Here is a 132,344-nt window from a genome sequence, read left to right on the forward strand (position 1 = left end):
AATTATAGCGAAATGCTGCCAAACGCCGTGAATTTCGAGTCAAAGTCTCGACATTTTTTTAGCACCACCGCCGAGAAAATCATAAATTCATCTCCGATCGTTGATCTATTTTCGACACCTCCCGCACCATCGTGTTCTTTGCATCGTTCCGAGTCCACCGGTGTTCACCGTTTCTCCGTCGTCGCCGGCGAGTGGAGGGGTGAAGCGGTCAAAGTTTCGGATTTGTTGAAATCGAGCTCTCCACCGTTCAAAATTTTGAACCGAGCTTTGTAAGTATCTCAAAATCGCTTAAAATAATTTTTGGAAATATTTCGGAAATTTTTAGGACACCAGGGAGCTTCAAAACAGTGGTTGACCGGTTTGGGTGTTAGTTTAGTAAATATTTTAAGAAGATGGCTAGATTGGTAAATAATTGTTGTTAGGTGATATTCTGGGAAATATTTCGATAAAGGTGACATTTTGGGAATTATTTTGAAAAAGTGACATTATGGGAAATATTTCAAAAAGGTAACATATTGGAAATTATTTCGTAAAAGGTAACACTCTGAGAATTATTTTAAAAAAGTGACATTTTGGGAATTGTCAAATGTTTGACAGTTTGTTGACCTCCTTTGACCAGAACTTTGACCGGCTTTGACTGGCTATTAAACGATCGTTAATCTTTTCCGAAAATACCTATCCTGACAATTTTCAACGTCCCGAATCCGTTTTTGGGGTCTGTTTCACCAAATTCGAACTCAAAAGTCTCTAAATCGATGGTCAAAGTGGTTGACTTTGACTTTGACAAAGAATTTGAATTTTTGAAAAGTCATACTTTATGTTTATCGACGTCCTGATTCCGATTCCGCAATCCGTTTGGCCAAATTCAGACTCGAAATACCCCAAATTGATAGTCGAACCCAGAAAATGCTTATATACTTAAGAAGTCTAGCTTTGAACAATTAAGTAAGATTTGGGACTGATAGATTATTATTGTTTGAAGGTACAAGAGACTCTTCGGATCGTCCGACAGCTCGACCCAACTCTTCTAGATTTGTTAAACCACGTATACCAATATTCACCCGTTCGAAAACTGTAACAGAGCGTGGTGAAACCAGCAATCAGTAGATCTACTATCTGAACCCATTATCGAGGTGTGTTCATGTTTACTACATAATGGTTTTATATATGTTTTGAAATATGGTACATTGAAATCTATGGTTTATTATTGTTGGTACACCGATTTATTGTTGATGATTTATGGACTTTGATGACTGGTATATGGATATTGATTTTGGGATGGATTGAACTACAATTGTATAGCTCTGATCAAGCTAATAAACGGGCCTAATGTGACTCTTGAGGGCCCCAAGATGTTTCATTAGGTCGGCTTTCCTTTGCTGTGTGCTTAGGGTAAGCTATATGGACTTGACTTGGCTTAAGGATACAAGCTTGATAGCCTATCCTTAAGTCGGCTTCTTTTTGCTATGTGCATAAAGTAGCTATATGGAAATAATTTTGGGAACTACTGATGGTGTACCAGAAAAGGGTTTAAACTATGATTTTCAAAAGTTAAACTCTTTTACGAATTTGTGAGATTTACTGGACTATGATTTGTTTAAGGTACATATGGTGATTTTATGGTAATGTTGGGACACACTGAGCCTAGCTCACCTTTCGAAAATATTTTTCCCCCTTTCAGATACTGTTGGTTAGATAAATCGGTTCGAGCACTTAGAGGATCAACATATCTCTTGAAGTATATCTGATTGTAATGTTTTATCTTGCTAGTTGACATTATTTTGGTGACATGGACCTTATTTTAAAGTATCGTATTTTAAGATGATGACACTTTTACTATTACTATTCGGTTTATTGTGATTTTGATTTTGAAGACCTGTTTTAAATTAATTTATTACTTATTGGTATTATATTTACAATTTGGGTTTTGATAGTATAATATCATGTCATTTATAATGTGATTTTACAATGATTGAATAACGGTTTCAGAAAATGTCTTTAAGAATCATGTATGTGATCCACTAGACTTAGTCGAAACGCATAGGCCGGGTCTAGGGGGTTACAGATTTAGTAATAACGCTCTGAAAAGCAATTGATTTAACATGATGTAAACTTCAGAAGTGTTTGAAAATTACTTTTTGTTTATCTATTTAAGTTTAATGCATGTTTTATTATTAGTAAATTAAATTGTTTTATAAAAAGGAACAAAATTTTATGGGTTTTCAAACGCAAAATTGTTTTAACTGTGATGTGACATATGTATCTCGTGTACGGAAAGGTATACGGGAGATGGGTGTTACACCAATCATCTATCACACCGGGTGGAATGGAGTATCCCTTCATGATTGAGTTCCAAGCTCCAAGATCGTTGGCTTGAATGAAGAGCATCATCATATTCTTCCAATAGGTATAATTAGCTCTAATGAAGTGAGGAGGCTTGTTGATCGGTTGTGAGTCTTCAATATAGTAAGAGCCGGAAGTCGAAGCCATCTTCTTGTCGGTTACATAAGGAATCGGTAGAGCTTCTTCTATGATCGTCTCAAGGTGGTTAAACCTTCTAACGAGTCAAACTCTGGTACCAATTGTTGGGATTTACGAAGCTCAATTTGAACAACCGAAAAATGTATAAGGGGTGAATTGGCAAAAATTCTTTGGGGAGTAAGGAGAATTAAAAGATAGAAAGTTTTGCACAGCGATTTATAGTGGTTCGACTTCTCAACTAAGTCTACCTCCACTGCCTTAGCTCCTCACTAAGGATTTTCCAACAAATCCACTAATTTGTTATTTCTTTTTCAAAGATCAAGAGTAACCTTTACAAACTTCCTAGTTTTTCACTTAGCTAAACTAGAACCAATCCCCTTTACAAAAGGTAAAAAGAAGTAAACAAATAAAACCACTTAAAGGTAGGGTGTTTACAAATTAAAGCTCACAAAAACAAAATATTTACAAGAGAAAGTAAAATAGGAATGAAAAACTCTTATTTTGTGTTTGATTGCTTGGATAGGTGTTCTAACCCTTCTTCAAGTGTCTTGAACTTGTATTTATATGTTGAAATGAGTTTGTGGTTGTTTCTAGACATTGGGGATGATTTCTAGCTGTTTGGGGATGTTTTCTCTGCAAAATAAAGTTGCCCAGTACAGAGGGTATCAGTACTCCTATAGGGAGTATTGGTACTACCTTTGTTATATTTAAATAAAACTAGTTGTTACTAGCCGTTGGACCTGATGGTATCGATACTAAGCCTATTATATCGATACTACTATGTTGAGTAGTATCGGTACCCCTTTGGGTATCGATACCATTTTTGCATTCTGGAATTTGAGCAATGCTGGTAGTATCGATACTACCTAGAGAGTATCAATACTTCTCTTACCTAGGGTATCTATACCACATGAACAATATCAGTATTGTTCATATAATATCGATACTACAAGAATAGTATTTGTACTACGTACGTTGAAAATCGGCTTTGTGCTCAAATTCACTTTTAATGGACTTTGAATTATTTTTGAAAACTTTTGAATAAATTCAATTCAAGTCCAAAAACATTTTGCCTTAATTTGTTATATCAAAATATAGTTCAACAGAGGAGTATATATGTATCTTAACATTTTACATTTCTCACGTATCTTCGTTTATTTTATTTTAAGTAAATTTTGAGGACTATTATACTTGTGGAGAATGACCTCTGAAATTATTGGTTCTCCTTAAATCGAGAGCCTTTGGTAGGACCCTCCAATTATTGGACCCTCTAGAGAACTTAGACCTTTCTAACAGGAGTCCTCGAGCTAGCTACAATGCATAGATAAAACCTTAAGATAGGATCCCTGAAAGACCTACGTGATCCGCCAGAGCGAAATCTAAGGTTTGACTATCAAATCTAAATGGCTCGCCGACATAAAAAAATCATAATGACCCTATGACTCACACACACTAAAGACCATTATAAATACTCCTCAACATGACTGAGATGCATGTGACACCTTCTACAATGAATACCCGTCCTTCTTATTCTTTCTCATGACTGACCCTCTTACACAATTAACGAACAACAATCGTTCTATCACTGACTACGACTCTCCGTCCAAACCGAAAGGAGTGAACCACCAACAATCGATCAAATATATCTTTCTTCATAAGTCTCGAATCAATTCACTTTATGGCATTCTCTCGACCAATGAGGGGCATTTTGTTATACCTCTGAAGAATGACCTTAGAAAACTATCGGTTCTTTGCTAACCAAGAGCCCATGGCAGGCCTTTTTTATTACTAGACGCTTCAAAGAATCTGACTCCTTCGAACATAAGCCCTCGAGCCAACTATAGCACATAAGGCACGTATGATAGAGCATGAGATGGATCAAAAAATAGCGACGACGCTCGTGTAGGCCTTATCTTCAATCACTTAAGGATTGGATATTTAAAAAATTATATTTAAACACACGAAAAAAAAAATCAATATCTAAATAATGTGATCTTTGAGAATCCCACAATCTTAGTTGTTGATTTTGAGTTGTCAAAGACATATTCTGAATTTTTATCAGACCCATATCAGTACGATAGATAAAAAATAGCATCCAAAACTTCCTTTAACTACTATACTAACATGGGCCTAATCAAAGTTCATGACTTGTCTTTGACAACTCAAAAATCAACAAGTTTAGTAATGAGATTATTAAATCCTATTTTATTTAGATTTTAGTTTTTTCAAGTGTTTAAAATATGTACTAATTGAGTGATCAAAGACAAGATCTATACATACGTGTTGTTGTAATCGTTTGGCCTGTACTTGTTTCTTCTTTTAAGTATAATTTTACAAATGTTTAAATATAACCTTTGACAAGTAAAGTGCGTGTTTTTTATTTTTAGATAAAATTCGTATAATTTTTTATTACATATTTTACCTTTTCTTTGTATTTTGACCTTGACAAGTGCAAACATTCAAAATCATGACTAAGTTTCTTGGTCTTAAAAATTAAATTTTTAAATAATTTTTTAGATGTTATTATCCTACATAATAATAAAAAGTATTATTCTCATAATTTTACCTCAAACTAGAGTACTTTTTCTATGGAGATATTTTAAGAATTTTTTTATTATTTTATGAAAAAAAATTTGTCACAAAAGTAATATTTTATAGTTTTTTCGTCCTACATTTAAAAAAGAATATTTTACAATATAATATTTTAAAAATGATTTTTTAGATGTATTTTACAGATGTGGGAAAAGCGTTGGATAATTTAAAATTAGAGATGTTGATTGAATCAATTTAGTTTTTAAATATTAATAACCAAATATTTGGGATTGCGCCGAATTCATGAGCAGAACCAGAACCAGAACCAAGGTTTGTTGATGAAGATTTGGGCTTCCCTTAAGGATTACTTGCTTCTGTCAGAGCATGAGGTCATGAATCATGATGGAGAGCGGGATGCGGATGCTCTGTCTTCTGTATTGGACACCGATGCAGTTAACCATATTTTAGCCATCATGTCTGCTGACTATCGTTGATGATAGCTGGATATGGCGGAACTGAACACCTCTGACCAAATGTTTAGTGTTTCCTCCGCCTATGCAACCTTGACGGCGATACAAACTGGGAAATGGTTTGGAAACTGCAGCTACCACAACACGTTCGTGTCTTCCTTTGGACAATACTCCATGGAATACTAAAAGATCGATTACCACATTGCCCCTTATGTGGAGAGTCGGAATCCGTTTTGCATGCATTTCGTGACTGCCCAGAAAGGAAGCAACTATGGTCGTCTATAATTCCTTTGGAATGGCGTCATAGTTTCTTTTCTTTGGATCTACGGGAATGGCTCTTAAGTAACGTCCATGTGGAAACTGATCAGCGAAACTGGCAGCTGTGGAAACGTAGGTGCGCGTTCGTTCTCTCGGAGCTGTTGATTCAGTTTTTCAAATTGCATTGGTGTGGCCACGATACTCTCGAGGCTGCAGCTTATACGATCTAGAAACCTAGCAGTTGGTACAATGGGAGAAACTGAAGTTCGGCTGTGTTGTTGCTGGGAGAAACTAAATAAATTGATTAAACCATCAAAATTGAATATATATCCAATTGATTTTACGTAAAATAACTGTTTTTTTCCTATCCTTTTTAAGACTTATTTAGAAAATTAATTGATTTATTTAGTTTAAATTTTTAAAATCGATAACCAAATCTAATTAATCAGTCAAAACTGAATGAACCGAAATTTTTTGATCAAATCAATTTAATTTAATCCGTCAATTCAGCTATCCCCTCTTGTACATTTAATAAAGAAAACGAAAGAAAAGCCTTCAAGATCATAGACAATCACATTTGCAAATAACTAAACAGTAAAGAATAATGTAATGATGTAAGACTATCTTTTACGAAGTGTTTAAAAAATCCAGAAGAACACAAAAATTGCTCTGTTCAGCATTTTCAAGTCATCATTTATTCAACAATAGAGAAGACACTAACCAAAAGGGTTATTTCCAAGAATGTTGGATCTTGTTCGTGTTCGTGTTTGAACATCAGAAAACTCGGCTTTTTAAGCGAAGACGACCAGAATGATGAACAGAACTAGCAAAAATATTATTATCATTATTTGGCCCTTAGCGCCAGCCTTCTTCATAATAATAGCCATTTTTCTCTTGGCATTAAAAGAATAGACAAGTAACACAGTTAAAGGGCTGCGTATTCGCTCAAGTTTCGGAAAAATAAGATCAAATATTTAATATTTCTAATTGCAGATTGTGGAAAAAAATTACCTGAGCAAAATCCAGTTGGTTTTTTGTGCCGTCCATTTCAGTACCTAACTCATCTAATATCTTCTCCTGAAACAGCAAGGCATTCCAATTAGCATGTCAAATGGACAACACTGAACCGATGCAGATATCGGATGATATCTATTGACTACAGTTGCAATTCATTCACAAATATGTTAACCGGGGAGATTACAGGTAAGTACTCACCTGTGCAAGGAGTTCTTCATGTATAGTAAGCCCGACGCCTCCGATTCTCTGAACACTTGCGTTAAGCTCCTCCAACTCCTCTTCCTGCTGCCTACAACCACAAGTTGATGACAATAAGAAAACTAGAAAAATCAGAGAAGGGAGCACATCGAGAACTAATAAATAAGAAACGAATAAAGAGCAAATCGAGAAAACCCTACTTTATAAGAAGCGTTTGTCTATCTGACTCCGATGCTATAAAGTCATCAGTATTTTTTGCACTATAGTGGTCGGGCATATCTGGTTGCTGAGAATTTGGCAGTCTCATTAATTCTCGACGTATCGCACTTGCACTACTATCATTCTCTTTTTCAGCTCCAACAGCTTTCTTGACATCAGCCACCTTATCAAACAAAATAATTCATAAAAGACATCCATTAATGGGAAAACAAATTAAGATCAATGCTGCAACTATCGGTTAAGCATAAGCCAGTCTATTAGTAAAGCTTGAAAACTATTGCACGCTAGTAAAGCACATATGTTTTTTAGCTGGCTTAAAAGTGCTACAATGTGTATTTCTACAATTTTTCCGGCATGAAAACGATGATGCTGCCCTTCGACCACCATGGAATGAGACTATTACTGAATAAATTTTCACACGATAATAAAATATAATGAGCAATGACCACAAGGATGACACCTGAATACGAGCATTAGCGGTCCATTTCCTCCTGCTTTCGAGCTCAACTTCATCGATGCCATACCAAGAAGGATCTCTAGCTGCTACCGAAATTGCTTTGTCCAATTCATCCACATTCCTATCAAGAAAGAAGAACTTTCAGCAATTGTAATTGAATCAAAATAAATAAATAAAGTTGTTCAATTAACACAGATATAATGTAAAACAAATCATCAAACATCTTTTCCCATTTCAAAGATCCATTAAATTTAAGAAAGAACACTTAATTCGCATACCTGCCAATCGATGCTCTCACAACTAGCAAGCAGATCTTTGGTGAGATGAACTTGCTCACCACTTCCAGGAGGAATCCTTTCTCATTGGTGAAAACTTGCTTGCAATTTATCAATCTAAATGAAATAAAAAAAAAGGAACCCCAAAATGTGATTTAATAGAAAATCTCCCACAAAACAACAAATATCAAGGAGATCAAGCAGTCATTTTTCTCTAACTTACAGAGTCTTGAATCTCTTCTTTGACGATGTAAAATGGATCTTGAGCTTTAGTCATCTTGTAAGGAGTGGAATTAATTAAATCCTGGAAACATTCAAAGGAGAAATACTATCGATAAGTCAGGTACAGAAAATAAAAAGCATGATTTTTTTCAAGGAATTTTACATTTGCCACCTATCTGAGACAAACCCGGTAAGGGAGATCGGTGTTTCCACTGTTTGGAAGGGTAAAACCGAAGAAGAAAGAAATTGAATTGAAGGGAACAGCCCATAAAACAAATGGTGAATATTGCTTTTAATCCCCCAAGATACTGATTTCGGTTAAACCAGTTAATAAGAACACTTTTTATGTCACAACCATACCATATGCACAAAGAAAACCTTTTTTTTTATAAATATTTTTAAAGGCTTAATATAAACATAAATGTCCAAACTATATTGCATTTCCAAATAGGTGTCCAAATTTTTTTCGGTCGATCTAGGTGCCTAACGTTATCACTTTAAGCGTCTCGACCATAATGGCCATTAAAATATTCTGTTAAATGACACGTTTCACTTTCTGATAATTTTAAAAAATTTATTCTTTAAATTTACATAATATATTTGGCATTTCAGTCATCAAATTTACATCTAGTCTTATAATAGAAGAGAATGTGTGTGGAGGAATATTTCCTCTTTGTTATATTGGAATGCAATGCCAAAAGAAGGCAAAGGGGATTATCAGATCCTCACGAGAACTTTTTCATCATTTGCTGAAAGAACGAGTAAGAGAAATGGAGGAAGCCATATACCGATGTACACAAAAGTCGGTACCGGTAACAGTTACAGAGCACATAATTCGTGAAAATCAAGAGAACAATCCTGTTAAAGTAAGGAAAGTGCTTTAGAAATCTTCACACAATCCTTCAATAACAACAGACCGTCAAAGAAATGGCCTAAGAGTTATATTAAAGGGAGTTCATGTTAATGATTTAACCCGATACATAAACTTCACATGTTCATCCAGGACATACAAAAAGTCATGCACACAACTGCTCAAAACAACAAAATTTGAACTTATTTCTTATCAAGTATGCTCAAATCTTGCCAAGACAATTGCTTTTTATCTAACTGATTGTTGATTGTGTTGGTAATGCTCAATCCCACATAGTGTTGGAAACACTATTGGGAATGGTATTTAAGGCTTGACATTCCACTTCCTTGTTGAGTGATAGAGAACAAGGGGGGCTCTCGCGCACCGCCGCTGCCGTCCGTCCGTCTCGGCTCGCCTCGTGGTCGTGGTCGTGGTCGTGGTCGTGGTCTTAGTGAGAAAGACTTGATGAATTTAACGATTTTGGCTGAATATCTATTCTTAATAAGTTCATAACCCAGAGTGAGTGGGTAGGAAATGATGAACTTACCGACAGAAAGGTTGAGTTTGTTAAACTCTTAATAAATTCAAATCCAAGTATTTGGATGGTTCTAGTGAGAAGGACTTATTGAATTTACCGATAAATGAGGTTGAATATTTATTCTTAATGACTTCTTAGCCCAGAGTTTGGGTGGTTCATTTATAATGAACTTGAAAAAAGTCACCATACCCTTTGTGAGGTTGAGCTATTATAAAAGCTCTTAATTATTTCATATTCCTTTTTAAAGGGTGGTTTATGTTGAGATAAACTTGATGAAATAACCTATGTAAGTGAGAAGGGTTAGCCGCCTTCTATGAAAAATGTTGGGCTATTTTTCTAGCACACTTACTAGAATCCTGAGGTAAGATGGCCAAATATATACTTTTGTATATATATATCTTACACATCGAGGACTCAGGTGGATGAAGGGGTTAGTTGTGTGTTATGAGTTTACCCTGATCTTAGAAAGTTCCAGACTAGTTTCACTTATCTAAGAGAAGGATTGCTCATCATCACTATGTACTAGTTCCAGATATGTTCACTAGTGCTTAAGCAACTAATCTCGCTATTACTCTTCTGGAAACCTTGTTTTCGAGTTTCAGAAGATTTCTTTCGCATTAGTGGGGGAATGTTGGTAATGCTCAATCCCACATAGTGTTGGAAACACTATTGGGAATGGTATTTAAGGCTTGACATTCCACTTCCTTGTTGAGTGATAGAGAACAAGGGGGGCTCTCGCACACCGCCGCCGCCGTCCGTCCGTCTCGGCTCGGCTCGGCACGGCACGGCTCGGCTCGGCTCGGCTCGGCTCGGCTCGGCTCGTGGTCGTGGTCGTGGTCGAGGTCGAGGTCGTGGTCGTGGTCGTGGTCGTGGTCGTGGTCGTGGTAATACGTGTCTTCGACACATCCGCGCGGATACTATCTTTTTAGAGAAAATTCTTGAGGAATTTCTCTTTGAAAGAAACAAATGGAAAATGTGAAAGATATCAACTGATATTTATAGGCTGCTGAGGACTGTTTGAATTTCAAATAATAACAGCTGAATTATTTTTTATCAGAAATTAAACAGTTTATTCCTAAATTAAATCAGAAACGTTAAGATGTACCTGGACTGATTTACAGCTTTGTACAGAGGAGACAAGCTATTAATATCAGGAGTTACAGGAGTTATTTGATTTAATTCTAGGGGTTACATGATATAATTTCGGGGTTATAACAGCTGAATAATGATACAATGAACCTGGACTATTTCTGAGTCAGGTTCATCTAGTCGTTTCAGCTGTTACAAATAAGAGTTTAATCCTGAAATTTTATGGACGATTTTAACCCTATTTCTAGCCTATAAATAGAGAGCTATATCAGCTTCTCAACTCACTCAAAAACATTCACAATACACTTACCAAAGTGTTTTCTAAAGTTCTCTCTGTGAGTTCTCTCTGAGTGCTTTCCGATCAAAGTGCATACCACCAGCAGTCCACTCCGGTTTCGGGTGTACGGAATTCGGAACGACCGTGTTAACCTCGGGGGACGGTCCGCCTACTGCAGCGATTACACACATTGAGGTGAATTCGTTTCTAAGGCAGTGGTTCTTACCACGACACGGTTTAAGAATCTGTTCTTCTTAATTACTGTTTATATTTACAGTCAGTGCTAACGGTGTAGTTTTGCAGTTCATATATCCAACAATTTAGAAACGAATTTCCATAAACTGCAATCATGTCGACACCTTTGAGCAAACTCATTCCCGATCTTTCCAAGCTCGATGCACTTGATGGAAAGAACTATAGAAGGTGGTCCCAAAGAATTCTTATATTCTTCGAGCAACTTGATCTTGATTACGTGTTGCTCAAGCCACCAGCCAAGCTTGTTAGCAGATATTCCGTTGTGGGGAAGACCGACTCCTCCAGTTTCATTGTTGTGTGATTCACAAGCTGCGATATGTGTGGCTAAGAACCAAGCTTACAATGGTAAGAAAAGACACATTCGTATAAAACATGAATCAGTTAGACACTTGATAAAGAATGGAGTGCTCTCTTTAGAGTATGTGAAGTCGGAAAGGAACCTAGCAGATCCACTTACCAAAGGGTTAAGTCGGAAGCTGGTCCTAGATTCGTCGAGGGGGATGGGTCTAAAGCCCATTGGTTGAGGAATTCATGGTGGATACCCAACTTAGTTATCTAAGTTCCATGTGGTCAACGAAACCATGGAAAGACTCATAGTGCACATTCCTACTGCCTATCCCTATGATGAATAATGTGCATGCCCAGGATGAGCTTAATTGCTCTTAATAAATTCATAGCCCAGGCTTTGGGTGGTCTTAGTGAGAAAGACTTGATGAATTTACCGATTTTGGCTGAATATCTATTCTTAATAAGTTCATAACCCAGAGTGAGTGGGTAGGAAATGATGAACTTACCGACAGAAAGGTTGAGTTTGTTAAACTCTTAATAAATTCAAATCCAAGTATTTGGATGGTTCTAGTGAGAAGGACTTATTGAATTTACCGATAAATGAGGTTGAATATTTATTCTTAATGACTTCTTAGCCCAGAGTTTGGGTGGTTCATTTATAATGAACTTGAAAAAGTCACCATACCCTTTGTGAGGTTGAGCTATTATAAAAGCTCTTAATTATTTCATATTCCTTTTTAAAGGGTGGTTTATGTTGAGATAAACTTGATGAAATAACCTATGTAAGTGAGAAGGGTTAGCCGCCTTCTATGAAAAATGTTGGGCTATTTTTCTAGCACACTTACTAGAATCCTGAGGTAAGATGGCCAAATATATACTTTTGTATATATATATCTTACACATCGAGGACTCAGGTGGATGAAGGGGTTAGTTGTGTGTTATGAGTTTACCCTGATCTTAGAAAGTTCCAGACTAGTTTCACTTATCTAAGAGAAGGATTGCTCATCATCACTATGTACTAGTTCCAGATATGTTCACTAGTGCTTAAGCAACTAATCTCGCTATTACTCTTCTGGAAACCTTGTTTTCGAGTTTCAGAAGATTTCTTTCGCATTAGTGGGGGAATGTTGGTAATGCTCAATCCCACATAGTGTTGGAAACACTATTGGGAATGGTATTTAAGGCTTGACATTCCACTTCCTTGTTGAGTGATAGAGAACAAGGGGGGCTCTCGCGCACCGCCGCCGCCGTCCGTCCGTCTCGGCTCGGCTCGGCACGGCACGGCTCGGCTCGGCTCGGCTCGGCTCGTGGTCGTGGTCGTGGTCGAGGTCGAGGTCGTGGTCGTGGTCGTGGTCGTGGTCGTGGTCGTGGTAATACGTGTCTTCGACACATCCGCGCGGATACTATCTTTTTAGAGAAAATTCTTGAGGAATTTCTCTTTGAAAGAAACAAATGGAAAATGTGAAAGATATCAACTGATATTTATAGGCTGCTGAGGACTGTTTGAATTTCAAATAATAACAGCTGAATTATTTTTTATCAGAAATTAAACAGTTTATTCCTAAATTAAATCAGAAACGTTAAGATGTACCTGGACTGATTTACAGCTTTGTACAGAGGAGACAAGCTGTTAATATCAGGAGTTACAGGAGTTATTTGATTTAATTCTAGGGGTTACATGATATAATTTCGGGGTTATAACAGCTGAATAATGATACAATGAACCTGGACTATTTCTGAGTCAGGTTCATCTAGTCGTTTCAGCTGTTACAAATAAGAGGTTTAATCCTGAAATTTTATGGACGATTTTAACCCTATTTCTAGCCTATAAATAGAGAGCTATATTCAGCTTCTCAACTCACTCAAAAACATTCACAATACACTTACCAAAGTGTTTTCTAAAGTTCTCTCTGTGAGTTCTCTCTGAGTGCTTTCCGATCAGAAGTGCAATACCACCAGCAGTCCACTCCGGTTTCGGGTGTACGGAATTCGGAACGACCGTGTTAACCTCGGGGGACGGTCCGCCTACTGCAGCGATTACACACATCGAGGTGAATTCGTTTCTAAGGCAGTGGTTCTTACCACGACACGGTTTAAGAATCTGTTCTTCTTAATTACTGTTTATATTTACAGTCAGTGCTAACGGTGTAGTTTTGCAGTTCATATATCCAACAATTTAGAAACGAATTTCCATAAACTGCAATCATGTCGACACCTTTGAGCAAACTCATTCCCGATCTTTCCAAGCTCGATGCACTTGATGGAAAGAACTATAGAAGGTGGTCCCAAAGAATTCTTATATTCTTCGAGCAACTTGATCTTGATTACGTGTTGCTCAAGCCACCAGCCAAGCTTGTTAGCAGATATTCCGTTGTGGGGAAGACCGACTCCTCCAGTTTCATTGTTGTGTGATTCACAAGCTGCGATATGTGTGGCTAAGAACCAAGCTTACAATGGTAAGAAAAGACACATTCGTATAAAACATGAATCAGTTAGACACTTGATAAAGAATGGAGTGCTCTCTTTAGAGTATGTGAAGTCGGAAAGGAACCTAGCAGATCCACTTACCAAAGGGTTAAGTCGGAAGCTGGTCCTAGATTCGTCGAGGGGGATGGGTCTAAAGCCCATTGGTTGAGGAATTCATGGTGGATACCCAACTTAGTTATCTAAGTTCCATGTGGTCAAACGAAACCATGGAAAGACTCATAGTGCACATTCCTACTGCCTATCCCTATGATGAATAATGTGCATGCCCAGGATGAGCTTAATTGCTCTTAATAAATTCATAGCCCAGGCTTTGGGTGGTCTTAGTGAGAAAGACTTGATGAATTTACCGATTTTGGCTGAATATCTATTCTTAATAAGTTCATAACCCAGAGTGAGTGGGTAGGAAATGATGAACTTACCGACAGAAAGGTTGAGTTTGTTAATCTCTTAATAAATTCAAATCCAAGTATTTGGATGGTTCTAGTGAGAAGGACTTATTGAATTTACCGATAAATGAGGTTGAATATTTATTCTTAATGACTTCTTAGCCCAGAGTTTGGGTGGTTCATTTATAATGAACTTGAAAAAAGTCATCATACCCTTTGTGAGGTTGAGCTATTATAAAAGCTCTTAATTATTTCATATTCCTTTTTAAAGGGTGGTTTATGTTGAGATAAACTTGATGAAATAACCTATGTAAGTGAGAAGGGTTAGCCGCCTTCTATGAAAAATGTTGGGCTATTTTTCTAGCACACTTACTAGAATCCTGAGGTAAGATGGCCAAATATATACTTTTGTATATATATCTTACACATCGAGGACTCAGGTGGATGAAGGGGTTAGTTGTGTGTTATGAGTTTACCCTGATCTTAGAAAGTTCCAGACTAGTTTCACTTATCTAAGAGAAGGATTGCTCATCATCACTATGTACTAGTTCCAGATATGTTCACTAGTGCTTAAGCAACTAATCTCGCTATTACTCTTCTGGAAAGCTTGTTTTCGAGTTTCAGAAGATTTCTTTCGCATTAGTGGGGGAATGTTGGTAATGCTCAATCCCACATAGTGTTGGAAACACTATTGGGAATGGTATTTAAGGCTTGACATTCCACTTCCTTGTTGAGTGATAGAGAACAAGGGGGCTCTCGCGCACCGCCGCCGCCGTCCGTCCGTCTCGGCTCGGCACGGCACGGCACGGCTCGGCTCGGCTCGGCTCGTGGTCGTGGTCGTGGTCGTGGTCGAGGTCGAGGTCGTTGTCGTGGTCGTGGTCGTGGTCGTGGTCGTGGTCGTGGTCGTGGTCGTGGTCGTGGTCGTGGTCGTGGTCGTGGTCGTGGTAATACGTGTCTTCGACACGTCCGCGCGGATACTATATTTTTAGAGAAAATTCTTGAGGAATTTCTCTTTGAAAGAAACAAATGGAAAATGTGAAAGATATCAACTGATATTTATAGGCTGCTGAGGACTGTTTGAATTTCAAATAATAACAGCTGAATTATTTTTTATCAGAAATTAAACAGTTTATTCCTAAATTAAATCAGAAACGTTAAGATGTACCTGGACTGATTTACAGCTTTGTACAGAGGAGACAAGCTGTTAATATCAGGAGTTACAGGAGTTATTTGATTTAATTCTAGGGGTTACATGATATAATTTCGGGAGTTATAACAGCTGAATAATGATTTAATGAACCTGGACTATTTCTGAGTCAGGTTCATCTAGTCGTTTCAGCTGTTACAAATAAGAGGTTTAATCTTGAAATTTTATGGACGATTTTAACCCTATTTCTAGCCTATAAATAGAGAGCTATATTCAGCTTCTCAACTCACTCAAAAACATTCACAATACACTTACCAAAGTGTTTTCTAAAGTTCTCTCTGTGAGTTCTCTCTGAGTGCTTTCCGATCAGAAGTGCAATACCACCAGCAGTCCACTCCGGTTTCGGGTGTACGGAATTCGTAACGACCGTATTAACCTCGGGGGACGGTCCGCCTACTGCAGCGATTACACACATCGAGGCGAATTCGTTTCTAAGGCAGTGGTTCTTACCACGACACGGTTTAAGAATCTGTTCTTCTTAATTACTGTTTATATTTACAGTCAGTGCTAACGGTGTAGTTTTGCAGTTCATATATCCAACAATTTAGAAACGAATTTCCATAAACTGCAATCATGTCGACACCTTTGAGCAAACTCATTCCCGATCTTTCCAAGCTCGATGCACTTGATGGAAAGTACTATAGAAGGTGGTCCCAAAGAATTCTTATATTCTTCGAGCAACTTGATCTTGATTACGTGTTGCTCAAGCCACCACCTACCATGCCGCCAACCCCAGCTGTTGGTAATGATGCGGATGCGGTCCTCAATGATGATGCCTTAGCAACTGCCGCCGCCGCTCTCGCTACCTACGAGAAATTTGAGAAGGATAACAAGACGGTACGAGGACATCTGCTCAGCCACATGTCAAATAAACTATTTGATATGTTCCTTAGAGAAAAGAGTGCCAATGCAATATGGGACACTCTCGACAAGAAGTATGGTGCGGATGATGCGGGGATCAAGAAGTACGTTGTCGGCGAATGGCTCAAATTCCAGATGACAGACGACAAGCCAATAATGGATCAAGTCCATGACTATGAGAACTTAGTCGCTGACATCATCGCTGAAGGGATGCAAATGTGTGAGGTGCTGCAAGCCAATGTACTCATTGAGAAACTGCCCAAGTCATGGTCCGATTACCGTAACTCTCTTAAGCATAAGAAGAGAGACGTTTCGCTTGAAGAACTTGTGGGCCATATGAAGATTGAAGAAGCCAACCGTTTAAAAGATAAGCTTACTAATTCTATGAGTAATTTATCTTTTAGAGCTAACTTGGTTGAGTCCAAATTTAAGAAGATCATGAAACGTGGGAATCAAGACAAAAAGACGAAACCACAGAAGGCTACCAACTTCAAGAAGTCAGGAAAGGCCAAACCGGAAGGAAAGACGTTCAAGTGTTATGTCTGCGGTTTACCTGGCCACAAGGCTTACCAATGCCAACACCGCTCAGACCGCCAGAATGACAACAAGCCACAGATGCACATTGTAGAAGAAGATGATGAGATCATTGCTGCGGTGGTCTCAGAAGTTAATCTGGTGGAGAACAGTTCAGAATGGGTAGTTGACACTGGCGCTTCGAAGCATTTCTGCGCAAGGAAGGAGTTTTTCACTGAGTTCGAGGATGGAAACACTGGTGAACGTGTGTACATGGGGAACTCTAGCAGCTCTGAAGTGCTAGGCAAAGGCAAGGTTTTACTCAAGTTGACTTCTGGTAAAACTCTGGCTTTAAATAATGTTCTGTATGTACCTGCCTTGCGTAGAAATTTGATAAGTGGTGGGCTTCTGAATAAGGCAGGCATTAAGTTAGTTTTTGAGGCAGATAAACTTGTACTTTCCCGAAATGGTGATTATGTGGGGAAAGGGTTTTTAAGCAATGGTTTATTTGTCATAGAAACTCAATTTAATGAAAATAAAGCTACCACTTCTGCTTATATTGTTGAATCCATTGATATGTGGCATGCTAGATTAGGACACGTGAATATTCATGCTTTAAAGAAATTAATGAATATGAATGTTCTGCCTAAACTAGACACAACTAGCTTTAACAAATGTGAGATTTGTGTAGAAGCTAAGCATACTAAACCTCACTTTAAGACTGTTTCTAATAGAAAGACTGAACTGTTAGAACTCATTCATACTGATCTAGCAGATTTTAGAAACACTGAAAGTAAAGGAGGAAAACACTACTACATAACTTTTGTAGATGATTATTCAAGATATACAAAAGTTTATCTCCTAAGAACTAAAGATGAAGCTGAAAACTTCTTTCTTATTTATAAGGCAGAAGTTGAAAATCAGTTAGATAGGAGAATCAAACGAGTTAGATCTGATAGAGGTGGTGAATATGGATCTAATTTCTTAAAAGATATTTGTGAAAAGAATGGCATAATTCATGAAACATCAGCCCCCTATTTTCCTCAACAGAATGGTATAGCCGAAAGGAAAAATAGAACTTTAAAAGAGATGATGAATTCTTTACTAATAAGTTCCGGGTTATCTGATAACATGTGGGGGGAGGCCATTCTATCGGCAACTCATATCTTGAACCGAGTTCCTCATAAGAAATTAGATTCTACCCCATATGAATTGTGGAAAGGATACGCTCCTAATTTACAATACCTGAAAGTGTGGGGTGTCTGGCTAAAGTGGGCTTGCCAGACTTTAAGAAGTCCACCATCGGACCTAAAACCGTTGATGCAGTGTTTATAGGGTATGCTACGAATAGTGTTGCATACAGATTCATGCTTTTACAAGATTATTCTATTTGTGAATCAAGAGATGCTGTTTTCTTTGAAAATACTTTTCCTTTAAAGGAACCGAGAATAAATATTGAAACACAAATAGAATATATTCCATCAACTTCTTCTAGTAAACCTGCTAGGTCTTCTGAACAAATTGATTTTGAGCCTAGAAGAAGTAAAAGGCAAAGAGTTGAAACCTCTTTTGGACCAGACTTTATTACTTCCTTTATTTCTGAGATAAATGATTTAGACTTCATTTCAGATCCTATAGCTCAAATTTTTCTATTAGATGAGGATCCTAAAACTTTTGAAGAAGCTATAAGTTCTATCGATGCTAGTTTTTGGAAAAGCGCTGTTAATGATGAACTAGAATCGATAATGTCTAATCATACTTGGGAATTAGTTGACTTGCCTAAGGGATTCAAACCTATCTCCAACAAATGGGTCTTCCGGAATAAACTAAGGCCAGATGGTTCGATTCAGCGATACAAGGCAAGGTTAGTCGTCAAAGGGTTCACTCAAAGGTTTGGTTTAGACTACTTTGATACATACTCTCCCGTTACAAAAATCTCAACGATTCGTGCATTATTTGCACTAGCCTCTATTCATAAGTTGCAGGTACATCAAATGGATGTTAAGACTGCTTTCTTGAATGGGGATCTAGATGAGGAGATTTACATGGAGCAGCCACTAGGTTTTGAGGCACCTGGTATGGAAGGCAAAGTTTGTAGACTCAAAAAGTCACTCTATGGACTTAAGCAGGCTCCTAAACAGTGGTATGAGAAATTTCATAAAACTATTCTTAGTTTTGGTTTTGTTGTGAATGGTTCGGATGCTTGTGTGTATTCGAAGATGTTTGAAACTGAATGTGTTATCATAAGTCTTTATGTTGACGACATGTTGATTTTCAGTTCTAACATTGAGTCCATTAACAAAGTTAAAAATTTCTTGTCCACTAAGTTTGAGATGACAGATTTGGGAGAAGTAGATGTAATTTTAGGAGTCAAAATTACCAAAACTGAGAAGGGATTTTCTTTATGTCAAGCACATTATATAGAGAAAGTGCTAAAGAAATTTGACAGTTTTGATGTCGTCCCTGTTCGAACTCCTTATGATCCTAGCATACATCTAGTTAAGAATAAAGGAAGTAGTGTTTCCCAAACTGAATATGCTAAATTAATCGGAAGTTTAATGTTCTTAATGAACTATACTCGGCCTGATATTGCTTATGCTGTGAGTAGACTAAGTAGATATACTCATAATCCGAGTGGTGAGCACTGGATTGCGCTTAAACGCTTACTGAAGTATCTTAAGGGTACTGTGAATTGGAAACTTGAGTTTGTTGGCTTTCCTGCGGTATTGGAAGGATATTGTGATGTCAACTGGGTTTCTGATAATGATGAGGTAAGCTCTACGAGCGGGTATGTTTTTACTTTGGGTGGAGCAGCGATCTCGTGGAAATCATCAAAGCAGACTTGTATTGCTCGTTCTACCATGGAGTCAGAGTTTATAGCTCTTGACCTAGCTGGGCAAGAAGCCGAGTGGCTCAGAAGCTTGTTAGCAGATATTCCGTTGTGGGGAAGACCGACTCCTCCAGTTTCATTGTTGTGTGATTCACAAGCTGCGATATGTGTGGCTAAGAACCAAGCTTACAATGGTAAGAAAAGACACATTCGTATAAGACATGAATCAGTTAGACACTTGATAAAGAATGGAGTGCTCTCTTTAGAGTATGTGAAGTCGGAAAGGAACCTAGCAGATCCACTTACCAAAGGGTTAAGTCGGAAGCTGGTCCTAGATTCGTCGAGGGGGATGGGTCTAAAGCCCATTGGTTGAGGAATTCATGGTGGATACCCAACTTAGTTATCTAAGTTCCATGTGGTCAAACGAAACCATGGAAAGACTCATAGTGCACATTCCTACTGCCTATCCCTATGATGAATAATGTGCATGCCCAGGATGAGCTTAATTGCTCTTAATAAATTCATAGCCCAGGCTTTGGGTGGTCTTAGTGAGAAAGACTTGATGAATTTACCGATTTTGGCTGAATATCTATTCTTAATAAGTTCATAACCCAGAGTGAGTGGGTAGGAAATGATGAACTTACCGACAGAAAGGTTGAGTTTGTTAAACTCTTAATAAATTCAAATCCAAGTATTTGGATGGTTCTAGTGAGAAGGACTTATTGAATTTACCGATAAATGAGGTTGAATATTTATTCTTAATGACTTCTTAGCCCAGAGTTTGGGTGGTTCATTTATAATGAACTTGAAAAAAGTCACCATACCCTTTGTGAGGTTGAGCTATTATAAAAGCTCTTAATTATTTCATATTCCTTTTTAAAGGGTGGTTTATGTTGAGATAAACTTGATGAAATAACCTATGTAAGTGAGAAGGGTTAGCCGCCTTCTATGAAAAATGTTGGGCTATTTTTCTAGCACACTTACTAGAATCCTGAGGTAAGATGGCCAAATATATACTTTTGTATATATATATCTTACACATCGAGGACTCAGGTGGATGAAGGGGTTAGTTGTGTGTTATGAGTTTACCCTGATCTTAGAAAGTTCCAGACTAGTTTCACTTATCTAAGAGAAGGATTGCTCATCATCACTATGTACTAGTTCCAGATATGTTCACTAGTGCTTAAGCAACTAATCTCGCTATTACTCTTCTGGAAAGCTTGTTTTCGAGTTTCAGAAGATTTCTTTCGCATTAGTGGGGGAATGTTGGTAATGCTCAATCCCACATAGTGTTGGAAACACTATTGGGAATGGTATTTAAGGCTTGACATTCCACTTCCTTGTTGAGTGATAGAGAACAAGGGGGGCTCTCGTGCACCGCCGCCGCCGTCCGTCCGTCTCGGCTCGGCACGGCACGGCACGGCTTGGCTCGGCTCGGCTCGTGGTCGTGGTCGTGGTCGAGGTCGAGGTCGTGGTCGTGGTCGTGGTCGTGGTCGTGGTCGTGGTCGTGGTCGTGGTCGTGGTAATACGTGTCTTCGACACGTCCGCGCGGATACTATCTTTTTAGAGAAAATTCTTGAGGAATTTCTCTTTGAAAGAAACAAATGGAAAATGTGAAAGATATCAACTGATATTTATAGGCTGCTGAGGACTGTTTGAATTTCAAATAATAACAGCTGAATTATTTTTTATCAGAAATTAAATAGTTTATTCCTAAATTAAATCAGAAACGTTAAGATGTACCTGGACTGATTTACAGCTTTGTACAGAGGAGACAAGCTATTAATATCAGGAGTTACAGGAGTTATTTGATTTAATTCTAGGGGTTACATGATATAATTTCGGGAGTTATAACAGCTGAATAATGATACAATGAACCTGGACTATTTCTGAGTCAGGTTCATCTAGTCGTTTCAGCTGTTACAAATAAGAGGTTTAATCCTGAAATTTTATGGACGATTTTAACCCTATTTCTAGCCTATAAATAGAGAGCTATATTCAGCTTCTCAACTCACTCAAAAAAATTCACAATACACTTACCAAAGTGTTTTCTAAAGTTCTCTCTGTGAGTTCTCTCTGAGTGCTTTCCGATCAGAAGTGCAATACCACCAGCAGTCCACTCCGATTTCGGGTGTACGGAATTCGGAACGACCGTGTTAACCTCGGGGGACGGTCCGCCTACTGCAGCGATTACACACATCGAGGCGAATTCGTTTCTAAGGCAGTGGTTCTTACCACGACACGGTTTAAGAATCTATTCTTCTTAATTACTGTTTATATTTTCAGTCAGTGCTAACGGTGTAGTTTTGCAGTTCATATATCCAACAGATTGATCATATTCGTTGTATTGCATTATTTCACAAATATATACATCCAGGAAAAACACGCACATAATCTATGCATGTGCATATGCATCCTCACCAATAATTTATATCAGTAGTATGCAGTATTTTATCAATAAGACATGTGTTTTCAGTAAAACAGATAAAAAGATAATAAGGCATAGACAAACCAGATGATGTATCGGTACATCAGTAAGAGTTCCAAATCTTCCATTAATGCGCCCCACAACCTCAATGACCTGGCTTCTAAGTTTTTGATCCATTATATTAAGAAAGTAAACAAGTAAGGTTCATTAAGGAGCCTTGGATTATCAGAAGACTAAATGAAATGAAACAATATTGTGGTAATGAACAGAAAGAAGATTGATATTTATGAAGGAACATACACTCGGGAACCTCAGTCCTGCTAGGGACAGCAATTTGCAGGAGAACCACCTTACTACGCCAAACGGGATTTTCCCCGAGGAATTTTTCAAATGCCAAAATCTTCTGTGGTATTCCCTTGATCATATCAAGCCGATCAACGCCTAACATTACCTGATCATTATTGAAATAAACCATAAGTAACTTATTGAAATAAACGCCTAACATTACCTAACATTAACTGTAATTTCAAAATGCAAAAGAACAAATTAAATTGGCAGATTGAAGATTCTTAGTTAATAAACGGAGAAAGAGGTAATTTATGACATACTGTAGCTACACGAGTCAGTTTTCCTTGATTCTCAACTCCTTCAGGTGTGCCCTCCAGCCCGAAATACGAGTACAAGCACTAACAAAATGCCTTCCATAATCATATGTATGGAATCTGGAAGGTCATAAAACCAACAATTTAAACAGTAATGACCTTGAAAACTTCAGCATAATATGATTTTGACAGAAAGAAAATAGCAGAGTCCATTGAAACCGACATTGCAGTTCAAAAGAAGAATAGGCACAATCACTCCAGAAATTTACCAGTTCATAAACCAAGGTGAATTCAGATATCCAACCAAGAAATCTACAAAGTGTATAAACAATGAAAAGTTGAATTTTCTTTCCAATAAAACAATGTCAAAAGCAAAATGATGTTACCCTATTAAATCAGCAGCAAGAATGGACCTCAGCAGCTCTGACCGAGATGGCAGTGTCCTATGGATTTCGGAAGAAGGAAACGGAGTCTGTAGAAACCAACCGACTTTCATTGTACTGTTCCGTTCTTTTAGACACTGGGGAAGAAACATGAGGTGGTAATCATGGCACCAAACCACCTCCCCTTCCTCATAATGTTGTTGAATCACATCGGCAAACAACTGATTAGCTTTTTTATAAGCATTGAACTTAGATTGAAAAGTTCGAGTAGCCGCAACTGTCTTCTTGCGGAAGTCCAAGATAGTGAAACAGTGGCCACAGTATGTTGTTACAATATCCACTATAATATTGCTGAGCAATTTCTTCTTCAAGAAAAGGGTTGTTTAAAAATTACCAGATTGCTCTTGTTATGCAAAATGTACATCTCTTGGGATGCAATCGCCATTTATTTCAAGATCACTTGCTCGAGGAAGAATGTAGATTCTTAGGGGGAAGCTTAATTGCTGTGGACTAAAATGCAACAGAATGCAATATGTATCGCCATATGCAAAGAATCAGATATATAGAGAGATTCATCTTCACGCAGTTCGTTATCCATAACCGTTTCTGCCTTTGGAAAAGGCCTTCTCCTTTCTCCTTTTAGGCCATGCAGCAGCCACCAGATTATTATTATAACGAAGAGATGATAGTTTGCTTAATCAATAGAAAATCATGTTAAAATCCAAGAGATATTTAAGTGTTTAGGAGTTAATCTTTAATTTGCATAGTGGAGCGATCAAATTAGTTTTATTTGAATAATCAAACAATTATTTATGCAACAATTGATATTTGAAGGCTAAATTGCATAACTTATCAATTACAAAGTCCTTAAAGTCATTAAACAAACATTCATATACTAAAGTAAAATTATAATTTAGAGGATAGTATGGATACTCAAACCTTTCGTATCGATACTAAACCACAACATCAATATCAATTTATTAGTATCAATAACCTTTGCACTAAATGATTAAAAAAAATCCTAAAATGCATGAATATCAACTTATTGGTATCAATAACCACATTTATCGTACAAAGCCCTTACTTTTGAAGTGGGATTTAAAGAGTCTTCATCGTTGAACATGCCGGATGAAGTCCCAGAATCAGATTGCTCTAAAGAGTCTTGGGTTGTGAGTTCCCGAGAGATACAAAAGCCTTTTAGTCTTTGTGTTCTGAGGTGTCTCATGCCAGAACACAAATGATTCATACAAATACTAATAACAGCTAGAGCATTTAGATGATAGATCCCTTAGAGCCTAATCAAAGGGGAGACTATTGAACCTATGTAACAACTAGAGTTTTAAATACAACAAAGGAACTATCGATATTCCTTGTTTTGGGCAGCTTTATTTTGCAACAATTAAAGACTCCAACGGTCATAATTCAACTCCAACAGCTCCAAACGACCACAAACTCATTCCAACATATAAAAACAAGTTAAGAACATTTGAAGAATGTTACTACACCAATTCAAGCTTAAAGATCAAGAGAAAATAATATTTCATTCTTATTTTTTATTTTCTTTTATATATAATGTGTTGAATATCTTTTAAAAATTTCTTCAAGAGTTTCACGGCTGTGTACTAAATGATAAAAAAAATAGACTGACAAGACAAATAGATATAGGTGTCATATAGTAAATTTAGCTTTATATATCACGTGAGTCTACCAATAGTTATGCCAAGAGATTATGACTAAAGGATATGGAACTCTAGAAGCTTCGATCAGCGAATGAGTTCATTTGGAGGCAATGATAAGCAGAGGAGTGATAGTGGAGATACGGCTTGCAAAGGAGATCCAAGACGAAATACAACACTTATCCCTATATCTTAATTAGCTTTCAGTTACAATCGACTTTTACTGTTTTTCAATCTTATATTAATAAATTATATTTTAGACTTATGGATAAATTACATAGATGATGTAATTCAAAATGACTCGTCTATTTACGACTTAATGGTATAATCAAATAGGACCCAAAGTTAAAAATATCTCAAAATTATAATTTTTAAAATATTTATATATAATTTAAAAATATTATAAAAATAGAAATGTAAAATTTTAATTATAATTTAAAATTAAATGAAATATTACCTATTATCATCATTTGAGAAGAATTAAGGGCACAATAACTATTTCATTATCAAATCAAAAGTTTAATAACTATTTTTTAAGTTCAAAAATTTCAATAGTAAAAAAGTTCCATTTGTTTAGTAAGTATTTGTGTACTTCACTCATATTATAATACAAATACAATAGAAGCTCTATAAATCAATACTTGATAAATTTAATAATCTCTCCAAAATAATAATTTTTTTTTGTTTTGATTGGAGTCCATGTCTAAATTAATAATTCCGATAAATTAATAAGATAATAATTTTTCAAAAGACCCTTATATAAATTTATGGTCCATTTAATATTATAATTAATAATTATATAATATTACAAATATAACCAGAACAACTTAGTAAAATATGATTATATTGTTGTTTGCTTCTTAAAATGTTCTCATAATACAATAAAAAATTGTGAAAAGTTGTTAACGCTACTAGTGCTTCATTTGCATAATTGATTTCAAAGACATTATATCATCTTTAATTTTATCTTTAATAGGATTTTCAATAACACTAATCATATTATACATGAACATCATTCAATTAGTCAATACAATACATATATTTTATTCATGAAGAATAACTTGACTCGTTGTATCGCAAAAAGTCTTTTTAAACTAATAAATTATTAATTTATTTATTGATTAATACTCTTTAATTTAATAAAATTACATAATTCTGGCATTATTAATTTATAGAGATTCTCTTATATACTCCAATTACGTGTATACAAATATATTTATATTAAAATTATTAATTAAATTAAATAACTTAAAGCTTATATTTTATTTTTTAAATATAATTAATAAAAAATGAATAATTAAAAATATTACTTGCTTGAAATTCGATCTACTTTAATCAAAATTCAATCCAACAATGTTCTAATCTTATATAATAATGTTTATTACATACAAGACACAAGAGTTTAAGTTCTAATCTTATATAATAATGTTTATTACATACAGGACACAAGAATTTAAGAATAATAAGCTTCTCTACCCAAACTAAACCTGACCTAACATTTTTTTTTATGCAAAATGCACATCTAAAACAACTGGACATATCACCAAATCCTGGAAACGTTCCACAAAACTAAGTTAAAAGAACAAAAACTTTATTTTAATGATCATTGTTTTCTTTTTTCATATTTTTTCCTAATTTTCCCCTTTTTTGTCTGAAAGTGAAAAACTGTGTAGAGAAGAAAGCCGAGTTAAAAAAGGAACCCGCACCCCAAAAGATCTTTCGGTTTTGCCTGAAAACAAGAAAAAAGACGAACTAAATTTATACTTAACTGCTGGCTTTGATGTCTTCTGTTCTTCTGTGTCTAAATTCTCATCTCATGTCAAGCCGTTGATGCCAAACTCAACCTGTTATACAACAAAAGGAACACCAAAGAAAGCAATATAAGGAAAAACATTGCATATGGAACACAGAAGAGAAGTCATTTAAAATAGATCGAAGGAATACCTTATCAAGGGATTCTTCGCAGACTCTGCATCGACAACTCCATTCGTGGACTTTAGAACAACACCAACCTCCGTATTTGGCTTCACATCAGAAAACAAACAAACAAAATCAAATAGATAAGGTAAAGGAGTTGGACTCAATGGATCAAAATATTGAAGAAAAAAAATGTTATTTAAAGCTTAAATTAGCAAGAGCCTTTCATCTCCAAGATCGTGTAATGCCCAACTGGTAGTTCATATACCAGCCAGAATATTTTGAATGTATGGTTATAAGATCTAAAAAATGGACATGAGAAACACCCACAACGCAATCAATAATGTATGGAACAGAAAAACACAAAACAAACTCGAAGAAAACTAATTGAGAATAAAAATGAAATCATAACCAAACATAATAAATAAAAATCAAGAAATATTAAGGAACTCAGAACCAAAACCTCTTAACTCCTTCGGCAATCCATCTTGAAGTACTCTATTTTTATCAGCATGTTCATCCTCCACAGAGGATTTCAGATCATCATACGAATCACTCCGAGAAGACAACAGGTTATCATAGCCTCCATTGCTCCCTTCACTGCTACCTGCAGTAGATTCATTCCCAATATCCTCATGTGAACAAGAGCTGATACCACTGGAATTCGATGATGCATTTGCTCCAGCAAATCCATTCGTTTCATCCAGACCTGAAGTAGAACAACCTGTAGAATTGCTACTAAGCTTATGACTTATAATCTCAGGTGAACCTGATTGATCTCTATCAGGACTTCTCTGTTTCACCAGCCTATGTTGCTCACTATTTTCTCCATCAAGATCCTTTTTCCTTTTAAGGCATTTCTCCGCAGATTCAGTTTGATATGCAACACCATTATTGCGAGACAGTTTATAAAACTGCTGGTGAGAAGTAAGCCGCAGATTCCGAGAACATTTATAGTCATCTGGGTGTACATAAGCTGGAAGCTGCTTTCTACGGACATGGGATACATAGATTTCCATCCCAGGTTTCCAAAACATGTACATGTTTATTGAATGCCGGAACTCATCAACTGACCCGCGTATATCAAACTGATGACCTTCGTGAATTATTTCCCCCTGTTTCCTTTGTAAACCCATAAAAAATGCACAATGGGCACTTGGCTTAGAGGCATCTACATACTCCTGAGGATAAGGATGGCACTGCAGCTTTCCATAAGTGTCACGCTCAATCTGTAAATAATATGCATAAAATGTTGACGAAACTGAAATAGGAAAGCCTCTATATTGTGTTGTTTCATGAAGTATCATAATTGATCAAAACTTTAAATTTAAATGCCATGCTATGAAGGCACAAATATTACCAGCAACGTCAGCTGCCTCAGCCGGGATTCTACCCAGCCTTTCCAAGAACGCAAGTCATCAGCATCAGCTGCAAGAATGTCAACCTGCAAATAGTTTGTGTAGCTTTGGAAGAACAAATAAGGCTCAAACAGAGCACTCCACTTTGCTCTATTCAGCTCAATTTTCTGGATTTGGAGGAGAAAGAATAAGGATCAGTATAATTTTTGGCCAAAAGGATCAGTATAGAGAAATCGTTTCTCCATTATCTTACCTCACAAATGCTGTTACCATATTGGAACTGCTCCATCATGACTCGAAGAGTGCTTGTGGACACATTATAGCTAGAGTTCATGCATGGATAGGAAGGTGTAATAATTGGCATATGATGAGTCCTATCACGATGATTTTTACGAGGATCCCATACAGAAAATCCAAGTCCATCTTCAATTGCACAAAGCATAACTGGGTTTGGCCATCGCCACTGGGTATAGACCCTAAAAAAACGTGAAACAAGCATACTTGGAACAGCATTAGGATAAAGTTGGCAAATTCGAGCTACAAGAAGAGCCCAGTTAACACCCCCGAGAAATCCAGTCACCTGAAAATGACGATTTGTGTTAAAATAAATAAAAAAAATATAGAATAAATTAGAAAAGTATATAGGAGATGACTGACATTGGAATAAACACCGCGCCTTTTAGCCCAAAACTTCAGACATCGAAGCGTAGTGCGAAAATGCTATAACATTAAAAGAGTAGGCAACTTAGTAAAGGACACAAACAAATCAATAGTTATATAAGGCACCAAAAGGAACACTAAATTTTGAAGATCAGGTACAAGATCAGAAGACACTTCACCTCAACATTTGGCACCAGTTTCAGGATTTGATCTGCAACCCTGCAGCCATTAAGACTTCTAACAGTAGGCTCATCAACATTGTACAATACCGACATGTCAGAGATGTCCAGGTCCTGTCCACAAGCAAGCATTTATCAAATATATGCAAACCACCAAAAAATCATAATGGCTTCACCAACTGTTCATCCCAAAGCAACTAGACAGAAGTTAGAAGAAAAATAACTAACTAGAACTCATTTTAACTACATAATTCTGAGAAAGGAAAAACAAAATCAAACAAACTTGGAAAAAAATGCTACATATTATTTCTATCAATAAAACATATAAAATTGGTAGCTAAATGAACCCAACATGATATGTTGTGAGGAAACTAACAAAATGCATAACAAAAACATAGAAACATTCAATGTTAAGTCATACTAACACACTTATTAAAAGAAACATTGTGAAGAACGGGAAACAGAATTGGAGACAAATGCCCATAAAGAGAGAAAGGGCATAACTCTAAATGTCACATTATACCAGATGAAGATGGGAGACGGAGAGAAGCACTTTTAATACAATTCTTAAATCAAGTGAGTACTGAGCAGCAATATACAACAAGACACTAGAAATTAATATACAGTTGTATATAAACAGATGCTTATTTCAAATAGAAATTTTAATTACGGAAACAACAGGTAGTTCAAACTTACATGAGGCACAACCAAATGAGAGATGCTTGCATAAAGAAGATCAATTGGAATTCCATTAAACTTAAATTTCATTACAGGGACATGAGCATCTGGAACTGGTTGTAACTCTGTAACTTCTTCCCTTTCTGCCAGGATATTGTGCAGTACAAAGAAGAAATCTTCCTGGTATAGACACCAAAATTCTGGATAAGTGAATAAATAACTTCAGTGTTCATAAATCAGTCAAACAGTACTGTGAATATACCTCTCGGTTCACATAGGATGGTCCCACGCATAAAGTGTCTATGTCAGAGCCAGGTCCATGAACCTATCAAAACAATAAAACTTAAGCAATAATGTGTAACAAAAACGTTTGTATTAACATAAGCACTCTGCTAACTCAATCAAACAAGACCGAAGTTATGTTCAAGTAAGCATTCCAGTAAAGCATAGTTATTCAAGTGTGAATACCATAAGCCCCATAAAACAACAAACAAGAAAGAAAAACATCAAACACTCACCCCAAGGCGATAAGAACCAAAAGTAAAAATGACAGCATTTGCATCTTCAACCATCTGATCTGTGTACCCTCTCAAATGAGTAAGTTGCTTCACCCAATTAGTTACAATCTATAAATACAATGAAGAGATATGTTACCAAAAATGTAAAACAAGATCGTTTTATTTCAAACTTCGTTTCTCTGACATAATTCGTTAACAAAATATGATATAGGATGAAAAAAATTAACCTATACTAAACCAAAGTTACAAAAATAGTTTCTCATTACTTGAAAAATCTAATCGTAGGTAACTTAGAATTGTTAGTAGCACTTGTAGAACTTAAAATTTTCACAAAACAAAACTTTCTCCCGAAAAGAAATACAGGCAATTACCTCTTGAATTCGGCCAAGAACTTCTTCTCTACTTGAAGATTCCTCGTTGATCTCGTAGAGCCCAGCTTCCACCAAGAACTGTCGACATTTTTCCCACGAAAAAAAAAAGTAAATAAAAAAATACCCCAAAACAAAATCCAATATTTCCAGATAAATACCTTTTCCAAATCACGACTTCTTAGTATGTCGGCTTCGGTGGGACCCGCCATGGAAATCGGCTTTGTGACGCCATACTGCGTCATTGGCGCTGCTGCCGGCGGCGACGAACCACATAATCCCTCTGAACTCACCATCTCTACCAATATATAAACTTTTAGCGTCAAAACATAAAACCCTAGAAATTCAATGGAAAGACGAACCGCTCAATTAAGAAAACTGTAGCGTTGGACGAACAATGGAAAACCCAAATAAAGAATTTCTTCTATATAAGCAAATCGAAGAACACACGCACAAAAAAGAGAGAAACTGAAAAAGGAATTGAAGGCAGAAACAGAAAAAGAAAGTTTCTTTGGAACCAAGAAAAACAAAAACGAAAAAAAGGAAGAAAAAAAGTGGAGATTGAGAGAAGGTCGTCAACTGTGGAAGGGATGGTTTTTCGGGGAGATTTTTAAACCTAAAAGATACAACGAAAATCATTACTTTAGTGTGTTTAAATATCTTTATCTACCCATCTCTATATATATGTATACAATAAATATGATTCAAAAATATATCTGTACATAGAAAAATAGGGTAAACTGTACTAGTGCTCAATAAACTTTGAAGTTTATTTCAGTTTTACCATCAAACTTTTAAAACATTCATTATAATTATAAACTTTTAATTAGATTTCAGCATGTTCACATTCATTAGCTTCTGTTAAAAAATGTTACAATATTAATTTTTTTCTAAAAAAAAGCACAAGGATTTAAATTTTCAACTGTCATTAAAATTAAATTTTCAAGGAACGGAGTAGTCGTCAATCAATCCTACTAATGAAAAGGATTTGTTTAATCATGAGATTAATATAATTTGGTTTCAAGCTGATCTAAAGTTAGTGATTATTTTACTAAAGAAACCATCAAATGAGAGTAAAATTAACGTTAAAATTTTATTTTTATTTTGATAATCTAATTATTTTTTCAAAATTATAATTAATGTTAACTAGGCTAAACTAGACTAAGAACATGTTAATTTTCCACCAAGATCAATATTTAATTTATATAATTTTAAAATTAAAACTAAATTATTTTTGAATTTGTGTGGAACAAAAAAATTAAATAAATATTTATTTTATAAAACAATATTAAATTAATCTAAAAACTAAATTTATAATATTTATTAAATAATTTAAATAATCGCAAATTTATATCTCATCAATTTATAATATTTATTTAATTTAAAATTTATATTATGCCGTAAATAAACATTATCAAAATTAATTTTTAGAATAATTTAATATTAATTTTATAAAATATATAATTAATTATTTGATTATTTTTATCTCCTAATAGAGTTGAAAATAATATAATCTTTAATTTAAAAATTATATAAATTAAATATTGATGTTTGGTGGAATGTTAAAACGTTATTAGTTAAGGTCTTAAGTTCGAATTTCATATTCAATCAGAAACCTTATAATATTTGTATGATGTTGTGTAAATCATTCTACAACGATTATGATAAATTTTTTAAATATTATTTATTAAAAATATCAAATATTTAAAAATAATATTATTTATTATTAAAAAACTTAATATTATTATTTCAACATTGTTGAAAAAACGAGACGATGAGGGAAAATCCAAAAAATATTATAGTTCTTTCAAATTATTTTATTTAAATTATTAATATGTTATAAAAATTTATTTTCAAAAATTTAAAATCTTATCAAGATTTAACAATTTTGGAACTAATGAATACTTTTATTTGAGAGTTAATTGTATCACATGTCCTCAAAGTATGACTCTTATTTTAAATTGATCCCTAAACTTTTAGATATTCCAATTCCACGCCTAAATTATAACTATGATTCTAAATGAGCCCTCAAACTTTTGAACATTTCAAATTTATACCTAAACTATGACCTTCATTCTAAATTGGTCCCCAAAATTTTTGAACATTCCAGTTTCATCCCAAACTATATGTATATACCAATAACATCACTTGTTAATAAAATTGTTAGGCCAAATTATATTATTATTGTATAAAAAAATTAGGTAAAACTATGGTCGAAACTAATTACATATTTGGATGAATTTGGGTATGAAATTGGAATATTCAAAAGTTTGAGGATCAATTTAGAAAGATAATCATAGTTTAGGGATGAAAATAGAATGTTCAAAATTTTAAGAACTAATTTAGGACTGAAGTCATGGTTTGAGGATGAAATTAGAACATTCAAAAGTTTTGCAACTGATTTAAAATAAAGGTCATAGTTTGAGGATATATGATGCAATTAACTCTTTATTTAATTTAGAGCGGGTGGTCTTTTGAAAAGCAAATCAGGAGAGTGGATTTTAGGATTTGCTGCACATTTGGGAGTCTGTTCAAGTGTGGCAGCAGAGCTTTACGCCATTCGAATGGGTCCATTACATGGAAATATGGCTATGATAATATGGTGTGAAATTGATGCAAAGGTTGTTCTACTACTTATTAACCTTGGCGATGTCTCATTACATCAGTTGGACTCCATTATTGAAGTTATTCGAAATCTCAAAGCTCGCAATTGGAACTTGTCATTCCAACATACTTATCGTGAAGGTAACTTTTGTGCAGATGTTCTTTCAAAGATAGGTTGTAACCTTGATGTGGAGTTGATTGTTTTTGGTTCTCCACCATGAAAGGTCTCTCCGTGCTTAGAAGCAGTCGCTAGGGGTCTCATTCCCGAGAAGATTTTCTCTACACTAGTCATTTTATCTCCTTTTTCCCTTTTGTAACTATATATATATATATATATATATATATAAAAAGATAAAAAGAGCCTTAAAATTATCTAAAACTGAATAAACTGAAAAACAAAAAAAAAAGGTGAAATTTTAAAATAGAAAAAAATAACATTATATTACTTATACAAGCCCAAGGGACCCCGGGAATTGCTGTGAAATTTTACCTCATTCTTTTCCCTTCCTCTCTCTAAATTTATTTCCTTAATCAAAATTAACATATATATATATATATATATATATATATGAAACTGTTTTCTTTGAATTGTCTCCCTTCATTCGTGATATGTATTATAAATCTACTACATTTGTCAGGACTACAGTTGGCGACACCGAGGCTTTCCCGGTGGAAATCGGACTCCACCAGGGGTCGACTCTTAGCCCTTACATCTTCGCTTTGATTATGGACAACATCGTTTGTGTGACACCAGACGGGGTTCTATGGTGTATGCTTTTCGCTGACGACATTGTCCTAGTTGTTGGAACAAAAACTGAGCTGAATAGTAGACTGACTACCTGGAAGACTACTTTGGAAGAAAAAGGTATAAAGATCAATATTGAAAAGACAGAGTATTTATGTTCAAACTTCAGTGGGAACCAAAACGATGAAGATGTAGAAGTATGCATAGAAGGACACGTTCTCCCCATCAAATAATTGTTTCAAGTACCTAGGGTCTATGATACATAAAGATGGGGAGTGTGGATGACGACGTTACACACCGTATTAAAGTAGGATGGCTAAAGTGGAGGGCTGCTACTGGAGTTTTGTGTGACAAAAAGGTGCCTCTAAAACTTAAGGGAAAATTTTATAGAATAGCAATAAGACCAGCGCTAATGTATGGATCAGAATGTTGGGCATTCAAGAAGGATCACGTAAGGAGGATGGAGGTCGCATAAATGAGAATGCTTCGATGGGCATGTGGTAGGACTCTGTGGGACATGACACCAAACTCTGCTATTAGGATGTCCTTGGGGGTGGTGTCTGTATCCGAAAAATTGAGGGAGGGAAGACTACGGTGGTTTGGACATGTCCTTAGGCGACAACTGTCGGATGCTGTCAGGAAGGTAAAGTCGATTACAGTCGACGGTGCCAGAAGAAGAGGACGACCAAGGCGGAAGTGGGAAGAATGCTTGAGATCTGATTTGAAGGATTTAGCCCTTACCGATGACATGACCTCTGATAGGAAATTATGGAGACTTAAGACCAAGGTAGCCGAGTAGTGCGGGTCACATTCGTAGGGTGTATCATCTCTGTCTTCTTTTAATGTCTTTGTAGTAATTTACATGACTTCTACTTTTTATATGTTTCTGTCAATGGAAATTATGGAGGCTTAGAACTAGGGTAGCGGAGTAGTGTTGTCTTTGTTTAGGTTTTAACCCATTTTATTTATTTCTTCTCGTAGCTTGCTATCGTTGACTTCTGTGTATCATTCTCTTCATGTTTCCTCTTTTTAAATTTTTTCGGGTCTTACGTTTCTGTCTATTGCAGAGATTTTTACGCATGGATTTATTTGCAAGGATTACTTCCCATTTACAGACGCGCATATTGAAGACTGCATTATTAACACTGTTCAACTATGTATTTATTTATTTAATTATACATGCATTGCATTCTATCTTTATTTTTAATTTTCTGACTGCCGGAAGTCTTTCATGGAAGCTGTTTTTAACCTGGCGTTGGGGCAGCCTACTACCCTACCTCCCCTTACCCCATTGTATATGAGAATAGGGTTTTGTTGTTGTTGTTGATTGTTTTTCCAAACATCTATCAAATTTGATATATTTTTTGTTGGATTATGGATCTTTATATTGTTTTCGGTCAATTTTGTAGCTTTAACCAATGTAAATTTGGTCTCATCTTTGTCTTAATTTATGATTTGTTCCCAGAACTTCATCTCTTATAAGACTTTCAAATCTAGGTTATGTAAATGTGATTCAAATATGCCATGTTTAAGAATGTTTGTGCTTATAAACTAGTCATTTTATGTGGAACTTTAATTGTATTTGGCAATTTATGTGCTTATAGTTCATGTTTATTTTCCATTGATTCCATGAATTAGGAGGTAAAGCAAGGAAATCATGATCGAGTGGCTGCAACATCCATTGGTGAAGGTTAGATTTTGGGGCTTCCCTTTGTTTGACAGTAATATCCTGTTTTTGGTTTAAAGCTTGATTTGGAGAGATGGCCAAGGGTAAGATTAGAAAGAAGATCAAGCGGAGTCAGCCCTATACGTTCGTATGCGGTAAAAGGTCTGCCCAAGCAGGTCCACATCTTATTGAAGGGGCTGGATGCTCTAGAGTTGTGCATTGCAACCGACCTCATATGCACAGGAAAACACCTTTAAAGTATCAATCAAATTATATATCAACGACCAAGTACAATTTTCTCAGTTTCTTACCAAAATCTTTGTATGAACAATTCCACCGAGTTGCCAATTTGTACTTCCTTGCAGCTGCAATTCTTTCACTTACACCCCTTTCGCCGTTTTCTGCGGTGAGCATGATTGCTCCCTTGGCCTTTGTTGTAGGGCTTAGCATGGCAAAGGAAGGTTTGGAGGATTGGAAAAGGTTTATGCAAGATATGAATGTTAATTGTCGTAAAGTGAAATTTCATAAAGAGGAAGGAAATTTTTACGATAAGCAGTGGCAGCAGCTCGAGGTTGGAGACATTGTGAAAGTGGAGAAGGATAATTGTTTTTCCAGCAGATTTGCTACTCTTGTCATCAAGTTACGAGGAAGAAATTTGCTATGTGGAGACTATGAATTTAGATGGCGAGACAAACTTAAAGGTGAAGAGAGTTATGGAGATAACATTGCCTTTGGAAGAAGATGAGGTATTCAAGAACTTCACAGGAACTATTAAATGTGAAGATCCCAACCCTAGCCTTTACACCTTTTGTTGGTAATTTAGAATATGCTCGTCAAACTTATGCTCTTGAACCTGGCCAAATTCTCCTTAGAGATTCGAAGCTGCGCAATACATCTTATGTCTATGGGGTTGTGATTTTCACCGGTTTTGATTCCAAAGTCATGCAGAATTCCACCAAGTCCCCATCAAAGAGGAGCAGAATAGAAAAGAAAATGGATTACATAATATATGTTCTTTTCAGTCTCCTTCTGGTAATCTCATTGATCAGCTCTTTAGCTTTTGCTTTGAAAATAATGTTCCAAATGCCGGACTGGTGGTATATGCGGCTCGATGCTACAGGGGATTTTTATAATCCCAGACAGCCTTTAGTATCAGGGCTTAGCCATTTGGTCACTGCCCTCATCCTTTATGGTTATTTAATTCCTATTTCACTCTATGTTTCAATTGAAGTGGTGAAGGTTTTGCAAGCATCCTTTATTAATCAAGACTTACTAATGTATGATGATGATACTGGGATTCCTGCTCAAGCTCGGACATCAAATCTGAATGAGGAGCTGGGCCAAGTAGATACAATCCTTTCTGATAAAACAGGCACTTTGACCTGCAATCAGATGGATTTTCTCAAATGTTCCATTGCTGGTATTGCATGCGTGCTAGTGAAGTTGAACGTGCTACTTCACAACAGATGGCTAATGACATTGAGCAGGAAGGAGGAAACTCATCTACCTCCAGCAAAAAAGGCAAACAAGATATTGAATTGGAGACTGTTGTTACTTCCAAAGATGAAAAAGTTCATAAACCTCCCATAAAATTTTTCAGCTTTGAGGATGACCGCATGATGGAAGGGAACTGGAGAAACGAGCTGAATGCTGTTATGATTATGTTATTTTACCGAATCCTGGCAGTTTGTCACACTGCTATCCCTGAGCTAAATGAAGAGACTGGCACTTATACATATGAAGCGGAGTCACCTGATGAAGGAGCATTTCTTGTTGCGTCCAAGGAATTTGGTTTTGAGTTTTATAAAAGAACTCAATCAAGTGTTTTTGTCAACGAAAGATATTTAGCTTCAGGACCAACTAAGAGGTGGGGATAACAGTGAATGACTTTGTGCTCTTTGCTAAGCTCTCCTGATTGTGCTCTTTGTTGGTATCTTGTAGGGAGTACAAAATTCTAAATTTGTTGGAATTTACAAGCAAAAGAAAGCGGATGACAGTAATTGTGAGGGATGAAGAGGGGCAGATTATTCTAATGTGTAAAGGTGCTGACAGGTTAGTCTCTGTATTACCCGTTTGACTTCTTCAAAGTATTAATAGATGAACACCAGTTTCAATGGCTTGATGATTTGTGTTTGACTGATTTTTATCCCTTTGTTGGAACAGCATTATTTTTGACCGATTAGCAAAAAAGGGAAAAATGTATCTGGAAGACACCACTAAGCATTTGAATAATTATGGAGAAGCCGGATTGCGTACATTGGCACTGGCTTATAGATAGCTCGAGGAGTCAGAGTATTCTTCTTGGAACAATGAATTCATGAAGGCAAAAACTTCTATTAGGTCTGATTGAGACATAATGCTTGAAAAGGTGGCGGAGATGACGGAGAAAGATTTGATCCTTGTTGGTGCTACTGCTGTTGAAGACAAACTACAAAAGGGGGTATGTGAAGTCCTTGCTTCTTTAACAAGAAACTTGTGTTTTGGTTTGCTTCATCCTGTATTAGCTTCTCTATGTTTCAGGTACCCCACTGTATAGATAAACTTGCACAAGCTGGTCTAAAGCTCTGGGTCTTGACAGGGGACTAGATGGAAACAGCTATAAATATAGGGTCCATCTTTTTGCTGTTTCATATTTGGTTTCTGAACGGTCATCCATGAAATTAATTTGATAAAAGCTTTTTCATGTGCTGCAGATTTGCTTGCAGTCTGCTCAGAGAAGGCATGAAGCAGATCTGTATTACGACACTCGAATCGAATTCCAAAGAGGTATGCATTTCTTCATGAAACATGACCGGAATTTTCTTATACGAAGTTGATTGTCACTTTTGTTATTGATCAGGCAATTAAAGAGAACATGTTGATGCAAATTACCAATGGTTCACAAGTGATAAAACTAGAAAAATCCATATGCTGCATTTGCATTGATCATTGACGGAAAGACTCTTGCATATGCTTTGGAGGAAGATATGAAGTTTCTGTTCTTAGGCTTAGCAGTTGATTGTGCATCCGTCATATGCTGTCGTGTATCTCCCAAGCAGAAGGCGCTAGTAAGATTTATTTTTTCCTTCCTTTTTTCATTTTCCTATGTTCTTGTTTCATTGAAAAGATCATCATAAATTGAACTCATTTTTCTGTAAAATTCATTAGTAATAAACCTTTTAATATTTTAATCATGAATATATAGATTAGTAATAAATGATTTAGAGATTAGAATTTATAAATAATTAGTTAACGACTGTTTTACTATAATGTAAAAATATGAATATTTTTAATAGTATAAAATATTAATACAAATAATATGGAAAAAATATTATAATATTTTTAATAGTTTAATTAGTTTGAAAAGGGTGAAATATTCATGAAAGCGGAGATCTTATTGTGTGCTTTATTTATTTAGTACATTTTTTTGGTACCAGGTAACAAGATTAGTAAAGGAAGGAACTGGTAGAGTGACTCTAGGAATTGGTGATGGTGCAAATGATGTTGGAATGATTCAAGAAGCTGACATTGGAGTCGGCATCAGTGGTGTTGAAGGTATGCAGGTTGGTAACATATCTAAGTCACTAGTAATTGTAGCAAGTGAATCTTTTCTATAGTTTCATATAACTGTTCTTTCTTGACAATGATGCTTATTAAGACAAGTTATTACTAAATGTCAATGAATCACATAACTTGTCCCCTTTTTTTTTTTTTTTTTGCAGGCTGTAATGGCCAGTGATTTCTCTGTCTCCCAGTTTCGTTACTTGGAAAGACTTCTCGTTGTTTATGGACACTGGTGCTATAAGAGGATTGCACAGATGGTAACAATTAGTGATTGTCATTTTGTTGTATATTTTTATGGTTTTTCCTCCTCTAACTGTACCAATTTTGGATTTAGGTCTGCTATTTTTTCTACAAGAACATAGCATTTGGCCTCACCCTCTTCTACTTCGAGGCATTCACCGGATTTTCTGGACAATCGGTTTATGACGACTTGTACATGATATTATTCAATGTTGTTCTTACCTCAATGCCTGTAATCTCACTAGGGGTTTTTGAGCAAGATGTTTCTTCCGATGTCTGCTTAGAGGTTAGTCTGTAATCAATTCTTCTCATCCATCCATATCTGCCTATTGGTGACATTATTATAAGCATTTGCATATATGCCTATTGGTGTTGCAGTTTCCCACGTTATATCAGCAAGGACCTAGAAATCTGTTTTTCGACTGGTATAGGATACTTGGGTGGATGTGCAATGGCCTATATTCCTCTCTCGTTATTTTCTTCCTCAATGTCATCGTCTTCTATGACCAAGCTTACCGTTCCAAAGGCCAGACTACCGACATGGCTATCTTGGGCACCATCATGTTCACTTGCATCATTTGTGCTGTTAATTTCCAGATCTGTCTCATAATGACCCACTATACATGGATCCAACATGTCTTAATCTGGTTCAGTGTTCTCACCTGGTTCTTATTTCTCTTCGTTTACGGCATGATATCTCCGGCTTATTCCAAAAACGTGTTCATGATCCTCACGGAAGCCCTTGCCCCTGCACCCGTGTATTGGACAACCACCCTGTTAGTTACAATCGCTTGTACTCTACCATACATTTTTCATATATCTTTGCAAAGATGTTTCCACCCGATGGATGATCATATCATCAAAGAGATCAAGTACTTGAAGAAAGACGAAAAGGATCAAGTCATGTGGAAAAGAGAGAAAACGAAAGCAAGAGAGAAGACGAAGATCGGAGTCACGGCCCGAGTCGATGCATACATCAGGAGTCTTAGAGGGAAGTTTGTAACACCCCAATTTAGGGGTTAAATTTAAGAAAATATAAAATGGTGGATTTAATTGGTATTTTGAAAGAAACAATAGATTAAATTATAAAATTTCAAAGTTGACAGACCATTTTAAGAAGTGTAGGAAGTTCAGTGACTAAACTTGTGGTTTACTCATTTTTATTATGAGTTGAATTATAAACCCTATTCCCGTATATTTTTGGAAATTTTTCTAGTTTTCCCCCTCCATCAACCCTCCTTTCAATACCGATCTACTCGTCGTCCGACCTCCGATCGACGAATCAAAACCATCATCGTGTTCGTTGTCGATCGATGAACAAAACCCCTCAAGCCTTTCGTCGTGAATCGTCGTCGTTCGTCGTTAATTTCAGTCGGAAGTATTGTCGGTTTTAACTTGATTTTCATTGGTTTTTCATCGATTCACGACGATCCGACGTTTTCGACACCTCCCGCACCATCGTGTTCCTTGTGACGTTCCGAGTCTGCTGGTGTCCTCCCTGTCTCCGGCGGCGGCGGCGCGTGAGGAGGTGAAGCGGTCAAAGTTTTCGATGTTTCGGAATCGAGCGCTTCGCCATTCAAAATTGTGAACCGAGCTTTTTAAGTACCTCAAAATTGCTTAAAATAATTTTTAGGAATTTTTACGGGAATTTTCTGACACCGTATCACTGTTCACGCGTCACACGCGCCATCCCCGAGAGTGGGTATCATCTGGGTGTTAATTTTGTAATTAATTTCTGTTTGGGTGCTATTTGTGAAAAATTCGGGTGTTAGTTTCGTAAATATTTACAGAATGTGGATAATTTTGTAATTAATTTCTGTTAGGGTGATATTTGTGTAAAATGGTCGACTGTTGACGTTGACCGGCGTTGACCACATTTGACCAGAACTTTGACCGGCGTTAACCGGGCATTAAACGACATTTGACTTTGATCGAGTATACCTATTATGATGTTTTTCGACGTTCTGAGTCCGATTCAGCAGTCCGTTTTTAGAAATTCAAACCTGAAGGCCTCGAAATTACCAGTCAAACCCGTTGACTTTACTTTGACCTAAAATTCAAAATTTTTGAAAAGTCATATTTTACGTTTCGACGCCCCAAATCCGTTTTTGGGGTCCGTTTCACCAACTTGAACCCGGTAAGCTGGTTTTGACTGATTTATTACCTGACTCGATCCGTTTTTCAGAATTAAGCTCCGTTTTTTATGTAATTTCTGTTGATATGCATCTGAGGAATTATTGGAAGTTGATTTCAAGATCGAGGGCGTTGAAATGGAATTTAATGGTCGATCAGTATGGCACGAAAATCGAGGTAATACTTTACTACCTCTTTATGGTTTATGGAACATGTTGATATTGATAAATGCATGAATAAGATAATGTTTGTCACTTTTGTGGAGTTGATTAATTTCTACACTCGATCTGAATACGATAAAAAGGTTCAGTAATTGATTATGGTTCAGATGACTTTTATAAGAGATTGAGAGATTGTTAGAATTAAATTACAAGTTTTTGATTAGTTATAAAGAAATCAGCCCTGGATTTGTAACTTATATTTTATATCAACAAAAGTTAAATACTAAAGGTACTCGGATGAGAAATTATGAGAATACCCTGGTTGGATAAAATTACGAAAATATCCTTATGTTGTAAAATTACAAGAATTGTCCTTGGAAGTTGATTAATAACTTGAAAATACTTATTGATCTAATAAAACTACAGATGTGTATAAGAAATGCTAGTTTTGCTTGAAAAATTTGGATAACCGGTTTTTAACCCAATGAGGGTTTGTGCAAGATACTAGAAGTCTGTTAAGGAATCATTTCAAGATAAGAGAATGTTCAGGAAAGCAATTAACTGTATGATCTCTAAATTATAGTTATTTTCGTAAAGAGTTAATACTGAAACTATTTGGTTAAGAAATTACGAAAATGCCATTGAAAGGTAAAAATAGTCCGAGTTGACCCGGAATGAGAAAGTACTTTGAGGTTTTGTACTTAAGTCGATAAATTATGGATTTAATTGTTAAAATCATGTCTTGGTACAGAAAAATTCATGATATTCTGTTTGTAAAATCTGAGAAGGCTCTTGACCTGAAAATATCCGAGTTATGAGGAAATACCTGAAGAACAATTTATCGGGGGTGTTCTTTTGTCAGAATTGTTCGAAATGACTGAAATAAATGATAAGATTGAATTTAATAATAAGATCGGACGGAAGGAAATAATTGAAATACACTGAATATCTAAAATGACCAAAATACCCCTGGAATTGAAATGACTCAAGAATATCACCAAACCCAAGAATGAATAGACATCCTCAAGCTTTGAAATGAATGAAAAACATTGAGCATCAAAATGACCAAAATACCCTTATGACCTAGACTAAGTAGATGTTGGATTAATTAAGGAATCCAAATAAACATGGGTGTGGTACTGATCTTAAAAGTTATGGATCACATATTAAGCCGAGCAACCAATGCTAGTGTTATATCAGTACCTGAACGACATAGATGTCACTTGAATGCATGTTTGTATTCTCAAGTGTGGCTTGATGATAATTTTGGAAGTATTCAGCTCAGCTAAACTCTAGACGGCATTCAATATTAAGAAGTGGATATTCATTAGACAAATCAACTACGACTACCAAATTGAATTGAACGGAAGTACAATATGTATCTGAAATTCAAAACGTCTGAATTACTATGAAAAACCCCGAAGTAACTGTAAAGGACTTGACGGTTAAATGAACTAAGTAACCTCAAGGACCGAGGATTAACCAAGAGATTGGAATAAGTTTGGAAACTTAGATGAACTTATGTGATGTATCATCCCTATGGATTATGAACCACAAATCAAGTACGTCGACATTTCATGATATCGTGGAAGCGTGGAAACGAAATTAAGAGCATTGGAATATCTGTTCATCTCCTTAAGATCTGTTCAGTGATGACTCTAAGATGATCTATGGATAAGAATACTTGGTATTAAAGAGTGAATACTCTGGAAGGTTAATGAATTGAAAAGTTGATAAGTATTGGTTCTGGAATCTATTCATCTGGAGTTGCTCGATAATCGGATTAATCGTCATAGATTGTAAAGATTCTGAATACTCTTCTGATTACGTAGAGCTTCCGAAAAGTGTCCGAATAAGATGATCCCGATAAATCATATTCTGAATAACTGATGATTATGTCAGTTAATGAAACTCTTCCAATAGTGATTCTAAATTCCAACATTCTATCGACATACTGAAGATATGTGTTTTTCTGCTTGATAAGATTATCAGTACCTCTGAATAATATCTGTAAACTCTGGTGTGTTCCCTAATCATATAAATATTTTATCTGATTTCCGACTTGAATTCTGTTATGATACATTACCTTAATTTTGTTCTGATTTCTGATATGGATTCTGTTATGACATCTGATCTGAATTCTGTTTTGATTTCTGATATCTCCGTTTACCGACAGAGAAATGTTTTATCTGAGGGGGTTTATTGTTGGAGGAAGATTATCTGCAGACTCCTTGGCTTTGTGCTCAGGGTCTAAATGGCATATGCGGTTGGGTGTATGGTTCTGGGGAACCTACACATTTATGATGTGAATGGATGAGGGTATATATATATATTTAAAAAAACTGTATCTTTTTACTGGTTTTACGGGAACACACTAGATAACCTATTATGATCTCATGAACCTAGATATCTGAAATATTTCCATCTGAACTGAATATTATCTGTTATTACCTGAAATAGCAATGTGACCTCAGCTCAGCCAAAGAAATCTGTAAATATCTTAACCGATAAGGAAATATATGTTTATCTATATCTACATTTTCTTCAACATCATCTGGTAGTTCTGTATTACTGAGCTTTCCGAAGCTCACTCTATTACTCACATTTTCATGTTAAAAGAATTGTATCAGTGCAGTTATCAACTTCAGTAAGGGAGTTATTCCGGCGTTGTTTGCAGAGTATGGTACATTTGATTAGGGGGCATGTAATTGTATTTTGTTTTATATACGAGTCTGAAAATCTATTTTTAACTTCGAATACGGATAAATTTATTTTGTATTCATAAATGATTTTATAAGTTACATGTTTTAATAAAAGTTTTAAATTTTCTGCTATTTTTACAGTGAGTCGCTCCGGTGGCCTAATGTGACACTCCAAATCGGATCGAATTACCATATCGATATGAGGGGTTACAAAGTTGCATAAGAAAACACAATCTCTCCAATCCAACAATGGCAATCCTTCCTAGCAATGCTCTTCAATTTAGTTTCATTTTTAGGCTCCCTTATTTTCATATCCATTTGCAGGTTTACTTTGAGGCCTTCCTTACCATGGTTTTTTATTGTCATGTTAGCTCTAATTCTGATGCCTGACAGTCATATCCATGTATTATTGATCCTTTATTCGATTATTCGTCTCATTCATCATTCAAAAGGCCTGCGGGACTATTTCTATTTACAGTTTTCCACTGCTTGACACATTCCAAGTTGAGGATATTTTCGTCTTTTTCTTTGAGTTTGTCCGATCTTATTTGTGGAGCTTCGTTTAGCATATAATTTAGAAACGGTTGATATGAATTTATTCGATACATAATAAAATTAGCCCTCAATGTTTCTATAAATGGTTATTTTGAGTTTTAATTTTTTTAATATTTCTATTAACGTTTCTATAATAAATTGTTAATCGAATAACGACTAACCCATGCTATTGGCGTGATATTTCTATATATACTTAATTGGTGACGTGATACATGTCATGTTTATCTGAAATGCGATGATAATAGGAGGCTTGAAATTATGGATTTTTTTTTTTTTTATTTTGAGATTTTAGTGATTTTTTAAATGATAATAATTATAAGTTTTTTATATATTTTTATAAACTCACATGGTTACAGTAGTGATAGACAAACAGCTAAATGAAACGAAGAAATCGTTAGACATCTATCTTGATGAAAAATACTTTACACCTATAATAAATAAAAGATATAGTTTAGACATTTATTTAATTAAACCTGATAATAATAATATAAACTTTAGAATAAGAATTTGATGACACATATACAACATTTGTCCTCCAAATTCCATTATCCCATTAGAAGTAATAATTTTCGTGCGCAATTCTTACATTTCTTTTTTTAATTTAACCCTCAAAATTATATTTAACACTCGTAAAAATGGATCAAACTTTTCTCTCGAAAGATTGACCCCTTAGTTAAAAACGATCAAATATTTGGAAAAAAAAAACAATTACTCTAACAAAAAGATTGATCCCTCGTGTATTACATGATATGTATCTTTATAGGTAACGATTCTATCGCATCCCCAACTGCTCCTAACGAATAGAAATCATAGAGAATATAAAAACAAGATCAAAGCATCTCAACAACCACAAGACTCGTCGTCAGCTCTGCAACTTTACAATTCACACATTAAGACAACAATGCACTTATCTCTGCATTTACTTGCCAAAATATTCGAAATATGGTTAGAGGCGGCTTAATTCCCTACTTTCTTCTTCGTAAGCATGATTGAGTGCCATATAATGCTTAAATACAATTAGTTAGGGTTGATATTGTATGAATTGCATACTTATGGTCTAATATGTTTATGATTCTTACTTTAAATTTACAATATTTATTTGATTTTGTGAAATTGTGTTATCGATGCTTTAGATGACCGTAGTAAAAGGGAGTACAATGCATGTTTAGGACTCAAGGCCTTTGTGGTGTGTGCTGGACTTGATATGGGTTTTAATTGTGTAAATTGATGGACTAATTTGACTAATATTGTAAATTTGCATAATTTGATTAATATTCTTTCTTCTAAATTGAATCGGACATCTTTCTTAAGAAATCCTCAACTTTGAATATGATTTTTAAAAAAATTCAACTTTTCAATGTTGGTGTTTAATTCAAAAATTGGATAATTTAGGTTGATACTTTAAATTTGTTATATTACTTGCGGGGTTTTACTAATTACCCATTTTTACCGAAATCTTAAATCTTCCTCTTAAATAGTTCGAGGACGGATGTGTCCAACAATCATAATCCACAACTCCGGTCCATGCTAATAACAGAGTAACATGTGTACAACCTCCAAGTCGTTTAAAGTCGGTAATAACTTTGCTTCATAACAAATGACTCCTCTGATACAATAAACGTGTTCTGCGGTAAGTTTGGATTCTAGTCGCTTTATGGCATATTCTCGATCAACGGGATAAATATCATACCTCATTTTGATCTCTTCCACAAATCACACCTCCGTTGACTAAGACCTTTAGATTTTTATATCCTCTAAATTATTATAGTCATTTGACGTGATCGATGTTAATCCTTCACTAACTAATTTGTTGTATGATAACTAGATCTACTCACTCCACTAACTTATAAATAGCCATCATCACTTAGACTTAATACTAACATTAAGGACACGAATATAAACTGCCATATAGAGTTGAAATGAGATTATCTCTCAATTATAGTCTCTCTCTAATTCCGAGATTATTATTCATTTTCTTCCTCAATTAATCATCCTCTCAATCGACATACATCACTACAATTTGATTCTTATCATTAACAAAGATAATTTTTATCTGAACATGTAGATATGATTTAATATAAAATGATCGATCGTGAATTGGACCCTCTCTAGTTAGAATTAAACTTCCTAAGGATCCATCAATGACTGAGTCATTAAACTATTTTATTCTTATTGTTTTTTATTTAAAAGAAGAAAGAAAACCAGGTTCTTACAACAGATTCACGCTTAGTTTATCATTATCTAAAAGACTTAAGAGAGCAGCAGGGGGTTCTTCCATTATGATCGCTTCGTGGCAGAGAGGATTGGCAAGTTTAGCTATGGCATCCGCTCGAATGTTGCCTTGACGAGGAGTCCCATGAATGACCGTTACCCATGCTTTTTGATGAGCTTTGTCAATAGCTCGAATGAGGGGAAGAGAACTTGTAGCAGCATTAGGATATTCCAATAGTTTGACAGCTTCAAGGGAGTCGGTATGAACTATCAGAAATTCGAAACCGTGATCCCAAGCAATCTGAATACCAATGAAGATCGCCCAAAGTTCCGCTTGGAGGGGTTCTGTGATGCCAATCGTCTTGTTAAAACCAAAAACCCAGGCACCCTCGTGGTCGCGAAAGACGCCTCCAACAGTTCCAAAACCAGTATGAATAGATACGGCACCATCAACATTCAAACTTATCCAGCCCGGGTTTGGAACTTTCCAATACACTGGAACGTGAACACTGGTGGCAGAAAGGGTAGTCTGGGATTTACTCTCGGCATAATATCTAGTCCAAGTAATGTTTCTGCAATGAACAACACAAGGTAAATGAGAAGTGTTATTGAAAACTCTATCATTGCGATTTTTCCATAGTTGCCAAAGGGTCGACACGAAAAGGCAATGCCAAGGGATCTGCCACTGCGTGCCAATAAGATTGGCCATGATCCAATCCTGCAGATTAGTTTGATAAAAATAGCAGAGATGAGGGAAGGATCCACAAGCGACCCCACTTCTTTGGCAACATTACAATCACGTAACACATGCAACGTCGATTCTTGATGGCTATGGCAAGCCGGACAAAAAGGGTCATGGCCGATAAAAAGTCTACAACGCTCAAAGTTCGTCATCAACCTTTGCTTAAAAGTAATCCACAAAAACACTCTCAGACGTTGGGGGACTGAAAGCGTCCAAATGAGCTTCCAAATTGGAAGTTTAGTATCCCAGTTGGCCTCAGCTAGCTTTGTATAAGCAGTTTTAAGATTGAAAACATGTTTATTGCTATCACGCCAATAGAGATGATCGTCCATATCCATTGGGTCGGGACTTTTAACGCTGATGATATGATTGACAGCCTCATTAGGGAAAATAGAGAGAAGTTTCCCGATGTTTCACCGCCCAGCATGATGGATAAGATCCGAGAAGCGAAGATTATGAAAGGCATGGTCCGGATCCCGAACATGCTGCCTTAAAGGACTAAAGGATGGGATCCAAACATCATCCAGGGGCTGGACAATATTACCATTGCTAATGGACCACCTAATGCTATCTTTAAGGTCATCCCAAGAGTTTGAAATTGCTCTCCACAAAGGGGTGCAATTGTTCCTATAAACAAAAGCGGGACAAAGGAAGTCCATCTTATATTTTTGCCTTAGAAGACAAACCCATAAGGCGTCGGGTAGTTCTGCGGTACGGCGCTTAAAAAACGGTTAATATACGGCGTGATCGGTTAAACAAGTGACCGGTTAAAATTTTGATCGGTTATGTTATATTATTTAATCGAAAATATTATAAAGTACAATAACATACTAGGTAGCGCTTATATGTATAGGTAGCGTTTATTGACCTATTTTATAAGTAAACCGATATATTTATACCGATAGCATTACAAATTTACCTATTACATAATATGTTGAAAGTGTCTATACTTTTTTATAAAAAAGATCGATACTTTTTTTAAAGTTATGTAATTATGTTTCAATTTTTTAATAGTGTTCATGTTTTCACTACAATATTAATTTAATAATTTCATTTGCACAAAAAATTATTTGATTGTTTTGATATTTTATAAATAATATTTATAATTTAAATTTAACAATATTAACCAAAGATAATAATAATATGTAATATATATGTTTTATTTTTTAATTTAATGATAATATATACCGTAACATAAAAAATAAATCATTAAATACATATAATTACTAAATTGATATCTTAAAACTCACTCAAAAGATAACTTAAATTAATGTTTTCCACAGTGAAATAAGTATGGACCTTTTATAAAAATGATAGATACTTTACAATAAAGCACTACCTATTACATTATATAAACGCTACCTATTACATATATAAGTGCTACCTATTACATCATATTTTTTACCTGTTATATTGAAAGTGTCCATACTTTTTATAAAAAAGGATCGATACTTTTTTTAAAGTTATATAATTTATGTTTCAATTTTTTTAATAGTGTTTCATGTTTTCACCTACAATATTAATTTAATAATTTCATTTGCACAAAAATTATTTGATTGTTTTGATATTTTATAAAATAATATTTAGAATTTAAATTTAACAATATTAACCAAAGATAATAATAAATATAATATGTTTATGTTTTAATTTATTAATAATATATATAACGTAAAAAATAAATCATTAGACGCCTAATTACTAAATTAATATCTTAAAACTCACTCAAAAGATAACCTTAAATTAATGTTTTCCACAGTGAAAAAGTATGGACACTTTTATAAAAAGGATAGATACTTTACAATATAAGCACTACCTATACATTATATAAACGCTACCTATTACATTATATAAGTGTACCTATTACATCATATTTTTACCTATTATATTGAAAGTGTCATACTTTTTATAAAAATGATCGATACTTTTTTTAAAGTTATGTAATTTAGTTTCAATTTTTTTAATAGTGTTTCATGTTTTCCACCTACAATATTAATTAATAATTTCATTTGCACAAAAAATTATTTGATTGTTTTGATATTTTATAAAATAATATTTAGAATTTAAATTTAACAATATTAACCAAAGATAATATAAATATGTAATATATGTTTATTGTTTTTAATATTAATATCGCTACACTAAACCTCCGCAATAGTTTCCGGAGATATATATATATCCTCCCCATGACATGTGTATTAAGTCCTATATATTAGTCTTATTAGGCTCGTGCTGTAAGGAAGCATTGTTGTAGAAGACTCTAACTAGGTTGGGATAATATCTTGGTTCTACACCAAGGAATTCAAGCCAACCCCAAGATGTAAATGTGGATTTAAAACTAAATGCATATTTATCATCAACAAGAAACCTAGGTCAATGACACGTTCGGGACAAATCTTCCTTACTTTAAAACTCGTCTGCCATCTTTGTTTCTCCATATCGGATCTAAAGTTCAGAGTTTCGAAGGACATGATTTTCTCAGAAGAATCGTTTGTTACAGAAGGAGGTTGTGGTTGAGAAGAACTGGGTTGAGAAGAGCTTTGAGAAAGACCGCGCTTCTGACGCTGACGTTTTGGAGCCATTTTGGTTGGATGCTATTACAATGGAACACAAACACATTCAGGAAAAAAACTCCAATATAGAATCAATCAAACCCATAAAATATCGTAAATTTACCTGAATATCTGATCGTCACTGTTATGATAACGCTAGTATTCTTCGGAGAGAAAGAGTTATCTTCTGCTTGCTTGCCTTTATGTTTAGGGTTTTTTGATTTAGAGTATTATATATAGTGAACAGTGGAAACACACTTGATATTTAAATTAGTATCGACAAAACATTAAACAGTGTCGATACATATTATATATCAATTCTCTCATAAAACCGGTATACTTGTACCGGTTAGATTGAAAAATTACCTATTACATTACTTATGGGTTTCGATGTTATGGGATTGACACTTTTTATATATGGATCGACACTTTATTGTTGCAACCCTGTTTGCCATTCATTTTGGACCAAAATATCGACACAAACTAAAAAAAGTGTCGACACATTATTTAGACCTATTATCTCTAAAACCGTATACTTGTACCGGTTAGATTGAAAAATTACATATTACATTATACTTTTGGGTTTCGATGTTATGGGATCGACACTTTATGGTTGCACCCTGTTTGCCATTCATTCTGGACCAAAATATCGATACAACTACAAAAGTGTCGACACATTATTTAGACATATTCTCTCATAAAACCGTATACTTGTACCGGTTAGATTGAAAAATATATTTACATTATACTTTTGGTTTCGATGTTTATGGGATCGAAACTTTTTATATGGATCGACACTTTATGGTTGCAGCCTGTTTGCCATTCATTCTGGACCAGAAATATCGACACAAACTACAAAAGTGTCGATACATTATTTAGACCTATTCTCTCATAAAACTGATATACTTGCACCGATTAGATTGAAAATTACCTATTACATTATACTTTGGGTTTCGATGTTTTTGGGTCGACACTTTTATATATGGATCGACACTTTATGTTGCACCCTGGTTGCCATATTGTAAATTTGCCTTTTACTTTAAAGTATCAACATGACCCTTAATGTGTATAAGAAACATGTACAACAACATACTGCTAACTTTTCTCATCTCATTCATAATTATATTCACATACAAAATTATAAATCGTATACAAATTATAAATCTTATACAAATTAACCCTACATTTACATCATTGCATCCTTTTGTATTCTTATGTATCATGGCAGCTTTTGTTATCTCCATTCTTCGTTGATTTTGATTGTGGCTTACGAGATCGTTTAATATTCGATCCCACTCTCCAACAACCTATATTCAAATTGTCAGAACGTTAAGTACTGTAAACTACAGCATTCAATCTATGACTTTTAACAATTTACCACAAACGAATTTTTCTTTCCACTTACAAAATCACCAGTTGCCCCTGTAGAACCGATCGATTCCATCCACATCATCACATACATGCCGCAATCATGTCTGTTATAAAATTTGAAACCACATGTCAATTATAATGAATACTGCATAAATTAAGCTTTCTATTTGTGATAACATCTCATACCCATTCAATTGCTTATTCTTCTTATGCTCCACAAATTTGAAATTTTTCAAGGGATACTTTCCTAGAGATCCACAGGATTCAACCCAAATGCGTTTCTTATTATAAAAATCTAATATTTTAATCTGCATTAAAATAGAAGTTATGATCCAAAAAAATTATGCATTATAATTACATAATGTCTTTTCATACATACATACATATCAATCTCTTAGCATCTTCACTCTCTGTTTAGCTGCTTCAGTTGTAAACATACTATCATTGTTGCAACCGATCTATATCCAACACCAACAGATACCAATGTGAATTATGGTAGTTTATTGTGATCATGATCTGCAACAAATTCACACCCAATTGACAAAATTCAACTTCTATATCCGAAAACATCATTTGCAATTGGTATGGTGTCTTACCTTCTCAGTCGGGAATTTCACATAGTTATCAGTATGGGACCCCAGAAGGTAGCAATACTCTCAAACACTTTCTTTGCTGTGGCATCCAACGCCTGCTGCTGCAATTACGCAACAAACATTATTAATTTACCGTCTAAACACTACTTATCTCCATTTATTAATTTAACTCACCGCTAAGTGGTATGGAAGGTAGCCAATCCTCCGGAGTGACTTCTGAGAATCGTAGCATACTGTCCAGGCGAGCAAATCAATAACCTAACAAAATTAATTACATAATCAGAACATATCAATAAGTTTTAACATTTTCATAACACTACTTATCTCCATTTATTAATTTAACTCACCGCTAAGTGGTATGGAAGGTAGCCAATCCTCCGGAGTGACTTCTGAGAATCGTAGCATACTGTCCAGGCGAGCAAATCAATAACCTAACAAAATTAATTACATAATCAGAACATATTCAATAAGTTTTAACATTTTCTACTTTCTACTTACCACACCGCCAACCCATTCCGTAGGCTTCAACGTTGCAACGTCGTATACACTAGCGAATTGATTTCCCATTGAGATTACAAAACATCTGTATGAATCATTAGGATTAATATGTTGTCATGAAATATTTAAATATAACTCACAAAGCAATATATTTCACTTACTCCGATTCTAACTCACTATTCCATAAATAATCACAAATTGCAGCTTCGATGTCATCAATTCCGCTTGGAATATCCGTTTTTTCAACCTACAATTTTGCATACAAATTTTTGTCACAACAACATAATAAAAATCAAATTAAGTTTTCTTTTATTCAACTTACCTTCTACTTCTTCTTCTGGGGTGCACATTCCGAATCCAAATCTGCTGCTATAACACTCTCCGGTATAAATGGCATCGACTTCCTTCCTCCTCATTTCTTCCATCTCTTTTCTTCCTCCTCCCTATTCTTCTTCATATTTTTTCAGTTCATCGTATTTTTTTCTACATAGCTCTTCATCTCTTTTATTTCACCCTTCAATTGATCCTTCATCCAAGTATTTAACAACCACCCCCTTCACCCCCGTAAGTTCACTCCTCAATTCCACAACCTCCTTCACCACTCCCTCAAATTTTTCACCCGTCACCATCTTAATATCACCCCAACTTCTTTCACCACTTCACCCCTCAACACCTCTACTTCTTTCACCACTCCATCTATTTTTCCTTCCACTACCCCCTTATGCCTCTCAAGTGTATCTTCGACTCTCTCAAGTTTCTCTTCGACTCTATCAAGTTTCTCTTCGACTCTTGATTGTCTTTGCATGATTCAAATTGGATTTTTTTGATATCAGCCAATTCAGACATCAAAATGTCGAAGTTACTGTTTTCCCTCACCGTCGTCCCACTCACCGTCATCCCCCAATACAACCATCTCTCCTTTCTTCTCCTCTGCCTCCACTGCCTCCTCTACATCCTTGCCAATAACCTTCAAAATTAAATTACAATATTAAAACATTGATTATATTCTTAATATTATTTAATTACATTTATTACCCTTTCTTGCTTCTTCGCTCTATCCAACTTCAACTTTACCATCACTCTAACCACCTCTTCCTTCCCCCATGCACGGATGCGTGCCACTCCGGTTCTTTCATAAGCCGGCACTGCCTCACAGCCCGACCAAAAATCAAACAGTGCAACCTGCATTTATAATAAAATTTATATTTTTATATAAAAACACAAAAAAGTTCTTCAACTCATTTACCTCTAAGATTGATATGCACCCTTTGAGGTATCTCTGGCTGCCCTTTTTAAAGGTGATTATTGATTCAATCAATCTCGAATGGATATATTCAGCCCAATTGAATTCACCCTTCAAGTCTTCATCGCAAATGAGCTTCATATGTTCCTTGTTCGTTGACGTATTACCCGTTGGACAAAGAAAGATACCAACAAGGTATAATAGAACTCTGGCCTTCAGCTCATCCCCAACGTAAGATCCACTTTTTATTTCCTCTTCAATTTCAGCATATGTCACATTCTGCTTCAAACCATATTTGGAGGCAAGTGCTCTCCAGTCCTTACTCTTATAGACTTCTACAACACTTTTGCCTTCATTTTCTACCCCCAATACGGCTGCAGCACATGGGATCCCGAGAGGAAATGAAAAATCACCATACTTAGCAATACATTGTCTGACATCAAATTGCGCCATCAAGGATCGACATAATTCCCTCTGAATAGGTCGATCCCTTACTCCTACCAACGATCCAAAACCTATTTCTCCCAACACATTCAAGTGACCCTTCTCCTTAAGGTGTTTAATTAATGAATTCACCCTTTTAATGCTGCATCTTGTCGACACTTCCTACATTTTTTAACAATATATAATGTTATAGTTCTTATATAATTTGTATCAACGTATTTACAAGTTTAATGAATACCTTATTTTCATGTGCTTTCTTCCGTTTTTTGTATTCTTTACTATCATTCCTTGACTGTGTGATGTAATGTTCCTTTTCAGCATCACTCATTGAATTCCATTTGGACCTCACATCTTTTGTCACCTAATATTAAACATAAACGTTTCTTAATCAATACATTAACACTAAATACTACTCAATGTCAATTTCATTTTACATACCGAACCGCTCTGTGTGCCATCTTCCTTCATCATTTTGCATTCGACCATACTGTCAACATTTAAAATTTGTAATCAATTTAAAGTTTATTGATACTTTAATCCAATTACAATTTCAATAATAATAACAAAAAGACATTTATACTTACTAGAAATACATATATCCACCCTTTGGTTGCTTTCGAGTCTCGGCCTCAATTTCAAAGTCATCTGCTCCACCAACAATTTTCCAACCCATTGACTCCATTTTTCCTTCATATATCAGTTTACGCAAATCAAATTATTTTGTTACATACACTTTATTCAATATACAAATATAGATAACTACTCTTGTGGTAAAACGGTTTTCTTCAAAAGAATTTGAATGGTCACACCAAAATGTGTTGGCACATTTATATAACCTATAATATCAGTTTCTACATATAATATTTAATAAAAGTATCGACATTTATATTTTACCTTCAATATCACTTTCTACCTGTAATCGGTCCCAAATGCTTCTTTACTCCAAAATCTCAAACAACACATAAAAACCCTATTCTATATTACTGTAATAATAAAAAACTAGGGTTTCAACAACATACTTTTCGATTCGACTGCATCAACAACAAACAAACTTCGCTTTAGAAACGCCTTCTGAAATGCAGCAACAATTACGCTTCGATTTCAAAAACTCGTCCGTTCTATCGATTTTCAGAGGATATTTAGATATGGCCTTTATATTTTCATCGGATATGTTATTTATATTTAATCGATACAAATACAAAAGTGTCGATACTTTTATGTCAGGTGTCGATACTTTCGAAAGAATAATTACCTATTTCTTTGAAAGTGTCGATAATTTATTACACATACTTACGAAAGTATCGACACTTTCAATATATCCGGTATCATTTTACCAGTTTTATCATTTTGATACCGGTTTTATCATTTTTTACCTGTTATATCGTTGTGGATCGATATATATTTTTAAAGTATCGACACATTATAGGCACTAAAACTGCTTCTCTTTTAAATTCACAAAGTGGCGATCCTTATATAAAGTATCGACACTTTCAATATATCCGGTAACGTTTTACCGGTTTTATCATTTTGTTACCGGTTTTATTATATTTTTACCTGGTATATCGTTTTGGATCGATATATTTTTTAAAAGTATCGACACTTTATAGGATTTAAAACTGCTTCTCTTTTAAATTCACGAAGTGTCGATCCTTATATTAAAGTACCGACACTTTAAATGTATCCGGTAGCGCTTTACCAGTTTTATCATTTCAATACCGGTTTTGTCATAGTTTTACCTCTTATATCGTTTTGGATCGACACATTTTTAATTTGGATCGACACGAACCGACAAGTTAAGTTTGCCGGTTGCACAATTTTTTAATATTTCTTCATGACTTAGACCTACTACATTATTATTAGTCAACATTTCCGGTAGCGCTAAACCGAATTTATTAAATATCTTTTAATGTATCCGATAACACCGTATATTAACCGTATATTAACCCGCATTTCCTGAGACAATCCGCGTCAAGTTTAATGAAACCGAGCTTCAAAACAAAAGCCAGATTAAAGTAATAGACCTTACGAATGCCGAGACCACCCATTGCTATTGGTTGACAGAGAGCCTCCCAGTTATGAGGGAAAGCTTCGAAGATGTAGACGTGGATCCCCAAATAAATTGACGAAGAATTCTTTTAATTTTATCGCAGACCGTGCGGGGGAGAAGAGAGATTTGCATCAAATACACCGGGATAGTCGCAAGAACAGATTTAGCAAGGCTAATTCTACCGGCCATAGAGAGGGATCTAGCCGCCCAACCACAGAGACGATTGCGCATTTTATCAATAATGAAATCATAATCCGAGCATTTAGGTCTGCCATGTAGAACTGATACACCTAAATATTTCCCAAGAGTTCCAACCAATTGGAAACCAGCTTATGGCAAGTTGCATTGTGTGGACAGTGTTCGGCCAGAAATAAATGAGTGTTTTTCGTTGACTGGCACGATGAACAGACAAGATCGTCGGTAAAAAAGAGGTGCGAGATCGGGATGCCATTTTATTATTATAAAAATTAAAAAAATAATAATATGAATCAAATTATCGCATTTTCTTTAAAAAAACTTTAATAATATTATTTTATTGCTAAAAGTTGGGTGGGAACTGGGAGCCATTGAACATAAGATAGGGCAAAAAATGGGTTTGGGGTTCTCCCTCCCTCCCTCCCTCCCTCCCTTAACCGAAAAAAGCCTCTAAAGATCTATCCTTTTTACCCCCATTCTCTCTCTTTATTCAACAAATTCACTGTCACATCGCCAAACACCCGCTTTTTTCTGTTGCTCTCTTCATCTGCTTCAAGGTTGATTCACTTCTCTCGCTTTCTGCCTTTACGTTTACTATATTCCCCCCCCCCTTTTCTTTGCGTGTTTGTGCCTGTAGTGGGTTGCTTTTATTTCTATGTTTTTTTTCTTTCATTGGATTTGTTTTGTTGATTACTGGATTTAATTTAACTGTTTAGGATCTGGGTTTGATCTGTTTTCTTTGTATGACTTCAGGTTTTTCTTGTTTCTGAGTTTTTCTTGTTTCTGAAATTGATTAGTTCAAGTCGATGTTTTTTTGGTATTTTCTTCTAATTCATGGTTTGAGACATTAAGAACATTGAAACTTTTCCATGCTATTCTATATTTGTTTGTTAATTGAAAATAAAATTGTTGGATATTGAAGAACAGAAGGAAAAAGGAAAAAAGGTTATTCCTTTTTCTTTTTTCTTTTTTGTATTTTAGAATATAAAGATTTTATGTGTTATTCTGATTGTGAACAGATCTTAAATGCCAATATTGTTACTTAAAGCATTTAGGTTGGAATTTTACAATTATTTCAGTGAGATTTTGGGTTCTTTGTTCTCAAACTATGCAAGTGTAGTAAGTACCGGCCAAACGTTATCATGATAAAGTGTGTGATTATAGTTTATTCTCAATGTGTTGGATTGATCTTATGTTGAAGCTGGTAATCAACAAGTTATGGCATATTTTGGCCTGAGTTAAAATCTGTAATTATTATCACTGTTCAAATGGATTAGGCTGTGTGACCTAGCATTATTATGCAGCACAATTCTTGTCACACTCTCCGTAATTGTCGGTTGGTTATCTAAACACCTATATAAATCTGTAATTATTATCTCTGTTCAAATGGATTAGGCTGTGTGACCTAGCATTATGATGCACTACAATTCTTGTACAAAGGCCCTTCACACTGTCTGTAATTGTCAGTTGGTTATCTAAACACCTATATTAATCTGTAATTTTGATTAGTTTTTGCTTCTTTGACTGGATGACTTATCCATTAACTACGCAGAAGTGTGAGTGATGAATATTTGTTTAGGAGATGATGGCTTCAGTATGTTCTTATTTATTAATGTTCAATAATTTGGTGATTGATGTTGCGATAGAAATTTCTGCGCATTGCTTTTTGTGAGTTTTGGAGAAGTGGGCAATGATGTGTATCTTTTTCATCTGGCCTGCAAGTTTGGCTCATCTGTTACATCTTTCTCAATATTGAAATGCATTATCCTTTAATGCAATGAAATTTATATATTACCTGATATGTGTTTTTGTTGTTTGTATATCATGTAACATCTTGATTTCTTTATTTTTATCCTGTTGCATTCTTAAAGCTGTAAGCTGGACTTTGTTTAGCTAGTTTTTCACTCTTTCTTTCTCTGCAGTCATGGCAGGTTTGGCACCTGAAGGATCCCAATTCGATGCTCGTCAATATGATCAGAAAATGACTGAGTTGTAAGTTTCTTATTTCTTAGTTTGTAAACTTCCGACTTTCCTCCCATACAATTTTCCTTTTCATGATAAAAATGTTAGAAAGAAAAGAAGAGATATTTTTCGACTTACAATTTGGCGATGCTTCTGTGATCCAAATTCGAATGTCACAGGCTCCAAACGGACGGAGATGATTTTTTCACTTCTTATGACGAAGTTTATGACAGTTTTGATGCAATGGGACTTAAAGATAATCTTCTAAGGGGTATTTATGCATATGGTATGTAGTAATTCCAAATTAGAAATTTCTTTTGGAATTATAGTCTGATGTTTGTTTAGACTTAATAACTTTTTTTATGTTTTATTTTTTCTAAATTATGCTGAATCCAGATTCTTTCTTCCAAATATTTTCTAAGGTTTTGAGAAGCCCTCCGCTATTCAGCAATGAGGAATCGTTCCCTTCTGCAAAGGTCTCGATTTAGTACAGCGGGCACAATCTGGAACGAGGAAGACAGCAACTTTCTGCTCTGGAATTTTGCAGCAGCTTGACTATGGTACAGTCCAATGCCAGGCTCTGGTTTTGGCACCCACTAGGGAGTTGGCTCAACAGATTGAGAAGGGGATGCGGGCGCTCGGTGATTACCTTGGCGTGAAGGTTCATGCTTGCGTAGGTGGGACAAGTGTACGAGAGGATCAGCGCATTCTCCAAAGTGGTGTTCGTGTTGTCGTCGGTACTCCTGGTCGTGTCTTTGACATGCTGAGAAGGCAGTCACTTTGTCCAGATTATATTAAGATGTTTGTCTTGGATGAGGCTGATGAAATGCTTTCCCGTGGTTTTAAGGATCAGGCTTGTTATCTATGTCACAATAGTTTCGAGTTTTGCAATCTTTGGTTTTGATAGTTTTTGCTTTGATAATGTTGTCATGTCTGTCAGATCTACGACATCTTCCAGGCAAGATTCAGGTTGGGGTGTTTTATGCTACAATGTCGCCCGAAGCCCTTGAGATAACGCGGAAGTTCATGAATAAACCTGTCAGAATTTTGGTTAAGCGCGATGAGCTAACCCTGGAGGGTATCAAGCAGTTTTATGTAAATGTTGAGAAGGAAGAATGGAAACTCGAAACACTCTTGCGATCTCTACGAGACCCTAGCCATTACCCAAAGTGTCATTTTCGTGAACACAAGGCGCAAGGTTGACTGGCTAACCGACAAGATGCGAAGTTGAGACCACACAGTTTCTGCAACCCATGGAGACATGGACCAGAATACTCGTGATGTTATCATGCGTGAATTCCGTTCTGGTTCTTCTCGTGTTCTCATCAGTACTGATCTCTCAGCCCGTGGTATTGATGTGCAGCAAGTCTCTTGTCATAAACTATGATCTGCCCACTCAACCAGAAAACTACCTCCACCGAATCGGATGAAGTGGAAGGCTTGGAAGAAAAGGTGTCGCCATTAACTTTTGTGACTGTAGATGATGAGAGAATGCCAAGTGTGATTTAGGTCGAGTATCAAAACGGAACAAAAATAATAGTTTACCATATCTTGATTAACACAGTCCGTTTTCAGTCCAAGTTGGTCTTTATGCCAAATCTCGGTTGACGGTTGTTCGTTCAAACTATACAGCAATCGTTAATTTAACCCTTTTATTCATTTATCTTTTAAACCATGGTGAACATTACCACCCAAATATAATTCATCAATGGGAATATATTGCTTCTGATCTTATACTAGAGAAAACCGGTTGCGGGCAGAAGGATGTTTAATGCAACATGATCTCTCTCAGATTCTCCATTTATGAGGGAAAATACATATATTGCACCTTATAACACGAAAAGCTTTCGAGTCTGTAACTATTGGGCCTCAAATTTGGGAATGATTTTGTCTTGAAAGCTTCCTTCTTTATGGCTCCGATCCTGAGGCTTTGACAAATGCAGCATTGTTTCCTCTTCTTCCATGGCTGAAAATCGAGAGCTTTGACTCTAGGTTTGGGTTTCTATCAATGTAGGTTGTTCAATAGGTAAACAATGAATAGCAACAAAAATTAGGAACCTTCATAGCAATGGTCATTTTCATCTGGGATAATTATTATTTATACTTATCACTTCCAGAGTTAAATTCTTCTACTTCATATTACAAACACATGATTTGGTCTCTTTGCATACATAAATAGAAAGGATAAAGTAATAGAAGATCTTGTCTTAGTATCAGCGTTGACAAACATAAATATCAGGACAAATGTACTAAATCTCATTGTTTTGAAAAAAAATTGTATAAAGAAAATATATATTAAATTTTTTTTTGTTGTCCTCCCGGTTCCAAGGTTTTGCATTGATTAATCCGGATCGACCCGCATCGCACGCCTAACTTTAGTGGATGAATCTACCAACAAAGATTTTTTGCATACACAAGGACTCGGACTCGAGACCTTGCTTAAGAGATAAAATACTTAAAGAGATAAAGAGCTAATAATAAAATTTCAGAACAATATACTTAAAGAGAAAATACTCAAGAGATCAAGAGCTAATAATAAAATTCCATAACAATATGCTTAAGAGAAAATATATATTAAAATTTTGAATTTTGAATTTTAAATTTCTAAATCCGTCTCTATAAATATTTAAAGAGATAAAAAGCTAAAACAATATACATTTCATAACAGGGATTTAGTTGTAATTTTGCATCAGCAAACATGGTGACGCCCTATATTATTATTTACTTTTGGTCTTATAATAATTTTGTCCAAAAATATGTTTTGATTTTAAACATTGTCGTCTCTTTTAATTTGTAAATATTTATTTATATCAAAATGAAATGACAAAAAGAGTAATAATCATATTAAGTTGATATAGATTATGTCTTTCCGCTAATAACAATATGAATATTGAGTAACAGATATATCTCATTAAGTGATCTCAATAGTAAAAGAAATATTATTCTCTCTAAATGTTATGAATTTATTCTTAAAGATATTTGGCTCAAAATGTTACATCTATAAGCCGTGTATATGTTATTCTCTTTTAATTTTTAATTATTTATTTATTTGTATCAAAATGAGGTCATGGGTTTATTCTTAAAAATCTTTAGTTCGAAAGTACCGTCTACAAGATGTGTACAAATCAATTGATTAAGAAAATTCTGAACAGATACTAAACTTGTCATCTAAATTTACCAACACAACACTCTTTACGATCAGATCATTTCACAACATGCAGATCTGTAACCCAAACAGTCTCTCTTTTCACACTCCAGTAATCCAAAAATTAAAGAAAATTCAATGATTCCTTTACTTTTCCACCATGAAACATCTTTGAACTCGAAGCTGTAACGCTCGAATTTTCACTGGAGTTGCTTTTTTTTTTTCAACTTTCATCTTGTTTTTGAAGCTGTAACCCCAAAAAAGCTGCAGATGATGATCCTAACATAACAATGATCCTCAACTTTCATCTTTCAAATGCCAAGTCCACTTCAATATCCAGATTCTGGTAGTAAATTACAGAATCTGTTCTGGAGATCAAATGTGTGTATCTTTACTTCCAAACAAAACAATTAGAATTACGCTCCATCCACAGCAAAGGATGTTCAGCTCTGGTGATAATGGAAATCCCAGAGTTACTTAGACAACCTGGATGAGGCACTAGAGGAGGAAAAAATCAGCACCATTGTGGCAGTGTCAACAACAACCTTAGAGCCAGTAACCAATATGCAGCAATTTTCCCTATCAAAACATCTGCACCCACATCAACCTTTCCGCACATCACTGTTCCACGTTCCATGGACCATTAAATATCTTGGAGATGGATTTTGATAGATAAAAAAAGAAAAAGAAGGATGACCAGGTTATCAAGCTATATATATTAGTATCCACTCTGAAGGGTTTCATTTATTGTTCTCAAACCAACTCAAATGGTCTACCTTTTTCTGGTCACCTATGCCTCTCTAATACGGTAATACCTTAAACATATCACTGAAAATTAGCCTTTTTGTCAACCCCTATCAGTCTCCTTGTTCCCCAATAGCAGTTGATGAAGAGGAAGACAAAGCCTCAAGTATCCCAGCAACTCCAAAAGGTTATAGCTTAATATTATGTTAGTTAATACACCAATATTAGAAGTAGCAATCCAAGGATGTGGAGTAGTTTGTTAAATGTTTGCAGTCAAGAGATGAATGATTTCATCATAAGTTTGTTCGAGGAACAAAAAACCGAAGGCAAAGACATACCTGGATAACATGGAAGATGGAAATGAGATGTATAAATTCTTTGAAGATGTCGAGAAGGAAGAAAGAAAAAATCAACCATGAACGCAAAGACCATTATACAAACATGAATGAACAACTTGGTAGTTCATGTTATTGAAAGAGTCAACCAAAGAGGGAAAGCTTGAAGGTTAGGTAGTAACAGTCCCTCGGGTGAGCCGAATTGGGTTTCGACTTAATTTCGATGTGATGGAGCCGCCACCGATCATTAGGTTGACTGGACACCTTAATTAATTATCTGACATGATCTGCGTTTTGCCATAAATAAATCAGATTCGGGAGTCGAAATCAAGGAATGATTAGTACCCTTGTACTGCTCATTCGGTACCAATTTAATTTCCTTGTCTTAGTTGCGAAAGTTAAAAGTTAAATTAAAATTTAAAATTCGATCTAAATTACTTATATTTGATCAATTAAAATTCCCCCCAAAAAAGTCAAAAAAAAATGTTAGTTCGTAAAAATAAAATAAATAAATGTTAAATAAATCAAAGAGATTTAAAAAAAACATGATTAAATTAAAAAATAAGAATAAAAATAAAGTTAAGATAAAAAAAAGGAAGAGTAATAAAGTAAAATAATATTAAAAGAGAAATAAATAAAAAATGAAGAAAATTTTAAATTTTAAAAGAAATTTAAAATAAATAATAAAAAAAATGAAAAAAATGTTAATTTTAAAATAAATTCGAAATACAAAAGAAAATATTAATTTTTAAAAGAAATAAAAATAAAATAAAGAAATAAAGAAATAAATGTTAAATTTTAGAAGAATAAAAATAATAAATTTAAAAAAAAATGAAGAAAATGTTAAAGGATCAAATTGGAACAAAATAAATTTATGGATCAAACTGATCCTAAAAATAAGCTGCAAGAGAAAACCAAAATGTAAAGGGACTAAATTGTGAAATATAAGAAATTTAAACATGGATTAAATTGAATAAATTCAAAATTCAAGGGTAAATTCACAACAGGTGACCAAAATGAATTATGCATCAAAACTGCAGGGACTACGAGAATAATTTAAGAATTTCATAATTATACCCTTAAAACCCAAAAAAATCACTTTTAACCCAAATTCCCAAAAAAAAACACTCCCCTCTTTAAAAAAAACTCTCTCAACACAAGTCAACCGGCCGAATGGCTGGCCACCGCTCCTAACCACGCACTGCCGCTCGACCTTGTAAACCTGTAAACCCAAATCCACCCCCAAAATAAAAAAATACCTAGATCAGAATACATCTAAATCCCAAGGTTTCAACTTTTATCTTGGTTTCCAACGAGATCCTTTGTTCTCCAATGACCCTTGGCCTCCCGACGTAGACTTTACGCTTTCCTGGAAGCTTTCAGCGAAGGCTTTGATTTTTTTTTGCTATATTCGAATGGTTTCTTTGTCTGATTTGGTTGGTATTTTGTTGTTGGGTTTGCTCGATCTTCTCTATGTCATCTATTTTTTTGTGTTACTCCACCAGTGGCCTTTTATAGCCTCTGGAAACGAGTTGTAATATCGATTTCATCGGGATTTAGGTGTGGCCGATTCTCTCGGCATGTTGTTTTTGGTTGGCCGGAAATCTCGGAATGGTGCAGTCTCGGGTTGTTTGGCCGGAAATCCCGGCCGATTTTACTGTTGTGGTCGGCGGCGCTCCTTGCTTGGCTACTGACCTCCCTTGACTAAGCATGAAACCTAACATGTGGATTTGGGCTAGGTCAAACCCCTAACCGGGTCTATTTTGCTGGGTCAGATTGGCATGACTTGGTTGGACACTTTGCTGAACTTGAATTTGGACTTGGACAAAAAAACAAAACTAAATATATAATATAAAATGATACAAAAATATAAATAATACTATATAATAAATATAAATATAATAATAATATATAAATATAAATAATAATAAATAACATTAATATGATATAAATAATAATATATATAAAAGAAATAATATTAATATAAAATAATATATAATAAAAACTATAATATATTTCAAAAAAATATGTTTTCAAAAATTATATATTATATATGTTTCCAAAAGATCGTTTTTTAAAAACTATATATATGTTTTCAAAATATGTTTTCAAAACTATATTATGTACGTTTTCAAAAAAACGTTTTTAAAACTATATATTATAATTTTTCAAAATCGTGTTTTCAAAACTATATATGTTTTAAAACATGTTTTGAAAATCATATTATATATTTTCAAAAACCGATTTTTTAAAAACTATATATTATATAATTTCAAAAAACGTCTTCTAAAATAATATATTATATGTTTTAAAAAATATTTTCAAAAATTATATTATTAAATCCGGACGAAAATGAGTGACTACACTAAGAAAGATGCAATGCAGCTGGTTGAAACATACCTGCACTTGTGGAAACTTGTTTGACATCCCCTTTTAAATGATATTTCACTGGCTTGCTTATTCATCTATGAAAAACAATGCCGGCAATTGAGTGGGAAGTACACCAGACATCAAAACTTTATGCTATATATTGGATAAACAATTTTATATACAAGACAAACAATCAAGAAAAGGGAATATCTTAAAATTATAAAAACCAAACCAAAGCACAATCCATTCGAATAGAATGACAATCAGCACACGATAGCATCTTGAGCTTAAACAATCCAAGAACTCTCAAAATGAATGCAATGTTACCAACTTAAAAAAACTGTTTGACACATTACTGGGAATCCACCAGATTGAAGCACTAAACAAAAGGCATATTGGATTACTTATAGAGTTCAAGTCCCGGCATTAGGCAAAGCTGCCATAAATTAATTGTATGAAGATTCCAAGTCAAAGTGGAGCTGCCTAGCTTGCTGTTCTGTTAACTCATCTGCTGCCCCCATCTTAGCCAACCTTGAGATCCATTCCTTCATCTTTATCTTCCTCTCAAAATCAGGTGGCAAAATACCAAGCTTGTTGAGTGATACAGAGAGGTCAGACAACAAAGGATACACTTGATCAACTGCCACCATGTTGAGTTTCAATGAATCCATGGCAGTAATAAAATTCTGCACACATTCAGCCACAATGGCAGCAGAAGTAGTCGCAGAGTCAGAGGCAGCTTCCGCAGCGCGGTGCTCCACAGTGGCAGGCACACCAGATGTCAATAGACGGCTTATAGCAGCCGGGCAGTCCATTTTATATGTATCTGCTAAGCGTTCAATGCTGGGAACAGTGTCTTTTAGAGTAGAAGCCAAGGTTTTGAAATGGGCAATAAGCTTTTGGCACTCAGTCTCATATTCAGATGATGAAATAATATCCCTCACATAAGCCTTCTCAAGCTTCTCTGTTGCCTTGATACTCTGCAGAGTTCTCATACATTTCTCTCTCGCGCTTGTCGTTCCATAGCTTAACCTCCATGTAACAAGAGTTGGTATGTTACTAAATTGAACAAAAGGGTCAACTTGAGATCAAATAAAAAGGGGTTTCTGAGTTTGAGGTTTGAAGGAATGGAGAAGAGAACGGGACACTCGCAAAGAGAAGTAAACTTTATTCATTGCAAAACAATTGAATCAACAGAAACTAATCAGATTGCTATCCAATTTATCATTAATAAAGATTCTTTTTTCCCCTGCAAAACACCAAAATCCAAATCACCGAAGAAAAGAAAACATAAAATTTTTCATCTGCTTTCTATGCAAACAACAAAGACGCTAAAAGAACATACGGAACGGATGATCAAGACAAAGAAACGAAGAAACCCTTACCTTAATTCATCCCAAAACGATATAAAAGCCCTAAGGAAATTGATCCAGATAGATGAAATTATAATGAAAATATACAAAGGGAATGAAACGCGGCTTTGAATGTCGTGCAGCGGTGATGTTTGAAGCAGAGAGATGGATTGTGTGGGGGTCCAATTATTAAGTCTTTACGGCATCTACGTGTGGCAGTTGGGAAATCTCCTGAAAACTATTACACTTCCACCTCTTCTTCTCTAACTTAATCCACCTATGGTTAGCCTATTCAAACCATCAATTTAGTTATTAATCCGATTAAATTATTCAAAATTACTTTTTTTAAAATAATAATTATTTTTAAACTTATTAGCTGAACCAAATTAAATTTGATAATTTTTAAATTAAACCAAATCTATTTATATTTTTATTAAAAACACAGTAAACATTTAGTTTATAAATTAAAATAATTATTAAAAATATTATTTAATTAAATTTATTAATTTATCAAATATTTATTTATCAATGTTTTATTGTATATTTTTAGTAGTGCATTATTTTTTTGGTGCTCAAAAATATATTTGTTAAGACGATATCAATATAAATGAGTTGGTATTGAAAATATTTTTCTATGCACATTCCCATAGTTATTTGGAATCCAGTAGTAGATGGCTTGATAGGGTCATTTACGCTACCACAAAGGTGCTTTGTGATGATAATATTGACATAAATCAATACACCTTTGCATATCAAATATATATACTTTAACTTTGTTTGAAGGGTTATTTGATGGTATTTGTATCATGGAAGAAACTTAAAAGAGAGGCAAGGCAAGGCCAGGCCAGGCATGCTTGCTTCACATGTAAAGGTGTTGGTGAAAACCTGAGTCGAGGTTTTCACTTTTCCCCGCTTATCAGACTACAATATACTTTGCGGTATAATTGGTGTCATCTCTTTTCTTCAAATATAAATCAAAATGGAAAATTACGATTACTCTTCTCTTTCTTATCATTTGCAGGACTTTTACAAGGATGGGTTGGCACGAGCTACTATGGATCGTAAGGCTGCTTCTTCTTATGCAATTGGTTCAAGGGGTCTTTAGTTGGGGAAAACTTGGTCATTATGCTGTTTGCAAGATTGCTGAGGTCTGAAGCCTCCCTTTTTCTCTCTCTTCTTCTTCAAATGTTTTGATCCATAACATCATATGGGAAAGATGATCATCTGATTATGCTTTTCAGGGTCATCTTACTGAAGATGCCATGGCTACAGTCAAAGAACTGCTCCCAGATTCTGCTAAAGGTGAGCTTGCTTCTGTATGTTCATGGCCTGATGATATCAAATGGTACTACAACTGGCAGTGGACAACCTCCCTACACTATGTTGACACCCCAAATTTCAAGTGTAACTATAAATACGTCCGTAAGTGTTTCGGTTCCATCAGATACGAGTGCTAAACATAAATATTTTAAGAGAAATGAAGAGTTATGCCGACATTAATTAACCTTTCTTATAGGAGACTGCTATGATTCTGCTGGGCACAAAAATAATTGTGTAACAGGAGCAATTTTCAACTATACAAGACAACTCTTTTCAGCATATCAGAGATATAATCCCAGGTTGAAATGTAAGCACTGTTCCCGTATATACTCCTGGAGTTACTCTTGAAATAATACATATGGTTTATTATATGCTCTCCTTTTTGTTTGCGACAGACAATTTGACAGAGTCACTCATGTTCTTAGCTCATTACATGGCGGATGTCCATCAGGTTTTTACTCATATCACATATATGGAAAATCTAGAAATCATTAACCATATATATTTTATTCAATACCTTTATATGTTTTCTTTATTACAGCCATTACACGTTGGCTTCACAGGAGATTTAGGAGGGACTGGTATTAAAGATATAAACGTCATTAGGTACTTTATTTTATGCTGTAGTATGGTTATTCCAGGTTTGGGATACCATGATTATTGATACTGCAGTGAAGACATTCTATGGCTCGGATCTTTTAACCATGATTCCAGCTATACAGAGGAATATTACAGTAAGACAAACGAAACGCTTTCATTTTTGTTTTGTTGAGATTATCGTTTTTACCGCTTACCTATATAAGCAACGCTTAACGTGATAATTGACTGCTGAGCTTATATTTTCATCTATAGGATGCTTGGTCCAATGATAAATCATCATGGGAATATTGCATATATAAGAACACAGTTTGTCCTAACATGTAAGTGTCATTCCACGGCATATTCTTTATTATATAGAGTATGTAATTCATACCTATACTCGTATCTGACACTTACATCCGAATCTGATAACATTTTTAAATTGCTTCAATACGCAGATATGCTTCTGAAAGTGTTAGGTTAGCATGTAAGTATGCATATAGGAATGCCACACCTGGAAGCACCTTAGAAGGTATTTGTTATTTCCTCTTTCTACTGTTATCTTGTTCGATAATTAAAGGCACTTTATGAAACTTGATTTATGTATTAAAATAAAATAATGAAAACGGATCCAAGTCCAAACTTGTTGAAGATAAATGGCCGAATTGCCCTTGCCTCTATCACCTGGTTTGCCTCTAGTTCATTATATGATGCCATTTCTTATATTTTCACGCAATTTACCATGGTTGGCAAAGGCTGAGACGATGCCATATGAAACCAGATTAGCTAATCTTAACTGAATTATGTTTCTGTTCATTTAACATCTTCATAATTTTGCTCCATAGATGATTATTTCCTCTCGCGGTGCCCGTTGTGGAGAAGAGACGAATTGCCCTTGCCTCTATCACCTGGTTTGCCTCTAGTTCATTATATGATGCCATTTCTTATATTTTCACGCAATTTACCATGGTTGGCAAAGGCTGAGACGATGCCATATGAAACCAGATTAGCTAATCTTAACTGAAATTATGTTTCTGTTCATTTAACAGTCTTCATAATTTTGCTCCATAGATGATTATTTCCTCTCGCGGTTGCCCGTTGTGGAGAAGAGACTGGCTCAAGGCGGGATTCGCCTCGCCTCCGTGCTCAACCGACTGTTTAATTTCCGAGTGAAAATCGGTCGATCTTCAAGATAAAATACCAGAGAGGCATCTTTACATGCTGTAAGCACCATTGTAATACACGCTCATATTGTTCATACAATCATAGCTTTAAAAATTAAATATGCCAAACCTATGTATCATTCATCCCTTTTTCAACTTGTTCAAGAATCCATAATTAACTGGTATCAAGAAAAACAATGTATCAAATGTAATATTTTCAATGAAAGAAAACATCAACTTTGTTGATGGAACAAAGGGGATTGACGGCGATTCATTCCTTCTAATTTGGAGAGAAAGTTGTAGTTGGTAATCAGACAGTGGTCAGTCAGTAGAATTAATGGTGAAGAGATGAAGGAAAATCTAGAAGGATTCTTCGTCCCCCTCTTCTCCCTCCTCTCTTTTTTTCTTTCTTTCTAGGACTTTGTATTTGATTATATCAAATCTAGGATTATGATTGATTTCCATAAACCGACACGAAGGTTTAATGTAGTCGCTCATTAATAGACATAGACTTCAATCTTTTCGGATATCTTGGGGTTTCCAATTGTCTTACTTAATAGGAGATGATGGTAGGTAAGATGTTTAATCATAGGTACAATGTTATTCCGGATATATAAAGCTTTGCTTCAAAGTTCCTTTTAGTCAAGGAAATGCCGTAAAGTGGTTTGAACCAAGATTTATATGTATGTAGCTTCTTAGACTCGGTTTGAACGATATGATTAAATTTAGGCAGTTACATATCGTATTTAGAAATTATTTTCATATTTAAAATAGCGTTGAAATATATATATCAGTATAATATGAAACTACCATCAGTGAGATTCATACGATATATATATATATATATACATATATCGGAAAAATTGTATAAAATATATACAAATATAATACCGGTAATACATATATATCAAAACAGTAGCAAAAATACGTGTCACCAAAGTATAACAAAAAGGGCATATAGGGATATACAGTGGTACAAAAATGAGAAGTAGCGATCATCTTGATGCCAAGTTTGCTAGTCTATTGTCTGCTACTATCTGAAAAGGTTAAAATTTATATAATGAGCTAAAAAACTCAGTGTGCTCCTTATAGTGTATTAAAACATACAAATAAAACACTTCAGTAAAAATCAATTCATCAAACATGTTTTAAAAATATGAACAATACCCTCATCTGATCACCAGAATGTGTAGGTTCCCCAAAATCATACACATACATGTACACCTTGTAATGGCCTTATACATATAGCATAAAGATCTGCGGTGAGGACTTATCCTGTGCATAAAGCAGAGTAGCCTGCGATAAGGTCTTACAGGTCATAGATTAGGCTTGAGATACTTCATCCAATAATACCTCCAATGACGCTAATAAACATATATGTATTCGAGTGAAAACATAGTTTAATACATTAAAACATGAAAATATTCAATATTCAGAAATTAGATACATAAATACAATAATCAGAGATCATATAAAAAATATACAGTAAATCATATATCAAATAAACAATATTTAGAAAATCAGGTATTATGTCGTAAAAATATTCAGTATCATTATAAATCTAAAACAGTTCAGATATGTAGTTAAAAACAGTAATGTAACACTATCAGGAAACATATATGTACTAGTTTGGGTAGTATGATAAGGAAGTCTACTACTGGGTCTGTCGATCACGATTAGGGACAACGCATACGAATAAAAAATTTTATATCAAAATCCTAATAGGAATAATAATAACATATATTTAAACAATTTACGGACTACGAGTAACTCTAAAAAAACGCATATCGTGCGGATCTGACAGACGGGAATCACCGAATCTAATCGACCCTCGGTTGGGGAAATACGAGTATCTTCATAAAAATATAATTCCATAAAACTAGACTTATGATGTCGAAAAAAGTTAAAATAGAGGTTTTTTAAAAAAAGTCAATGTCGGTCAACAATCAGCGGTTAACGGTTGGCACGGTTTGATTTAGACTGGATCGGTTCGGGCATGGGTTGGACGGGTTGAGCTGAGCGGGTCAGGCGGGACGGATCTGGCATACGGGTCAAGTCGACCCATTTCTAGCGTGATGGGCTCCTGGGGCTCAGAAAAATTACATAAAAATTACTATATGCATTTTAAAGGGTTTTGAGACACTTACCAAGTTCGGTTCACAACGGTGAACGACAGAGAGCTCAATTTCACAAAGTCGAAAACTTGAATTTCCTCACCCCTTCACATTCCGACGACAACAAAGACAAGGAAGACACTGGTGGACTCGGGACAACACAAGAAACACGATGATGCGGGAGGTGTCAAAAACGGAATAACGGTCGACGACGAAACATCGATTAAAAATTTCCTACTAAAAGAGGAAAGGTTGGAGAGAGAGAGAAAGAAGAAAGGTTTAAACTTTCCGGAGATGGAAAGTTTATGTTTTTGAGTTTTTAAAACCACATTCATGAAAAAATGGTATAATTACATAAAAGGTCTTTCAGTTTAGTTACTTTCTCAATTTTTGGCATAGAGGGTAACAATAATATTTAGAGGCCATTTGGTGAGGTAGAAGTGATGATAGGTTTCCGTCTCCATTTACTACTACAAAGGCATTTTTTTTATTTATATTAGCAAAGAAACAGTTTCTGAGTGTGAGGCAATTCCTTCTCGGTATGAATTATGTGGAAACACTTCAACACTTTCGGGTGGGGGCTTCTTTACGTCTTGTGATATAGTCAGGCAGATCTAAAGATATCAGAGATACAAGAAGAAATCCTGGTGGGAAGTTTTAGCATAGTTTCACTTTTGGGTAGCTTAGCTGGTGGCAAAAATCTGACACCATTGGTAGAAAATGGACTATAGCCCTTGCTTCCATTATTTTCCAATCTGGTGCAGCTATAATGTCTTTGGCACCTTCTTACCAAATTCTCATGATCGGTAGACTCTTGGCCAGGGTTGTGATCGGTAGACTCTTACCAAATACTCCTTGGATACATCTCCAACTATGCATTCTCAGGGCTTTCTGTACAAACAAACTGGCGCATTATGCTTGCCGTGGGGATCCTTCCTTCTGTTTTCATCGGATTTACCTTGTGCATAATACCCGAATCCCCTCGCTGGCTCGTGATGCAAAACCGAGTCGAAGAAGCAAGATCTGTGCTTTCAAAGACATACGACAATGCAGGGGAAGTAGAGGAAAGATTAGCAGAGATACAAGTAGCAGCTAGCATTGCCAATAAGTATGAATCAAACACAGTATGGCTCGAGATATTAAATCCGAGTCCCTCCGTTCGACGGATGTTGATTACCGGTTGTAGAATTCAATGCTTCCAACAGATATCTGATACAGATGCAACCGTGTATTATAGTCAAACAAATTTCAGAGATGCTGAGATAAAGATAAACACTGAACTCCTTGCAGCAACCGTTGTCGCTGGGTTCACTAAGACAATGTTTATTTTGATTGCAATATTGCTCATTGACATATTAGGTAGACAGCCTTTGCTTTACATAAGCACAATAGGGATGACATTCAGCTTATTTTGTTTGAGCTTCACTTCGACATTTTTCAAGGATGAACGGATCCAGACTGGAATGGCGATCATATTCGTTTGTATGAACATGGCTTTCTAGGTCGGACTCAGGCCGATATGTTGGGTTGTTTCGCCCGAGATATTCCCTCTACGACTTCGAACTCAAGCGTCAGGTTTCGGAGCAGTGGGTAGTAGGGTTAGTAGTGGGCTTATTTGCATGTCGTTCCTCTCGGTGTCTTGTGCCATTACAGTAGGAGGAACGTTCTTCATTTTTTCTGCGATTTCAGCTCTAGCAGCGGCGTTTGTTCACTTCTGTGTGTCGGAAACTAAAGGGAAATCATTGGAAGAAATCAAGATGACGTTTCAGAATGGAAGTGAATTGCAAGGTAGTGAGATTGAAATGGGAGATGCACAGCATTTGATGCAAAGGCTATGAAGTTTGGCAAAACTTTGTTACTAACTAGTCCAGAATCATTTCACCGCATTCGCTCGGTTGTAATTTTTTCTAATCGAATTAGTATTTATTTAATTTTTTAATCTATAATATCAATAACATTTCTATAGCAACAATAATATCTATACTTGCATAATAATGATAATAGTTTAGAATGGAATAATGATCAATTTTTAGTTACATTTATAAAAAAAAATTAATTGACAAGAGGCCTAAACTGTGGAGTCAAGCACGTACGTATTTGCAATACAGGGGACTAAAAATATCCCGGACCAGAAGATCTTGCATGGCCGAGTGTGGCGAATCTATTGTCAAAGTTTAAAAGGCACTAGGACCGAACAGTTTGGCAATGCGGCGGCCGGCAACCATGTTGCTCTCACTAGGAATCCAAATAATATCAATAACCCAGCTTCGTTCTTGGAGACATTGGATGGCTCGAACAAGAGAAAGAGATTGGCTGCGACTCTCCGTCCAGGATCAGCTTCACCACCTCCGAGCAATCGGATTGGACCTGCAGTAGCTCAAAACCAAGAGACTAGATGATACGTAAACTCTCAAACAGTCCTAATTCATCTTGGAGTGTGGATGTGACTCCCACTGATCTATGAAAATCGATTAACCAATTTCCTACATTGTCCCACCGATCCTGAATTGGAGGAATAAATAGCAGCATCGATATCAAGACAGCTCCAACCATATGGTGTTTCTGCTATTGGAGAGAAGATGTCACATGTTGGGGTGGATGAGGCACAAGAGCCGTACAACCATAGAAATGTTTGGACAAGTTACACCGCAAACAAAAACAGAATCATTCGATGAACATGCATTCCTGAAAATCAAGTCGTTGTGGTTCTTCCATATTTTCCAGACAAAGGAAGAGAAAAGAAGGTTCCAGGGAACATTCAAAGCATCTTGCATCAGATGACAAGTCACATTTTTGTGAATCCAGCTGCTGAGATCAAGATGGAAGAAGTCTGCTGCAAGGGAGGGCGGAAGGAAACGCATCCAAAGAGATTTTGCCGAAGAACAATCACGCAATGTGTGAAGAGTTGTCTCAACTTGCAGGCCACAGTCCAGACAGTAGGGGTTTTCCAAGAGCGAACGGTTAACACGCCTAAGATTTTTTATGAGCCTATTACAGAAAGTAGCCCAAAGAAACAACCGAATATGTTGCGGAGCATTCAAGTGCCATAATGACTTCTATGCAGGATTTTTTGCATCCCATATGGATTCGACGATAGAGTTCTAAGCTGAGGCTATACTGAACAGATGTTGATGACTCCATCACTATAAGAAGACGTCATCGATATCATGGCCAATCACATTTCTCCATCTACAAGAGTATTATGTTCTGAGGAAGGACAATTGTGCTATCATTCTTCATCCATCAAAGTCATGACCGGGATACCTTTACTTGTAGAACTTGAACATTGGACTTGTAATTCATCACCTATTGTAAACTCCCTTTCACCATTGGGCTGTGAGGAAATAAAAACAATTTATTTCAAACGCTGAAGCGAAGATCCTCACAGCAGCAACCATTGTTCAACAAGAAAAGGAAAAAGAAGACGGATACATACCTCAAATCTATACATGCCACGAATCCCACCACCCAAATCGAGAACTAAACCACGTGCACGAATTTGATAAATCTTGGCAGTAACTTTAGCTCCTAACTTCAGCTTTTGAGGTGTCACTTTAGTCTTAACATCACTTTCCTCGTTCTGATCATTCAAAATAGCCTCACCATCATCTTCAGAATCAAATTCTTTCTTCGCTTCTATTCAAGATAAGGATTTCGATATCATACTGCTGAGGGTCGAAGAACCAGGCTTGTTTTTGGAAGACTGGACTGTTTTCAGTTTACTACCCCTTTTCAACGTGCCCTTTGGTTTAGGAGCACTTTTGGAAGTCTTACTTTTTTTTTTTATAGGAATGAAGATTTATTAAAATTAAGAGAAGTAGAACAAACTTATGAGCCTCATTAAAAATCTCCCTAATCTAATTGGAGGAAAAGAGTGCTAAATAAGAGAACATACAACCAAAACAAACCAAAAACGAAAATCAGGCCAACAAAGGCAACTTAAACGATCAAATACAAATCCTACCGACCAAACATAACAAAAAATCCATCCAATTCCAAGCACATCTCAATTTCAACCGACGAGGCTACATCAGCGCAACCAGAGATTTTGAGCACCCGCGACGTAAGATCGACACATAGACAGCAGAAACGATCCAAAAGCTTCAAAGTTGACGACCATAAGAGATATTTGGTGAAGAGATCGTTACCGGGCTAAAAACAAGAGGCCACCGAACAGAAGATCCTACAAATTGCTTGATAACTCGGTACCAAAGAGAACGACTAAATACAATCATAGCAAATTGAAACCGTTTGGACCTCCACTACCTTAAGATTCTCAATCCACTAAACGCCAAAAATAATTGAAACCATACTAAAGTTGGCGAATAGCTACAACAGTGCCAACCATCATAACAGACTCAAAACCCTCTAAAGGAGCGTACGACTCCCCCACAACGACCTCCTACGCCCCGCTAATCAGTAATCACCAACGATAGATAATATCACCAAACAGACGCAATAAACAATGCATTGGTTTCCCACAGAAAAATGCAATGATTCCCCACTAAGCTCTAAAATTCTAAAACCACTAAAAAGCGAAGGATTGATGGAACCATGCTATGGCAAACTATCACAAAAACCCTCTAAATGTTGCGCACTACTCTCCCACTACACCCTCCATCGCCCCACTAATCTCCTTAGATAAATAAAACAATCAAACATTGAATCAAATAACAACGATGTTCCCCACTATACTTAGCTTTGGCGAACACAAAACCAACTGCCCAACGCTTTAAAAATACAAATAAAGCCTGCGCAAAAGAATCTACAGCAACCCAAAAGACACGCACAAGCACTCCACTTCCTGCCTCCAATGCAATAAACACTATAAAAATCACTCCTCTGATAAAAATAGCCAAATTCAGATACCCATAACGCATTATATGGGACTCTTCAAACACTAATCTACAAAAGCAACTCAACACTCAGCCCCAGCTCCCACTATTGCCTCACTACCAACCTCCAAAGCATAAAAAAACCCTCTCCTCTGACATGAAAAGTCACGAGAACCTACCCCATACTAATAACACAGAACTCAAGAACATACCAAGAAAACCTTGATAACATCACTTTAATCCTGAGAAAACCATACCCTACCACCAACACCTCAGAATACAAGAAAGCAAATACATGAACAAACCAAGATAACTCCCATCTACGAACCCAACAAAACAGCTAATATTAAAACTTAAAATCATACCAACCCCTGCTAAACTAGACATTTTAGACGACTAACACACTTTTAGAACCTGAAGTTCCCCCAAAAACAAAATCCCCCACTACAAGTCGAAACACATCCACACAAAACCATTAAGATAATCTTCACCGAGACCTCCAAAAAACTACGACAGATAACTATCAAATGCAAAAAAGCCTTAACACCTGCCCTACACCTCCCTCACTACCCTCAACACAGTTCTAATGACACTAACTCCTCAAGAACCTTCCTATCATGCTCAACAAATGAAATACCAAGCATCTTCGCAACTGCCAGAGTCTCCTCTGCTTCAGCAAACGCGGCACCCCACTTTTTCTTTATGTCCGAATCTGAAATAGATCTACCTGATAATTCACTAGATTCTAACTCAGACTTCTTCAGCTTGGCATTCTTCAATGCACGATCTCTTCGACTCTTCTCAGTTTTTGAAAGGACAGAGGCCTGAATATCCAACATAGAACCAATTTCTGCATCTTCTTTTTATTCCTAATGGACAGTTCTGGCACACACGATACATCTTCTAGAGCTCCTTCTACACAATCCTTTCCAGAAATCTTCGATTTACTTACGTCGCATAAATCCACAGAACTAACAGAACCCATAGCTAAACCTTCACTCCTCCCCCCTGAATCCTCCAGATCATCTTTAAAAGACTTCAATAAAAATCCATTCTTGAGTCCCATCCTACAAGGAGGCTCAACCTCTGGAGAAACTACATTAACATTCATCAAAACTCTATCCTCCAACTTTGAAATCCCGTCTATAATAGGACTGACCACATTTGACTCTACAACCAAGGTCTCCACCCCATCAATATCCAATTCTTGCAACCCCACATGATTGCAATTATCTGAAATTTGAAAGCCACCACTCTGTCCACCATCGTCGACACCACACTCGACCTCAATTTGTTTCCCACAACTAACCTCTTTTCGGCAATAGAGGTTATCTCCAGAGCACACGATGTCCAAAGGGATGCCATCAACAGGAGCCCTTCCTTACCATCAGAACTTCCCGACTCAGAAGCCACCGTCGGAGAACCACCTACATTATTGGCCCCAACCACAACCCCATTCTTCTCAACCTCAACCTCTACTTTCTTCAGGATTTCGGATTTAGACAAATTGCCTAAAGAATGGTCCACCATACTGACTTCAAGAAAACGAACATCAAACTTTTTATTCCCGACCACTACATCAACAACTTCATCAATCCGAACTTCCGAAGAAGTAGAAATGAGCATATTAACTTTCTCACAATCTAAAAGATGGCTAACATTATCTCCAAACGCCTCAAATCTCCCCCACAAGCCAACTAATCTTTTCAAAGTGGCTGCATTCCAGCAATTCAACGGTAAACCCTCTATCTCTAACCAAACAACTCTCTCCTGTTGGCAAAAAGACTCTGTCCAAAGCATAACATCCACAAAAATCTCTTTCAAGTAAGACCACCGAAGGTCTTCAAGCATGATAAAAAGATCTTCATCCTCTATGGAGAGCAAAAAAGAGTTCCCACGAAGTCTTTGAACTTTGATATCCCCTAAACCCCAATTGTGTAATATAGCAACAATACTCCCAACACTACAAACACCAGCCATAACACCGACCAAGCATCTCTTTAACTTTCTTACCTCGTCCTCATCCACATGCCCCTTAATTTCCTTTCTAAAAACACCCACAAGGCTAGCCTCCTTCCTTTGAGAAATGCTAGTAGCGCCAGGGATTACAAAGTTTTGATTCCTTGACAGCTTACACTGTACACATTTTTCCTTCGAAGCCTTCAAAGAATACTTAGCATAACTCACTGAGATGCGACTACCATACACCATACGACCATTCAAACATTCCATAACTCTATCTGCTTCTACCATATTTCCAACTTTTACGAAACCAAACCTAGAACCTGCTCGACTTCTCTTCAAAGGGAGATACACACTAAGGACCTCACCATACCGACCCACAATCTACCATAACCCTTTCCAGTGAATAGAGTTTGGTAAATTATCTACAAACAAAGAAATAGCATCCGACATAAAACCTGAACCACCCTCCATATGTGCTGTGGATATAAGGTAGGAGCTTTACCGTTTGTTTACCTGGGGACTCCACTGAGTAGCAGGCTCTTTTACTGACTTCGAAAGTCTAAACACTTCTTAATTCTTCTCTCTAAAATTAAAAAAAAAACTTAAGATTTACTTCCATGGGAGTTTCTGCCAATTTGTATCCCTTCATTTCAATTTCTTATAGTATATCAAAGATATATTTCTTTTGGTGAATCTGGTTAGGAGGGTGGGGTTCTGTTGAGGCTTGTTAGAATCTTGAGCAGTGTATTAGCCTCCCTCTTAAAGATTTGCTTCATTAGGAGTTTCTGCCGACTTTGGAAGTCTTACTCAAACCACAGATTTCTCTTCCTCATCACACCCCGCAGCACTTCGAATCACTACTGCTGGTTGTAAAGAGGCAGACTGGCTTGTTTCAGTTTTCTCCATTTTGCTCGGGGGCAACTCCTCAAGAGTAGACTTCAGGTGTTCTCCTTTTGACACATTCTCAAGTGATGCCCAAATATTAGGTTTTACTTTAGTAACAGGAGCAGATCCTTCGGTTACACCTTTTTCCTTGGATTCAGGCTGAGGCAAAGTTGCTTTACGAGATAATTTTATATTACCACGAACATCCTGCCCTATGCACATCAAAGAAATTTGCTGGTCAACAGACACCACATCTGAAACCCGAGACACCTGATGAAAAATAAATATAAATTATGAGTTCTGCACACTAAATAGTTCATAAAAATACACCTAAACCCTAAACATGATATACTCTAGTTAGCGGATTCTTCCAAACTTTGTAAACTAAAGTACATGACCCAAAAACGCAGCTAGGACATAGGAATCAGATGAAGTCTACAGGACGACACTAACTACAAGCTACCACTGCTCTTATGTCACTTACCGTTTCATGTGACAACTCAGAAATGTGTAGCAGGCCTTGCTGTCCACCATTAAACTCTACGAAGGCATCGTATTCTTTGATTGATGTCACCATGCCTTTATAGATTCCTCCAACTTCAATTTCACGGCCAACTATAAAATCAACCAGTAGGGCACAAAGGATTACTCAAGGATAGGAAGTGATCGATATATTTCTCGATATATTTCTCGAAACAAACGAAAGATGAAACAAAAATCATAGATCAACTAAGCACTCTCGGGGTCTTGTTTAAGAATAAGAAAGAGGAATCTCATGTAAATACCATGGAATAAGGTTTGATCCTATTCATGGGGATTCTGTAAATATTCCATTCCAAAAATAAAAAGTTCGAAACAATTGGGATTTTTTGGAGATTGGACGCAGTTACTAATTCATGATCTGGCATGCACAGAATGAAAACTTCATTCTTGATTCTATGAGAATTTTTATGAAAGCCTTTCATTTGCTTCTCTTAATTATGATAAAATCTGCATGGAATGAAATTTCAATTCTATATGTGATGTTTGTTTTAGTGGTAAGATAGGAATTATTCAAAGCTGCATAGCAAAGGGTTCAAGCATTTAAAATTGAAAGAAACCCTCATTCCCGAGAAATTAGTGTACTTTTCAGCCAGCCAAAGTGATTACAGGTAATATAGTATGCTGAACTAGAGGAATAACAGATGTTAATTAATATGAGTACCTTATCTAGTACTTTCTCCATTACAGCCTGATTCTTAGCAGCTATAGTAATTGTCCCATCACCTACGGAGATCCGAGCACCTGAAATTTGAAAAGCAACAACATGGTTATTGAACGAATGGAATGCAACTAAAATTTGCAGCAATAAAACGTTAATAGGCAAAATATGCACAAAACATGTTTGTCAATCATCTATGATTGAAAAGAACTTCTTAATCTGCAGCACAAATATAGTTTTCGTGGCTGCCAAACTGATGCTGGAGTCTAATGACATCATTCATCTTCCATGTCCAATGTGAAGGGTGAAAACTTATATCCTCTCCGTCTTAAAGAAAAGGATAGCAGATTTAAGAAAATTGTTCAGACCATTATTCCAGTAACATCTTCATGCAAATAATAATTCAATCAAATTACATCCCCGTTCAAATGTAAAATGTTTTTCAAATCAAACACCCACCTGTTTCCTCTTTGATTTTTCTTTTCAGAGCACCTAGAGGCCCAATAAACCGTCGAATAGCATCATTGCTAAACTTCAATGTAACTGCATCAAAAAGCATATGTTTTGAGTTGAAGTATAAAATCAATTGTTGCATAGAATCACAGGCTACTTAAGTACAAAACCAAAAGCTAACAAACAAATCAGGATTTGAACCTAGTCGAGGAGAATTCCTATCATCTTGATTTCGGGGCACACTAATCTCTTTCTCCATGTGATCAAGGATTTGAAGGCGTCCTTTACGTGCAGGCTCGAAACACTCACATATTATATATCTAAAGGAATCCCATCAAATTTTTATGTCCAATTGAATTGCAGTAACTCCGTTCCTTGTCCCGGCAATCTTGAAGTCTATGTCTCCCAGATGATCTTCAAGACCCTAGAGAGATCACTGTTTTAATAAACTATAGCAACCAACATAACATTACTGAGGTCAAAACTTAGAAAACAAGACCTTGGAAACAATATAGCCAACGATTTCATCCATGCTTCAAAGCAGTAACATGTACCAGACACAGAATCAAAGGTAGAATAATTGCAAGGGTTGGTTTCTAACATCTTTTAAAGGTATATTATTAAATAAAATAATAGCAACCAAAAGATTTATAGCTAAGCAATATGTTAAATAGGTCAAGTAAAACATCTCTTACCAAAATATCCGTCAATATACGATAGTCTGTAATTTCACCAGTTTCTGGGTCAACATCGGTAACAAGGCCCACTGCAACGCCTGCAACATGTTCTCGTAATGGAATCCCAGCATCCATCAAAGCCATACAGCCTGTATTAAAAAATGACATCCGTCTAAAACATGACTAGTTTATATTTTAGAGGAAGCGTCCCGCTGAAGTTGTCAATTATTGACTTTTAGTGGTCAATTTTTTTTAACTTTGACTATAATTATTTTAGATATTTTAAATAATTTAATTTTATAAACTAAATATTTAAAAACTACTTCATTGAAAGTTTTTAAAATATATTTCCTCAAACTTTTATTAATAGAAAAATTTTAAATAATAAATCACAGTTGAAATTTTTTTACCACAAAATAAATGGCAATTTTAGTGGACAAAGAGAGTAAATATTATTGATCCATCCACATACAGAATTGCCGACCGTGCATATTCTAAGATTGACTTATTACAGAGTGAAACAGATACCTCCATAGACGGAGGCCATAGATGTTGAACCATCTGAAGCCATGACTTCAGAATTAATACGAACTGTGTATGGAAAATCATCTTCCGGAGGTAATACAGCAACAAGAGCTTTTTCCGCAGGAGTTCCTAAGTGTAACGAAAAAGATAGCGCAAACCTCATATAAGAAATTTTTATATACACTTATTTTGTGATGATTAAGGAAATTGATTTACCATGCCCAACTTCACGTCTGTTCAAGCCAGTTCGTTTACCAACTTCATCGATACAAAATATGGTGGAAAACTACAGTGAAGCATGAAGCACTTTGTTGGGGGACCAACCAAAGAATCCAAGCGTTGGGCATCCTGAGGTGATCCAAGTGTCACAGTACAAAGAACCTGAAATAAAACATCAAATATAATCCCCAGTCCAAAGAAAGGTCAAACATAAACGTATCTAGAATCTAGAAGTAGAAACAAGAAAAACTGTGTTTTAACCTGAGTATCTCCACGGTTAAAAAGAGCAGATCCATGCAATAGAGGCAAATGGCCAGCCTTACAGTATATTGGCCTGACTTCATCAAGATGTCTCCCATCAATTCTACGTCCTTCAGAAATAATTCTTTTGCGAACAACCTGATTTATTTATTTAACGTGAAATATGTCAACTTCAAGATGTTAGAAGAAGGGTAGGCAAAAATATAAGGGTGATGTAACAAAATCATCCAATTTTTAGCCCCCTGATTTCAGTTTTGAGGTAGAAACAGTAATTTACCATCTATTTCTTGTCAGAAACTCGTACATTTCTCACGATCACTGATAATCTATAGTTATATTTCTTGGGCAATCAAAGCTTTTGTTAAGTAAAAAAAGAAAAGAAAAAGAATTTAATTTTACAGCTTTATTCAGAGCTCACCTTTTTCCTGACAGTGTCCACAACCATCACGTTCTTCTTCAAGTGCACTTTTGACATCTTGTGTTATTTTCTTTAAAGCCTCTCCACGTTCAAACTAGATTATTAAAAATTACCACAGCATGAAACCAAGAATACATAAAAAAAAAAGTAGGCGTTTGGTTCGCTGGAATGTTTATGAGGGAATTGGTATATGTGAAGGAATTGGAATCCAATTCCATATTCTGTTTGATTCGCAGACATGTCAGATGAATTTGATTTTAGTAATGTAAAATGGCAGAATTGCCTTTCTTGTTTTTTTGCTTTATTTTAGTTTGTTTTACAACTTACATGTAGTAATATATTATAAAAAATTAAAAAATATTAAATTTTCATTTTATTGATTGATTATTCATTTCAATAAATTATAAAAATCATGCTAATAAACATCAGAAGTTAAAATCATCGCAATCAAAATATGTTAATAGTTACCAAAAGATAGAGCAATATTTCGATACATTCCAATCGGAGTATGTTAATTAGTTATCAAAAAATATACCAAAAACTATTTTTATTTAATATATGAATTAGAAACCCGACCCGACACGACACAAAATAATAAAAATATTATTTTTATTCAATAAAAACATTGACTTAATTGAAAAAAATTATATATAGAGGGGTATTATTGTAATTATTCCTAAATATATAAGGTAAAATTATATATTTTTTTCGGGTCGGTCCGGTTTTTTTCACCCTAAACCCGACCCGACCCGAATATCACACTTAAAAAACCCGACCCGACTCGACCCGAATATCACACTTAAAAAACCCGCCCCGCCCCGAACAAAATAAAGTTTCACCCGACCCGACACGAATATATGAATTAGAAATCCAACCCGCCCCGACCCGAAATAATAAAAAAATTATTTTTATTCAATAAAAACAGTGACTTAATTGAAAAAATATATATAGAGAGGGGTATTATTGTAATTATTCCTAAATATATAAGGTAAAATTATATATATTTTCGGGTTGGGTATTTTTCACCATAAACCCGAACTCGACCCGACCCGAATATCACACTTAAAAAACCGACCCGACCCGACCAAAATAAAGTTTCACCTGACCCGACCCGAATATATGAATTAGAAACCCGACTTGACCTGAAATAATAAAAAAATATTTTTATTCAATATATGAATAAGTTACCAAAAGATTTGATGAGGGTAGTATGATCAAATTCCAATTCCCTCCAACAAGGGAATTGAATTCCATCCATTCTTGGATGGAATTGAATTCCATCCATTCTTGGATGGAATTCACTTTCCCTCATTTGATGGAAAGTTGAAGCCATGAGGGATTCCAATTCCCTTGGAAAACTTGAACCAAACATGAGAAAGTGGTGAAATTGGATTCCAATTCCCCCCAATTCCAAGGGATTCCATCCAACCAAACGCCACCAAAGGATATAATTCACATTTTCATATTGTCGTATCCGTACTTTGAGTGGGTCCGGAATTTGATTTCGACTAATAAATGTGTTAGAGTCGCCACTGATCATTTATTTTTAAAAATAAAAAATTAGGTTGATCGGACACCTCGATTTATTCTCTTACCTGATCTGAGTTTTACCAGAAATATGTCAGGTTCGGGAGTCGGTTACAGTCAAGGAAAGATTAATACCCTTGTACTGCCCTTTCGGTACTAACTTAATTTCCCAGTTGTCTTAATTACGAAAATTAAAAATAAAAATTCAATCCAAATTACTTACCTCTGATCTATTAAAAGTACCCCTAAAAAGGTCAAAAAGATGTTAGATCGTAAAAAACTATTGAGTGGGTCAGAAGGAAAAAACAATAAAAATGTTAAATTTTAATGCTTTGAATGAAACAAAGAAACAAAAAATACATACATATATACATGCCAAGAAATAAATGGAAATAAAGTTAACATAATGGAATATCAAAAATAAATAGAACAAATTCATACCATGTAATGGAACAACCACACATATTAAGAAAACACGAAGTAAAAAAAGAAAATGATGTAAAGAAGAGATCAATTAAATTAAAATAAAAGAAAAATGCAAATTGCAAGATCAAGTAAAAGACAAAGACAATTTAAGAATTAATTAAATTAAAAATAAAATAAAAAATAAAACAATTATTTTCGGATCAAAATCTCTTAAAGCGTAATAGTCTTTTAAATATAATTAAATAAAAACGTGAAATATAAAAACAAGGATCAAATTAAAAATGAAATAAAGCGTAGGGTGAATTTAAAAGGAAAACCATAGTTAAAAATTAAATAAAAGCATAAAATGGATTTTCAATCAGACTATAAGAAGCGAAAATGTAATTTGACCCTACTCGTTAGAAAACACGCGGATCCCAGGGGCTCCAAATGGGTCCTCGGGTCGAGTATAAAGCCCAAAAATGGTGAAACACATTTCATTTTTCCTATCTCCCTCAAAATGGATCAAATGGATCAAAATCCTCTCATTCTTTTCTCTGAAATGTTCTTCAACAAATGAAGAACATTCGGTAGGAGTTCATGGATAACCCAGATTCCGGCCATGCTCCGCCTCGTTGGCCGCCGTTCATCGATGATGAAACCCAGCATATTTTACACCATTCGAAAGCTCTCATCCCCCTCTTTTTAGATCGCACCACCACTCTTATTAAAAAACCTCGAGGAAGGCAATATCTAAGAAAGATCTTTTGCATACCCCTCATCCCGATCATCGGTCTCCTCCTTTTGTGGGGTTTTTTTGAGCTAAAAAGAAAAACAACAACAAAAAGAAACAAACAAATCAACATGCAAGAGTGGAATAAAAAAAAGGTAAAAAAGTTACCTTGTATATTAATGTTTTTTAGCTTACAAGTGTTGTATGCCTTCAAGTCTAACTTATTTTTGTTTTTAACTTTTCATGGATTTATAGACTTAGGAATCCATTTTTTCGGTTCATTTTAGAGTCCTAATTTGACTGAAATGCTACTTTCTTTTTTGTTTTTGACTTGATTCCATGATGGTGTCGAAAATTCTGGGATATGGGGTTGCTTGATACGGCTGGAATGAGGACTCTCCAAGAGCCATAGAGTGATTTCATTTTTGATTGCCAAATTACAAGTTGATCCAACGATCCAGGATACGCAACGCTGAAGGAAAAGGAGGCAAAACCCTAGCTCCACTAGGGCGGGCTTCCCGTGTGTTGGGCTTAGTCTGTTGGGCCTAGAGGGGCTTTTTTTTGGTTGGGTTAGATCTGCAAATGAAACAAAAATATATATATGTATCATAAATAATATGTAATAATATATAATGTATATATACTGATATAATATATATATATATATATAATGTAAATATGCTATTTAATATACGAGAATATATAATGGCAGAATATATACCCACTATATCATATAGTATATTATATAATATGGTATGTATATATTATATAATATAAACATAATATATATATTATACAACATAAATAAATATATAGTCATATAATACATTTATACTATGTGGACAAAAAATATATGCATCTCATAATTTGCCTCGACATCATATGTTCATTCGCATGCATTCCGTAAACTCTATTATGTACCTCTTCCAATATCATCTTTTCATCTTCTACATCTACACATCTCAACAGGATTTGATTATGTCTTTTCTTGTATAAGACTTCCCCATCAAGAACATATCTGATCGTCATCCTTTTGATGGTTCTTCTATCAGTTTCGGTAGCTTTCTCTAGATAACTTCGGTTTTTGATGTATTGCAGAATATCATGGTATCAGGGCTTAGTGTCTTTTACTTCTTCGATTTGGTAACAATGAGTCGGGTACTCATACGACTGCATGTCAATTGACATCATGTCAGATTCCCCGCCAGCCTTGAATGTTGCTACCAAGGTAGCTAAGGCACCGACCATTTGATTCTCTTCTATAGGCACTTAATTGAAAGTGACTTCATTAAACTCTTCAAGTAGATCGAATATAAGCTTTCAGTATTCCACCAGCTTTACATCATTCATCTCTCATTCTCCTTGGAGTTGATAGATCACTAAGGTCGAATCTCTATATATCCGTAAGGTTTTTATGTTATGTCCAATAGAAGTTCGAATCCCCAAAATATATGCTTCATATTCTGCCATGTTGTTGGTACAATCAAAGTTCAATATGCTAGTGAACAGATAGTGATTTCCTTATGGTGAGACCAATATAGCCCCAATGTCGTATCCTAATGCATTTGATATACCATTAAAGTGCATTTTCCAGGAATAACATGTAGAAGTACTTGCATCTTCTAGAGATATGGCCATCAAGTCTTCATATGAGAAGTCAAAGTCCAGTGGCTCATAATATTCAGCCGCTCTGCTTGCCAAAAATTCATATGTCACTTTCTTTTATAACTTTTTGGCTCACGTATTCGATGTCAAATTCAGATAATAACATATACCATCTAACTAACTTTCCAACGAGAGCAGACACACCCATCATGTACTTTAGTGGATCCATCTTGGAAATCAACCAAGTGGTGTTGTACAACATGTACAATCTGAGTCTACGTGTAGCCCATACTAAAGCACAACAAACTTTTTCAATTGATGAATATCTAATTTCGCAATCAGTGAACTTCTTCCTCAGGTAGTAAATAGCTCTCTCATTCTTTCCGGACTCATCATGTTGGCCCAAGACACATCTCATTGAACTCTCAAAGATAGATAAATACAAAAATAAAGGTTTACTCGGGATAGGAGACATTAAGACTGGAGCGTGAGATAAATACTCTTTTATTCTCTCGAACGCAGTCTGGCAGTCCTCTTCTCATATTCCAAAGTTATTTTTCGAAGAAGGTGGAAAATTGGGTCACACTTATCGGTCAATTGAGATATGAACCGCACGATATAATTCAATCTACCCAAAAAACCTCGAACTTCTTTTTATGTTAGTGGGGAGGTAAATTCTGGATGGCCTTGACTTTATCAGGATCAACTTCGATACATTTCCTGCTAACCACAAAGCCTAACAACTTTCCAGATATTACTCCAAAGGTACACTTGTTGGGATTCAGTCTCAACTGGAACCTTTTTAATCTTTAGAAGAGCTTTCTCAGATTCTCGACATGTTTATTTTCAGTTTGTGCCTTGACAATCATGTCGTCAACATAAACTTCAATTTTCTTGTGCAAAATGTCATGAAACAAGGTCACCATAGCTCTTTGGTACGTTGCCCCAACATTCTTTAATCCAAAGGGCATCACCTTGTAACAGAAAGTTCCCCACATTGTGATGAATCTGGTATTTTCAATGTCATCAGGATGCATCTTAATATGGTTATATCCTAAGAATCCATCCATGAATGAGAAGAAAGCGTTCCCTATTGTATTATCTACCAAAGTGTCTATGTGCGGTAAGGGAATGTTATCTTTAGGGCTTGCTTTGTTAAGGTCTTGGTAGTCGACACATATGCACACTTTCCCATCCTTCTTTGGGACTGACACTATGTTAGTCACCCATTCTGGATACTTGGCCACCTAAAGGAAGCAACATCGAACTGCTTCTTGACTTCTTCTTTTATTTTAAAGACCATTTCATATCTCATTCTCCTTAGATTTTGTTGTACAAGTTTACATTCTGGCTTGATAGGTAGTTTATGGACTACCATATCCGTATTTAGCCCAGGCATGTCTTGATACGACCATGCAAACACATTTTTGTATTCTTGAAGTAAGTTTATCAAGTTTTGTCTTGCTTCAGCCGAAAGAATTGTGTTGATTTTAAATTCCTTTAATTTTTTCTTCTGTGCCCAGATTTAAGACTTTGATTTTATCTTCATATGGTAATATTTGTTTTATCTTCTCTTTCTATTATCCTTAGCAATTCGGAAAGTAAGTTGTACTCTTCTTCTAGTCACATTCATCTATGTCCCTAAGATAACTGAGTTGTTCAAAATCCACCTTCGGGTCAGAATCAACATTTCCTGCATCACTAATATCTTGGGACCTGAAAGGGGAATGAGAAATGAAATATGTATAGGCTAGAGGAAAATATCTCACACAGAATTAAAGAAAAGTCAAAAAGAAATAAAATGAAGTAAGATGAAATATTATATGGGAAAGAAACTACATATTTTATTGAATGATAATAAAAACCATTTATTCACCCTTACAAAAGATCACCTATTACACTGGGTATAGGTGAATAGGGAGAGTTTGAGTATTACTCTGAAAGACACTTTAAAACCATATGTAGTTCTTCAGCTATCCAGTTGTTAAGCACAAACCTAGGTGGTAATGGATGAATTCTGGATCTATCCGCATCTTCAACATTCTCTGTGATTATGGTATTGATACTTAAATCTTTCAAATCAACTTCCAAGTCTGGTACGGTGGTCTCAAACACATAGCCACCAGATCTAAATATATCATAAAGAGATGGGAAAACCATTGGTTCACATTGAAATTCATTCCCGATCAATTTGGTTAACATTCTTTCTCGAAACTTATGAATTTATTTTTCTCTTCTGTTGGTGATTGGGCAGAAAACCAAGCCCGAATTGGTCTAACTTTGTTATAGGAAAAATACGGTCGATCCTTCCTTGCAAAAGATTCCTAAATCCTTTTCCTACCTTGTCACCTCTTCCAAAAGTCTGCTTGATTTCCATTTTGGTGCATTCAGAGAGCCTGGGTTTGGAAATCTTTCCTCCTTTAACCACGAATGTGGCATTAAAGAACTCTAGAGAGCGGAATGAACACTCTACAATTTCCTCATTTACTTCTATGTAAAGGGCATCAGTGGTCACACTCGCCACTATATCTTCTTCAGCATTAATGATTACCCCGTCAATGACAAACTTGACTTTTTGGTGTAGCGTAGATGGTATTGCTCCATCTTGATGGGTCCAAGGTCTTTCCAAAAGGCAGTTGTAGGAAGACATAAAGTCAATCACCAAGAATTTGATGTTGTAAGTAGCAGGTCCAATGGTTAAGGGTACCTTAATCTTGTCGATTACCTCCCTCATGGTCCCATCAAATGCTCGGGCCACACTCTGGCATGCTCTCATGTGGGAAGTATCCATTGATAGCCTTTTCAAAGTAACCAATGGCATCACATTAAGGGCAGGACCATTGTCGATTAACACACTAGATAAGGCGTGCCCCTTGCAATGATTGGCGATGTGTAATGCCTTAACTTGATCTCTTCCTTCAGACGAAATCTCTTCATCAGAAAATGAGATGAGATTATCAGCTTGTGTCGCAACCTGAAAAAATAAATAAAATAAATAAATAAATAAGCAATTTGGTGAAATTTGAAGGTCAAATTAAAAGTATCCAGAACTTGTAGGTCATTTTAAAAGTTAAAAGAAATTTAGGGACCTAGCCTTGAATTTTACCATTTAGTGTCATCAGACAATCCCATTAAATGTGATGAAATTGGTTATGGGGGCAAACCAGAAACAAAAAATTTCTAAAATTTCCTCCCCGCCAACCCTCTTTTCAAGGTCAATTTCTCCACTATCCGACCACCATTCGTCGATTTGAAACCACCATCGTGTTCGTCGTCAACTGATAAACAAAACCCCATAAACCTCTCATCGTGAAACGTTATCTAAAGACGTGAATTTTGATTCAAAGTTTTAAAGTTTTTAACACCACCGCAGTGAAAATCATCGATTCATCGTCGATTGTTGTTTCGTTTTCGATACCTCCCGCACCATCATGTTCCTTTTGTCATTTCGAGTCCACCGGTGTCCTTGTCGTCATCGACGTATGAGGGTGGTGAGGAAGTTAAAGTTTTTGATGTTTTAAAATCGAGCTCTCTGCCATTCAAAATTTTGAACCGAGCTTGGTAAGTGTCTCAAAATCCCATAAAATAATTTTAGATGTTTTTCCAGAATTTTTCGGGACTCTCAGGCCACTGCACGCGCGTGGACAGCTTTGAAACTGGTTTGACCCAATTTGATCCATTTTGAACCGGTTTGACCTGACCCGACTACCCGACCTGATCCGACCCATTGACCCGTTGAGCGTTGAGCGTTGACTTTGACCGATGACTTTGACAAAAAAAAGTTAAAATTTTCAAAAAGTCATTTTTTATGTTTTTTGACATCCTGAGTTTGATTCCGAAGTTCGTTTTTTCAAATTCTGACCCGAAAGCCTCGAATTAAGCCCGTTAACCAAAAAATGCTTAGTATTTTTTAGCATTTTTGCTTATTTATTTGAGATATGGTTATGAAATTGATCCAATAAGATATTTTTATTTAGGTACTCGTGTTTCACCTGAACGAGGGTAAGTTAGGTCTGATGTCTTCCGTTCGTCAGATCCGCCCAATCCGTATTCTACGAGAATTACCCGTAGGTTTTCGTTAATTATTTAAATAAAGGTTAAGATTATTCATGTTAGGATTCCAATATGTATTTTTTCTAATTTGTAGGATCTAGCGCTGTCGCATATCCTGATCAACAGACTCAGTAGTAGGCTTCCTATCTGATTACTCAGACTGTTACATGTGTGTTTCCTGACGGTGTTATTTTACTATTTTAAACTATCATTTGAATTGTTTCAGATTGGTGATAATTCTGACTATTGTTACGACATGATACCTTATTTCTGAATACTGCTTACTCAACATCTGATTTACCGTATATTACTGATTTGATTTATGATTTTCGTATTTCTGTATATGATTTTCAAGCATGAAACATTTTCATGTTTTAATGGATTAATCAACATTTTCACTCGAATACATATCTATTTATTATTGTCATTGGGGGAATAGTGTTGGAGGAAGTATACTTGCAGGCTCCTCGACTTTGTGCTCAGGGCCTTACTGGACGTGATAGTGGGTGTATGGTTCTGGGGAACCTATACATTTTGGACATGATCGGATAAGGGTAGTGTTCATATTTTTAAAACATGTTTAATAAACTGATTTTACTGAAATATTTTATCAGTATATTTTTTTGTACACTGTATGGAGCACATTGGGCTTTTTAGCTCATTTTGTAAGTTTTAACCTTTTCAGATAACATCATAACGTAAAATAGTAGACTTGGCATCAAGGGAGATTGACTACTGCTACTTTTGTAAATATTATATTTATATATGTCTTTCTGTTATATTTTGGTGACATGTGTTACTACCGTCATGATATGTTTGTATTTCTGGTATTTTGATATGTATATATTTTATACAGTTTTTTAAAATATGTATTAATATATGTTTATCGTATAAATCCTTATTATGGATAAATTTCATATATCAATGAGACATGGATTTCAACGTTGTTTTAAATATAAAAAGAATTTCTGAATGTGATACGTAATCACCTAGACATAGGTATAACGTCCAGGTCGAGTCTAGGAGGTTACAACTTGGATGTTGTTAACCATTCGATCCATATTGCTGACTGGTATGTCTTGTGACACAAATGTCTGATTTAAGACCTTCAAAAGTGCTTCTCTGTGTGCCTCCGAATTTAGCAGCAGTGCCAGCACTGAAATACGTGCTGACAGGCTATATAATTGTTCCACGATACTGTACTCGTTGTGTTTTAAAAATTTCAGGAACTCTATAGATTCTTCTTCCTTTATTGGCTCATTTATTGACAGCACGTCCCCTTTGAATGACTCATGTGGTCTCTGGGGTGACTTAGCCTCTTGGGAGCAGTGTTCCCCATGGTATACCCCACTTTGTTAACATTTTCCTTCAAAGTGCTTATCTGACATTCGTACTTCCAAGGTAATCTCTTGTTGTTCTTGTAGGTAAAAAGTCTTGGTTCCACTATCATCACCTTGGCTTGCGCTTTATTTGCTATCCTTACTTTAGGAGTGATTACCAAAGGACGACCCCTACCGTATCCGCTTTCGGATGAATCTCCAATCGCACAAATATCATTTTCTGGAGTGTCTTGGACTTCTTCGTAGAACTCCAGCTCTTTCCTATCCATCATGAGCTGAATCAAAGCTTTAAACTCCGAGTAATCTTGCACATCATGTCGTTCTTCATTGTGGTAACATCAATTGTTACTATTTTCACATCTTGATGTATCGGAATGTGGTGTAAGAAATCCTACTTTCACCATCTGTCTTCATACCCAAGCCAAATGAGACTTTGTTTCAGAAATACTAGTTTTAACTTTCCTGCATTTCTCTTTAGTGGCTGCATTAATCCCAGTCTCTTGATGATTTGGCAAAGGATTTTGTGCAATATTTAGTGCTCCTGAGTTGAAGTGGATCCAATTCTTGTTGCAAATTCTATGTACGATCCTCTTGAATGTGAGGCAGTTCTCAATAGTATGCCCTGGAACATCGCCATGATATTCACAATGAGTGTTCTCATCATACCACCTAGGGTCTGGGGTGACACTACATGAGTGTCAAAGAGTTGTTGATACAGTTCTTTGTAAGTCATGGGAATAAGATCGATATATTCATTTTCTTTTTCTTTCCCAGGTTCCCTTGGATTTTGTCTAGAAGTACCTGATGGTACATCTGCAATTGATTTTGAGTTAGAGACTGTAACACCTTTTTGGGAGTTGTAGGTATTAATATTGTTAATCTCTTCATCCCTCTTCTTCATTAGTGGTTTCTTTCTTGACTCCACTCATTTGATCTTGCCTTGTTTTATGGCCATTTTGATCATCTCCCCTGTCATAACCAAGTCAAAGAAATTTCCAGATGTGATTGCAACTAGGTGCCCGAAGGTAGGAGCCTTCAGTGTTTGTACGAAGAGCTTCCTGGTTTCCATCTCATCCAAAGGTGGATGAACTTGTACAACTAAATCCCTCATCTTTGTGCATATTGTCTGAAACTTTTGTTATGATTCTTCTCCATACTTTGTAGCATAACTCGATCTGGTCTAATATCGTTTACATGTTTGTATTGTTCCAAGAATGACTTGGTTAGATCCTTCCAAGTCTTGATATGAGATCAGTTTAACTGATTGTACCACCGGATGGCTGAACCAGACATACTCTCCTTAAAGCAATGAATCAGGAGTTGGTCATTTCCTACATATCATGTCATCTTTCGACAGAACATGGTAATGTGGGTTGATAGGTAGCTGTTTCCATCGAACTTCTCAAACTCAAGGACCTTGAATTTCAGAGAAAGAACCAAATCTAGGACTAAACTTAGTTTCATGGTCTCCTTTAACCATCTTCATTTGGTCCTCTAACAACTTGATATTTTTCATCCATTTTTTGCCTTGTTCTCTTCATCAAAATCCGGTATAATCATATGGATTATTCTCGGGGTTAGATACAAAAGTTTGTACTTTTACAGCAGACGAGGCTTTTGTTTTTGCAGTGGATGAGTCACCTTGAAGTCTTGGTAAGATTCCAGGTGAGATAACCACCTATGGGGTAGGTGGCATATCTACCCCTTCAGATGACCCTGCCCCAGGCACACTTGCTTGATTTAAACCAGATAACTTAGCAATAATTTGATCAACCAAAAACTTTTGGCTTTTTGTAATCAATTCCAGAGTACTTTGATTATTCTGACTTATTTTATCTTCCAACTCTCTTTGTAACCTCAGTATGTTCTCTTCAAGTTGAGCAATTTTAGCTTCCATTTGCCTTTTCTTTGTACGGGTGTTATGAGGATGATGTGTGTCCAATGGTTGTGGAGGTAAACTTGTCCACAATGGTCTCTAACTCAACTATGGTTTTAACATCATGTTCTTGCTGTTTCTGAAGAGACTTCTCTAAATCAGTTACCATGATCCTCAAATGCTTGTTCTGGTGTTGACTTTCTAACAAGCGTCTTTAAGAAGTCTTTAACTGATCTTTCAATGTCTCTCATTCATCTTGTCCTTCGAACTTCCTTTTTAGGCTGCTTGCTTCACATTTCCAGTATTCAGAAAATCTTTTCAGATTGGAATTGCTCTGGACTTACTCTTGATATCATTTTCTCAAATCTTCGAGCTCAAAGCATATTTTCTTCTATTCTCTTTCTAACTTGTCTGCTCGATCCTTCTGAGTATCAGTATCTAACTTCAACTAGAACCTTTAAACCTCGAGTTCGCTTAGCCTTTATTTCATCTCTTTCTTTTCAGCTTCGAATTCTTTTTTTATATTTCTAGTTCGGAGGGAACGAGTTTAAGATGCTCTTCCATGGTCTGAGTATCTTCATGATCTGGCACAGGAATTATGTCATTTTTTCTTACCTTCCGCCATTCCAAATAATCTGGAGTAAGCATGTCTTTAGCAGCCACGACATCCATACATAACATCTTCTTCCATGACTCAACTACATCTTTGACCTTTTTCTTGTAGTTGTCCCCATAGTATACAAATTTCGATCCAAATATTCCGTGTGTAATTGGGACAAACTGGTGTGTAGTTGGGACAAATTGGTGTGCCCCATACTGTCGAAGTGTCAAAAGTGGAGAATATTTGACTCCTCCCCATAATCCAAGTAACATTATGGTTTTTAAGTCTCCACATCGGAAAAGAATGTCACTATTGGTTAACCAAGGGGCTCTCCAGACAATGTCCCTATCCTGAAGGTGTATGAATATTTTTATCCATTTTTCTTTTGGGATGACTTCTTGCTATTTCAGTGTAAGGAATTCCCCCAAAAAGAGAGTAAGTGGTGTTGAATCGGCTGTAAGAGATCCTGTTAGTCTTCCAGAAGTGATTATAGATCCAAACCTGAAGAAGCTGTGTGCACCCTATAAATCTTCCTCTGCCAGTCTTTCTGCACTGGTTGAGTGAACGAATGTTTTAGCTAATATTGTCGGTGCCGGGTTTACTCGCATTGGGATTTGTTCAAACAGTTCCACCACAGCTGCCTCAATATATCCCAAAGTCTTTGGGAAGATAACCAAGCCATAAAGGCCCAGCACGAAAAGGTCTATCGCCTTCCATTTATCGGGATGATTCTTCATTAGTTGCTTGATATGGGTCCAAGAAATTCCTTCCCCGCTACCTTTGTGCTAAATCCGGTCAGTTACCCACTTCTCATCTACCCCCATAACTTTTGCCAACCCATTCTTGAAAGGTTGAATTTTGATGTATTTGGTGTAAACCAAGTCCATTCTGATTCCTTCGCAATGCAGCAAAGTGGTATATTCTTCTATTGTGGGTACCATGTCTTCTTGGTTAAATGTGAAACGGTTGTACCTCGGATTCCAAAATTATACTAAGGCTCGAATTAGGGGCTCATCTATCTTGACATAAAGTAGAAGTGCGATATCACTATATCGTTGGAAAAATCTTCGTTGTTGGTTGCTTTTCCAACTATCCCAAATAGTCTGCATTTCTTGAACATCATTCTGGTTAAGGCTGATAGAAACATAACCAACTAGATCTGACACATAATTTCCTTGCAGACTATCTCCCTTTTCTTTCTGAGTCTTTTCTGACCATAGTCGGTCCTCAGCGTTTTTCACCTCCTGTATTACAACCCCTTTGTCTATTAATACAAATTATTTGTGTGTAACGAACACTTTTTATGGATCAATCACATCTTTAAATGATGCAAATGATAAAAAGAGAACAAAAATGAAAGAGAAATCAATTAGTAAGATAGAAATAATAATCAAAATAATAATAAAAGTAAAAAAAAGTGATCCTACTCCACATACTTATTATTCCTACCTGGACATGATCTCTATCCCACATTAATTTTGAACAAGTCCTAACCACATATACTACATGCTTTGAATAATGAATACAATAGTAAATAACTCAAGCATCCTATGTTTTGAATTGGAGTTTCAGGGTGGGCTCTAATTCCTTGTAATCTCTCGGTTTAGGTTCTAAAAAAGGTACCCGAGTTCTCCTTGTTGGTGCCCCCTTGGGCTTGCCAGACCCTCAGTCCTAAGCCCATTACAAGCTTTTGTGGACCAAGTTAAACTCGAGATGACACATTCTCTTATGTCTCTACGGAGAATAAATTTACACGAAGACATAAGATATATGAATCCCAAAGGTTACTCGCTAGGCCTATACAGAAAATAAATTCTCACGAAGGCGTCGCTTTCACCTCCAGTTATAAAAGGTTTGGAGCTCGGGTATAAAGCCTGAGATGACTTTTTTTAAAAACTAAAATCATTGAAAAAAAGTCAGTACAACTATTTACTTGAAAAATAATCAAAGATAAATAATAAGGATCAAATAAATAAATTAAAATTTAACCTTATAAGTTTCGCTTAAGAAGACAACCGGAAATTAATTTTAGTCTGACTCACTTACCTGTCCCCAGCAAAGTCGCCAAGATGTCGTATCCTTCCTTCGAGTGGGACTGGAGTTAGATTTCGACTTAAATAAATGTGTTAGAGTCGCCACCAATCATTTATTTTTAAAAATAAAAAATTAGGTTGATTGGACACCTTGGTTTATTCTCTTACCTGATCAAGGTTTTACCAGAAATATGTCGGGTTCAGGTGTTAGTTACAGTCAAGGAAGGATTAACACTCTTGTATTGCCCTTTCGGTACTAACTTAATTTCCAGTTGTCTTAATTGCGAAAATTAAAAGTTAAATTAAAAATAAAAATTTGATCCAAATTACTTACCTCTGCTCGATTAAAAATACCCATAAAAATGTCAAAAAGATGTTAGATCGTAAAATAAAATATTGAGTGGGTCAGAAGGAAAAAATTAATAAAAAGGTTAAATTTTAATGTGTTGAAAACATTTTGATGTTTCGATATAACAAATTAAGTTAAATGAATTTTAAGATTTTACAAAAGATTTTCTAAGTATATTCGATGTAATTATTCGAATATCAAAATATTACTCCAAGTCTTTCAAAGATCATTTTAATCCTTACTAAAGTGTAAAATTGTATTTTATACTTAAACTATTTTAAAACAATTTTACAAAGTATTTCGAGCCTTAATCGAGCCAAAAATATTTTATTTTTAAAGGTTTTCAAGTAAAATCAAATTGTCCAGGGGGTACAGATTCCCCCCCAGGGGGAACAGATTCCCCCCAGGGGGTATCGATTCCCCGGGAACAGATTTCCCCCAGGGGTATCGATTCCCCGGGTACAGATTCCCCCTGCATGGTTTGGCTCCGAGAAATAACAGATTACTCGGAGGGAACCGATTCCCCCCTTGAGGGTACCGATTCCCTCAATGTTCATCAGCCCAACGGTCATAATATTTGAATATTATGAAGGGGTATCGATTCCTTATGAAGGGGTACCGATTCCCCCCATTCTGGGTAGCCTATTTTTGCAAAAAAATCATTCCCAAACGGCTCCAAAACATCCCCAACGGCTAGATATGACTTCAAACACATTCCAAGCTATAAATACAAGCTAAGGACACTTGAAGAAGTAATAGAACAACTATCCAAGCAATCAAACACAAGAGAAGAATTTTTCATTCTTATTTCATCTTTCTCTTGTATATATTTTGTTCTTGTGAGCTCAATCTTGTAAACACCTACCTTAGAGAGGTTTTCTTGTTTACATTTTTTATCCTTTCGTAAATGGGAAAGGTTATAGCTTAGCCCGTGTAAAAGCTAGGGAAATGTTCTAGTTTAGCCCGGAAAAACTAGGGAGTTTGTAAGTTTACTCTTTATCCTCAAAAGAAAGAACAAATTAGTGAATTTGTTGGAAACTTTTTGGTGAGGAGCTAAGGTAGTGGACGTAGACTTTGATTGAGAAAGTTGAACCACTATAAATCGCTGTACAATTCTCTATTTTTCAATCTCCTTACTCCCTAAACACAAAATCATTCCGACCCCTTTTTGCAAACCGTTCCAGTTGTCGATTCGAGCTTCCGAAAATCCTAACATAATGCTTTGACAAAGAAACAAAAAATATATACATATATACATGCCGAGAAATAAATGGAAATAAAGTTAACATAATGGAATATAAAAAATAAATAGAACAAATTCATGCCACATAATGGAACAAACCACACATGTTAAGAAAACACGAAACAATAAAGAAAATGATGTAAAGAAGAGATCAATTAAATTAAAAGAAAAGAAAATTGCAAATTGCAAGATCAAGTAAAAAAAACAAAGACAATTTAAGAATTAATTAAATTAAAAAAATAAAAACGATTATTGTCAGATCAAAATCTCGTAAAACGTAATAGTCTTTTAAATATAATTAAAAGAAAACGTGAAATATAAAAACAAGGACCAAATTAAAAATAAAATAAAGCGTAAGGTAAATTTAAAAGGAAAACCATAGTTAAAAATTAAATAAAAGCATAAAATGGATTTTCAATCAAACTTTAAGGACCGAAAATGTAATTTATCACTACCCGTGAGAAAACACACGGATCCCAAGGGCTCCAAATGGGTCCTAGGGTCGAGTATAAAGCCCAAATATGGTGAAACACATTTCATTTTTCCTATCTCCCTCAAAATGGATCAAAATCCTCTCATTCTTTTCTCTGAAATGTTCTTCAACAAATGAAGAACATTCGGCTGGAGTTCATGGATAACCCAGATTCCGGCCATACTTCACCTTGCCGGCCGCCGTTCATCGGCGATGAAACCCAACATTTTTTACACCATTCGAAAGCTCTCGTCCCCCTCTTTTCAAATTCCACCACCACTCTTATTAAAAAAACCTCGAGGAGGGCAAGATCTAAGAAAGATCTTTCGCTTACCCCTCCTCTTGATCATCGGTCTCCTCCTTTCGTGGGGGGTTTTTCGAGCCAAAATGAAAAACAACAAAAGGATACAAACAAATCAACATCCAAGAGCCGAATAAAAAAAAGATAAAAAAGTTACCTTGTATATTAACGTTTTTTAGCTTACAAGTGTCGTATGCCTTCAAGTCTAACTTATTTTTGTTTTTGTTTTAACTTTGCATGGATTTATAGACTTAGGAATCCATATTTTTCGGTTCATTTTAGAGTCCTAATTTGACTGAAATGCTACTTTCTTTTCTATTTTTGACTTGATTCCACGATGGTGTCGAAAATTCTGGGATATGGGGGTTGCTTGATGCGGCTGGAACGAGGACTCTCCAAGAGCCCTATAGTGCTTTCATTTCGACCGTCGGATTACACGTTGATCCAACGATCCAGGATGCGCGGTGCTGAAGGGAAAGGAGGCAAAACCCTAACTCCACTAGGGCAAGCTTCTCGTGTGCTGGGCTTGGTCTATTGGGCCTAGTGGGGATTTTTTTGTTGGGTTGGATCTGCAAATGAAACAAATATATATATATGTATCATAAATAATATGTAATAATATATAATGTATATTTAATGTATATATACTGATATAATCTATATATATATATTTTGGTACACTTGAACAAAGCAGTAAACTAGTGTCTCAGCTGGTGCTCCTCGTTCTTATCCGCTCCCAACAACACCTGAATTTCAGGTGGAGGCAACTTTAGAATAGCGGAATCATCTCCTTGTAGAAGTGCGAGATTCGTAAGTTTATCGGCGCATTTGTTTCCTTCACGCCAGATGTGCCGAACTTCAACCACCCATCCTTCCTTAAGGATGTCTAAACAATCATTTACCAAATCAGTTTCAGAGGCGTCAACCACTTTGTCTCCATTAAAGAGGTCCACAATCCATTTTGCATCCATCTCTAGGATTAGGTTTCTAAGCCCTAGACTTTTCTCTAACAAGAGACCCTGCCGAGCCCCCCAAATTTCAGCGAGCGAGCTATTAACCCTCCCTAGTCTAAGCATGAATCCCGCTTTCCAGTCCCCATTGCTATCTCGGATCAGACCACCTGCAGTCGCCAGGCCAGAATTCATTTTATACACACCATCAGTATTTAGAATCCAACCCCCTTCAGGAGGTTTTTTCCATTTAACCCAACAAGGATCATTAAACATCCTGCTATGTGAGTTTAACAGGGCTTTATCTACATCCATTGCAAGCCGTTTGGCATAGGTAATCACTTGAGAGGGATCCATTGATGTTTCTTTAAAGATCATTTCATTCATGCTCTTCCACAGTCCCCAAATAGTAGCCATGAACAAAGGATATAATATAAATATGCTATATAATATACGTGAATATATAATGGCATAATATAGACCCACTATATCATATAGTATATTATATAATATGGTATGTATATATTATATAATATAAACATAATATATATACTATACAACATAAATAAATATATAGTCATATAATACGTTTATACTATACAACATAAGTAGACTAATGTAATATAATAATACTATATAAACAAGGTCGGACGAAAATGTGTGTCTACACATATTTCAGAGCGAAAGAAGTAAATAAAGGAAATATGTATTCACCTTGTCGTAGGAAGGATCGGTAAAAATGGCATCGATGGGTGCTTCTGCTAGGTTTCTGACTTTTTCAAAGATTTGTTCTGAGACCATGGATAGTTTGTATTCCTTCTTTTGTTTGCCAGCTCTTGTAGCCAGTCTGATTTGAGGTTCGAGATATTTAACCGCCTGAATCAACAAACCATATTAATGGGATTTTCCATTAATTGATAGGCACAAGAAAAGCCTGCAACTTACCTCTGGATGAGCCAGTCTTAACCCAGCTTCTAAGTCCTTCTCGATGATTTCACGAGCTTGCACATCTATCATCAAGACTTTGTCCCACATTCATGCATATACCAAGTTGAGATCACTTAAACTAAGGTGAAACACACCAAATAAGCATAGATGAAAGAATATGGAAAACTGACAGACAAGTCAGTCTGCAGATTTTTAGAGGTTTACAAAGCTTAAAAGCAACTTCAACATATGGATTAGACAAGCTAATAACATATTAGCTCTCAAAATAACAACAATTAACATTGTATGAAATGCACACAACACATTAATATAGTAGCAAAGGCCCATCAAGGTGAGACCAAATCATAACCCAAGAAATGATGACAAACCAGGCATATCAAGGAAAATAACAATACATTTATTTTCCCATCATATTCTTACTACCGATAGGAGCTACATTGAAACTACCATCCCACCATACACAAATTATAATAACAGTGTATCAGACAATCCTCCAGAATCTAATAGAAGTACCAATATGAGAAACCTGAATGAATAAACAAACTATATCCCATCCCACCGAGATCAGCCTACCTTTATTTTCCCCAACAATACCCTTTCTAACTAGACATCATTCCAATACATGTTTTAGCTATTATCTAGTTTCCAACCTGAAGTTTTACTTTAAAGGGAGTAAAAGGATGATAAACACAATGAATAGACAGTTAGACAACTAAATAAGTCAGACATAAGCAATAACTTTGCAAGGGATATACCTTTATGATTAGCATCTAACGGCTAACTCATCGCGATATATTAAAAAATAGAAGGTATGTTGGCAATTACAAATTAAATCAAACTCTACACTATGCCAAGACTACCTGTGATAATCACAACAGAGTCAAAAATCTGCATTCATAACAAAACAAAAGCTTATGTTTATACCTCATCCATAGTTGGATTAACAACAAACTGCCCACAAATTCTCCCTAGCCGTACCACTCCAATGGGTCCACCCCATGGAATATCTGATAACATAAGAGCAGCGGATGTCGCATCAGAACAAAGAACACTTGCCATTACCTATCGAATCCGACAATGTCAATCAATTGGAAATTTGAAATAAATAAGTATTTGCACATGGTTGAATCTGAAAAGGAACAAAACCTGGATCTCATGGTAAAAGCCAGCTGGAAAAAGAGGTCGGATGGGCCTATCAATTAGACGACCACACAAAAGTTCACGTTCTTTTGGAGCACCTTCCCTCCGCATGAATGTATTTGGGATCACACCCTGAGCAAATTGCTTCTCTTGCTAATCAACCTTACAAGAAAAAAAATCCAACGAGACCACAAACACAAAATCAGAAAACAAAAGGTTGTAAGAATCAAGAAATGAATTTTCTAAAATTAAAATTAAAAATTTCTTTCTACCGTTTACTTTAGCTTTAGATAAAACCCAAACACAATTTTACAAACCCAAATCTCGTTACCGTTTAAAATGAAATAAGTAGTTTTTTCTCACCTAACTAGAAATACTACTCAAAGAGTACTAAGGTTGATACTTTTTCCTATAATCAAAGATTAAACAAAAAAAAAGGAAGCAAAAGGACAATCCAAACAGATCTTAACCAGCTAAGCGAGCTTAGAACATTGACATCGAACTAAACACGTTTAAATAACAATGAGACAAAATTACATTTCAACCAAAATGAAAACTCAAACATTAATATTGAAATTACCCAAACTGGAGGAAAGAATAAAAATATAAAATTGAGCAAATTACGTACAGTGAGCGGTAAAAAGTCTCAAACGGCGTCGCCTTTACCGGCGGAAACCGTGGACAAAACTTGGGTCCCATCCACGCCCAAAACAACAGCACCATTAGCAAAACGAGCCATTTCACCCGTTTCAAGTGAAATTACCCGAGACCCAATCTCGAATTCTTCCTTCAACGACTCAAGAAACTTGGTCCCTGCCACAGGTGGGTCAGGCCGGTCGGACTCCAACATCGATAGACCTAAACGGCCGCTACAGAAGTTGCGGAAATGTAAGGCTCTCCATGTTATAAGAGGGTTGGGTTTAGCTCGAGCTCGGATTGCCAGTGACGGCATTGCCATGGTTGAGTAATAAAGGAGTTTGGTTTTGGGTTTAGATAGAGAATGATGGCAATCTAAGGGGATATTTGTTTGGCTCTAAATGGATTTATTCAGTGATTAATGTTGAATCGTTCCACGTGTTTGTTTTTCACTTCTAAATGATTTAGTATTGACTGATTCAGTAAAATAATGTTGAATGATTTTGCATCAAAGTATATTTTGAATGATTCAAAATCATTATCAAACAGCTTGTAACATTCAGAGTTAAGTCATACAGAGTCTCTGAATTATTCAACATTTGAATCATTCAGCGATTAATTATTCTGAAATAAACCAACAACCCCTAAGGGTGCGTTTGGATGGAGTAATCTTACATTCCCGGTAGGATTATTTTTTTCCTGACCAATGATACCCATGGTTGGTTCAGTATGCTTTCCCAAGTGAATGTAATATTTATTTCCCAACAGTGAATATTCCTGGGAATGTTATTCCCCACACCCGTTAGGTATTATTTCATTTTGTGTGTTAAGGGCTAAACTACCCTTGTTTTTCCGTTTCCATCGCACTCTGCCATTTTTTGTTTTTGCCTCTGCAGTCATCGTCGCAAGCGAAGCATCACGCCGCCTCCGGCTGTTTCCAGACACCAACATGTATGTCTCTCTTCTCATTCGCACTCTGCCATTTTCGTGATACAAAACCATTCATTTGTGTGCCATTTTCGCAGCAACATGCGTTTTTGAAATTCCATCGACTTTATCTATGTTTGGGTGCCATTTTCATCTCTGTTTGTTGTTGTTGTTGTTTGTTTCTGATTGAAAATCCATCGACTAATGTTTTGCTGTTTTGAATCTGATTGTTTAGGTTTTCATCTCTGTTTTTTTGTTGTTTTTCTGTTTCGTGTAAGAAAGAAAGGGTTAAAAAACTAAGACATGGCTTTAGACTTCAGAGGCACTGTTGTTACCTAATTGGTTGATAAATCGATTTTCAAATGAATTCTTCTTTGATATAATGGCCCTTGAATCCTCAATTTTCAGCCGACCCACTTTCATTATTCAACAATGTCTCGTATTTCCTGTTTCTAAATCTATTGTTGTTGAGGAATACTTGGCCTAAAACATCTATGATTCTTAGTGTTTAAAGAACAAGGTCTGGTATTGACTGCTCTCTTGAGTTTGTCTGCCTTCTTCTCAATGGCTGAGACTGCTATAACTACATTGTGGCCTTGGATGGTACAAAAACCAATATCAATCTCAATCTAGTCAAGGTTCTAGGTGCAGAACTAGTACATACCGATGAGGAGGAAGGTACTAATTTCTAAAATGAATAATCAAACAAAACACACACACACGCGTTTAATATGTTCAATAAACTCCAATGTATAACTTTGTTAGTACAAGTTAAAAAGTTGAGTCCAATCGTTTTCTAATGTATTCCAGATATAGGTATAGTCATACCTAAATAAAAGTCAAGCTCTTAGTTTCCTTCACTTCACCTTCAAGAAGATATAAATGAACATTTTCATCCTTTCCAATTCTATAAAAGATTCATGTATTATCTCACTTATCAAATAAAACTAAGGTTGACAAATAAAATCAAAAAGAAGGTAATTTTCAAAGTACCACCTTTTGCCTTTAGATCCCCATCTAGGAAATAATGTTCCATGGTTTATTTAAAATAAAATGTATTTTTTATCAATTCTCTCTTGAATTGCTTAATGTTGTTAATGAGTTTATAACATGTTTTGTTGATCCAAAGAAAATAAGCAGTACATTAGTTCCTGGAACATTGATGATATACAGAAACATATCTATGTATACCTTTTCAATGAAAAAAATTAGAATAAGATATAATTCACCAATTAATCAAATATATCTCATTTTTAATGTATTTTCCAATATCATTTTGAAGATTCCAATATTAAACTGATAACTTTTTTTTGTTAGAACCAATATAATTCACAAATATATCTCCTTTTTTTTGTAATAAACAATGTACCAAGAGAAAGACTGTACAACTACTATTGAATTAGGAAAACTGTTTGTTGTGTATTTGGGGGGTGTATGGTATGAGATAACAAGAGCATGGATGTTAAGTACATTTAAATTCTACATGAACAAAAACTAAAAGCATCTGATTTTGATAAGACAAGCATCTGATTGATAAATAATAAACTGCCTATTTCCTGCTTATCTATAATGCTCTATAATAATCAACATATTTACATGCCAAATCATACATTACAGATAAGCATGAGCACCTCTGATAAAGCACATTCCTATTTAGAGCAAAACAACATGGAATTTTAACTCAAAGTCTTAGCACAACATAGACAGTATTCCTATGAAAATAAAACAAGGAGACTATGAAAATTTAACTGTAGAAAAACTAATAAAAAAAATCACTAAACAAGCGTCATTTCCCCAACCTTGAAAAACATGTTAATTGAAAATTCTGAAGCAACTCATGCTGAAATATTTGTGGAGGCTTGATGTCAGTTTTATGTCCAGGAAGAGACCAGTTGTGCTTTATAGGAGGACGAACGACATACCTTTCCTTTTAAAAATTTTATATTGATCTGTTGCATTAGATGATCTTTCATGAGATTAACTTCCAGCAAACCCAGCTGAGAGTTTAGGAACTAGAAAATTAGCCATGGCACCAAATACACTAGAAGTGGGAGGTGCGGCTGTTTCATTTTCGAGGCTGATTTGTTAAAAAACAGTCTGCATATAACCAAATGCATTGGAATCGTATGAATCAGAAACTTGTTTTGTTTTATACCATAAATGATCATTCAAATGCTTGTAAATAATCATACCTCGATAGCCAAAGAGCTCAGTAACTTGCTGAACTGTATTGACATAGTTGTTCTTCTATCATCATTTTGTTATAGTGCCATTTTTATTGTGTTCAATTATTTTAATTGTGATGACAAACAATTGTTCTTGTTAAATATTATTATTTTCTAATATTAAAATGTTTGTTCATAATAACAGTTATGACACGTTTACCAATGCGAAAGAAAATGCATATCGCCACAATTCTTATTTTACAACTGCAAATGATGGAGATTGTGTGTCATATGCTTATGGTTATTTCAGTTATTCTTAGAAAATATAAATATTGACCTAAAATAACTTATGCACATGAAAGACTTCATAGACATAATATTAGATCACTTAATTTACATAAAATTGTATTTGAAAGTGATCGACAAAGTGTTGATAATTGTCGAATGGATAAGAGAGCATTTATCAAATTGTGTCACCTATTACAAAGTCAAGGTGGGTTAAAATAGAGTCGATATATGTCTATAGAAGAAATGGTTATTACTTTCCTTCATATTATATCCCACCATATTAAGATTAGAGTTTTAAAACGTCAAACAGTAAGATCTGGTGAAACATTTAGTAGAGTTCTCCATACAATGTTAGCTTCAGTCTTGAAACTGCATCCAATATTTTTTTAGAAAACCATAACCGATACAAGATAATTCAACAGACGATAGATGAAAATGGTTTAAGGTATTGTATCATAATTTCGAACTTTCTTTTTAGTTAATTAGTAATGCTTAATAAATAAATGGATAGTAATAATGCAATTTAACTTTATTTGATGAATATAGGGATGTTTGGGCGCTCTAGATGGAACGTATATTAAGGTCAATGTAGTTGCAATCGATAAACCTAGATACAAAATAAGAAAAAATGAAATTGCGACAAATGTACTTGGTGTTTACACACCAAACATGCAATTCATTTATGTTTTACCTGGGTGGGAAGGTTATGCAGCTGATGATAGAATACTCAGAGATTCCATTAGTAGAAGAAATGGTTTAAATGTTCCACAAGGTAAATTATTAGGTCATTAATATATAATATATATATATATATATATATATATATATATATATATATATATATATAATATATATAAAGAATGTAAAATTCTTACAAGTTTTGTATATTAATTTACTTTTTAAATTAAAATAATAGGGTGTCTACTTGCACCATATAAGGCCAATGATACCACTTGAATGATTGGAGAGAAGGACACCAACCTACCACCCCTCAAGAATATTTCAACATGAAACATTCTCAAGCTAGGAATGCATTGAGAGAGCTTTGGCATATTGAAAGCGAGATGGGCAATTTTAAGGGAAAAATCATTTTATCTAGTGAAAACACAATGTAGACTCATTTCAGCTTGTTGTCTTCTCCATAATTTCATAATTGTGAGCCAAGCAGTGCTTGGACTGAGTGGAGAGACAAATTAGCAGAAGATATGTTTACTAGTTGGTTGGCGTCGTGTACTTTAGGATAGATGTTATTTTATGTTATGTATGACTTCCACCTTATATTTTATTTAATGTTAGTGGTTATTACTTTCATGTATTTGACATCTTTATATTTTATGGCATAAACTTTATTAAATTTTATGTATTTTTCTTCTATAAAATTCGAATTTTATTTGTTATGGACATTCATTACTTATGTCATTTAGTACATTTGATTTTTATTATGTTTCTATTTTAAATTTCATTTATGATTAGTATTGACAATGATGACATGTTTTATGTTAGGTTATACATTTTTTATATACATCTTCTTAGATTGTTTCCAAGAGAAATATGTCAACATCAAATATGGAATCTCAAAGGGGGGAAAAACCATCGACATCTAGAAAGGTTAAGTCTTTAGTAACTAAAAGGACATGGACTAAAGAGGAGGATGCTGCACTTGTTGAATGTTTACACATTTTGGCTGAAGACCCACATTGGAAAGATAATAATGGAACATTTAGATCATGTTATCTATCTAAACTTGAAAAGATGTTAGAAATCAAGCTTCCAACATCACAAATTAGGGCCCATCCACATATTGAATCTATAGTGAAGCTACTCAAAAGACAATACAATGCTTTATCTGAAATGTTGAATATTGGAAGTGGATTCAGTTGGAATGAAGAAGAAAAATGTTTAACTGCACCAAAGGATGTGTTTGATGATTGGGTTAGAGTAAGTATTTTAATTGAATTTATCTTCTTTCTATACTCTTTGTTATCTACTTAGCTTTGTAAGATTTATTAAATTTGTGATTTTATTATATTGTAGAGTCATCCAACTGCTGCTGGATTGAGAAACAAGTCATTTCCATTCTTTGATGACTTTGTTCATATATTTGGAAAAGAAAGCTACACGAATAGCAGTGGAGACAGCAGCTGATGCAGTGGAACATATTGATGTTGAAGACAATGCATTTATAGTTGCATTACTTAAAGAAGAGGGAGTAAGAGATTCTGAATCAAGAGAGAATGTTGGTGCTTCAACTTGCCAAACGTCTGATGCTACTGCCTCTACCCCTACAATGAAAAAAAGTAGCTAGCAAGAAAAGGTCTCGAAGTGATGATGGGTTAACCGAGCTTGTACAGGAGATAAGTAAGTTCGGTGCTGCATACCGAGAAATTGCCAAAGAAATTAACAATATTACTGCTTTATTGAAAAAGGAGGCAGAAGGAAATGATCGAAGAATGTCGATTTTCACTGAAATCATGAAAATTGAAGGACTGTCCACTGATGAAATGCTTACTACAGGAGAGTATATAAGCAAATATGCACACAAGGTAGATTTCTTCTTTTCTTTGCCAAATGAATTCAAGCAAGATTATGTGATTAAGCAATTGGTTGAATGCCGTCAATTTAGACCATCATTTTGATTGTCGTCCTTCTAAAATTATGTCGATCTCTTTTTTATTATGACTTTAGAATATGGTCCCAACTTTTTTGTGTAGCTTAGCCAAGTATATGTCATCTTTGACTTGAAAATTTTGTGTGTATATAATATAGCCAACATATATGATCGTTTTAAAATATCATGGCTATTATCTTTTGTAAGTCTGAACATTGTACAATCTTTTGATATGACTTTAGAATATGGTCCCAACTTTTTTGTGTAGCTTAGCCAAGTATATGTCAATCTTTTGACTTGAAAATTTTTGTGTGTATATAATATAGCCAACATATATGGTTACGTTTAAAATATCATGGCTATTATCTTTTGTAAGTCTGAACATTGTACAATCTTTTGATGGTTAATGTTATACTTCTTTTTGTTATGTAGTATATGAGTTCCAGTAATGTGTTAGTTTTCGAGCATTTACTGCATCAAGTTTTAAATATTGCCCACTGAAGACTTTTTAATTTGTGCAACTCCAAAGCATCGGTCACAGCAACAACATCAAGTGCACCAGGTAGATCTGTTCATTAAAACTGAGTGTTTACAATCTAAAAGATCAAGATTTTGAAAACCTTGCGGTATCCACAGTGATAAACAATTTGTAATGACAACTTTTCCAGCTTTGAGTGGTAGAGCATGGGGCAATTATAGTGTTCACCTGCTTGTTTGAAAAAATTAGAACTATTGCACCTTTAAGCTCATCCTCCTGCTTAACAGTTTATCGATAAGCGTCAGCATCTACCATATGGAAGTAAAGGAGTTCATAAGGAGTTGAGGGAGATATGACTATCAATAATCTTATAATATTCAAAATGTAACTAAATTTCCCAAAGGCTTTGTAGCAAATGGCAATGCAAGCAGGCTGTGCAGGCCAACCAGATAACTACGGGATCAAAATGAAATTCAATGGTTCAATTGTAAGTAATAAATTTAAACCAAATTTCAGTATAAATTAATGAGATAAATAATAATGAGATAAATAATAATGATAAATTATGCAGAATTAAGTATAAATATAAAAGATAAATAACTATATTATTGTATATAGAAGATATAATAAATATTATATCTTAGATAACAAAAATAATTTACATATTTTTATTATTATGAATATCTATGAAGAATTTCCACAATATAAACATTTAGTTAAATGTTGATGTAAAATTTTAATATATTTTTACATAAATTATGTAAAATTTAATATTAATTAAAATAATACATGATATATTTAAATACTCAAGTAATATATTATCAACAAATAGAATTTTTATATAATAATTTTTATTTAAATATTTAGAATTTCACTTGTTAAAAAAACAAATATAGAACAAAGACAATTTGGTAAAATATACATTCCAGTAATCTTTTATTCCTCCAACCAAACACTGTAATCTTACATTCCTGCCAAACCAACCAAACACAGTAATGTAACATTCCCAGTAATCCTATTATCTGGTAATCTTTTATTCCCATTGGTAATCTTATTCCGTGAACCAAACGCACCCTAAAGGAAGATGGTAGGATTTTAGGGTTTGAGTTGGTGTGTTGAGGTGTATTTTACCATTTTGAGCACAATATTTTCTTGTCAATAATAATTTATTAAAATTCGGTTCAATTCAAAAAATCAATTCAATTTAAACTTCATATATTAGACTCACTTAATAAATAAATAAATTTTAAATAATAAAATATAACTAATCAACTTGACTAACTCGAATATTCATCCTTAATTCATTTTGCCCTTAATTTCTTCGTCATTTTAAAATTATTTTTTTATCAAATACTCCTCTAATACTATAGAATATTTATGTAACTTCAGTTATTATTTTTAACAATAAATTTAGTCTTTTCAAGATTTAAATAAGGAAAATTTTAAAGTTGAATTTAATTAAAAATAATCAATAAAATAATTGAAAATTCATAATAAATTAAAATTATCGTATTTAATTTTTTACATGTGATATCTTTGCTAAAATGATCATATCTTGAGTTCTTGATGTCCAATTAAAGCGTTTCAAAATGCGTTAAAAAACTAACTGAAATTCGATTCTATATCAATAATCATTGTGCTTTGAAAATGCTCTGATCACGGCTGAAAATTCATTGCAAGTTGACTAATATATTAAGCTTCAATATCGACTTCAATAAAAATATTTGGGCCTTGCAAATGGTAGGTCGAACGATAGTTGAGTATTAAAATGTTGATGGCACGTAAAGAAAATTCTTGATCCTCCACCTCATCATTATCTTGCTCACCTTCATAATATGGTACTTCAATTCAAAATAACCTTTTACACTTGTCCTAAGGAATAAGACTCATCACAATTATAACACAACCCCTTAACCCTTCTTTTGGCCATTTCTGTTTGTGCCAATCTCTTAGTAAAGGGTACGAAAGAACTTTGTTGATGTTTTCCGCTGGTTTCGTTGTTTATCCCCCTTCCATTTGCATTGAAGTTTTTAGTCGTTGGAATGATTGGATTGTTTTCAGTGTCTTAGAAAGTTGACCAATTCAAGTTTGTTCGAGATGAAATTTTTGAACAGATCTTTTGTTTACGTTCCAATGCTTGAGCCATATTTACTGCAACGCTTAGGTTTCCTGACAGTTGCATCTCAATCTCAATTTAAGATTATAAGTCTTAGCCAATAGTGATAGAAATTGACTTTGATATTCTTCTATAATCCTAGTCTGTTTCAGGTTGGCAAGTTCCCCGAAGGGGTTATTACTCATAGGTGACATAAACCTCAAATGACAATACTCTTTGAAATGCCCCAATCAAGGCCTACCTCCTCTTCTTCAATTTGATCAACCCGTAGTTGCATCTCTCCTAAGAGATGAAATGATGCTAAGCCTACTTTGTCATGTTCATTAGTTTGATGTTTCTAAAGAATTTCTCGCACCATTTCACCCACCCTAAAGGATCTCCAATATCATTATAGGTGGAAAATTTCATCTTACTGTTGTGGCACCATAGACCCACCTTGTTGCGAGTCTGAAGTCCTTTTTCGGCTTTCCTGTTGTTCATAATTTCTATGTGGATACCCATTCACCGTCTTTTACATAGCATGAGATAATCTAACCACATTCTTCTCTAGTGCTCGATGTCCTGTAGTAATTTATTCCATGAAATCACTCACTTCTTTGTCAAATCCTCGGCGTCACCCATGACAGTTGGTTATGACACCAAGATGTTATAAGCCTTAGCGTTGGATCTAGTCACAGGACTAGATGTGAAAGAATTTTTGGTGTGACATATGATTAATCAAGAAGCATATTAGTTCTTGACAAAACCCCCTCTATGAATAACGTTTTCTGAGAGAGTAATTATTTGTCTTCTTTATTCAATATTAGAAGCCTTTAATGGGCCTATAGTGACAAAGGACATACGTACCAGCTTGACTCCACAGCTTAGGCCTCTTTTCAATTAAAAAATAATAAGTTTTAAATGTATCTAAAAAATTGATCATTATTCCACTCTAAACTGTTATCATATTATACTAGTACAGATATTATTGTTCCTATAGAAATATTATTGATATTATAGATTGAAAAATTAAATAAATACTCATTTGATTAAAAAAAATTACAACCCAGCGAATGCGGTTGTCGACTAGTTAGTAACAAAGTTTTGGCAAACTTCATAGCCTTTGCATCAAAAGCTGTGCATTTCCCATCTCAATCTCACTACCTTGCAATTCACTTCCATCCTGAAACAACATCTCGATTTCTTCCAATGATTTCCCTTTAGTTTCCGGCACACACAAGTGCACAAACGCCACTGCTAGAGCCGAAATCACAGAAAAAATGAAGAACGTTCCTCCTACAGTAATGGCTCGAGAAACCGAGAGGAACGACATGCAAATAAGCCCACTACTAACCCTGCTACCCACTGCTCCGAGACCTGATGCTTGAGCTCGAAGCCGTAGAGGGAATATCTCGGACGAAACAACCCAACATATCGGTCCGAGTCCGACTGAGAAGAAAGCCATGTTCATACAAACGAATATGATAGCCATTCCAGTCCGGAGCCGTTCATCCTTGAAAAATGTCAAAGTGAAGCTCAAACAGAATAGGCTAAATGTCATCCCTATTGTGCTTATGTAGAGCAAAGGCTTTCTACCTAATTTGTCAATGAGGAAAATTGCAATCAAAATGAACATGGTCTTAGTGAAGCCGGCAACCACTGTTGCCACGAGGAGTTCAGTGTTTATCTTTATCCCAGCATCTCTGAAAATTGTTGGACTATAATACACGGTTGCATCGATACCAGACATCTGTTGGAAGCATTGGATTCCGCAACCGGTAATCAACATCCGTCGAACGGAGGGACTCGGATTTAATATCTCGAGCCATACTGCTTTTGATTCGTACTTATTCGCAATACTAGCTGCTACTTGTATCTCTGCTAATCTTTCCTCTACTTCCCCTGCATTGTCGTATGTCTTTGAAAGCACAGATCTTGCTTCTTCGACTCGGTTTTGCATCACGAGCCAGCGAGGGGATTCGGGTATTATGCACAAGGTAAATCCGATGAAAACAGAAGGAAGGATCCCCACGGCAAGCATAATGCGCCAGTTTGTTTGTACAGAAAACCCTGAGAATGCATAGTTGGAGATGTATCCAAGGAGAATGCCAAGGTTGACAAAGATCTCAGGGAAGGAAGTAAGAGAACCTCTAGAAACGGGAGGGGATATCTCGGCGATGTATACGGGGGCAATCATGATTCCAAAACCGATCCCAACCCCGGCCAAGAGTCTACCGATCATGAGAATTTGGTAAGAAGGTGCCAAAGACATTATAGCTGCACCAGATTGGAAAATAATGGAAGCAAGGGCTATAGTCCATTTTCTACCAATGGTGTCAGATGTTTTGCCACCAGCTAAGCTACCCAAAAGTGAAATTATGCTAAAACTTCCCACCAGGATTTCTTCTTGTATCTCTGATATCTTTAGATCTGCCTGGATGAATATAATTGCTCCACTCATTACACCCACATCTGTCAACAAAATCAGAATCCCAAATGTAAATATCAATTTGGGATTTCACCAATTATATAAATTTAAAAACAACATTGAAACCTTACAAAAGAAAGAAAGAAATGATAAAAGACAAACCGTAGCCAAGAAGCACGGAATTGAGAGAGGCAAAAATGGAACAAGCCAATACATATTTCCTCGTAGCATAACTATTTCGCATTTCATCCAATTCTCTTGTGTTCCTCTCTTCTTGCACTCCCATTGAATAAAGCCTTTTTTGCAACAATTTTCAATTTTATATATAGTTTGTCTAGGGACGAAACCACCACCAAAGTTTAGCGCGAATCAATTATAAATAGTAATAAAATGAAATTCAAGGTATACTTATTAAACTATTAATTTAAAATTTAAACACGAGGAGGTTAAGGTTTAATTCTACTAGTTTCATAATTATTTTAAAAAATAGTAATAAAGCTTAATTTATTTAATTTTAAATGAACATAGACTTAAAAAATATTCATTTAATTATTTATATAGAGTTACTATTATGTTTTTCTTTTAAGTAAAAAAGAATTCATTTTGAGACAATAAACCGAGGTAGGGCAATTGCCTTTGATTCCGCTCACCAGCATTATTCCCCGAACTAGCGACATAGAACTTATCCAAATCAACATAACCCCCTTGGAATATTGACTTGTTACTCCGCTTTCAAGTCTATTGTATGATTGAAGGGAAAAGAATCTTCCAAGGTCCATCAATCTCGTCTCATAAAACCTTGGAATTCAGGTTGCCTAAGAACCATGCTTCAAGGGAAAGGTCAAAGTAGTTTTGTAGACGACACGGATTATGGTTTGAGAGGAGTTTGTCATTCATCGCAAGCCAGAGGAATCCACGAGCCTGTTCAGGGACTCTAAGCTTCCAAATCAACCTCGGGCGAGGATTTGTGTCCTCCCAATGAGTCTTAGAGAACAGAACATAGGCACTTTTGACAAAGAATTTGCATTTTGAACCTTCCCTATCCTTCCAGTAGCAGCAATCTGGTCCAAGAAGATGATTTGGCGGTTGAATACTTTGAAAATGTGGTATAACAGCTGGAATGAGCAAGTGAACAAGCAGGACCCAGTTCCATGAGCCATCATTTCGGGTCATGTCCTTGACATATTTCCATGAGCCAGACATATTTCCAAAAGCAAATTGTGTTTCCATATCCTATAAAGCACGCTAAATGATCATAGAAGGAAGGCCAAATGGCGGCAAGAAGCGCCAAAAGGGAGAATAATTCATGCGAGCAATATATTCTAGGCAAACCATAGACATCTTATATTGGACCCAAAAGGCATTGGGCGATTGAACAAGTGCATTGCAAATCTTCATCTTCAAAGTAGTATTATGGTTTCTGGTTCCATGAATACCCAAGCCTCCACAATCGACATGTTGATACAAATAATCTCATTAATCAAAGCAATACGAGCCGATGATGAGCTCGATCCCCAAATAATCTCATTAATCCAAACGGAGATTATCAAAAATCTTTTGGAGGTCAACTTCGATGATGAGCTCGATCCCCAAATAATCTCATTAATCCAAACGGAGATTATCAAAAATCTTTTGGAGGTCAACTTTGATGGCAATCCATCTCATTCTATCTTCCTTTATGTGCATAGAATGAATGATTTCCTAGTTTATAATATTTTTTTCTATAATACTTCATCCTTTGAGAAAGATCTTTTGGTAGGACCAATTAGAGAAGGTAGGGCGTGTTGCAAACGACACTCTATGATCTTTGTCAAAAGTATTTTCTACAATTTACCATTTTCTGATTTGAACTCAAAAGTATTTCCTCTTAGTCACCAGATTTAGATGGAATCTCTAAATGCAATTCCCTGATTCTTCCATTTTTATAAAGTTTCAAATAAAACCCTAATTTTCTCTAATTTATATAACTTATTTTAACTAAAAGAATAAGAAGAGGAAAGATTCATCTTCCTTGGGAAAAGTCATTGAAACCCTAGATCTCTCCCACCTCTGTCTCGACCAACATGGTTCTCTCCCTCACTCTAAGTGACAAATCATGAAATTTTATGCAAAACTAAGAACTAAGCATACCGCATCATGCAATTCTGGTTCTAACTAATTTTCAACAAGTTCAAATTAACTTAATAATCATTTTAAACATGTCCTAATAGTACAAATCTCAAACTCAATTATTAGTATTCTAAATCAAATTTCATGCATGAACACACATATGGACTTGAAAATTAACAACTCAACACATCGAATTTTCATCCTGATTCACTAAATGGCACCCAACAAACCAAATAAAAATCATCATCATGCACCCAAAGCGAAAATTTAAAAAAAATTATCAGTACATGTAAACTAATAAAATCAGTTATCGCTATTTAAAAATAAAATAGATTTCCAGACTCGTATATAAATCAAAATACAATTACATGCCCCCTAATCACATGTACCATACTCTGCAACAACGCCGGAAGAACTCCCTTAATGAAGTCGATAGATGCACTGGTACAATTCTTTTAACCTGAAAAGGTGAGTAATAGAGTGAGATTCGAAAAGCTCAGTAATACAAAACTACCAGATGATGCTGAAGAACGTGCAGATACAGATAAACATACATATCCTTATTATTTCCGAACATTTACAGATTTTTATACTGAGCAGAGATCCTATTGATATTTCAGATGGTAACAGACAATGAGCTTTCAGTTCATACAAATATTTCGGATGACTGAGTTCAGGAGATCAGAATAGGTTATCTAGTGTGTTCCCGTAAAACCAGTAAAAAGATACAGATCTTTTAAAACATATATATATATATACCCCCATCCCATCACATCAGAATGTGTAGGTTCCCCAGAACCATACACCCAACCCAACACATCATATAAGGCCCTGAGCACAAAGCCAAGGAACCTGCAGAAATACTTCCTTCAACAATACCCCCCAATTAAAACATTTTTCCGTCATTAAACGGAGATATCAGAAATCAGAACAGAATTCAGAACAGAATCCAGATCAGAAATTAGAACAGAATTCAGGTCATATATCAGAACAAAATTCAAGTCGAAAATCAGATAAAATATTTATATGATTAGGGAACACACCAGAGTTTACAGATATTATTCAGAGATATTGGATAATCTTATCGAGTAGAGAGACACAAATCTTCAGTTTACCGATAGAATGTCGGAAGTTAGAAAAACTATTTGAAAAGTTCATTAACTAACAGAATCATCAGTTATTCAGGATATGATTTATCGGGATTATCTTATTCGAACACTTTTCTGAATCTCTACGAAATTTGAAGGTATTCAGAATCTTTACAATCTATGACGATTAATCCGATTATCGAACAACTCCATATGAATAGCTCCCAGAACCAATACTTACCAACTTGTCAATTCATTAACCTTCCAGGGTATTTACTCTTTAATACCAAAATATTATTATCCACAGATCATCTTCTGAGTCATCACTGAATAAATCTTAAGGAGACAAACAAATATTATAATGTTCTTTATTTCATTTCCATGTTTCAACTATATCAGGAAATGCTGACGTACTTGATTTATGGTTCATAATCCATAGGAATGATACATCATATAAGTTCATCCGAGTTTCCAAACTTATTCCAATCTCTTACTTAATCCTCAGTCTTTGAGGTTACTTAGTTCATTTAGCATTCAAGTCTATATCAGATACTTCGGGGTTTTTCTAGGGTAATCCAGACGTTTCTGAAATTCGTATGCATACTGTACTTCCATTCAATTCAATTTGGTCTTCGAGGTTTATTTGTCTAATGAATATATATATTTCTTAGTACCGAAGGCGATATAGAGTTGGGTTGGGCTGAGTACTTCCAAAATTATCATCAAACCAAACTTGAGAAGGCGAACAAACATTCAAGTAACATCTATGCCGTTCAGGTACTGACATATCATTAAGATTGATGAACTCACTCACTTAAGCTCTGTTCCATAACTTCAAAAGGTAGTCCAACACCTATGCTTATTTGGATTCCTTAATTAATCCAAGATATTTACTTAATATAGGCCATAAGGGTATTTTGGTTATTTTGATGCTCAGTTTTATTCCGTTCATTTTAGAGCTCGAGGATATCCAATCATTCCTGAGCTTGGTGATATTCTTGGGTCATTTCCATGATAGGGGTATTTTGGTCATTTTACAGATTTACAGTATTTCAATCTTTTCCCTCCATCCGGTCTTATTATTTAATTCCAATTTATCATCTATTCCAGTCCTTTCGAACAATTCTGATAAAAGAGCACCCTCCGATAAATTGTTCTTTAGGTATTTACTCATAACTCGGATATTTTCGGGTCAAGTGCCTTCTCAGATTTTACAAACGAAAAATCTTGAATTTTTCTTTACAAAGACAGGATCTTAATAATTAAATTCGTACTTAATCGAGTTAAGTAAAAATCCTCAAAGTATTTTCTCCTTCAGGGTCAACTCTGACTATTTTACCTCTCAAGGGCATTTTCGTAATTTCTTAACCAGATAATTTCGATATTAGCTCTTAACGAAAATAATATAATATAGAGATCCTATGATTAATTGCTTCCTCGAACATTCTTTTATCTTGAAATGATTCCTTAAAAGACTTCTAGTATCTAGCATAAACCTTCTTGGGGTTAAAAACCGGTTATCCATAATTTTCAAGTAAAACTAACATTTCTTATGCACATCAATAGTTTTAGAAGATCAGTAATTCTTTTCAGATTTATTAATCCACTTCCAGGGACAATTCTTGTCATTTTCCAACATAAGGGTAATTTCATAATTTTACCTAATCGAAATATTCTCATAATTTATCATCTAAGTACCTTTAATGAGATAAATTATAATCTACATATCTATGGCTGATTCTTTTATCACTTAATTCGAGAACTTGTAATTTAATTCCAAATGTCCTTCAATTTCTTATAATAGTCATCTGAGCCATATTCAGTTACTTACTTTCTACCGTATTCGTATCTAGTGTAGATCTTCATTAATTACACATATGAGACCAAACATTTCCATTTATGCATTTACCAATACCAACATGTTCTATAAAGCATAAAGAGGTAGTAAAGTATTACCTTAATTTTCGTGCAATACTGATTAACCATAAAAATTCCATTCGAACGCCTTTGATCTTCAATTCAACTTCCAATAATTCCTCATATACATATCAACATAAATTATATCAGAAAAGGAGCTTAATTGCGATAAACGGATCGAATAAGATGATAAATCAGTGAACAATAACTTACCGGGTTTGAATTTGGCGAAACGGACTTCGGATTTGGATTCAGAGCGTCGAAAGCATAAAGTATGACTTTTTGGAAATTTGGAATTTTCGGTCAAAATCAAAGTCAACGGGTTTGACTACCAATATCGAGGCCTTCGGGTCTGAATTTCAAAAAACGGACTGCGAAATCGGATTTGGAACGTCGAAAAATGTCAGGATAGGTATACTCGGTCAAATTCAAAGGTCGTTTAATGCCCGTTCAAAGCCTGTCAAAGTTTTGGTCAATAGTGGTCAACGCCGGTCAACGGTCAACGGGTTGGGTCGGGTTGTGGCCGGTCAAAATAGTTCAAAAACTGGTCAAATCGGTCACTTTTTCCTTCCCCACGCGCAGCGGCAGCGGGTGGGGGCACGTGAACAGTGCTAAATTCCCGGAAAATTCCTAAAAATTATTTTGAGCGATTTCGAGATACTTAAAAAGCTCGGTTCACAATTTTGAACGGCGGAGAGCTCGATTTCAACAAATCGGAAACTTTGACCGCTTCACCTCCTCACTCGCCGCCGTCGACGGAGACCAAGGATGACATCGACAGACTCGGAACGATGCAAGGAACACGATGGTGCTGGAGGTGTCGTAAACGGATGCTCGGATCGTCGTGAATCGATGAAAAACCAATTGAAATTGAGTTATTACTTACGATACTTCCGACTGAAATTAACGACGAACGGTGACGATTCACGATGAAAGGTTTGAGGGGTTTTGTTCCTCGCTTGACAACGAACACGATGGTGGTTTCGACTCGTCGATCGGAGGCCAGACGGCGAGTAGATCGGAGTTGAAAGAGGGGTTGACGGGGAGAGGGAAAACTGGAAAAATTTCCAGAAACATACGGGAAATTGGGAGTTTATATAATCTCATAATTAAAAATGGTTAAACCAAAAGTTTACCCACTGAACTTCCTGTATTTCATAAAACGGTCTGCCAACTTTAAAATTTTGCAATTTAACCCACTATTTCTTTCAAAATACCAAATTAAATCCATCACTTTATAATTTCTTAATTTTAGCCCCTAAATTGGGGTGTTACATGCATGAGTTCCCAAATCAAACCAAACCAAACCGCCCTAGAGAAAGAACAAACCCAAGAGTACTGCAGCTACAAAGTTCGATATGATGATTTTCAATTTCTCCAATGCAAGAAAAGATCGAAAGCAAGAGGGGTGATGTATGTGGACATCAATATTGAGGCTCAATTAAGGAGTTCTCTACTCGACGCGAGAGCAACTGACCTTTATATGTTTTAAAAACTGCAAACAAACTTGGTCTCAAGATTAAAAGGTTAATCTGATGGATCAAGACGGTCAATTCCGAAGAAGTCCGTATCATGGGAGAGTGGCACAAAGGGTTTAACTACAGATTAGTTAATGGAAGAGCCTTGAAGAATTTAAATTAATACCTTTGGATGACTTTGATTTTGTCCTCGATTTATACTTCCTTAACCGAATTAATGCTCGTATTATCCCTTGTGTCGACTCTGTTTGCATCTTGGCCGCTTGCAAATAATGTATTGTGTCAGTCCATCGGGACATCAAGGAAGGGACCAAAAGAATGACTGACATCCACTTTACTAAGGATGTTCCAAGGAAAACAAGCAAAGCTACATGGCGACATAGACAAGTCATCCAAAGGCAATGGAAGCAAGCTATGTCCCGAGGGAGATCCATAATCAGTTGGCTCAAGTTAATTCTGAATAAGCAACGATGACGTAGCTGAATTTAGTGGGATAGAATGTCCTGAGCCTCGAATCAAGGTCTGAGAACCATGCAAATATAGACGCCCGAGGAGTATCGAGCAACACGTCAAACCAAAAAATCCCTCCAAAATCGAATTGTGCTTGTTGCCATCCAAAATGCCCATACCTGAGAGACTCAATTCATTAAGTAAATAGAAACCTAGTCAGATCAGGATTCAAAAATAAAAGATTGACTTCGAGTTGTATTAAGACCTTGGCTTGTGGATCGGAGTTTTAATCCTAGTCGATGGAGCAAATAAATTTATGTCCGATTATGACACAATCGATTGTAAGTGTATCCGAATACAAATAGAGGCTCTTCGCACCTTAATTACCAAGATCAATTTAATGAGAAAATAAGATAAACACGAACATTCAGCTCAAATCTCTCTGGCCATCTTCTCATTTTAAGCATTCTTTTATTATGTTTTCTTCCACTCAATCTGATATACGATTTTTAAGTCGACTAAGTGTATTTAGACATTATTTATCCTTGTTGGAGGTTGACTTAAGCACACAACTAATGTTTTTGTACTTAAGTCGACTAGTTTCAACCCTAACCCCGTGACAACCAACACCTTGTCATTCTTTATGTGATTGTTACCAGTACACTTACTAATTTACTAAATTTAATTTTCTTATTAAAACAATATATCTTACACAAGCTGAGTTATGGGGAAGATTGATGAATTGTCTTGGGCAAGAGTGAATAGCTATAGGACCATGAATGAGGAAACATATAATTTGATTAAGGTGAATCTAGTCAAGGAAACAAAAGATGTGGACAACGAAATTAGTTTAATTCTAAGAATAAGGACTCCGTTTAGGCTACAACGAACTCACTGATAAAAAAAATGTTTTTATTCCCAGATGTTTTAGGCTCAAGCAGTTATTTCTGCAATGTATATGTGTTGTCAATTGGTTAAATTTTTTTTAAACATATACTATTTTGTAATTATATCAGACTACTAAGAAAAAAACCCGAAATGCTTATTTTATGGTCAGTACTTCTATAAATTACGGACCTGGGTTTTATTTGTTTGAGCAACCTCTTATCGGCGTACAAATTCTTCTGCTTGGTGACCTTATAATTTATTGTTGAAGTTGTCTTATATAGCTTTCTTTTTTAATAGGGAAATGCCCTCTTTCCTTGTAAAAGCAAAAATATAATATTAATCTTAACCTAAATTTAATTTTGATTTGGGACTTCTGTCATCAATTAATTAATAATTACCCCAAAAATTATAAATCTTGAATAACCTTATTATTTAGAAATTGTGATTCGAATTTATACGAATTAAACAATCAAACATCTAATACTTATACTTCATTATCTATACAATTCTCCCCTAATACATGGAACTTTGTATAAATGGTACAAAGATGGATATAATGTCAATTTCACCCCGATCTGTAGGTTTTGGTTTGAAATAATAATAATAATAATAATAGTAAATATAGCTATTTTAGTTGCGAACTTTAATGAAAGTTTAAACAACTAAACCAATTTTTCCCGACAATTTAGTCCATCCACAAATAACATTAGTGTTTGAAGTTAGGCTCTCCATTTAAGGCCTGTGAACATTTTAACCAAAACACGAAAAGAAATGAAGAACAATAAACAAAGCCATCCGTATCAAGATGGCATCAATGGGGCTACGGGGGATAATGGGCACTCTTGTTCTAGGCTTTGGTCTTCTTGATTTTCAATTATCGGCCATCTTCTATACTGATCATGCCATGGAACAAGCTAAAGGGATTGCCACCGGTAATGCCGGCCCCGGTGTTAAAGCTTTCAATGTCTTGGACTATGGTGCCAAGGCTAATGGAAACTCCCCTAGCTCCATTGTATGCTCTTAAACCTATGAAACCCTTTCTAATTCTTCGTTTTCATTATGGTGCTAATGAATTGATTTCTTTTTGTATAATTTTATTAGGGCATTCAAAGCAGCGTGCAATCATCAAGGAAGGGCAATGCTGGTGATCCCTAGAGGAGAATACGTAGTAGGATTGATATTGTTTTCCAGACCTTGCAGCTGTGAAGCTCCGCTGATGGTTCAAGTCAGTGGAAATGTTCTTCCACAAAGTAATACGAAGACAGCCGAAGGTGCAGAATGGATCACATTCCAGAGCATTGATGGGTTGATTGTAAGTGGGAAGGGTACTTTCAATGGCCTAGGTGAAAAGTCATGGAGGCCCAAATGCAAAGGATGCGGTCGAATGCCTGCAGTAAGCTGAATTTGTTGTTTCATGATTTAGCTATGACGATGACAACAACGACAATGATGACATTAATAATAATAATAATCTCGTGTTGTAAAACTGAAGAGTTTGAAGTTCATCAATGGTATTCAATCCGTTAACGCTAAAGGGTTCCATATGATGATCAGTATTTGCAACAACCTCTGGATTGATGATGTTAATATAACAGCTCCTGCTGAAAGCCCCAACACTGATGGCATTCACATGAGCAAAACCAACATGCTGAAAATAACAAACAGTCGCATCGGCACAGGTGACGATTGCGTCTCCATCATCCATGGATCCACCAACATCACTGTCGAGAACGTCGATTGTGGCCCTGGACACGGTATCAGGTATAATTTATCCATCCATATTTCTATCTATCCATCTATTAAATCATTTACTATAGAGATTCTGAATCGTTTCGGATTGTGTTTAAAAAGTATTGGTATCCTTGGACACTACGATTCCGAAGGAGATGTTTTCGGGATCATGGTCAGGGCCAGCCCTAGGCCGGGGCAGGAGGGGCGCCCGCCCAGAGCCTATAATATTTTCTATAGTGCCTATTAATTTAGAACTACAAGATTTTGTATAACTAATGGTCCATTTCTTTTATTTCGCACCGGGCTAAAAAGTAGCCAGAGCCGACCCTGATGACGGTGAGTAACTGCTCGTTTGCAGACACAGACCATGGTGCAAGAATCAAAACTTACAAATCCGATAGTCCAAGCAGAGCTTCAGGCATTATCTACGAAAATCTGGTAATGAAAATATAAAACGTCAAGAACCCTATCATCATAGATCAAGAATACGGACGGAGGGGAAGCAGTCAGGTTGTTTTTCCTTTCTCCTTCATCTCAAACATTATATACGAATATATAAATTTATTCTACATAGATCTTGAATATTTTTCTTTATGGTTCGACGAAGCATTCGAAAGTAAGCGTCACTGACGTTCAATTCACAAACATCAGAGGAACTTGTGCGGGCAAAGTTGCAGTAGAACTGATTTGCAGCAAAGCCAATCCATGCAAAGGTGTTTCCCATAAAAATATAAACTTGCAGTTCGCAGGTGCAGGGCAGGCCTCCATTCCATTCAGCTCTAACTGCACCAACGTCAAAGTTGCATACTCCGGCACCCAGAGCCCCCCCGCCCTGCCCTCCTTAGCTGCTTTTATTAGCCAAATGTAATAACACGTATTAAGATGGAACCTGTACTCATGATGAGTGTTAATGTTTAATCATTCAATTTGGAAGTAAACTTTATGTTTTTTTTCTTGACTTTTGGATACCGGCCGGCTCTATTAAAATAGAAGTTTAATCTATACTAATAATTAAATTTTAAAGAATATATTGAGCACTTCAATGTAAAAGGAAATATTGTTTTCTATAGAGGTCTCGAGTTCAAACAAATATTTGTAAGTTAAAAAATTTTTAAAATACTCATGAGAAATTATTTCATGAACCTTGTTCAACACCTCATCTATAGTCCGTAACCAATTAAATGAGTACTCATCACATTTATTTTTCAAATCATATTTTCTTATGAATTAAAATTTCCAAATCATTATCTTCCTCCTCATCCCACTATCTTCTTTCTCAAACTTTAAGCATCAAATCTCCATAGTTTATTCTGATTCTTGCTGAATAAATCTGTAAAAATGCAATCCATATATTGAATATTTTTTTAAAATTTGGGGAAGAAGATGATGAGATGAAGCATAAGATAATGATTTGAAAATTTTAATTCATAAGAAAATATGATATAGAAAATAAATGTGATGTGTTCTCATTTAATTAGTTAGACACCATAGATAAGATGGTGAAAAACTTTCATAAAATAATGTAACCCCCTCAGACCATGCGGGTAATCCGATCCGATCTGGAGTGTCATATTAGGGCCACCGGAGCGACCCACTGTAAAAATAGCGAAAAATTTAAAACTTTTCTTAAAACATGTAACATATAAAATCATTTATTAGTATTCAGAAATAAAACAAATTTTCAGACTCGTATATAAAACAAAATACAATTACATGCCCCCTAATCACATGTATCATACTCTAAAAAACAACGCCTGAAGAACTCCCTTACTGATGTCGATAGCTGCACTGGTACAATTCTTTTAACCTGCAATGTTGAGTAATAGAGTGAGCTTCGGAAAGCTCAGTAATACAGAACTACCAGATGATGCTACATGACATGTAGATAAATGGAAAGCCATATAATTTCCTTATTGAATCATACGTATACCAATTTGCAGAATAATTTGGGGTTCCCTTAGAAGTTCATCGAGTAGAAGCCATGAATCTCAGTTCATAAGAAACCTTTCAAAGTATGACATTTTCAGGAGATCGAATAGGATGTCTAGTGTGTTCCAACAATATAATAAAATCATAATAGGTACACTTATCAAATGATAGTTCAGTAAATCTCATAAAATCATAATGAAATTTAACTTTTGAAACTTGTAGTTTAAATCATTCTCTTGTACACCATCCGCAGTTCCTAGAACTGTGTCCATAGGGCTTACCTTAAGCACACAGCGAAAAGGAAGCCAACCTAAGGATAGGCTTTGGGGCCTGTATCCTTAAGTCCGTAAGTCCATAGGGCTTACCCTAAGCATACAGCAAAAGGGAGCCAACCTAATGGAACATCTTGGGGCCCGTGAGCCTACCCAAGAGTCACATTAGGTCCGTCAAAGTTTTCCAGCTTGATCAGAGCTGTACTTTATAAATCCGTATCAAAAATACAATTTCACCGTGACATAAATTCCATAAATCCATATACATGGTAATCAAATACCAGTTCAAACCAAAAATCAGATAGTCGTCTTAATCCATAAAACATCACAATAAATTGGTGCATCAATAAAACAGGAGCCATAGAATTCAGTGTACCACATTTTAAAACAAATAAAACAGTTCAGTAATAAATAGGGAACACACTAGAGAATCCAAGTATTTTCAGAGGCCATTGTAGTTATCATTACGGATAACATGAAACTTATGAAATTTGATCGAATTCCAGGAACAAGGTCCCATTGAGGAGAATCGATTACTAACCGATCTAGCCAGACATTTAAGGTTGATACATTAGAATCCCACTATATTTTCGTGTGCATTAGGAAAACATTCAGGAACCTTTATACATAATAATTCTAAATTCAGATTTATTGCGAGTGATTCCATTACCCAAACAATCAGGGGTATTCAAGAATATACTTTGAATTCATAGGATTTCAGACCAATTGAACCAAATGAGGTATTCAAGATCTTTTCCTTCTGCGTTACTTGCTTTTTCAAACATGACCGAAGTGATTTTAGATGAAATATAGAATCGAAGATTCAAGTCATTTACAATCTACGACTATCGATCAAATTATCAAACAACTCGAGTTACACAACTCCCAAACTGATGCATGTCAACAAGTCAATTCATTATCCTTCCAGTGTATTCACTCTTTAATACCATAATGTAGATCCATAGATCATCCCCATAATCATCACTGAATAAATCTTCCAACGGTCTTTATTTCATTTCCACGTTTCAACAATATCAGGAAATACTGACGTACTTGATCCATGGCTCATAACCCATAAGACGATTCATCATGTAAGTTCAACAGTGTTTCCAAACTCATCCAATCACATATTTAATCCTCAGTCATTGATGTTACTTAGTTCGTTTAGTAAGCAAGTCTATCTCGATTACTTTAAAGTTTTCCAGAATAATTCAGACGTTTCTGAATTTCAAATACACGTTGTACTTCATTTTAGTTCAATTTATTCATATAATAAAGTCATTCTGGTATTCGTGGTTGATTTGACTCACGAATACCCACTTATTAGTACTGTATGCAATCTAGAGTTGAGCTGAGCCAAGTACTTCCAGAATTATCATCGATCCAAATTTGAGAAGATGAACAGACATTCAAGTGGTACTTATATCATTCAGGTAATGATATAGCACTAACGTTGGTTGATCACTTAAGCTGCGTTCCAAAACTTTTAAGAGCAGTACAACATCCATGTTTATTTGGATTCCTTAATTAATCCAAGACATTTACTTATTCTAGGCCAATAGGGTATTTTGGTCATTTTAGTGCTCAATATTTTTCTATTCATTTCAAAGCTTGAGTATATCCATTCATTCCTGAGCTTGGTGACATTCTTGAATCATTTCCATTCCAGGGGTATTTTGGTCATTTTACAAATCTAGAATATTTCAATCATTTCCTTCCATTCGGTCTTATTATTTAATTCAAACTTATCATTTATGTCAGTCCCTTTGAACTATTCTGACAAAATATCACCATCGATAAGTTATTATTCTTCACGTACTTACTCAAGTCGGAGATTTCCAAGTTAAATGCCTTCTCAGATGTTACTAACGGATTATCATAATTTTTCATACAAAAATAGGATCTCAATAATCAAATCAGTAATTTATCGATTTAAAAACAAATTCTCATGTTACTTCCTCATTCAGAGTCAACTTGGACTATTTTTACCTCTCAAGGGTATTTTCATAATTTCTTAATAAGATAATTTTGGTATTAACTCTTAACGAAAATAATTATACTTTAGAGATCCAATGGTTAATTGCTTTCCCGAACATTCTTTGATCTTGAAATGATTCCTTCACAAACTCTCCTAGGATTAAAATCGGTTATCCATAATTTTCAAATAAAACTAACATTTCTTATGCACATCAGTAGTTATATATGATCAATGTCTTTTCAGAGTTATTAACCAACTTCCAGGGACAATTCTTGTTATCCTACAACATAAGGGTATTTTTGTAATTTTACCCTACCAGAATATTCTCATAATTTCCCATCCAAGTACTTTTAACATTTAACCTTTGATGATATAAAATATAATTTACAAATCCATGTCTGATTTCTTTATCACTAATCACAAACTTGTAATTTAATTCTAACAATCTTTCAATCTCTTATATTAGTCATTCGATCCATATTCAGTTACCGAATTTCTACCACATTCATATCGAGTGTATAAATTAACCAACTCCACAAAAGTGACCAATATTATCTTATTCATGCATTTACCAATATTAACATGTTCCATAAAGCATAAAGAGGTAGTAAAGTATTACCTCGATTTTCGTGCAATACTGATCGACCATAAAAATTCCATTCGAATGCCTTTGATCTTCAATTCAACTTCCAATAATTCCTCAGATACATATCAATATAAATTATATCAAAAACGGAGCTTAATTACGATAAACGGATTGAATCGGGTGCTAAATTAGTGAAAAACAGCTTACCGGGTTCGAATTTGGCGAAACGGACTTCGGATTCAGGACATCGAAAGCATAAAATATGACTTTTCGGAAATTTGGAATTTTTGGTCAAAATCAAAGTCATCGGGTTTGACCGGCAATTTCGAGGCCTTTGGGTTCGAATTTCGAAAAACCGATTGCGGAATCAGATTTGGAACGTCGAAAAATGTCAGGATAGGTATACTCGGTCAAAGTCAAAGGTCCTTTAATGCCCGGTCAAAGCCGGTCAAAGTTTTGGTCAACAGTGGTCAACGCCGGTCAACGATCAACGGGTCGGGTCAACAGATCGGGTCGGGTTAACGGGTCGAGTCTAGTTGTGACCGGTCAAATCGGTCAACTCTACTCCAAAACCAGTCAAACCGATCATTTGGACCATCCCCACGCGTAGTGGCGGCGCGTGGGGCCCCTTCCGGCTGCCTAAAAATCATGGAAAAATTCTTAAAAATTATTTTGAGCGATTCCGAGATACTTACAAAGCTCGGCTCAAAATTTTGAACGACGGAGAGCTCGATTTCAACGAATCGGAAACTTTGACTGCTTCACCTCCTCACGCGCCGCCGTCGACGGAGACCAAGGATGACACGGTGACTCGGAACGATGCAAGGAACACGATGGTGCTGGAGGTGTCGTAAACGGATGCTCGGATCGTCGTAAATCGATGAAAAACCAATTGAAATCGAGTTATTACCTACGATACTTCCGACTGAAATTAACGACGAACGGTAACGATTCACGATGAAAGGCTTGAGGGGTTTTGTTCCTCGCTCGACAACGAATACGATGGTGGTTTCGGCTCGTCGATTGAAGGTCGAACAGAGTTGAAAGAGGGGTTGAGGGGAAGAGGAAAACTGGAAACATACTGGAAACTAGGCACGACATATGAGGTTTATAATTCATCCCATAATAAAAAAGGGTAAACCATGAGTTTAGTCACTAAACTTCCTACACTTCTTAAAATGGTCTGCCAACTTTGAAATTTTATAATTTAATCCATGTTTCTTTCAAAATACCAATTAAATCCACCACTTTATAATTTCTTAAATTTAGCCCCTAAATTGGGGTGTTACAAATAATATCTCACTACTTTATAATCACACAGAATATTCAAAAACTTAAACTTTTAATTGAATGGATGTATTCCATTAATTGAGCACGGATTCAATTGAAGAAATATAAAAGGAAATTAATTAAAATTAAATAATAATATAAATAAATGAAGATAAGTTAGGGAGGTATTTCAAAAACTTTTAACTGTATTTTTTTGTTTTACGTAAAACAAAACTCAATAAGAAATCATGTGCATATGTGGGACCTTGGAGCTTAGAACCAAACACAGTAAGAAATCATGTATGCACATATGCACATGATTCAGTAAAACAAAACTCAGTAAGAAATCATGTGCATATATGGGAGCTTGGAACCAAACATAATAAGAAATTATGTATGCACATATGCACATGATTCAGCTGTCGTAAATTAAACAAAACTCAGTAAGAAATCATGTCGTAGGGAAGTATTTCTAACTGTATTTTAATCTTACAAATTACTTCCTTTTTGCTTTATCTATGGTTAGGAAGTGTAAATGACGGAGAATATACACAGTAAAGAATTGCATTGCATTCATATTGGCAGGTACACTGCTTTTATAACAATGGTTTAGCTAATCACTAACCACCTAACACACTAACTGACTTAGCTAACCAACCAAACAGACTAACCACCTTTACATGCACGTGCTGTATTGACAGCAGTCTAACGTTCCCCCTACTCTTCCTTTTCTCCTTTTTGACAACAATCTAACATCTATAAATATGATGGTTAAATTATGCTATATTATAAAAAGATTATTTTTCCAAATGGCTCGACTAGGGATTTTTGTATTAAAAGAATTTTTGTGAATATGTGGATTTGATTTTGAGAAACACTATGTTTCAAAAGAAAATAGATTCATCATTGATTATTTAAAGTTAGGTATAATCAAATGCCTATAAAATTATTTTTTTAAAAGAAAGATTTTCAAAAACTTTTTACAAAATAATTTTTAAAGCCTATGTTTTAAATTAGAGAAAAAATAATTTAAGTTCGAGAGTCAACCATTTTTGAAGAAGAATTAGTACTCACAATACAAATTATATTAATACTGAAAGTTACGAATTTGAAGTTAATTTAAGTTACGACCCCTTAATGTAAATTTATTTAATAGAGTGAATATTTTCAAAATAAACAATTAGGGAATTTTTACATATTGTCATTCATTCAGCTTTTAGAAAAAAAATTTATTGCTTCGAACAATAAATGTATCGTACTCCTATAAGTTTGGAGATTATCTAGCTAATGATTTAATAAAAGAACATTATATGACCGTTATATAACCATTGGACTTAGACAGTATCGATCTAGGATTTGTAGTATGATATTACTATGTAAAGTAATATTGATACTCTTAGAGTATCAGTATTAATTTTGTATTTTGAAATTTGAACACGATTAAAAATAATATGTAATATCGGTACTACTAAAGAGTATCAATATTTCTCGTACTTATGGTATCGCTATCACAAGAACATTATCGGTATTTTTCATACAGTATTTGTATTCAAATTATTTTTTTATGGACTTTGAATTATTTTTGAAATTTTTGAACAATTCAATCAAATCTAAAAACATTTTTCTTATTTTTTTTATTTCAAAATATAGATTGAACAATCTCCCTTTGATTAGGGATCTATCATCTAAAGTGTTCAAACGAGCGAGAACTTGCTTTTGCTGATGCCTCTCTTTGGCATTGGAGGCTCTTTCTTCTTCTTCTTTCACACTCCACCTACTTTTTTGATGTTGGAAGATCAGCAACTCTTGAAGAGATTTTGGATTAATTCTTAGTGTTGTTGATTCTATTGTTGAAACTGCAGATGAGCCTCCTGAGAAGCTAAGAACTATGTATGCAAATTTCATAGCTCATTATGCAAGTTGTGAACTTGCAGGATGCTTTGATCACTGAAGTACACAAATTGCTAGTACTTCTGTTGGGGCAATCAAACTTCAGTTTGATTTACTACTAACAAAAAAAAAACAACGATCAAGTAAAAAAAAGTTGTTTGATAAACCATTACGATAATTTTAGAGTTTTGGAGAAAGATTATCTTACGTATTATAAATATTTTTTTTTACATTAGATAAATCATTATGTTGTTTTTTAAGTAATTTATCTGTCTATGTTTGTTTTTTTAATATATCTATATTTGTTTTTAAATAA

The 132,344-nt window shown here is 35.3% G+C and overlaps 5 protein-coding genes and 6 pseudogenes across 6 annotated transcripts; 5 read left to right on the forward strand and 6 right to left on the reverse strand.

The window, feature by feature from the left end:
- Positions 1-6,699: 6,699 nt before the first annotated feature.
- LOC120145969 (syntaxin-61-like) lies at positions 6,700-22,315 on the reverse strand. The gene is made up of 7 exons (XM_039159652.1): positions 22,223-22,315; positions 8,131-8,174; positions 7,911-8,024; positions 7,636-7,753; positions 7,157-7,338; positions 6,957-7,047; positions 6,700-6,818 (listed from the first exon to the last, which is right to left on the reverse strand). Exons 1-7 carry the CDS (start codon positions 22,313-22,315, stop codon positions 6,708-6,710), a joined length of 753 nt encoding a protein of 250 aa, XP_039015583.1. The 3' UTR covers positions 6,700-6,707.
- Positions 22,316-22,363: 48 nt separating this feature from the next.
- On the reverse strand, positions 22,364-23,495 carry LOC120145970 (annotated as a pseudogene).
- A 2,945-nt stretch (positions 23,496-26,440) lies between these two features.
- On the reverse strand, positions 26,441-31,107 carry LOC120146047 (nuclear poly(A) polymerase 4-like). Of its 2 annotated transcripts, XM_039159716.1 has the most exons (12): positions 30,639-31,107; positions 30,481-30,558; positions 30,110-30,217; positions 29,854-29,916; positions 29,610-29,771; positions 28,914-29,027; positions 28,732-28,794; positions 28,328-28,654; positions 28,077-28,241; positions 27,180-27,945; positions 26,744-26,823; positions 26,445-26,643 (listed from the first exon to the last, which is right to left on the reverse strand). In XM_039159716.1, the coding sequence occupies exons 1-12, from the start codon at positions 30,771-30,773 to the stop codon at positions 26,614-26,616; spliced, it is 2,091 nt and encodes a 696-aa protein (XP_039015647.1). In that variant the 5' UTR covers positions 30,774-31,107; the 3' UTR covers positions 26,445-26,613. The 2 variants fall into 2 exon arrangements, with proteins under 2 accessions (XP_039015646.1, XP_039015647.1); XM_039159715.1 differs by having other exon boundaries at positions 26,441-26,823.
- A 4,479-nt stretch (positions 31,108-35,586) lies between these two features.
- Positions 35,587-44,661, forward strand: LOC120145971 (annotated as a pseudogene).
- Positions 44,662-57,125: 12,464 nt separating this feature from the next.
- On the forward strand, positions 57,126-60,237 carry LOC120145852 (annotated as a pseudogene).
- Positions 60,238-65,529: 5,292 nt separating this feature from the next.
- On the reverse strand, positions 65,530-66,576 carry LOC120145876 (vacuolar protein sorting-associated protein 28 homolog 2-like). The gene has a single exon (XM_039159595.1). The coding sequence runs from the start codon at positions 66,268-66,270 to the stop codon at positions 65,722-65,724; it is 549 nt and encodes a 182-aa protein (XP_039015526.1). The 5' UTR covers positions 66,271-66,576; the 3' UTR covers positions 65,530-65,721.
- Positions 66,577-67,638: 1,062 nt separating this feature from the next.
- LOC120145884 lies at positions 67,639-69,782 on the forward strand (annotated as a pseudogene).
- A 1,839-nt stretch (positions 69,783-71,621) lies between these two features.
- On the forward strand, positions 71,622-73,641 carry LOC120145972 (annotated as a pseudogene).
- A 1,980-nt stretch (positions 73,642-75,621) lies between these two features.
- LOC120145906 lies at positions 75,622-103,776 on the reverse strand (annotated as a pseudogene).
- Positions 103,777-113,129: 9,353 nt separating this feature from the next.
- On the reverse strand, positions 113,130-114,729 carry LOC120146061 (probable polyol transporter 4). Its single transcript, XM_039159732.1, has 2 exons — positions 114,606-114,729; positions 113,130-114,487 (listed from the first exon to the last, which is right to left on the reverse strand). Exons 1-2 carry the CDS (start codon positions 114,727-114,729, stop codon positions 113,130-113,132), a joined length of 1,482 nt encoding a protein of 493 aa, XP_039015663.1.
- Positions 114,730-123,178: 8,449 nt separating this feature from the next.
- On the forward strand, positions 123,179-124,572 carry LOC120146063 (exopolygalacturonase clone GBGE184-like). The gene is made up of 5 exons (XM_039159733.1): positions 123,179-123,385; positions 123,464-123,766; positions 123,866-124,134; positions 124,225-124,273; positions 124,438-124,572. Exons 1-5 carry the CDS (start codon positions 123,179-123,181, stop codon positions 124,555-124,557), a joined length of 948 nt encoding a protein of 315 aa, XP_039015664.1. The 3' UTR covers positions 124,558-124,572.
- Positions 124,573-132,344: the final 7,772 nt, after the last annotated feature.

This window comes from Hibiscus syriacus, unplaced genomic scaffold, assembly GCF_006381635.1.
Source record: "Hibiscus syriacus cultivar Baekdansim isolate YM2019G1 unplaced genomic scaffold, ASM638163v2 tig00110895_pilon, whole genome shotgun sequence".
Classification (NCBI taxonomy): Eukaryota; Viridiplantae; Streptophyta; class Magnoliopsida; order Malvales; family Malvaceae; genus Hibiscus; species Hibiscus syriacus.

Bases quoted from the DNA above. Each gene is read 5' to 3' on its own strand.
- LOC120146047 (XM_039159715.1), bottom strand. From the start codon at position 30,773: ATGGTGAGTTCAGAGGGATTATGTGGTTCGTCGCCGCCGGCAGCAGCG. The intron at 30,218-30,480 runs GTAATTGCCTGT...TTGTATTTATAG, and splicing joins TTCTTGGCCGAATTCAAGAG to ATTGTAACTAATTGGGTGAA. The intron at 29,917-30,109 runs GTGAGTGTTTGA...TTGTTTTGATAG, and splicing joins TTGGTTCTTATCGCCTTGGG to GTTCATGGACCTGGCTCTGA.
- LOC120146061 (XM_039159732.1), bottom strand. From the start codon at position 114,729: ATGGGAGTGCAAGAAGAGAGGAACACAAGAGAATTGGATGAAATGCGA. The intron at 114,488-114,605 runs GTTTGTCTTTTA...TTTTGTTGACAG, and splicing joins TTCCGTGCTTCTTGGCTACG to ATGTGGGTGTAATGAGTGGA.
- LOC120146063 (XM_039159733.1), top strand. From the start codon at position 123,179: ATGGCATCAATGGGGCTACGGGGGATAATGGGCACTCTTGTTCTAGGC. The intron at 123,386-123,463 runs GTATGCTCTTAA...TTCTTTTTGTAT, and splicing joins GAAACTCCCCTAGCTCCATT to AATTTTATTAGGGCATTCAA. The intron at 123,767-123,865 runs GTAAGCTGAATT...GTAAAACTGAAG, and splicing joins GATGCGGTCGAATGCCTGCA to AGTTTGAAGTTCATCAATGG.
- LOC120145876 (XM_039159595.1), bottom strand. From the start codon at position 66,270: ATGAGAACTCTGCAGAGTATCAAGGCAACAGAGAAGCTTGAGAAGGCT.
- LOC120145969 (XM_039159652.1), bottom strand. From the start codon at position 22,315: ATGGATCAAAAACTTAGAAGCCAGGTCATTGAGGTTGTGGGGCGCATT. The intron at 7,754-7,910 runs GTATGCGAATTA...CTTTCTTGATAG, and splicing joins GTGAGAGCATCGATTGGCAG to GAATGTGGATGAATTGGACA. The intron at 7,048-7,156 runs GTAGGGTTTTCT...TTGTGGTTGTAG, and splicing joins AGACAAACGCTTCTTATAAA to GCAGCAGGAAGAGGAGTTGG.